At 39.9% G+C, this 140,887-nt stretch overlaps 1 protein-coding gene across 2 annotated transcripts; it reads left to right on the forward strand.

Annotated features, from left to right (window-relative positions):
* The first annotated feature begins 12,629 nt into the window (after positions 1-12,629).
* On the forward strand, positions 12,630-109,116 carry RBMS1 (RNA binding motif single stranded interacting protein 1). 2 transcript variants are annotated; one of them, XM_086616186.1, is made up of 14 exons: positions 12,630-12,705; positions 40,835-41,010; positions 67,016-67,074; positions 69,911-70,002; positions 83,123-83,280; positions 86,553-86,632; positions 94,935-95,050; positions 95,894-95,943; positions 96,039-96,132; positions 99,441-99,491; positions 101,628-101,738; positions 102,405-102,485; positions 103,729-103,813; positions 106,672-109,116. In XM_086616186.1, the coding sequence occupies exons 1-13, from the start codon at positions 12,643-12,645 to the stop codon at positions 103,804-103,806; spliced, it is 1,209 nt and encodes a 402-aa protein (XP_086472312.1). In that variant the 5' UTR covers positions 12,630-12,642; the 3' UTR covers positions 103,807-103,813; positions 106,672-109,116. The 2 variants fall into 2 exon arrangements, with proteins under 2 accessions (XP_086472312.1, XP_086472313.1); XM_086616187.1 differs by having other exon boundaries at positions 94,935-95,041.
* Positions 109,117-140,887: the final 31,771 nt, after the last annotated feature.

The raw sequence follows: 140,887 nt of genomic DNA on the forward strand, positions 1-140,887 counted from the left end.
ATGTCTCCCAAAATTAAAATACGTTCTGCTATGTAATACTCTGAGTAGCTGCTTGCTTTCAGTTTTGAGTCAGGTCAGGGCTGTGCAGTCAGACTGCATGTCGATGTTGCTGTTCCCTCAGCAGTTGGGTGGGATTTAGAAGTTCCTGCCTCTGTGCCTGGCTCCATCCAAGCCTGTTACGTGTTACAGCTGCTCTTTACATCAGAACTGGGAAATCAACTCCTTAGGAAAAATGCATATGTATACCTGTAGATTTAAACTATATCAGCTTGCTTTTCGCCTTCATGGCACACCTGCATCAGCAGTTGATTCAATCCAGCTAAAGAGTGCGGTAATGTCTGCTGCGAAGGGTGGAATAAGTGGCTGGCATGGATGTGGAGAGGGAACGCTGTGGCGGAGAGAGACATCTCTTAAATCAGATCTGATATGAGAGGAGTAGCAAAGTCTCAGAGAAAAAAAAAAAGGGAGCTCACATCTACTTACTACAAGAAGTACCCACTCTGCCAAATGGTATGTTTATTAGTTTGATCAGCTACCAAATAATTACAGTGGGACAGTAAATAGCATTAAGTGCTATGCGTCATCTGAAGCCTGGAGTTTCTCAGCACGAAAAGGCATGACTTTTTTTTTTTTTTTTCCTTTTCAGTATGTTGACTTTATAGTTTACAGTTCTTGAAAGGAGCAAGGAGCAGTCTAGTAGTCCAGCACAAACTAAGATCCGTCGGTAGGCATCATAAAATAATTTCCATTGTGGGGTGAGCTGCCTAGCAGGCCATCAACACTGACAATCAAGAGGTAGCTGGTAATTAATGAGAGGCACATTGCCTGGCTCTTTTAACATTTGAACAAGGAATTGTAGCACAGTTTTGATTCAATTCCTGAATTTTATCAGCCAAACATAATAGAAAGTCAGTAATTAGACAATTTTAAGCATTTAAACCAACTGTAGCCAAGGAATCTAAAATATAAATTATAAGAGGATGTATTATTTTAAATGGAAATGTTATGGTAATACATTCTACAATTAACCTTTTAGTTAATTTAAAACTGCCTTTTGTTTTGTTAAAAAAATGAAAGGTTATCTACATTGGTGACATTCCAAAGACTTAACCTGATTTTTTAAGGAAAATAAACATTTTTTTTCTGTATTCTACAATGACACTGGTAAAAACTACAGTAAGGAAGCTTAACATGTTACTTGTTTAGGCTGCTTCTGCTTGAATGGATTCATGGTGAGATTTTATGTGTTTTGATACAAAATGCATAATTTATTGCTTAAATTATTTTAATGATGGTTCAAATTGAACTTCATTTTGCTGCTTAAGTAATTTTTAGCTCAACGTTTTAGCTTCTCCTATTTTTCTTTTCCGTTCTGTGAGTAAGAACAGTTTGGTCAAATCTGCTGGTGTAGCCAATGCGTAGCCCACTGAATACAGTCACCAAGGGATTAATACAGCGCTCTGGCTTTTTTTTCACTCTGGCCTAATTCCTACGAAATCATGTGCCTACATGATTTATGCATAGGAACCGTCATATTGTATGTCGTCGCTAGGAAGAAGAGTTTATTCTTTCTCAAGTTACCAAATACTGAAGTAGATTAAAAAAAGCTAAAGACCTAGTAATGTCAAAAAAGTTAGTAGTTTTCACACGTTTGGCGACTGGTGTCGAGAGCCAGCAGTTGAAATTAGTATTGCAACATAAGGATTTTTCTTTACTCATACCGCTTGTCGGTACATTGGTAGTTGACTGCGAACGCTTCTTTTTCTCCAGGTAATGTCCCTAGATTGTGCGCATGCAGGCGCAGAAATTAATGCATATGCTTAAGTGTTCTGAGGCAGTGTTAGGAACAACCCGTCTGTGGAATGAAGTAGCAACTTTAGTGCAAATATAATGAAGAAGGGGATCAAAACGGAAGCATTTAGGCATATTTAGGTTTTCAACTTGCTTTTCATGTCTTTGAAATGGTGCCTGTAATTCTGATAAAAATTCTTCTTGGGTTGTGAAACAGTGGGCTCTACTCAGAAAACAATCTGAAATTTCTTGGATGCAAAATGTATTTTTTCACTTTGTACAGAATGTGGTTTATATAACATCTCAGCTGACATGATCTGACATGTTTTTATGAATTCCTTTGCAAGGCAAAAATGCCTCTAGTTGCAATTTATAGTAATGAGACTGTCTGCTGTAAAGTAACTGATTACAATGAAGGTATTAAGAAGCAAGCATGTTTGCCTCTCCGAGCCATTAACCTCTCCATGCTTCTAGAGTACCTAAGCCTGCGTTCTGCAGCAACGTTATCTGCGGGTCTCCAAAATCCATCTCTTTGTTCAAACATGATTTTGTGTGTGATTCACCAAATATAGTTGGATGGTATTCTGGACTGAAGTTCAGCCAATCAGGTTCAATAATATATCTGACAGGTAACTGGAAAAAATACAGCAAAGCTCCGTCTATCATTACGTAAAAAAATATTCATGTGAAGCCTTGTCAGTGATCTTTAGAATAGTGAAGGGTAAATTGTATCGTAGGGTCAAAAGGAAGACAATGATAGTACTCAGTTGTCTTTATTACAGACTTCTGGATTACATTAGGGGACAACTGCATCAGGTCCTGAAGTGGGCAGTTGGTTATTTGGGAGTTCTGATGGATAGGTAACAAAAACCTGATGTGTGTGCAAGGGCACGTGGTCACATAGGTTCGTGTTAAAATACTACAGAGAAAATTATATAAATATGCATCTCACTAGAAGAAGATAATCTATTTCCTCATAGTAAGTAGTCCTAGAAGGTTCCCATAGCCATTTGCTGAAATCCTTTTTGTCTTAGAGCCCTGTTCAGCAAACTCTGCTGGGAGTTTTACTCTGCTCAGAAATAAGGGCAGCAAATTGTGCTGCAAGCACTGAAACATTGTGAAGATCTGGTCCCCAGGGAGCTTAGTGCAAAACTCTTTTTGAAGATCCCAGAATGGAGAAAATCCTGGCTATGCAGAGCCTCTGACAGAAGCTGCAATAGAGGCAGAGAGGGGAAGGAGTTGCCAAGGCAGTGAAGAACTTCAAAGAATGCTGGAACTAGGGGTGAAAGTTCAACCTAATTCTTAAGTTATCTGAACTCGCTCACCCAACTCTACTGCAGTGCATGTGCACAAAACAGCCAGGGTCTGGTTGTTGCAGTAACCTCACTTTTCTGGAATCTGACTGGAAATACATGGTTAAAAAAATGGTCACCATTGAAAAACATTCTGAGTAAAATGCCATGAGGGAGCCCTAGACTGAGAGAAGCCCCCAGCTAAGGCAGCAGCACCTCCTTGGGACACGCACCCTCCTCGCCTTGCCTTCACCCAGCTGTGTGCTCTTGCCACTTCACTTGTCTTGTTAGATACCTCTGTCACCCAACTCAACTCCCTGTCATGGCAAAAAGAAAAGCCGAAAAATTTCTCATCCAGGTTGGATGAGGCTTCGGGCAGGGGATTGGAACTAGATGATCTTTAAGGTCCCTTCCAACACAAACCATTCTATGATTCTATGGTTCTATGATTCTTCTGGGGTAGTGAGTTGAATCAACAAGTGAAAGAAACAGAGGATCAAGCAAAGGGCTTGAAAGAGTGATGATCTGAGCAGGATGGGGGAAAGGAGCAGAAGATTCCTCTGTTTTGGGAGCCCTGAGCAGATAAGTGCACTCTGCGGTTCACAAAAGCACCGTGTAAGTGCTTTCATTCTGGGTGAAATCTGGGACCCGCTGGTAAAGCTTCTGTTGACCAGGGCAGGGTTTCATTCCAGGTTTTATCTTTATGTGTATTGATATTGGTGAACAGACCTGTGAAATATGGTTGTGCAGTATCTGATAGATACTTTGAATCCAACTGGAGTGTGTTGAGAACAACTCTAAGAATCTATTTACCTAAATAAATAGAAAACTTAATTATGATGCAATGAAATATTTTCCCACCATGATTTGTGCTGCTGCGAGCCTGTGACGCTTAGTATAGAACAATTAGCAAATAACTCTGAATTACTCCCTGAAAAAAATTGTCCTAGCCAGCTTGATTAATTTACTGATTACTGAACATAAATATTCAGATCGTCTTTGAATTTAAAAATTACAGGAACTGTAATGATGGAGGTGAAGACACAGACTTGGGATAGCAATGAAGTTTGTTGCTAGTTTAGCCCAGAGTGGAAGTGGCAAAAAAACTATTTGCAGCTGATGACTCTACAGCGTGCCAGAAAATGGCTTGGGTGTTCTGCTCCTGCCTTTCACCTGTCCGTGGTGCATCGGCCCCGTCCTAGACCTTCAGGTATAGGATCCTATAGCTCTTCAGGTATAAAGGGCTGCATCAGCAAGAGCTACATCCTTCTTTCACCCCTGAGAGTGGGCTCTGCAAGTTAAAATCACAAGGCACGAGGAACCTTCCACTGCAGATGCCGAGGGCCTTGCTGGTGGAGATCTTTTATTGCCATGACCAGCGGCTGGATGACATTGATGAGCACTGGATTTACACTGGAGGAAGAATTCTCTTATTCTGAAGACATATCGATCCTCTTGTTCTGTGTTATATTGGTGTTGTGTAGATACTACAAATGTAAGAAATGTGCAATTTCAAAACTCAGATGGTTAGAACATGCACTTTTAGGGGAAAAAACCCAGTTTATAGCTTCTTTGGCAGACTGAAAACCATAATGCCTGTCAGAGATGTAAGCTACACCAAGCACTTCAGGAGCATTTCTATCAAGGTTTATGTGGATACTTTTATTTTAAAGATACTGAAAATGAGATAAGATTCAGACTCATTATTCAATATTTGCTTTATTTCTGCCACATGATCTTGTTCCTTCCTTTCATACTCTAAATCAGGTCATTATAATCAGATTGTGTATTATAAACAAATGTCTTTCTGTTTATATGTGATTATAAAGCAAATTTGGAGGGTAAAGGCTATAATTTTGAAACAGATAAAATTTATATGCCCCATTGAAATCTATATGCAAATTAGTTTCTCACACTCTGGCTGAGATGATGTAAATGGACACCAGAGAGCCAGTACAGTGTTGTCAGTGTACTCGGGGGAGTTTGAGCACTGTAAAGACATTTGCAGGTCAGAAATGAGGTTAATTGACAGGGATGTGTGTGAGGACAGGAAAAATTTGCACAGTGCTTGTCAGCAGGTAAAGCTGTCTGTTCTGCACTTGACCACCAGTATTTGTCGAACAAACACACCAGGACTTAGTTCCAGGGAAAGAAAAAAAAAAGCAAGAAGAGTCATCTTAGGACAACAACAATGTTTGGAAAGAGCTGTGTTTTGTGGCTTTGTTCCAAGATATCCACACGTATACACCTGCTATGCATGATCTCCAGTCTGGCTTGTTGCTCGTGCCCGTGTGAGTGCTGTCTGCAGCAGAGGGCTGCAGAGCGGTATCTGATCTGGTTTTCCCTCAGGTGTTCCTCAAGCCCATAGCTTGAGTGTGCAAGCCTGGTTTTGCACTAGTGACAATAACTCCATCTTTTTTGGCATGTTGCATTTTAAGTGACTTTTTCTGCCTTTTTCCTCTTTTTCCGTAATGAGCCATTTTGGATATAATGTGTGTTGCAATTCCAATCTGCTCCTCATTGCTCTAGTACAAAATTTGCTTATAATGCAAATAGTGCATGTTTCATTCAAGGCTTCAAAGTATACATCCTGGCTTATAGATATAGAAAGACCAGGTATGGGTCTTAATTTTTTTTTGTAACCACAGAGCACTGACAAATCTGAAGCTCTTTCACGGACTTAGATCCCAAGAACAACAACACACAAAGGAATGAAATTTATGTCTGGCTCATTTTCAGTCAGATCTTCCACTCTGACTGCTGTGCAATGATTTATCTTTTCAGTGTCATTAACTGTTCTCAATTTTAAACATATTTTAATTGTATAGAAGTCTTTTCATTTCTTTTCTTTCTTATTTTTAAGATTCTAGTAAAACAGTAACCCTTCAAGCCTGGCCCACACAATGAAAATTTAATCCAAAAAAATCCTGCACACCAAAATTGAACAAATTGTGGATAGAAAGAGTACTTTTCTGTTGGAAAACCAGCAGATATAACCTTACTTTAGAACCACACTAATTCTGAAGTTTTAGAAAAAATACCTGTGTATTTCCAGATTTTCTTGATCTTTTATTAATATTTGTATTAAATGTAAATATGTAAAATATATACAAAATCAAACAGCTGCACAGGCTCATTGTTTCCTAGAAATACTTAGCAGATATTTTTTGCTTTCGTCTCCTACTGTTCCATAAATTTATTCCACAAAAAAGTAAAAAATATAGTCAAGAAAGCGTGTCAAACCAGCGAGCTCTTCTTAGTAGTCTCATTTAAAACATAAATATGTTTTAAAATCATGATGAACAACTTCCTACGTTGTTAATAACAAAGCAGAAAAAACCAATATACTTTGTCATTTCGGACAGACGTTATTATTTTGTTCTACAATAAATCTGGCAACTGTTTACAGACTTTGACTGCTTTATAAACAAGAGTCTGGCAACATTATCAGCCTAAGTGAAGAAATAGTGAAGAAATTCTTCTCTCTGAGGGTGTTGAGGCACTGGAACAGGTTGCCCAGAGAAGTTGTGGCTGCCCCATCCCTGGAAGTGTTCAAGGCCAGGCTGGATGAGGCTTTGAGTAAACTGATCTAGTGGAAGGTGTCCATGCCCGTGGCAGGGGGGTTGGAACTAGAAGATCTTTAAGGTCCCTTCCAACCCAAACCATTTTTGGTCAGATTCTATGATTCTATAATGGCAGAATTCATATCTTTTAGAGTAATTTTAGTTAATTCCACAAATCAAGATTGGATATTGTTCTTTGTTTTAATTATCGGTTATGAGCCACCTCCTTAAATTCCTGTGACATAGTAATCCTTTACAGTAATTCTGTTTCATACTGATGCTTCCCAGAATATACAGGGTATATTTAGGAAGGCGGTGTTTGTTTGACAGTAGAAATACTTCTGTAAGGAAGTATCTTGTCGTGGCTTTCAAAGAATAAATAATGCATTCCATAATATAAAACATTAACAAGAGATCGTGTTGCTCTCTATGTTCATATTCTTAAAACCAGTCATCAGTGAAGGAATGGTAACAATTACTTATGATTGTGCAATTTATAAAATATCCTTCCAAGAACGTTTAAGGAAGCATGGAAGGAATGGACTGCAAGCTAAAATGAATAGGAGGAGTCAACACATGTCGTGGGAGACACCAATCCAGTGACCACAGCAGAGGTTGTGCACTGAAGGGAGCAGAGGACTGCTCTTTTTTTAGAGAGCTGTTGGGTTTAAGGGAAAAAAAAAAACCACAGCAGAGGTGACAGGAAAATCAGAGGCAGGTTGGACGATTCCCAGAGAGAATCAAAAAGAAAAGAAAGAAAAAAAAAAGAGAAATCAAAAGAAATCTGTTATGGTGACTGTGCACAGGTATTTTATAATCAGTGATAAAAATTTTTTGTATTCTCATCTAGAATATAAGTAATTTGGTATCTTGGTACCAATACTGGAAATGATACAACTCGGAAAGATTATTTGTCTTCCCGTTTTGGTCGTGATTGTCATGGAGATTCTTTGCTTATTGTTGAATATATTCCTCTGATTATTTTGAAGACTGCATTCTTAACAACGGCTTCTCCTTGTGTGTGCAATACCTCACTCTTAGTAGATCATATACTTCTGCAGAACTAGTTGTTTCTTAATAATTGTCTTTTTCTACAAAATAATTACAGACATTTTTATATAGAAAGTGTTTTGTGTGTTCATGGCATTACTGTGTTCCATTTCTACGACCTTTCCTTCTCATCCTCATTTAGCAAGATACGGATTAGTTTTTTTTTAATTACCTGCATACTAGGAATAACTAAATACTAGTAAAACCAACTAATTATGAGATTATTTATCTCTAAAGGAGCTTCCCAAGTAATTAAGTTTATTTTATTCCTTTGGCTGTTATAAATGCTTTTCTTGCTTTCAGTTCTGAATAGATGAATTTAAGCCTAAAATTAAAAATCTGCTTCTGTATGATACTTAGCTTCCCATACCCCGTTGTTAACACTTTTCAGGAAATGCTTAATATCTCTCAAAGTTCAGCCCTGCATATGGTTTCCTTGCCTTGCATAGGGTATTTCAAAGTGTTTTCGCATTGTTGTGGCTCAGCCTCCTGCCTATTCTGGTTTGTATCTTTTTACACATGACTGAGTGTGGTGAGAGGATGGATCCTCAAGCAAGTGAGCATTGTCGTGGAAAGCCCATAGGCTCTCTAGGTCCTGTCAAGGTGGAGAAATGAGGTGCCCACAATCACTCCTCCACTAATGGGCCTTCAGGAGTCCCTGAAGTGGTGAGGAGAGCAGGGTTGTGAAGAAGTTGCCCAGAGAGGTGGTGGATGCTCCATTCCTGGAGACGTTCAAGGCCAGGTTGGACGAGGCCCTGAGCAACCTGATCTAGTTGGAGATATCCCTGTTCCTTGCAGGGGCGTTGGACTAGATGACCTTTGAAGGTCCCTTCCAGCCCTAACCATTCTATGATTCTATGATTCTATGATTCTATAAGTTCAGGAGATCCAATCTGGACTCACAGGGTTTTGCGACAGACTGAAGGTTTCCCTTTTAAAGCAGATCCAGGGCTGAGGGACCATCTGTCCTAGAGAGGCTCTGAATGCCCTGAGGGGAACTAGCTACTTCAGCTGAATTTTGAGATAAATAAGGGAAGCCATGGATTTGATTTAGAACAGAATGGTAAAGTAGCAGCTTAAATGTGTGGAACTGTTTTTAAAATAATGGCTTAGTTTTGCCAGTCTACTGTTTGTTAAGATTGATAAACATTACTGGAAAGATTTTTAAGGACTTCCAATTGTCTCCAGGTTCTCAGAGAAATCTTTCTTTCTGTATTTACCCAGTCTCTCTGCAAACCTAAATTTCTGAACTGTACATAAAAAACCCGAAACAAAACAGAATGTGATAACAACATTGTAGCTCTAAAATGCATCAGATCTGCTTAGCAATTTTTCATTATTTCTGAATAAGCAACTCTGGGTAATTTAAAGAAGCTATGAACATAATTTTTACAGACAATTAACATAGATTTTCTTAGACCCTGTAGTCACCTTTTTCCCCTTAGGATCAAAATGAATTGCTCATTTATAACTGTAAGCAGCAAGATGCCTGCCTACCTTGTTCACACCTGTTGTAACACAGTTAATAATAAAGTCCTTGAAAATATGATTTAAATTATCACATCTGCATACTTTTATAGATTAGGTGTCTCAGTTTTGGGATTGCAAAACGAGTAAGACTGAGACGACTCTTTGCAAACAAGGCGTGCTTTTTACATCGCAGAAAATATGTAGGGGAACTGTTATCAGTATCTTGAACTGATATATCACTGTATATGTAATGAAAAGTCCAGGGAATTATGTCGAGCCTTGTCAACTTCATCTCAAAGACAGGGTTTACACAGAAATTGTTTTGCCTGCTCTGTTCTGGAGTAAGAGCAAAGCAGCTTTTTCATATGAGCCTAGGTTCACGTTGGAAGGGACCTCAGGGGATCGCTAGTGCAACTTCCAGCCCAAAGCGACATCAGCAAAGAGATCAGGTCAGGTTGCTCAGGGCTGTATGCGGTCTGGTCTTGAAAATGTTCAAGGATGGAGAGTGCACAGCCTCTCTGGGCAATGCCTGGCCCTCCTTATGTCCAGTCAGAAATACTCTCCTTTCAATTTGGGTCTGCTGTCCCCTTCCCTTGAGCCACGCTGCTGTAAGGAGTCTGGCTCTGTGTTCTTGATAACCTTGTCATAGCAATTGGAAGGCAGCTATTGCCCTGTTCGAGACAAAAAGGGAAACATTACTCAAGCCTTTTAAAAAGAACAGAAAATATTGACAGGTAGATTAGCACTTAGGACAGGAAATCAAGGTTTTCTTCCCAGAAAATTGTGTTGTCTTTTTCTTTAACAACAATAAATAGGCAGATACCACTTGATTGTGATCTGGTACGTGATTACAGGGTTATGTTTGATGTTGTGTGTTTTCCTAATATGTTAGGAAAGAGAGTAATGGTAACTGAGGGAAATGTGGCACATACTGAACCCAAGAGAGGGAAATCCGTGTCCGAATCACGGAAAGCAGTGGCACACGTGGGGGCAGAGGGGGCAAGAGGGCAGCGTTTCAGATGCTGCTTTGGAATATTCTTGAGTGCCTTCCCTGGTACGACAGTGACAGAGACTAGGCCCAATCCAGCAGATAGTGTTTACATCCCTCCAGCCTCTTCCCTGGGGGATGGGGCAGGAAGAGGAGAGGGAAGGAAGCAAGGGATGATTGATGGATTTTTAAAAGCTTTTTCCCGCAAGGGGAAGGTGTGGTCACTGTAAGTATCACCAGCTCACAAAGCCCTCCTGTAGGTACAGCAGATGTAAGCTTTGTCACCCCTTTGGTCACCAGAACACTGCGCAGAAAAATATTGTTCCTATTTTTTGTTTGGGAATACAGATTCGAGCAGGAGAAGTAGCCTTTCACTGTTAGAGTTTATACTGCTTTAAGACAGTGCTTCAGCACTGAATCCGATCATGTTATCTGTGACCATGGGGCTATAATACGTAAGACCGGAGCACAGATCGCCTACCCTATGTAGTACATCTCGGGAAGGCATGTGCACACAGCTACATTTCTATCACATTAAGCCACAGGTACGTGAACATATTAGGGCAATATAATCTGATACTGCTGCCAAAACAAGCAGTCATAGCCACCCTCTCGCCCCTGCCTGTTTTTGCTCCCATGCTACCTCCTCCGTTACACTGGCACAAGCTGTAGCACAGCCACACGCTGAACCAGACAAAGGAAATGATCTGGAAGAAAACTAATTTGATCAGAGGAAAAAAAAAAAGGTTTCACCTAGAACCCGTTGCTGAACCATTGTTTTTCTCAGCTGTGATGCTGGCTGATGTTGTAAAGCAGGCATAAGGCTACAGCCTTAATCAAGCCAGGAAATATCAATTTATCCTACCTTTAAGCTTCTGTGCTAGCTTTATGCCAGCAGTGGGAATACAAATGATCTGTGATCTAGCATAAAGTTAGGGCAGTACAGACAGACGGTACCTGATCTGGCGATAAGTCTGCCGGTACAAACTTACGCCGTCAAACATTTTTCAGTGGCAGTGATCACCATGCAGCTGCAGTGCTGTTCATCCAGTGCTAGCAGCCCTTAAACTCGTGTTACCGAATCAAGGCCGAACTGAACGAGATCCATTTTAGGACTTGAAAGAGGGGAAAAAAAAAGGAAAGTTATGCAGAATGTAGTTCTGGCAAGTGATGGTGCTTTCTTACCGTCCGCTGTACTCGGGTGGGCTCTGATCTGTGGTGGCAGTGTGTTAGGATACCAAAATACTTGGTGATTATTTCTAGGGAACTGAGTAACTAGCTGTTACTGCCTTTGTAGATACTAGCGTTGTCAGGCGGCACTATGTTACTCAGCTTTTCAGTAATGAACTACCTGGCCGTTTTTTGTTTCTTCCCAGCTGTTTCCTATTGTCATGTCTGGGTGTGTGAAATTGACGCCACGGTTTTGTCAGAAAGAGGAAGAGAAACCAAAAGGTGCCTGATGATGCATGCCCATGCCCGAAGGTCTTTTGCAGTGTCGCCGATCAGAAACTCAGTGGCTTGACAGGACTATAACTTTGGACTTCTTAAAAACTAGATAACCAGCATCGCTGAGTAATGTGAATGTAATAATGTAAACAATGCAAAGTAATAGCGAGTGAAGTTGGAAAACCCTTTTCTCCCTGCATCCCAGTCCTGTGGCCTAACGTTTCCTAGGCCCAAATTTTGTGAAGTCAGAATTTCCCCTTGCTTCCCAAATACTGCCTCGAGGTGTTACTGAGGGCTCTGACCGGATGTTCCTTCCCCCTCTCCCCATCTCTAATGGACAAAAAACTTCAGAGTTAAAACTCCACAATATTTATTGTGCTCAGAGCAGCCAGTCCCGCGGTTCGGAGGAGACGTTCCACAAAAATCGGCTCTCTCGGGGTGTCCTAAGCCACTTCGGGGGGCTGCACCGAGCCGGGCGCACCCCGCGGAGGAATGCGCGGCACGCGGGGCCAGGCGCAAATTGCGCCTGGCCCCGCGTGCCGCGCATTCCTCCGCGGGATCCCCCCCCCCCCCCGCTTAGGCGCAACCATTTGCGCGCCGCAGGGTCGCCCCCCGCCCCGTTGCGCGCCTGGCCCGGCGCCGCGCCCCGCTCCGCGCCACCCCGCGCAGCACCGGGGGCGGGGCGCGGGCGTCGCGCCCGCTCCGCGCTTCGCCGCTGCGGCTCGGCGCTCGCTCGTTCCCTCCCTCTTTCGGGGCGGTGGTTGAGGCCGGCGGGAGCGGAGGGGGGGGGGGTCGCCTGGGCCGGGCTGGGCTGGGGAAGCCGGCGGCGGTCAATGAGAGCCCGTTGATGGCAGGCTGGGCGGCCGCGGCGGGGTAGGGTCGGCGCGGAGCGGGGGGCGGCCGGGGTCGGGGGAACGAAGAGCCGCAGCCGGCAGGGGAAGGCACGGAGGAGGGGAGCGCCCTGCAGCCCCGCCGCGCCGCAGTCCCGCGGCCGCCAAAGTTGCTCCCCATCCCGAGAGGGAGCCGGGGACCAGGCGGGGCGATGATCTTCCCTAGCGGCAACAGCAGCGCGGCGGGCAGCAGCCGGACCCCGTATCGGAAGCAGGTAAGAGCGGGGGTGGGGGGGATGGTTGTGGCTCCCCCACCCCCGCTTTCCCCCCGCACCCCGCCCGAGGTGCTGGGGGAGGAGTGGGGAGAGGGGTGGCGACTTGCGTGAGTTGCAGCTTGCAGCCTGTTAGCTTCTCGAGAGCTGGGATTTACGAAAAGAAACTCGTTTTTCTCCCCAAACCCCCCGAAAAAGCTGCACCGTGACCTTGCCGAGTGCCCGGGCGGCCTCCGCCGGGCGACCTTAGCGGCCGGGCCGGGCGGTGCGGGGCGGCTGCCGGCCCTGCCGAGCTCGGAGAGTTAAAAAGGACCCGGTGTTGCAACACGGGCCGCAAAGCGAAACTTAGGCTGGATGTTTTTCGCTCGCCGTGAAATGAGTGAAAGCGTCGCGGCGCGTTATTTTTTTCAAACGACCCTCCAGAAACCCTCGGCCGCGCTTCGGGCTTGTCCCTTCTCCCCCCCTTGAAGTGCCCAAGGGGAATCCTGTGACATTTTATGGGCAGACGGATCGCTCTGATAAGCTCGGAGCACTAGCATCTATGGAGCTGTACTGAAAGAGGTATTTCTTTGTTTGTTTGTTTAGTCGCTGGAAGTAAAATAGTTGAAATAGTTGGGTTACAACCTCGCTGGGCCGCTGTGTCTTTGGCTGCGCTTTTTACTCCCCCTCCCACCGAAAAACGTTGACATTAATGTTACGTTATTTACTGCAAACTGTGTTATTTTTTCATTGACTCTTTGATTTAAAAAAAAAAAAAATCGTACTTTTTAAGTCGGTCGGAAAGCGTGCTGTGTATTTGTGTGCCAGAGGGTGAATGGAGTAGAGGTCATTGACAAGCTCCCGGCTTGACAAAGCGTGCCAAAAATACTATGGCAGGCCGCTTTCCAGGTGAGGAAAAAATCCTTCCGTGTCTGCTGCTCTTAGCAGCTGAAGCAAGTAATTTGACGGGTTGAGTTAGCAACACTGGGGGAGTTGTCCTATTTTGCTCGGGGTCGGAATTCATTAAGGGCAGAAATAGCAGCTGAGATGTCAGTGCCGCGCATAGTGGAGGGTTTCGTAGAAATGATGGGGAAGTGGGCTTCGAAATTTTGAACTCTCGGTGCGTTGTTGGGACTGTGTGTGATCTGCGCTGCCGACCTATGCGACAGCGAAGTTAGACTCATGTTTTCTTGAGGCTTAAACAAAAATTGCTGTTTCCTTTCTCCTCCTCCTTTGTTTTATAGGAATATCTTTTTGGTAAGAATAACTGGTGTGTCGTCTCAGCAGCACTCTGCAGATGCTGCCTCACAGTTCGTGGAGTTATCTTTGTATCTTATCCTCCAAGCGTTCAAGTCCATACATAATAAAACATGCTTATTGTGTGTGCTGGTTTTGGTTTGTTTTTAATAAATGCCCTGGATACGCCCACGCTGGTGATCTTGTCTGGTGCTCCTGCGTGCTTTGTAAATGAAGGCGATTTGTTAGATACTGTTCTCTTACTCTACCTGAAAGGACCATGAGTTACTAAAGGCCCCTTGGGGCTGCCCTGTTTGTTGGGCGCTGGGCAGGGTGTTGGCGGGAGGGGAAGGGAGGGCAGGGCAGGGTGGGCAAGGGCTGCTGCTGGCCAGGCTGTGTCCTGCCTGCCGATGTGAGTTCGTCTGCTAGTCTGGAGCAGGCTGATAAGATGCTCTTCTTTTCACGGTGCACTCCTTAGATTCAAAGAGCTAAAAGGGCCGACTGAATCGGAAAAACAAACAGACCTTTTTTTTTTTTTCCCCCAACAGGCAGAGAAAGAAATGAATGCGGGGGTATTATGTGGGCTTAAGACCCTGGGTACCAAAGGTTTCTTTTGTTAGTGTGGAGCCATTCTTCGCTCAAACACTTCCTACATAAGGAGCCAGGGCCTGTGCCTTTCTCCATTTAAGTCCATGGAAGACTCCTATTAACTTCATTCATGCAGACTAAGGTCGTTTAAAGATTGACTTTCTGATCTCCCTTTCACTCAGACTTCACCTGCGGGGGTGAGCTGATGTCAAACAGTGCTGAAGAGTGTTATGAGCCTAATTTTTCAATTCTTGATAATTAAGAGTAGTCCAGCTTAAGTCTCTGCATCCTCTGTGTAACCCATATTCAGACAATTGAATTATAATTGTGCTTTAATGTGAGACACTAGGTACTGTTAGTATAGGAAAAGTAGACTAGCGTCGTCTCTAAAGGAGAAACTAGATTTCCTATGCTAACTGCACGTAGTATACAATGCTGAAAAAAAATTAACTTAAAAATGAAACTGAAGTCTTTTGAGTAGCTTGTATGTCTCTCAGTATTACAATATATGTCATACCAGAATAGTGTAAGAGCACTTCAATTTTAGTGTTTTCCTCTTTCATTTTTAAGAGTCTATAACAAATTCAGGTGAAAAGAGTGATTTATTGGTAAATGGCAAGGCAATACTCTCTTGATTTATTTTTAAGGCACTGTAATGTGATGTGAAATTCTGCCTTCATTTAAAATATTGACAAAACACCAGTTACCTACAGTAGGTCCAGAGCTTTACCCATACTCTCTTTTTGTGTTCCCAAAGAACTATGTTTTGTTTTATAAACAAATCTGTGCTTGTAGTATTTTGCTTGTTATCTGCTGTATCTATTTTAGTGTAACTTGGGCATGTAGGAGCCAGTCGACATCCTTGGTTTCAGGTCAGATTCGATTGGGTGGTGCCTAATATTTTTCTTTCTTTTAGAATACTTGTAAGAATACTAAAAGCATGGTCTCTGAAGTTGTATTTTCAGAAGGATTTCCTGTGTTATAGGCAGACAGGCATATTCAAAATACTCCTACCAGGCTTAAAAGTTAGATGTTGTTTAAATGAGTGGCAACTCATCTGAGAACTGACTTGAAATGCAGATTCAGATCTGGTTAAAGAATGAAAGCAGTATATCTGCAGTAATAACCTCTATCACAATGCTCATGGCCATGCATCCTATCTGAAAAAGTAGGCATAAACCAATATTGCTAACAAGGTTACTTGAGCTATGTAAAGAATGCACGTGTGTGTCCGTAATGCGAAGGAAACAAAATGACATACAATATCCTGCTTAATACAGGCTTTCTTAGCTCTAAGTCTGTGTGTGCTGAGAACGTGATGATTCCCTGTCCCTCTTCCCACTTTTGTTATTCTCATGTAAATTGGGAGGCGCTCCTCCAAAGTAAATATTTCTATGCTCTGTAAAATTATCGTAAATGGAAAATTACGCTTTCTCCTGCCATCTGCTCCTTGAATCTAGAGACCTAGTGCAGCTATTTGATTAGGGATTTGAGATTGCTTTGGGCAGGGAGGTTTCTCTGCTCTCAGGTTTCTTGAAGAGGAAGCCAGAAGCAGCTCAGGAGGCCTGGGATGGAGGCGAGCACGGCGTCCCACCTACCACAGCCTGGGTGCTCCGGAAGCCCCATGTGCCTGTGCCTCTTAACAGCTTTGCCCAGTAACAGTGGTTCTTGTTACATTTTGATGAGTGTAATGTTTATCTGACCAGCGTAAGGAGATTTACATAGTTTGCTGCTTTCGAGCAGATTAACTGGGCGTAGCTGCACGTGAGGAATTTAACACTGATTTGGTGTTTGGCCTGTGTAAGGTGAGACATACAAAGCCTTTGATTAATCTCTTCATGCAGCTCTGTTAACATCAAGTGCCGTGTGGCAGGTTGGGTTTTGCTAAAAGTTGAAGATTAATGTGATGCTGGTTAAATGGAGAAAGCTTTTGCCAATTTTAGGTTAAAATCATAGCTTAGCTTTTTGCTCTATGAGTTTAACATAACAAGAAGCCACACCTGTAATCCTACTTTATTATTTCCCAGTTGGCACTGTGTGTGGTGTCTGTGCGTGTGAGAAGGAACCTCATTAGACTTGCAAGACCTGGGCATGGTCATAACTCAAAACACGCAGCTCCACGGAGCAGCCTGCGACCAGACGGATGTGACATCGCACCTCTTGTGTGTACACAGGGTGCTGCCGGGGCAGGCTGAGGAGCCTGGGAATGATCATGTTATCTTTGGTTTCCTAAAGAAATGCGATGGTTTATTTTTGTTTCTTTCTTTCAGAACTATAAGAATTATGTCACTTTGTATCATTGACTTGCACTGACAATCTGTTTCCCTTTGCATTGTATCCTGGGCTAAAGGATCTGCCCGGGTTTAGCAAGACTCGGCTCCTATACTAAGGACCAGCTATTTTAAATTTTTAAGTGCAGCTATAAAATTGTTTGTGGAGTTCTGCTTTATTCTCAAGGGAGCAAAACTGCTCAGTCAGTAGGTTTCTATACTTGTAACACAGACGTGAATGAAAGAAATAAAAGGAAGCACCTTATCTTGTCAGGCATGATGTTACAGATTATGAAAAGTGATATGATTGTCTTATCTGGATTTAGCAATTTGAAGTTTTTGTTTAGTATTTCTAACAGGGTGAACAATATATTTTTATCTCCTTGGAAGTGTTACTGTTTAAAGTATGTATCTTTGCCATTAAGCTTCATATGGAAGGGAAAATAGAAGTCTGTGTCTTGAACATCTGCTGTTTTGTTTTGGGTTCTTTTTTTTTTTTTTTTTCCCCCTGAAACTTCCAACTGTTAAAGAAAATTTGCTTGAGTTAACAGATTTCAGAAGGGTTAGGTCCTTTAAACTAGGATTACTGGCACGGAGGAGAGGGGAAGGAAGGAAGGGAGGGGAAAATCCTTTCCTCAGAGCTTGAGATAGCTCCTAAAACATCCGCACAATGCTGCAACCAAGTAAATAAAAATAATGGTCGTTTGACATGATAGCGGTTTCGGTCTGCATTTCTTTTTACTTCATCTCTAAAGTCTTCATACAACAAGCAAAGATCAATTTTAATGAGATGGTGTGTAACAAAAGAAGTCATTGGAGAATAGGAATTTTTTTTTTTACTGGCTTTCCCTCATGGCTCAGTTTACGGCTTCTTGTGAATGTTTTTCTCTGTTTCTGTATCAGATTATTTTAAAACAGCTTACTTAGAGGACACTCTGAAGGCTTATAAAGCTCTAGTCCTAATGAAAAGGTGTGTGGAGGAGTTCTGATCTCGAATGAAGTGTGTTGGTCGAAGTTTTCTAGAAAGCCAACAGAACCACATTTAAATGCTCTCAGAAACCTCGTTGAAGTAATTGTTAGTTACTATTTTGCATATGTTTCAGAATTGCAGTGTGCTGTGGTAATCGTAACAGCCCTGCAGAAGCCACTGTATTTGCAGCTTCCTGATGCAACAGGAAAGGGAAGGGAAGGGATGAGTTACAAATAGAGGAGAAACGTCGGGGGGAACTGTGGGTTAGATAAGCACAAGTTAGATAACCCAGCAACTTAGGAAAACATACACACAACAAAAAATCATGTGCTGTAGGGACTGGTAACTGTGATTAGCACAGGTTTAGCTCTGGTTTCCTCAAGAGACTGCAGTTGAAGCAGTTGTACCTGCAGCTGTGTATTGGCACACAAAGTGGTTTCAAACTGCTGTTGAAGTAATTGAATGCTGGTGAGGGAGTGCTTTAAACAGATTCAAGATGAACTAGGTTCTTGTCAGTTTGGGTTAGTTTATTTATAGCAGTTTAAGTTTAGTAACACTTATTACAGTTTATGTGAATTGATTTTTAACAATAAAAATACCAATTTTAAGGCCTAATTCGTGCACTAAGATGCACTGGCTTAAAAATATCTAGCAAACGTTCTGAAGTGTGATAAGCTCTTCAAAACTGAAACGTAGTTACAACACTTCAAAAATGTCTTTTTCTGAATTTATGATGTTGTATAAGGATATATCAGCTCTATGGACTGTTGCAAAATAAAAGCTGATAATTACAGATATGTGCAAATGTATAATAGTATAATAATACCTTTTTGTTCATGTGTCCTCATAAAAGCAGTGTTGTTCGCCTAACCATAATAGTTTAGGAAATCACTGGTGTGTGTCTTATTTGTTTAAAGTATTCTGCTTTAGAAAAATGATGTGTCAAGTAGAGTGGGTGTTTTGGTTTTACTTACTCTCTTGGTAGAACTGTAGAACTTTGTGAGGTTGCAGTGGAAACAAATAACACATTGTTCTGGGGAGCCTCGTTTGGGCTTCATTTTCCTTGGTTCCTTGGTTGGAGAAGAGTAGAAACAGCGGGATGAGGTGAGCATCAAACTTAGTCTGGCCTGACATTTACCTGTTTGTGGAATGAAATGCTTCTTTACAGCAACTAAATATACGCAACTTTTTATTTCACCATTGGTTCTATTTCTTGACAGTGTCTGTTATTGGCAATGGCACTTTCACACCTTATTTTAAGCGTTTTTTCTGTTTCCCCACTTAAACGAGAAGGGGAGTTAATTCTTTTCTTACCTTCTATTGTTTTCTGTTCTTCTATATCTGAATCTCCTCTACCATATGGTGCTTTGCTTCATGAAAGTGGAAACATGACTCCTTAGGTTAACTGCAGCTCATATATTCTGTCATCTGGGTACTACAGCGTAACAATGTTAGAATTCAGACCTCTAGGATATCTGTGGTATGTGTGTGGCACTTCCATTTTTAGTGTACTTGGGGAGTGAAATAAAGGACGCAGGTGTGAGTTTGGGTGAGTGTTACAGGGAGCTTTTCTCAAGAATGTTAGTCAGTGCAGGGCACATCTTCTTTCATGCCTGAGGTGTTACCAGCTCCTGGGAAGGCTGCTGCAGCTTTGTGGAGTATCCAGTTATCTTTGACAATGTGAAGCAATGTTCGTGAGTGCTTGGCTCCTCCAAGGTGATTCAGAATCCTGTTTTAGGATATGTCTGACCCACAGGAGCATTATCAGGTTGAGCTTGTGCCACTGCCTGAAATCACTCCAAACTCCAGGCAAGCAAGGGTAAAATCAAATGAGATCCTTGTTTACAAATCCACAAACAAAACTGAAGTTCTTAAAACTGGAGGATGGAAAAAATACCAAAATAGTGGTACAGGACCTGAAAGTTTCCTTTACCTTGTATGCTGCTCTGTGGCAGATGATCTCCAGTCTTCCCAGGGAGACTCTGGTTATGGTGCAGCCCTGTTGCTTCGGGTTGTGTTCAGAGAAGAGACTCTGATTTAAGGCTTCATAATTCTTTTTATACTTAACCCATTTGAAGGGTAAGAGGTAGAGGTCTCTTTTTAAGTCAGTGACGCCTCTTTCACTAGACTGTAGGTTGTTCTTTCCTGCTTTGGAAGTAGTACTGTCCCTAAGGCATCACCAGGTGCAGTGCTGCCTGCCTGGGCTCTGGAGTGCTCTCCAGCTAAGTGCTAAAGACGTGGTTGGTGTGTTGCAAAGGAGATTTCATGCTGTGATGGATGAATTTCAAGTCTTGTGGTGTTTTTCTTTCTTTTCTGCCTATATGTATAGTTTGCTAATAATGCTTTAAACAGTTGTGTAACGGATTTTTCTCTGAGCTACTGTAGGAGCTGGGGGGACCCTGTTACTCCAGCCGCTGCAGGTGACTGGCAGCCATGTGGCCTGTGTGCCCGTCTTTGAGGATGGTCACGGTGACCCATTTTGAACCATTCGTATTGCTGGCACACGTATGTTTGTTGTTCTGACTTAGCTTAGCTATTCACTTAGCTAAGGTTTTAAATAACCTATTACAATGTGAAACTCTCTAAATTATGTAGCGTAGAAGTAGCATACAGTACAAATTTGTGTTAACTTGGCCCACTGCAGCAGTGCTATGGGAGAGGCGGGGTGGAGTGGGTGTACTGTGTGTCTGTCATGGCTAGGAATGTGCCTCCTGCCAGCCCGGGAAGGCAGCACCCACACCATATAAACCTGAGCTTCGGCGGAGCCGGGCACAAAGTTCCACAGATTTCTGTCTGGTATGAAAGCAGCTGTCAGCAGGATGAGATCCTTTGAAGTGTTCAGTGATCTGTCTTCCAGATGAGTTCAAGAAGAGTTCTGAAAATGTGGGTCTGAATTTCAACACTCTTGCTTATGCCAGTGCATATTTACGTACCCAGTGGTGCTACTACCTGTGGTGAGATTATTGACATGTATAAGTGCTTATTGAGACAGAGAACCAGAAGACTTCTGAATTTCCCCAATGAGAAACCTGAGATGAATGGTTAATGTATCCTAGGGTTGGTATTAGACTGACATTCAGCAGAATCAAACAGTATTTAAATTGCTTTAATATTATTTTATCCAATCTACTTGGCTTACATGATCCTCATTACTCATGAAATGCCTCATGAAGCTCAACAAGGCCAAGTGCAAGGTTCGGCACATGGGTCGGAGCAATCCCAAGCACAAGTACAGGCAGGGCGGAGAATGGATTGAGAGCAGCCCTGAGAAGAAGGACTTGGAAGTGCTGGTTGATGAGAAGCTCAACATGAGCCGGCAATGTGTGCTTGCAGCCCAGAAAGCCAACCGTATCCTGGGCTGCATCAAAAGAAGTGTGGCCAGCAGCTCAAGAGAGGTGATTCTGCCCCTCTACTGTGATGTCTTGAGACCCCACCTGCAGTACTGCGTTCAGCTCTGGGGTCCCCGACACAAGAAGGACATGGAGCTGTTGGAGCGGATCCAGAGGAGGGCCACAAAGATGACCCAAGGGTTGGAGCACCTCTCCTATGAAGACAGGCTGAGAGAGTTGGGATGTTTCAGCCTAGAGAAGAGAAGGCTTTGGGGAGACCTTCTACAGCCTTCCAGTACCTGAAGGGGGCCTACAAGAAAGCTAGAGAGGGACTTTTGACAAGGGTGTGTAGTGATAGGACGAGGGGTAATGGCGTTAAATGGAAAGAGGGGAGATTTTGATTAGATACAAAGAAAAAATTCTTCCCTCTGAGGGTGGTGAGGCACTGGAACAGGTTTTCCAGAGAAATTGTGGCTACCTCATCCCTGGAAGTGTTGAAGGCCAAACTGGATGAGGCTTTGAGCAATCTGATCTAGGGGAAGGTGACCCTGCCCATGGCAGGAGGGTTGGAAGTAGATGATTTTTAAAGTCCCTTCCAACCCAAACCATTCTACGATTCCATGATTGTGACTGTAGCTGTGCTTATTTAAAAATACTTCGGTGTAATTTGGGAAAAAACAGTTGAGTTAGGTATTAAGCACAACTGCTTAGCTACTAACCTTTGAAACAGGGACAGTTTTTGGCTTTTCTTCAGCATTTCAGGAAATGTAGCTCTGGATGCTACTTGTGAGAAATGCTTAACCAAAACTGGATTTTTTAAAAAGCATTTCTACAGTGCTTAGCTTAAACAAAAAGATAAATGATAACTGTTCCTTTTTTGTCTTGGGGCAATAACACTTCCAATGCACACATATACAGGTAAATATTCCAGAATTAGGGACAATTTTTGAAAGGAGAAAACCAGCAGTATCCTGCAGTACTGATGAGCTACAGAGCATCTTTGAAAGCTAGAGTAAGTTTTATGGTGAAGGATACCAAGATATAATTCACTATGTGCAATTTCGGTTGATTAAAGGTGCTAATGAAATTTAGGGCACACCATGGCACCAACAGAAGAATGCAGTGGTTTTCTGATTGTCTGAAGTGCCCAGGAGGTTCCTCCATTCCTGCTTGGAATATTCCACGATCCTGTAGAGGTTAATGCAAGATGGAAATGGTTAAGGAAGTCATTCATTGTTTCGGCATTATGTTGATATTTTAATTGCTATAGTGACAAAATCAGGTTAAGTTTTGAACTAGTCTTTGTCAGATTGCCAATGAACATACTGTTCTTAGCTCTGTCGGGTGTGAGGTGTCGTGGTCTTGGGGAAGTCACTAAGGGCTAAAGCCTGACTTAGTCATTCAAAAAGACACTTTGGCTTTTCATGTAGCCATTCTTTACATATTCTGATGCATTGTTGGGAATTTCCTGCTCTGAAGCTCCTGACCGTTTTGTGCTTTCTGTTTGAATGTTTCATTTGCAACTTTATTGTTGTTTTAGTATTATTAATGTATGGTTTTGTATTCCAATATATAAGATGATGGAATGAAAGGTCTAGCCTATCTGTCTGTTTTATCCTTCTGTCAAAAGACATTTTTTTGCTGTGACGCTTCTTTGGTGACCCTCTTTTGAAATTACTGAATCCTCAGAGCGGGTTTCCATCTCCACCTTCTTCCTCCCCTGAAGTGAGTTCTGGGTTGAGTCATTGTCTTGGGTGATAATAGAAGTCCCCGGTCAGCCACGCCTATGAAGTTTATTCAAGGACAGAACAGAGCTTAAGATGGTGGCATGAAGTTGAAATTGTGCTGTCGATGGTATTTTGGATAATCTTAGGTAAATTGTTTAGGTTTGGCTCTTCAAAAGGTATTTGTTAATAGTAGTTTCCTACCTCCCATAGATTTTGTACAGAAATGTGTTAACATCCAGAAGTGGGTCAAATATTACAGCAATTAGGACTAACTATCTTAAATATATATACAGACATGCATGCATGCGTGTCTAGATGTTTATGCTTAAATCTGTTCTCTAAAGCTCAGGATAGAGTGGATTATTCAGATGATAAAACTTTGTTCAAATTCTGCCTGTCGTTTACTTCTTTACAGTCTATGGGAATGTCCATGTGAATACTATTATTGATATTTCCAGATTGATGACAATGGCAGAGTTTGTTTTGGCAAGAAACTGGTCTGGTAAAACTATCTAGAACTCTAGTTTTAGAAAGGAGTACATGTCGTTTTTCTGTTAGCAGTAGTTGTCTTTATTTCTGAGCAGAAGTTTAGTGTGCAGAAAGGCAGAGTTCAACCATTAAAATATTGCTTAGAACAGGAATAACTCCATGAAGTTTGGTGGCCTAGATTTTACTGAATTTTTATCTAGATAGCTCTAGTGGTTTTGTGGCCTTATCTTTCCTACTAAATTAACTCCTATTTTGGTGTGGTTTTTTTTTGTTTGTGTTTTTTTTCTTTTTTTTCCTCTCCTCTGGGAAGTCCTTGTTTGAATATATATTCTGTTGTCCTATTTTAATTTTGAAATCCAATTAAATGCATAAATTCAAGTATTTGGTGTATTCTTTTACAAAATTCAGTGCATGGTCTTTCAACTTGAATTTGCTGTGACTGTTGTAGCAAACTAATGATGACTTACAAGATTATTAGTGTTAAACATCAAACAGTTGCACAGATTGATGAGCTGCAACGGAAGGATTGTTGCTAAGAAAAGTGGAGCTGAATGTTCCTATTGAAAAATATAATTCCTTGGAATTGCCTGCAATGTAGGACAAACCTGAAAGCAGTTGCTCAGGACTGTAGCTGTGCAGTAAGTAGAGGCAAATGACTAATTTATCTTTAAATGTTAGCCGTTAGCTGGGCAGATTTCCTTTCACTGCAGTGTTTTAAAGATAATTATCAATTCCAAGTGTACTTATCAAAAATATTTTCCTTTATCTATAATTTTCTGATGTGTTCAGCGGTATGATTCCTCAGCTGAATTCTTGTACCAAGGACAAGAACTTGACTAATATTTCAAGTGAAATGTCCCTTCCCCTTCCAGAGACGGAGGCTCCCACACAGGTGCTGCAGCTGTATGTGCCAGCTGTGCTCCCATGAGGCCTGCTGCCTGCACAGGCTTCTAAGTGCACTGATGACTGCTGTAAGCACTACTTGGATCACTTCTGAGATTTTAGCTATAACCGTTTATATGTCTGAGTTAGACTATTATCTCTGCTGCCAGGACCAGTTCATCTTGGCAGTCAAATTCCTCATATATTTAAAGTGTTGTATTAACAGTACATCTGGAAGCTTTCCTAGGTGTTATCTAATTCTTGTGTTTTTTCATTTCAGAATTAACAATGATCTCTAGTGTCTATGAAAATGATTCATTATGCAGTCAGACATTCACCCCAGCAGCTATTTGGAGTGTTGCTTCCTTTAAGATGCACCAGGGAACAGCATCTTGCATTTGCCCAGCATACTGTTGCTAAACGTTTGTAACTTAACTTCAGAACAAAGGTTCTGGATGTAAAAGGAATCATTAATTATCATGCACTGTGAAGTCACCAACGTTCTAGTTTTAGAGTAGGTCATATTGTGCTGCTTGAGTTTCAGACATCTGAATGATATTCTTAACCACCTAAACCCACTTTTCTCTCAGACTTAAATGTCTCTTAAAAGCTAGCTGCATGAGTTGAAACTGTAACTTACAAAAAAAAAAAGTTTATCTCTTGGTTCAAACCAAGAGTGAAGTTTCAAATTAGAAGGCAAAATGTGAGAGGAATTGATGAGCACTGTGGAAATGAGTTAGAATAGCTCTTCTGTTTGCATTATTCAAACATAAATTTGAGATTTCAAGAACAACAGGAAATGATTAATAAAATAGACATGAGTGCACGCTTTTATTTTGGAAGTGCGTGCACAAGGATTTTGGAAAAGATTGTCATTTGTAAAGAGAAAACACAATGTTTGCAGCAGTCAGAAGGTATTGGAAAGTGATAAGCACCTACCAGAGTATCATCCTTTAACGAATAAATGACTGGCGTTTGTTTCAGGTTGACTCGGGTTTGTTTTAGGTAAGGTTATAAGGAAAATCTGGCCCTAAGGCCGGAGCAGCATTGCTGCATGTGGTACGTACACAGAATTTCACCAAAGTTTTAGCAGATAGATTGGTGCATGCTGCTTGTTGCATTACTTGTAAGGCTTAGTTTGACATAGGTGCCACATGTATTTGCTGCAGTTGTCTTAGTTTGTGTATATAAAACCAAAGTTGGTTTAATTCCTGGTTGTTCAACTGCCTAATGCTGCTTTGTTACCACTTTCATGAGTCAGCACCAATGGTAAAAGAGGCAGTCTGAACTTCCTTTTTCTTCCTTTTTTCTTTTTTTTATTTTGTTCTTTTTTTTTTTCCTAGTGAGGAGGAGACAGGGAAGGACCAGCCGTGGGGGCAAGACAGTAGTAGTGGCAGTAGTGCGAGCTCAAGATGTTTCTTGAACTGCCCTCTCAGTTTGTGGGTCCATAGTCATCCTTAGCCTGCCACCAGTCACGTCTCTCCCTTGTTCCTCTCCCTGCACCTTCTGCCTTCCCTCGTGCTTGCGCCTCTGGGGCAATCCAGATTGCAGAGCTGATCCAGCTGAGATGCACAGGGCCAGCACTTGCCTCTGTCGCATTTCGGTCTTCTCAGCCAAACCGAGGGAGAGGTTGGCTCAGAAGCTGAGCTGCCAGCAGGGCCGGCAAAGTCATCATTGTTCTTTATTTGGTTCTGCACCAAAGCCAGCATATCAGACCAGCAGATCTAACCACTGGTGTTAAAGCTTTTTGCCTTCCTTATACCACCCTTTTACTTTTCCCTATCTGCACATCCTGGATCTCTCAGTGCAGTTTCTACTTGACAACCTTATCAGGAGTTGACTTTCCATGTTAAAACACCCTATCAATAACTTCAAAAGATTTCAGCTTTCTGTGCTGTTCTCAGGCGACCCAATGTTATGTTTGGACCATCAAAGGTAAGTACAGACAAATCATCCCTAACGTGATACTAGACATCTACTGGGGAGCTCCAACAGAAGTTACCTACCTTTGGAAATCTTGTCCTGGTTTTTATGGATGAATCTTCAGTTTTAATCTTGCCTTCCCTTACAACTTTGAGAATTTCATCCTGCTGAAGGAATACTGGTTTCCTTATTTATAAAGAGAAGCAAACTACTATTTATAAAATCAGGATTATGTGCTGGATTTTGCTATGCTGATTTTAGCAAACTCTTTGCCGTTTTTTATCAAGTCCTCAGATTTGTTGTGTTGACAATATTGTGATGAATTGCCTTAACGTATGAAAGGTCTCTTCCTCATCTGTGCATCCTTGATCACTTGCATTTAGGAAAATACTTAAATAACTTTGCATAAAGAGGATTAGATTTGCTAATTGGTGAGATTCCCTAACTACTACTTTTAAATGAAGTGTGTCATGCTTCTATTTGTTATGGCTTAGAATTCAAAAGAATTCACCCACAGATCATCTTAAATTGGTACTCAGCAACTTTCAGCTTTAACCAGACTTCTACAGTCAACTTCTCTGCACCATGGAGGTAGATGTGCTGCCTCAACTGCCTTTCATCAAGCAGCAACAGAATGGTTTTGCTAGAAACAGCCTGGATGTGTTGAGACTGATGCCTAGCAAATGCTAACAAGCCCTGCTTGATCCAAGTTGAATGGGATTAAATAGTATTTGTACTATACTAAGCATTGTGTTCTGGAGTGTCCTAGTCCGTGTCCTCAAACAGTGCTGGAAAAGTGATATCTCCATTAAGTAGCTGGTAATGAAACAAATTATATGTGTATTACTGTAACATCTGAAACTATCCTTAAAGAAACAAAGTAAAATACCCTTTTTCTATTCTTGTGCATAAAAGTTGTCTAGCTGGAGACAGAAGAAGGTGTCAGAGGGCATAATCACCGAGTACTGTGGGATGCAAAAGGCGTATTGACTGGAAATGTGAGAAGAAAATGCTTCCCTCTAACTTCTAGGAAGCTAAACCAAGCTACAGTTGCAGGTTAGGTATTTGGAGACGTCTTGAGACACAAGTTATGGCTTCCATGTCTTTTCCAGGAGAAAATTGTCCAAATGTCAGCATTTTCTTTGTACTTTTCATAGCATAGTTTCAAGAAACAGGCCATAAAATCTTGTGGAAGGAAAAAGTAGAAAGTGTGTGATACTTCCTTAGTTCTCAGGGTTCAAACAACCTGTAGTTTAGTTCAAGATTTAAGTAGATGTGTTACAGGAAACTAAAAGAGCATGGATGTAATTGCTTTATGTGTGTATACTCACACATGCTTTTTAAGGGCAAAAGGGCAGGATGGTGATGATAAATCAGAGAAACATTCATGTTTCTTGCTGCTGGTCAAGCTACATTTTTCTGCTGCTAGAGTTTCCTGATCAGCTGTGGCCATCTTAAGTTATCTGTACCATCTCAGCAGCATTTTCTGAAAGTTATAGCAGCTGCAGGATGAGTGTTGTTTGGTATCTGTCGGAACCGTTCATCGTCTGGGTGAGCTGTTCTCATTTCTGTCTTTTCCAGGAGTTAAATGTATCTGCTTTCATCATGCTAAACTGATCATAATTTGTTCTGTGGTGCCTGTGCGTGGGTAGATCTTCTTGTGCTATATAGGATAAAGTTGTGCAAATCGTTCTGGGCACGACAGACCACTCCTCATTTTTCCTGAAGAGCAGAGGGTATTCTATGTGTAACTGCATATTATGTTGTACGTCTGTGGAAAATGGACCTTTTCTGTCACTTATGCTGAATATGCTGTAATGAACATTTGGCCCAAAAGGTCAGATGTGGTGGTCTTTAATATGACTGTGTAACAGCCCAAGATTGTCTCAGAGGAATGTCAAAAGTGGACTGGTATCCACTGGCCCCAAAAATTTAGAAAGAGTTGTCCCCGATGCTAATGTCAGGGTCTTCATGCACACAGCCCTTTCTCGATTCTTGCTTGAAATAGCTTTTTCTGAGCATAAAGCGTACTTAGAGCATTGTGCTGTTCATTGCCTTCCAGGAGAGTACGACTAACAGCTTGTCTGTTCTGGAGTTGTTAGCGTGCATGTAACAGCGTGGCTATAGCTGCGTTATTGAAAGTTTTTGTTGAGTACTACTGCCACGTCACACCCGCGCTGCGGGCAGTGCGGACGGTGCCCGCGCTGAGGTTTCATGGGCTTTGCAACACTCCTCTCCCGAATGGGAAACGGTGCAAGAGGCAAATGTTTTAAAAGCGATGAAGTTCAACTCCAGTTCTTTTCTAATGAGATTCTGTGTTTTATTTTAAGAAGCCATGTAGAGTCTCGAGAGTGGAAGACTTTGGGGAATTTCGTTTGCAGTCTTGTACGTGCCACACACGGTCTCGTTAAAATCCAAAGAAAATTGGCGTGCGTGTTGCAGCATGCAAAGCGAGCAGAGTTTGCTCCCTCGTACTCTATGGAAAAATCCCTATCTTGAAAAGTTTTGCCAACGTTACACACTTCTGTCTTCTGGTTTGTCAGTTTTATACAATGTTGAAATGTGTAAAACTCTTGGACAGGTTTTCAGCTTGTGTAAACGAATGCAGAACCACCGGGGGAGAGTGGAACTAGGCCGATGTGTGCGAGTGCAGAAGACTGACAACTCCTTACATAATGAGTCTGATTTTAAAAGTTGCTACTGATCTTTCTCTTGTTCTGAAAATGGCTACGTTGCTGCTTTAATAATATGTGTCTGCTTCTGTTCATTTTGGTGGTTTTGCCGTGGGGGAAAATCACATTTATGGAGGTGTGGTCGCCCTGCCATAAAGAATTGCAGGTTCGGTGTCAGACCATTATATTTCTGTGTGTGTGTGTATGTGTATATATATATATATATATATGTACGTATGTAATGGTGTATATACATGTGCCACTTGCAGCAATTTGATCTCAACCATGGACTCCTAGAATGTCAAAATGACAAATTTAGCACAAACTTACTTCCATTTCTGCTGAAATTCGGTTGATGGTCACTTCAACTTGCGCTCAAGTAGTTGTAAAAGTATCTTAACGCTTCTCTTTTATGTGACTGCAGTGTATAGAAGGCAGTGGGGTATGAAATACTGAAGTTGTATTTAATCTGTGCTGTTAGTGTTTCTTGATTCAGGTGTGTGATTTACTAGTTATACCTGAGACTTGTTTTCATACTTTACCAACGACGTTGTTTATGTCCCCTTCCAATGTGTTGATTATGATGAATTGTATCTGCTGCGTTTTGCCATATCGCAGACTAAGAACCACAAGATTTCACTTGAAATCTCAGAAGTGAGTAACAAAAAGATGAAAGGAACTTTCAGACCAGCACAGATCATGATGACCTCACTTCTATGGCAAATACTATAAAGGACTATGGAAATACTTGCAGTGGAGTAAGTAGAAAGGGCAGTGGTGCTCAGAGTATGTTTTCCCATTGTCCAGCTCCTGGAAGAGTCATTCATTCCCGTGGAAAGAGATGTAAAATCATCACAGTGAAGTCAGTTTAACTGTAACTTGGCGTAGGCACGGAACAAACTGCTGAGCAACAGAATTGGACCTTCTTGGTGTCAGCGTTACAACCACCTTTGTGCTGTACTTGTGCAGTATATCTACACTGACTTGTTCTTTACTGATGCCTCTACAGTAGTTAGGCTTGGAGACAGAGGAACGCATTAGACAATTAGAGAAGGAAAAACATTTGCAAACTGAGTACGAAGGATAAAATCTCTAAACTGATCTCTACTTTAAAGCAGAAATTGTGCAGCTGAAAGAGCCTGTCATGGGGTCATCTGGATTAAGTCTTTGTGATGAAGTCTTACGAAACTGGCTGCTTTTTCCTACAGGTTTTTTTTTTGTGACGTGCCACCTTTCCTCCAACGGCAGATGCTGGCTGCAGTGAGGTGGACGTAGTCTCTCAGAGAAATATTAACATTTAGGAATGTAGAAGAAAGGGCCAGAGCCAGCTGCCTGTGCTGTCCCGTCTGCCTTGTCAAAGAACACAGCAGAAGCAGCAGGAATAGGCTTGGGTGTACCGCGCTGTGCTACCTGTTAAACACTGGCATAGCAGAAAGATGGCCTGGCCAAAAAGAACGAGTGTTGTCTTCTTTAAAATAGAATTGAGGGGTGCACGGTAACAATGCTGCTGCTGTGCTGCGTGTAGTATACTGCCCATATGGAGCCACCAATTGTAGACAAAGGGGTTTTGATAGGAATTGACTCCCTCATACATGGTTGGGCACAAGTTCTTCAATTTATTTTTTAACTTGAATAAACAGAAAATGACATAGCGGATCCCATGTCAGCCAAAAGAGCCATCTGTGGTCTAACCCTGTGACAAACAGTATAGCAATAATTCCAATGCCACCAACAGTGTGGAGTTTGCCAAAAAAGCAGATGCTTCTTTTGACACGCATCTTCAATGCGGTGCCGTTTCTGTCCTATAATTGCTGTCTATGGAGGGAGGGTAGATAGGATAGCCAGATGAGCAGAATGATTAAATTGAAGTTTTGGGGAAAAAACCAAGAGTTTGGAAAACAAAAAATAAAAAAAGAAACACTGTAAAAAGAATTAAAATAAAACGAAAATAAACTGCAGAATTCTCATATGTCCTTCGTGAAGCCTGTGACGCTTTTTAAAGTGAGAGGCAATACTTGCAAAAGCTTATCACAAATCTTAAATCTAATACAATATAGAAGAACAGTAGATAATACTTCAGAAACTTTTCTGTGGAGTTTTTAACTTTTCAAAGTAAAACATTTCTTTCTTTATTATTTTAAAGAACTAAAGATTGGCCAAACATACTTTTTTTTTTTTTTAACTGTACTGCCGATCTTTGTAATACAGATATTCAGGCAGTTCTCCGAATAAGCCAAGGTATCTACGTGTCTGTACTGCACTAGTTTTTAACGTGGTACTTAGACTCATAAGCAGCAGCTTTATGAGATGTATGGACTTAGCTGGACTAACCACCGAAATGCAATGATGGATGACATCCTTAATCGTTAAGAGGGTGGCCTCGTGAATGTTGCATATTTACTACTTTATGAAGTTAAAAACTTAATTACTTACGCCCATAAAAATGTGTTTTAACATATTCTAGCAGTACTTGAAAAGTTTTTGATCACATTGAATATTGCCTGTGTCCCTTTTTGTTGGCACTGGAGGTGAAAGTTCACAACAAGTAATGACTAAAAAGGTGAACAAAATAGCAGTGGAGCTGAAGATCTGCGTTCTTCTAACAGAAGAGTCTATCATCTGAACAAAAGTAACTGCCTTGTGTGATGCAGGAAAGTCTCAGTGCCAGAGCTGTTTTGCAGGATTCACTTAGAAAAATGGTTACCTGCTGTCTCTTATTTTCCTACAAGGGAGCCAAAAAATACCCAGGATAAATCCAGGTATCTCATTTTCCGTACGTTTAAGTCCCACCTGGTGAATGCTGCTTTTGGTATTTTACTTCTTCCCGTTACACTATAAATGCAATAAGAGGATAATACATATTATTTATTTTCAGATTTCAGTACACTTATTTCCAGATTCCATGGATAAGGAAAAAAAAGCCATTTTTCCTGTGCATTTTTTATTATGGGAGATGTCTGGTTGTTTTTAATTGTTCTTTCAGAAAAAAAAAATGATAGGAGCTTTGTATTTTACTAATCAGAGCAGTATTTTCTATTTTAAGGTCTTAGTGCACCTTCTGATCTTCAGTCTTGTTTAGGGTAACTTCGTTTATTAAGCAGTAGTTAAAAGCCAGAAAGGTTGAGAAGTACCATGAATTTGAGGTCTGGGAAGGAGGAGGAAGCGATAGGATCAACGATGCCTTTCAGTGTGCCTTTTTACTCTGCTTCCTCCTCTCCTATGACAGTGCGTGCGGAGAAGCTAATGAGTTTATTGGCTTGTGCTCTACTCCAGTCCACACCTTACTTTCTGCTTCAGAGTGCCTTAGAAAGGGAACTGCTGATCTAGGCAATATTTCCTTATTTTGCTGATGAAAATACCACGTGGGATGGTGTCAGAAGTCTCAGTCAAGATCTCTAGATATTTACTGCTTCTGCCTTATCCATTAAGCCAGTTGCACTGGCAGTGAAGAAAATGAAATTGTTTTGATGTGATCTGTTTTTGACAGATCTAGTCTGTCTACGTTTTTTTTTGTCATTTTGTTATCATCTAGATTTTTATAAGGTGATTGTTAAACAATTTTTTCCAGTTGGGCTGACTGGAAAGTTCCCTGGCTCTTCCTCTTCCCCTTTAAAAAAATAAAAAATAAAAAAAGTAAAATTGCAAGACATTTGATGGCTGACAGAGAAGTGAAACTATTTATGGGACTTCTATGTGTGCCAGCTGCAGTTTGGCTGAACCTTTTTTTCGTGTCCTGGGAATTCAACAACTTTCATGAAATACAATAATTGCCTGGATACTTGTTCTTTTTGATTTTTCATCTGTTTTGGGCTGACACCTGAAGAGTTTTTAAATGGTGGTAGTGAGTAGGAGTTTCCTGTTTAATGAATGCTTAAGCAAAGTTGTATATACAGAGAGGAGACACTGCTATGACCTTCTAAGTTTAGAGATCTTGGAACCTCTTAACACTGCGAGCACCGAAGGAGTCATCTGTCAGCATCTGCAAATGCTACAGTTCTGCACTTTTCCCCTTAAACCTCGTAGATGCTGCCTTTGGTGCTTTAAGAAACCCTCCATGTGCTTATCGCTGGCATTTCACGGATTCCACGGGAAGTATGGCCCATGTCACCATGTAGGACCTTCCTGCTGGCGTATGACCCAATGTGGCCCCTCTCCTATCAACCTGAGATCTAAAAAACTTAGGAAGTTGTATTTGGGTTAGTGTCTGGAAGTACTGTCTTCTGAGCTGTATGTGATTTGCCAGCTCTGATGTGACCATCCCTGGTCTAGTCTTACCTACTGCATGACACAGGAGTTTCTAAGTTAATTGCTGCTTCAGTTGAAGCGTTTCACCTACCAACAATATATTGGATGTTTCCTGTTGTGGAAAACATTATAAGGTTTTATACCCTGCTATTAACATGTACCAACAGATGTGTAATGCAAAGGAGGAATTATTTTTATTATTTGTATTCAGTGTCATGTGCTAGACTTGCTACCTTTCAGAGACTTGCATAAACCCATTAGTAGTGAGTTAAGCCTCTCTGAGAAGGCATGTGTTTTCTTATAATTGCAACTTAAATCCTCCGGCTGGAACAAAAACTTTAACATAGTCTAGGGATTCAGCACCATTTTCTCTCTGGATCCTGAGCAAAAGCCTTGGCTGGTTTCACTGAAGGAAATAAGTCTGCCTATTTACTAGAGTCAAGAAGGAAGTTGGCAGTGAATTCTTCTGTGTCTATTACTCAATGAAGGGCTAACCACAAAAACATGTGCATGCTTTTTTGTCTAGTAGGTCTCAGTACCAAGCTCTCTTTCTTCAGTTACTTCAGCATCTTAACTTCTTTTTATATTGTTTTAACATAGTCTAGCTGTTAGATTGCTGCAGCCTGTTCAAATTTCAGAAACTAAACCTGAAATTTTTTGCTTTAGAAGATTGTATAATTTTGCCATGGCTAGGGCATGATGCCAATGTATTCGTTTCAGAGGATTGTCCAGGGAATCCAGGTATGAAACTGAGAGGGAATCGAATGCTGTGATTCATGATGAGCAAGCAGAAGGGAGAAGAGTTGGTAGCTTCTGCAAGGGAACAGGGACATAGCCCAGTTCAGTGCTTCCATCTCTCTCCTTTGTACTGTAGTGTGGCTTGTTTCATGTGTCCAGCACCTTTTCTTTGTCACTGGACTGGAGGAGTCAGTCAGTGAAGCACCTAAAAATCCCTGAGAGGGGATGAAGTCAGTGGAGTAGGTGAGCTCATGGGAACTTCGAAGCTTTTTCATTATCACTGAGACTTCAGAGGAGCCGCCTGAGCCAGGAGAAGCTTCCTGCATCCATTGCTTGCTCTGTTGGTGCAACTTCTCCTGCTGTCTCTGAGTTAGAGTTGTGGGGTTTTTTAGTAACAATAATAATAATGAAAAAACTGTTTGGTAGCATCAGTGTGGGTTTTGTCATATACTTCACTGTGGCCAGGATTATGCTCCCACTTTTTCAAGTGTCTTCATAAAAGGAAATACATAGATTCGGAGCTTTGTTTCATTATGAACAGAAGATTGCTGTTGCATTAAGCTTTAATATGCATATTTTAAAAAATACTAGTTCCATCTCCTGTAAAAATATGGGAACGTGACATTTTGTAACAAGCTGGAATTGTTTACTTCTGTACTTAGTGTTGTTAGTAATTGTTGCTTTCTGGTGAGAACAGATTTAGTCCTGTTATGTTACTGTGAACGGTGGTTTGTCCTCTCACCATCTTGAGGAAAAAGAAGCAAAATGGCTGTCAGTGGGGAGAGAGCTTGGGTTGTAATCAGAGTAGTCTAGGGCTGAAATTGTTAGGAGCATCTGAGCTGTGACCAAGAGTTTATACTAGACTTTGTCTTGTTGTGTTGCCGATTGAGCCATTCTACATGAAGATCTTTTTAAAAGGAAGCTGAGAAAAGCATCTACTCGCTCCTGCATTTCTGTATTTCAAGGAAGGGCTTCTTAAATGGCTCAGAAAAAATGTGTATTGACTGCTTCCCTGGATTTTGCTGGAAGCTTTTCTCATTCTTATTGGCAATATGGTTCGAATTAGTTAAAACACAATGGACTTGAGAATAAAGACAATATTAATTAAAAAAAAAAAAGTCGTCAAACTGAAAATAACTTTCCTTTTTTACTTTCATAGATATGTGATGATATACGTCTGTTTTTGTTTCCTTTTATTTCCTTTTAGTATGGAGAAGACTGTAATCTGTATTTAGAAAAATAGATTTCGTAGGACTTGGCTATAACATACAGGCAATGTATCTTGGTTTTGTTTTGTTGTTTGTTTTTTTTTTCCCCTATGCAGTGTGATTTTTTTAATTATTTTTTTTTAAGTACTCGATTCTCAACCTATTTATTGCATCATTATGGTAATCCCAGCTGTAGTATTTTGGACATAGTTCTTTCATGCCAAGGTATGGAAGGTTTAGAGAGCGTTTTGGGAGAAACCCAGGGCTGGATCTCCAGGTGCTCCTAAGCTGTCTGTGATATTTCGTAACTGGGAGAGTCTCTGGTTGATGCCAGCCTCCGCCCACAGAGTCCTACCTCTTCCAGCACCTAGTTGTTTCTGCTCCATGTGGCTGGAGCACCAACACCCATCTTCACTATCTAAAGGAAGATGGAATGGGCTTGGATCCCAGGTGTGCAAATAGCTATGTGTGATCACAGGATGCGTTATCTGTGGTCTCAGCCTTGTGCAGAAAACCAGCCTTTGCTGGAATAGTCCTGTTGACTCTTGCAGCATGACTGTGAGGCCATGTTCTTTACCTGTGCAAAGAGAAGTTAAGGTTGATGGTTTAAAGGAGGAAAACAGGGCTGGTCTCAGGGTTTTTCCCTTCTGAGGAGATTTTCAACAGGAGTCTGGAGGATCCAGCTTCTGAGATGCTGTCTACGCTTTATACTGGTATCATCCTGAAAATACTTAGAAAGCAGCTGACTTGCTGAATCTTCCCATGATAAGTGCTGACAGACTGAAGAACAGCAGTCAGAGAACCTACCCTAAGGCAGGACATGCGAATACAGCAGCAGCAGATCTTTCTATTTCTACTGGTTGATTCATGTCCACTGAGAATTGGACTTGGAGAAGTCTCCAGAAATTCAGTTTTGCTTGCCATGACATTTCAGACATGATGATGGAAACCATGGAATGGCATCTCTGCTGCAGCCATCAGTTTGCAGCCTTAGACCAAGCAATCAGAGTTTAATGTTTCCTTGTCTAAAGGAAGGTGTTAAAGCAACTGTCTTCATCAGCAAACAGTCATTTCTGTTAATCATTTGGAGTTCTTTCTGTTTGGGACATGATTTTTATTCCAAACAACCTCCTGTTTCCTGAGTTGTGCAGTAAGTGTGGCAATGTCTTGCTGTAATAGATGTGGCATCTTTTATTTTCCTGAGCCTTTGCTTTCATTGTATGTGTAAAACTCTGTGTTAAGTAGATTAATCAATAAATAAAAAATCAACTCTCAATTTAATCCAGAATTTTTCGAGACTCAAGTAATTTAATACTTTTTATCACTGTTGCACGCATCCACAAAAACGTATGGTAATTTTTATATCAGTGCCAGTTACTGAAGGTGCTATTTTGAGATGCTGTTCAGTGAAATCGGGGAGGTTAGGCAAAGTCAGGCAGGGTAAACAGGTACTGGGAGCTTAATCACCTGAACAAAGCTAGGCAAACACCAGCGACAGGATTTTGAAACTATGAGATGATCCAAGTAGCAGCTCAAGCTAAATCAGATTGTTCATGTATGCTGTAATTTATGGTTTGAATTTAGAGTGGATGTGCAAGAACTAACTCTGTTGTTAAAAGTCACGGTATTTTTCCTTGTCAGGAATTTTAGCTGAGTGAAGGAACTCATAATTAAATGCCAGCCTGTTATATAACTTCATAGACGTGCTTTTGTGACGCAAAGTTAGAGACTTAAATGGATTGATACCATAATAATCACACTCTGTTTTGGGACAGTCTTTATCCGAGTTATCTTCTGCTTGTTGGAGTTTCCTTGGACTTTTGTAGTCTGAAAGCAGCAAGGATCAGTATCTCAACTCCCAGGTCAAAGGAATTTCTCAGGGTTTTTCCATTTTGTTTTGGTTGGGTGTGTTTTTTGTGTGTTTTTTTCCTGTTGACAGCAAAGAGATTCTTCTCCTTGGCAGGCAAAATCTTGCTCTGACTCATTTCCAGTCCCTAAGCGTAGAGTGGTTTATAAGAAAGACAGGAATGGTTCTTATAAAGATGAGTATATTCTCCAGTTGTTTTTCAGTACTTGTGATTATTCCCGTTTGGGTTTTATATTGAGAAGAAAACGCAGGCAGGCAGTTTTCCTTGGTTTAAGGCACTCCATGGGGCCTGTTCCATCACTGAGCTTTTCCTTTTCCTAACGAGTACCTGTGGTTTTCCCACTGCTGTGGAGGGCTGTAGGGAACGTCCCTCGGAAATCAGGTGACTGTGTCGGGAGCTCCTCACAGCTGGCTCCAGGATGGGATGGGGTGATCATACAGCGTATGGGATGATTATTCTGTCAGTGGCCTTTTTTGCTTAGATGTTTGTCGAAGATGACAGGAAGGAAACTGCTGTGGAGAAAGAACGATCACTAATTATCTTTGGGAGTGAAGACTAAGGAGGAAATGGCAAACGAGTGTAAAAATTATATTTCTTGTGAACAGGAATACTGTCACAGGAAATAATGGTCTGTTACTTAGATTTATTCCTCCTCTGCTTTTGTTCAGTGTCTTAATTTAGGATGCAGCAATTAAGAACAGAAATTAATGAATGCATTTTTATGTATGTTATGTTATTGCAAATTATTGCAAACTGTTGTGAAGTCTATGATAAAATCTTAACAGCTTCTGATAGGAACTTGCAGTAAAGACTACAGTTTGTAAAAAAAAAAAAAAAAACTTTTCAAAATGGATTTCAGGTTTTATAAAAAGCTTTCAGTTAATGTTCATGAAAGCTGTTTCTGAACAAATAACCCCAAACTTTGGCCAGGTCTCTGCTGCCGAACGTCTTGCCAGCGAGCACTATATCAGCCAGGGGTGTGGAAAAAAGGTCGTACATCCTCGCTGACATCGATATGTTGGCAAGACCCCAGGCGTGGATGCAGCTGTGCTGGCAGAAGGGAACTTTTATCGGTGTAGCTTATGTTGTTTGGGGAGGTGATGCAACTACGCCAGCGGAAAAACTCTGCTCTTGGCGTGAGCTGTCCGTGGAGGAGGCTCTGCCAGCGCAGCTCTGGCAGCGGGGCTCTGCGCCGCCGCCCAGCCTTCGCAGCGACCGCAGCCGGAAGGACCCCTTGGAACAAAGTGGGGACCTCTGTCACTTAGTTTTTACGAGAAGTGATCAGTGAGGAACAGAGTGAAAAGAATGGTTCAAATTTAAAAATTAAGTTTTAATGTAAGAAGTGTGTTGACGTCGTATGGCTTTAAGATGTCACTGGCCCTTTAGTGGTTGTTGGTGTGTCACTGGGTTGCGGGGTTTGGGAGCTGTGGCGCACCCAGTGTCTGTGTTTTGTAAAGCCTTTAAGGCTAGTAAAGGTGTGAGTTTCTGTGGAAGCAGTGAAAAACCTTCTGTCTGTACATTCCTATCACATTTGGATGTGACCACTAGTTCTAGAGCATCTTTGTGTTTAAATAAAAGTTGAAATTTCTCAGAATGAAGTGTTTTAGGTTTTATAGGAAGACACAGGATTCCTGCTCTGTCCGCACACTTGTTTTTCTCTCCTGCCTTTGTCCAGACGGTGACAAGATTTTACAAAGCTTCAGTTCTTCATAACATAACAAACAAAGATTTTAAGGGAAAAATATTGTAAGAAGTGAAACCAAAACCAAAGTGAAGATACTGAAAACCAGAATAGAGGCTCTTAGTTTCTGATAGTGGTCACCATTCACATGACGACTGGTATGTGTGTGTTGAGTTTCATGGCAGCTGTACATGTGCGCATGAGAGGGGAGCATGTTTGGAAACTTTGGACAGAGTGGTTGTGCATTGGGTCACTGTGTGCGTTTTGAGAACTCCGCTGAAGGCTTTTTGAAGAGAAGAGTAGTGCTGTGCCAGACTAAGTTTGTTCAGTTTGTTATGAAAATGTTTTGAAACTAGTTGCTCTGTCACTCTGCATTGCTTGTAACCCTAAAAATAATTGCCTGGTGTTACTGGAAGCAGAACAGTCTGACAGCCCAACTTGCACTGCTATAGTTAAAATCTGTCAATGTTTCCATTACAAACTTGGAGGGAGGGTTTAATCTTTTTCCTATTTTAAATCGTGCCTGGAAGAAATTCTAGATCAGCACTTCAAGGCCACGTATAATTCTTTTGGAAGATATTTGATGTTTCTAAATATCTTTACTTAAAAACAAATGAAGAAAAAAGCCCAGCCCTATGACAATGAAATATTGATGTTCGGTTTTGAAATTTTAAGTGATCAGGAATATTTTTTTTTGCAATTTTTAGTTCAATTCAATTAGGCAACAACAGTGTTTCTACATATGAATGCTGATTTTTGTATCAAGTGTTGCAGTTTGCTGTTCCAGGCTATTATTGCTGCATAATTAACTTCGCAATATGCGGAATTGGAAGATTTCAAAACTTTCCTAAGGAAACACAAAAAAGAAACACATAATTATCATGAAGTATCTGATATAAGGCATGCCTTTGTACTTTTCTCCCACTCACAATTTCATTCCAACTTCCCGAGGTTATCTCCAAAATAGTTTCACTTTTCTTGTGTAGTAGAGCTGTAGTTTCATGGGTGCTTTAAGCTGAGGTAAACTGTAATCCTCTCCTCCCTGCCTACACATTCCTGTTCCCTTGCCTTGTGACAGCCAAAGCTTTTACGTAGCACAAAACCACATGTGGTGAACCAGATCAGTGAAGATCATTTTTTTGGTTCAGGCTGTGGCTACGCAACTCTTTGTACCAGTCCAAACAACAGGGTGGCACCAGGGAGGGAACAAGTGAGTCTATGCTGACATCTACTTTGTATTCCACTTTATTTTTTATTTTTTTTTCCCCTGCTGCGCCTTTCCCCTGCAGTTCACAGGGTGGTTCTTCACTGTGAGCTTCTCGAGCCGTGGAGTCTCAGGCTTTTGCAGGAAAGGGGCCCCAAGCAGCCAATTCTTTGTCAGTGAAAACCTTGTAGTCACAAGACTTTTACTGGCAACTGTAGCTCTCTAGTATATTCTTTAAAGTACTCCTCTCTTACAACACCACAGACCTGGTTGTATTGCTTTCTGTGCCATGTCCTGCTATACTGTTGTCAATGCAAATGATTAAGACTGCTCTTCTGCAAATTTTCTCTGGGTTGTTTTTACATTCCATTAGGGTTTGGTTTTAAGAACAGTAGCATTAGATACCTTAAGGACTAGGCAGCAGTGCTTATGTGCATATCTCCTTCTGAAACTTGATTTTTTGCCATTATACGAAACCTTGAGACTCTTAAAATAATTCACAAATACTGAGATCAGTGGCAGTATGAAAATTCTGCCAAGGCATGCAATTAATATAAAGTCTGGTCCTTAAGCTGTCTGTGCTCTCTCTCTCTCTCTCTTGAAAAAAAAAATAATAGCAGTATTGTGTGAAGTACTAAAAGCCAGAAGAGAGGTAAAAGAGGCTTCTCATTATTTTTACATTTCTGGATATAGATTAAGGAAGTAACATAAGCTTCATGTCTGCCACAATAATTCATTTGACATGTGGAATAGTCATAGTGTTGTAAACTTAGTTTATACCTGCTGGAAGCTAGAGCAATAATATCTCTTATTCCATTTTCACATCAGATGCCACAATGAAGAATGATAAAATTCTATGAGTAATATTCAGCAGAGACTATATATAATTTGAGCCTGTGTCATGGGTTGTGCATGCTTCAGGTGGTGGCTGCGTGTATTAGAATGTGCCTGTGAGCCCTGTCCCAAATCCGGTGTGAAAGTAGGGGGTATCTTAAATATATGAGTAATTACATACAGATTTGACGCAGTGCTCCAAATGGGAAACAGGCTACTGTAGACTGAGATAACGTGCATGCTGTGATTGCTATCTATGATTTCTTCTAACGCGCTTTTTCCTTTGCAGCAGTCCATTGTACCAGCCCACCCAATGGCTCCTCCTAGTCCCAGCACCACCAGCAGTAATAACAACAGTAGTAGCAGCAGCAACTCAGGATGGGATCAATTAAGTAAAACAAACCTTTACATCAGAGCACTGCCTCCCAACACCACTGATCAGGACCTGGTAAAATTATGCCAACCGTAAGTACTGTGCTTAAATATAAATTATAATGTCTTACCTTAAAAGCTTATAGTAGGTATACAAAATGAGTGTTTAGATTATGAGGGAAGAAAAACAGATTGGTAAATAAAAATCCTGTGCTATAGTACGATGGCAAGTTTTAACTTCCCTGGCAATCAGACAGAAAAGAACATCTTTGGCACTTTGGAGAAGCAAAGACAGTTGAAATATAATGGTGATCAGAAGCAACCCATTGCTTTAGTGAAAACTATACCACCGATACTGCTGCCTGATGCTGTTGAAATCACAGATAAATGAAAATTAACACCTGAATGTGAAACCTGCTATTAAGAACCTGCAACAGAGGGTCTCCTCTGTTCACTACTAAGATAATCTGTTGATACAAACTCCTCAAATTGTTCTGCATCACTGTAAATTACAGTGTGCGTTGAATGCTTATCCTAGTTTCAGACTTAAATTATGTTGGCTGTACATTACTGCACGATTATATTCATGATTAACAGTAGTCGATCCGCGTCAGTATCCTCTCTAGTGGCTGAAGTTCCAGGTAGGCTTGGCTTAGCAGAAGGTTTTCAGGCAATGTTGTTAATAAGAGATTTTTTCTTTTTGCTTGTGTGAATTTCTAGTTTAGTGTTTTAGTTTTTACAGCAGCACATGCCTTTTAGTTACTTTCAAATGGGGGTCAGATGTCAAGAGACTGTGCAGTTATCTTGTTTATACACTGTTTAAAATCACCTTTCTTCAGTACTACCTGTAAGAAAACACCCAGATCTCTCTTGAATGAATGGAGAATCATTAAGATTTGTATATAACACTGCTGTCTGAGATTCTCAAAGTAATTTTGTGTTCAATTTAGCAGATAAGTAACTAAGGATATACAAAAAAACATGCCCAAGATCACAACACAAGTTAGCGAAATAGCTAGGAAAACCTGTAAGTCTGGTATCTCAGCTTATATGAGGCACCTTTGTTTTTGAATCTTGCAAAAAAGTCTAGTACCTAATTTATAGAAAAGAATTTTTATTTTTTTCTTTTTTAAACAAAACTTGGACTTTCAGGATAGTAGACATGAGTCATCTTAGTATTATAATAAAGCCAACGTGCTCTCAGGTCTTTAAAGAAAAAAAAAAAAATCCATTTGGTGATTTTTCCCAACAGCAGATGAAATTTGTGTGTTTTACAGAAAAGAGAACAGATTATCACTCTGAAAAGATTCATTGATAAATTAAATATTTTTTCTGCTTCCCATGTGACAGTGACCTCTTGTCACTTGAAATTTAGTTGCAAATGCATGTTTTGCGGAAGTGGATTTTTCCTATTTTTGTCTTTTGAAGTGATGAAGAAACCTTGACCTGCGCACTCGTGTTATGTTAGGACAGAGTAGTGAGGTTATTTTGCACTGGAGCCACCCAGTAACTACTATTTGTGCAGTGGTTACTATAGTTCCTAAATCTCTTTCTGAAGATACTTCGGTTTGCACAATCTTAGATGTCATCGATGTGTGAACATCTTAGAAAAAAATATACTCGATACTTTGCTGTAACTAGTCCATTTCCTCTTGGATAGCCAAAGATTCCAATTTTGTTGTTGTTGCTGTTCAATACATAATTGTAGTTGGAACAGCATGAATTTTGCAAGTAAAGAAAAGGCAAGAACTGCAGCCATGAAGTTATTAAATCAATTCTGAAGTGAATTTACAGACTTGGAAGGTTATGGCGTTTCTTCCTGTGAGATATTTCTCTCCAAAATGTCTTACTTGAAAGGAAAGGAGGCCCTGTCTCAAAATTCTCCATTTCTGCTGAGGAACCAAGTGAGATGTCCAGAAATTTTAGGCTTGGAACATCTCTCAAAAATCTGGGTAATCTATTAAGAGCCTTAGGCTCCTCTGCTGACATAGCCCCTTGGCAACTAACTTGATGATGCTGTAAGATAGAACTGACAGCACTCTCTCCTTGTTCACAGAAGCTCAGTAATCCACTTTTGTAGACTATGGAAAGTTTCAGATGCCAAATGTTTCCTTCCTACAAATCTGCCTAAACCGCTAGGACATAGAGGGCAAGATATTCTTGAAAGTGAACCTGCCATGTTCATTTTTTAAGCTGAGACAATACAAAATAAATGAATAGTAAAATCTTGGACACATAGAAGTCAATGAAGAAACCGATCTTTACTCCAGATCTCTGAAATATGTTCATTAGCTCTTTCCAAATGCCTAAGACTTTACTGGGAGGCTTTAGAGTAATTTTATCTCATTTCCACCATATAGAGTAGATGTTGCCATCCTAAGAGAGTGTCCACTGGAGTCCTTTATGCTAAGAATGGATAGAAAGGCTGCTCGGCATAGTGCAGAAATGATCTTGCTAGCTGGCAATAAGCATTTTTCAGTGGACATACAGAAAAAGGTCACTGGCTTTGTTTTTTCTTTTGGCTGTTGTCAGACAAGGCAGAAAAACACCTGTGGATTGAGGAAGTAACGGCTGAAAAATGTCGTTGTCACTACAAATGCCAGAAACATCCCATCTGCACAGATTTTTCCCTCTGATCGTCATGGGCTTGTATTATATGCATTGTACTGAAAAGTTAATTTCAGTGGTGGTTATTGTAGAGAAATACTGCTTTCACTGTAATCCTGCAGAATGCAAGGCAGGAGAATCTACACAGTTCTTGTGTGGGGATCTGCTTATACAGTGACTTTTATTTGCTTTAGTCAATATATTTGCTTTGGTTCTTGCTCACAACCGCTAGCAGTGCTAATTTTGGCCATGTTTTTGTTTTGATTAATTATTTTTGGTGAATCACTAGAAAAACTTCTTATCAAATTATAGAAGCATTGGGCTTGCTTTCCTGTTGTAGCACAGCTGTGTAGTATTTACAAATACAGTTAGCAAATGTTTGTCAGTTTTGTGGAAAAGTACTTTCCTGGCAAGAGCGCGATTTGCCAATATGTGTTTCTACAAATGTGCTCGCCACCTTCGTCTGCTTTGTTCTTTCTAGTGCTCTATTAGGTGAAGCTTTTGCCTCTTTTTTGAGATGAAAAGAGCATATTCTAATTTTGTTGTGAAGGCTTGCCTTGGAGTACAGCTACTTTCAGACAGTATTATTGGCTTTTGTGTGGGAAACGAAGCTGCCACGTTTCTGAATAGTTCATTCAAACCTGAGCCTGCTACTCCAGTTCTGCATTGGGAAAACAAATTTCTTCATATCAGTTGTGCCAGAGGCAGAAGTGTGGGGAAGAATAAGGTAGGTGTTATGTTCATTGCAAGGATGTTGTAACAGCCAGCTCAGAACCAGAGTCCGGAGTGTTGGGGGAACGCTATGTGAGTCAGTCCTGGCCATAAGAGCTCTCTATCAGGGATGTAAGGGTAGGCAAAGCAATTGGTGCAATGGCCCACAGATGATGTCTTTTACATGGGAAGCTAGGCAGGAGAAATGAGCTAAACAGAAGGACGAGAGCAGAGGAAAGGAGAAATTACAACATGGAGCTGATCAGCACGGTTTGGGGAAGCCTGCGGGAAGCTGCCCGACGTCCACACTGGCTGTGAGACTCGGACCAATTTCTGTGTCTGTCCTCACTGCCCGACTCCGCTGTGCAGCTTCTTTTCCCAAACCATGTAGTGCCCTTGGGTGAGCTCTGCTGTACTGAGCAAACCTCTGCCATGGAGTTCTGGTTTTGCAGGGTTGCTGGAGTGGTGTCAGCCTCAGCTGTGCCTAATTGTACTCCCTTCCCCCAGCGTGGCTTGATGTGCCTCCTTCAGCTGTTGTCTTGGGTTTTTGATTATGAATGCTTTATTTAGGCTTTAATTGTGTTTTCTTATTCGGTGACTGTTAGACAGCCAGTCCTTGTAGCTTGTTTAATATCTGGATCTGAAGATGCAAGATTAAATCCATTCCAGTTATTCTCTGAAATTTTTGGGACTGCTTATGTGATTAGGGACTTAACGCGATTGTGTCTTAGGAGATTCAGTCAGGAGCCTGTAACTTGCTTTGACACATTTTCTAGGTGCTTTCCAGACTTCCTCTAAGTGCTGGGCTTCGCTGTGAGTGGCCTCTATACTCAAGCCACACAGTTCCAAAGCCCTGTGCTTTCCACCGTCTTGCTTATGATTTACTTACTAGCCTGTAGCATGGCATCTCTGTAACGCTGAATTTCTTCAGAGACCTCCTTCCGTGCCATTTACGTCGTCAAATGAGGATGATGCAGCAGAGCCTTCATCCTCCTGACAATCCCCAGTGAGATTTCAAGCTTTGAGGCTTAACCCAGGTCTCCTCCATTGAGTTCAGCATAAACCATCACGCCAGCCCACCCTTTGGTGTGCTCCCTTCTAGGCTGTTTGCTCGTACTGTGTTGCTTGTGTCGAGCTGTTTCTAGTCTATATGATATTTCTTTTAAAACCTGTTTTTGCTCTGGACTGTTTCACTTAAGGCTTCCCTCTGAAATTATTGCTGTATGGTTGTAGTGTGGGTTTTTAATGGTATTACAATTAGGAAAGCAGCTGGTTTAAGGTAACAAAGTTAGTGATATAATTACCACAACAGATCATTGTTCTGCACCAGGATGGTTGGAACACTAAAACAGAATCTTGTAGCAGCTGCCTTTGCTTATGCATGTTGTGAAACTGTGTTTTTTCTTGAGAGAGTATTTTAAGGATTCCTTCCTAAATATTCAGCATCAGGAACACAAGCATAGCTAAAACTAATGGCAGGCTAATGGTGGTTTTGAAATGTTTGAGCCAGGCGTACTGTACAGCTTTGTTTCCACAGCATGGAAGTTTTTTGTAGTTGCAAGCTCTAATGTTTCTCTGTTTTGGGGCAAGAGCACCTAAAAGTAGTTTCGATTCCTTGCTTTTAATAAAGGAGACATTTTAATTAAGTCATGTGACATCCATTAGTATAGTAGCGTTTCCATGTTCTTTGCTTGCCTCCTAATTGTGACCTCTCCCCGTGCTGCCATTTCCCATCTCCTTCAAATACACTCAAGGCTGAGAAGTGGTGAACTGGAGCTCAAACATTTACTCTAGCAGGGAGCTGTCGTCACTGTGGTCAGCTAAGAGGAAGAAATCTGCTAATTTTGCTCAGCGTATCTCATTAGAAGAAGAACGTGGCTGGACTTCAGGAAATAGTCCCATTGTCTCTTACATTTACCTTTTTTTGGCAGAATGGTCTGGGAGGTAACTGCTGCTCAGTTCGGTCGAAGGAAATGTTTGTAGCACGTGAGCATGACCCCTTTAGATAGGTGACATGGGTCAGGGAAAGTGGAATGGAAGATTTCAAAGCTAACTTCTCCAATTTTTTAAAAAAATATTTTCTGTTCATTCCTTTCTCCTTTATTCTCCATTTTTTTCTGGCATTTTTCTTTCATGGTTTGTCAGCTGCAGTGAAATATTGCATTCATAATTATGTGGAATATGATTTCATGTCATATAATTAAGTGTGATATATCAGTGTCTCTCAAACTGTTCCCTTTGAGATCAGTATTAATACTGATTATACTGGAGCAAGAGCCTATCTATTGTTCTTACATTTTTTTAGGGTGGAAAGAAGTCCTCTACAAATTAGTCCTTTTAGACATTTATGTATGCATTTTTTGAAATAGTATTATTGCCTACATCTCTGAATAAATAACAACAGGTTTACAGAATATCATTTGGTTGCAGGAGAAGGTAGATTGTTTACCAATTGAGCAGTATGTGATTTATAATGTTTAGCTTTAATGCTGTATGGTACCAGCATCGTCTTTTTCTTTATTCCTTCTCCACGAACTGTGCGTGGTTTGGGTTTTGTATAATCTGCAGCAGAATTCCCTTAACTGTACTTTTTCATCCAGTTTCATTCTTCAGAGCAAACGTAAGGCCAAGAAGGGTGAAGGTGTGTTCCCTAGATGTAATAACTGACTGTGCCGGTGCTGTGTTGCCGGCGCAGGCACGCGTTGGTGTGGAGCACAGTGCAGTGCTCCAAAGAAACCCCCGCAGTAACCTTGGGACCAGGATTTAGATAATCTCACTTGTTTTCTGCCCAGCCGATGTGCCCAGTTTCTCAGCTAGACAAGCTGCCAGAGGAGCTGCGTGCCAGCATGGTGCGTAAACCGGCTCCACGAGCTTCTGTGACACTGCAACACGCTGAGTGGGTACGAATGTCTGAGCTGACCACCTTTTAAGAGGTTGCTATCAGAAATAAGTATCCCATTTCTACAGCTGGGATGAAATAGTATCCGGTTTTAGCCCTCACTTTTGCCAGATGCACTGGAGAGATGCAGGCCTGACAGGGGGGCCAAAATGCTCCATTTTGTCAGGGCTTGCCTTCCACAGTCAGCGGCAAGGGGTTCGTGTGGTGCCGTGGGAATAACCATTAGCCTGGAGATGTGGTGTTTGGTTTAAATAGTGATTTCCTTTATGTTTTAGCAACTGCTTTCAGCAGTCGTGTTATGAAGTGTCTAGCCTGGCATGATGTGAAGGAAGACTCTCTATCTTTCCTTCAATATTTGCGCTGTAATTAGACAGAAATAAAATTCAGATGGCTTTACATTCATGATCAGATGAAATCCACGCTGAAATGGTCTCTGAGGATTTCCAGGGTATTTTTTTGCACAATAATGCCTTGTAGAAAGTCATTAGGGAGCCGTATGTGTTTTTGGGGAAATTGTAATTGAGAAAAAAATAAAAAAAGTTGTCTTCTAGAGTCCTATCCTCTGGATGCAGACAGTCTCTTGAGATGCCTTGGATTTGAAACAAATACAGTTTTAATTTTTCTCTTTCCATTTTGCGATTAAGCAAAGATTGAAGTTTTTTGAACTCAGTATTTCATTTAGCCTAACAGTAATCAGCAGTTCCCCTCAACACACCCTCTTAAAAATCAAGCAATCTGAATACAAATGCACCGAGGAGCTCTGCGTCTGCGCTGCGGTCGGTTGCAGATGCAGGGACCCAGCAATTGCACAAGCTCCATCTCCCCCAGGAGATGAGAGTTTTGTTGCAGTGTGGGGCCGGAGGAGAGGTGATCCCATGGAATTTCCTTCAGGAAGTGGGGGCGAGGGAGGAGAGGAGAGTGGAAGGAATGTTTCAGTCACAGCTGCTTGTAAAAGGAGCACTAGGAAAACAGATTGGTAAAAATTACTGCCATCAAAGATCTCTTGTTGGAAACCAAAAAGCTGATTTGGTAATGTAGGGCTTGTAAAATCTGTGAGCGTTTGCAAGTCCGCAGGTATTTGTTGTACAGAGATGCAACCCTTGTTCCCTATTGCTGAAGCGCAGGAAAAAACTGTCCGGTGGCAGCTGGTGGAATGCCTTTGATCAGGGTCCTGGTCCCCAGCTTCCCTGATGGCAGGGACCATCTCAGATGGGAGGTGATAGCACCACAGTTACTTGTTGGAAAAAACAGTAATTCAAGAACATTTTGAAGGGGATTGTTTAATTTTGGTCGACTACTGAAAGTGTTATTGAATACTGACCAGGCTCTGTAGTGCGTTCCGTGATGCAGATGCCAAAAACTGTCCCTTCTGTTAGAGACCACTTAGGCAGGCATCTCAGTCGGAAACCAGTTCAGAATTGAATCAGCTTAGAGCCGAAGTTGATTTCTGCCCCAGCATGCTTACATTAAACTTGCCCTTTTTTTCAGGATACCACTTGGTGTAGAAAGCAGAATCAGTATTTGCAAACAGATTTTTTTTATCTATTGTCTGATATCTCATGTGGTTTCACATAACTCATAGAAATCTTGTGAAGTCTTGACTTTGTTTGCTAAAGGTTAGTTCTGCTTAGCTCTGATTTCTTTAATGTTAACTCCTTCAAACAAAAAAATGAGCTGTCTGAGGTTGACATATAAGACCAGTTATTTTATTTGTAACTTTTCAATCTTTTTTTTTTTCCCATGTTATTGCCAAGCTGCATTTACAGTTAAGAAAGTAGCATCGCCAAATTGTATGCAACCCAGATAATAAAAATCCATAGCAAATATAAATTCAGATCTTACTACCTCCAATGAAACTTGTAATTGAGGAAAAAAGGGAGAAAAATCAGTGCTTATCCTTTCCCACAACTTCTACTCGAAAATTCTACCCTGTTTTGACATTCAAAAAATAGCTGCCTCAGTTCAGCTTGAGCAGTGCCGTACTCAAGACTCAGACCAACCCTATAGAAAATTGAATTTCTAAAGGGCTCCTGGGAGAAGTATTAACATTTGATCATATAAATATCTAATATTTACAAATAGATCTACAGTACCTGGGGAAAAAAAAAGTCAAATTTTAATTTGAATGTTGATAATGTTATGATATATGGATGTAGAACAAAAAAATACCCAGGAAAAACACAAAAAGAGAAGACTGATTTGAGATCTGTTTTGACACTGTTACTAGTACAAATATTCCACTTGAAATAACCTGTGTGGGTTGGGTTAATCATTAACAGAATCAATTTCTGTGGAAGAAATATGTTCTGATTTGTACTCCTATCTTTCCTGTTCCATTTCTATTTCTTCTCTTACTTACTTTGATCTCTTATTTTCTCAAAAGAGGGAAAATTTGTAATCTATTGCTTTACTGCCAGAGGAGAAATCCTCCAAGATAAACATTATGTTATTTCACAGATTTTTTGAGTATTGATAATTACATTTAATTAATTGATCATTTTGGCCATCTTAATTGAAATGTAATAGCCCAAAATATGTGCTTTTTAAAAATGTTTGTTTTATCTATTCTGTGTAGTTGCACGTACTGTCATTTAAAGGACAGAGTATAGATCAGAATTTTTGCCTAGGAGATCACTGTTGACTTAAGGCCTTACAAATTATCAGTGTTTCAAATCCTAATGCTGCTTTTTGGCTTAGACATAGTCACTAACAAGCTTTCACAAGTCTATAAAAATATCAGCAATTATTCTGGTGCATTAATAAGGGCTTTAATGTCTGAGTGAATGCAGTCGTGAAATAAGTGTGACGTTAATAGAAGATCTAAAACCAGGAGGAAAAAAAAAACATGTTTCATGCAGGGTAATAGAAATACTGGAGAAATCTCAAATCTTGTATTTGCAAACCCTAAATGTCAGGAATAAAATGATCTAAACACCAGAAAAAGAGCCAAGCTCTGGTTTTGCGAACTCTGCTGATAGAGTAACTGAAGAGCTTACGGAGCATGGAGACTAGCAGAATTTTACAGCTCAGTACATAGTTTTACTTCACGTGTATGTAAAATCGCCAAGGAACTGATGTGTTAACAACCCCAGTGTAGAACAGCAGTGCTTACTTATGCCCCTAAGATGGTGGCAAGCTTCACTCCCCTTTGTTCACAGTGTGCTTGCAAAGGCCATGTCCAAGAAAGCACCGAGCTCCTGCAGGAGCCCACAGCTCACAGCTCCTATTGCCGGTATTCGGGTTTAAAACCAGTTGGCACTCCACTCGGGGTTGGTTTGGCAGAAAAGGCTGAGCTTTTCAGCTACGTAATTGTACAGTGCCAGATAAACTCCACAGTCTTTCTTTTTTCTTTCTTTTGGTGTTTTGGTTGGTTGTTTCTCCCCCCACCCCCGCCATTCTTTCCAACCTGTAGCTGTGCAGTATCCCAAGGCAGGGATCTCCCCCGTGTCAAGTCTGAATGCCTTGGCTGAGTTCTGGAGAAGGTGTTTGGCAGAGAGAAGAGACACTCTTTCCCTTCGGGGCCTGAGGGTATCAGCATGGTGGGGTATCCAGTGGAGCCGACGTAGCAGCACGCATTTCCTTCCCCGTGTTTCTGTTTGTAGTACTGTGATCTGAAAAGAAGCGTTTGTAAATCATCATCTTTTTTTTTTTTTCTTTCCCCTCCAGATATCCTGTATTCAACCCCCTACATTTCCTACACTTGAAGCTACTTGTTTTTATTGTGTGTCAGACCTTGCTTTAAATTTATTGTTTAGGCTTTTTACTTGTTGCCAAAAATCTATTTGCTGTATTTTGAAGGTCTCAAATACTGAGAGGGAAAGCGTTGCTCCATGTTCCCTTTTCTCAGTGGCAGTTTACAGGGATTCTGCGTTGTAGTACAGAGGTAGAGTCCTAGGAGTGAAAGACCGTTACCTAGGATTGCCATTGAAAACAATCTGTCGTCATACCAAGGCATCAGCATGAATATACTCTCTCTTATGTAAATTAGGATCAATTATTTTTGAACGTCTTCCAAATATTCAGAGCTATGACATTATAAAAATATACAATAATCTGTCCCAGTCTTCAGTTCTTCCCAAGTGAATTGCATGTTACTTTGTTCCCTGAGAAATTCTGAAGTTTTTTCCACCAGTTTTATTAATTGCTTATTCAGTTGAGTATTTGTTAATTCTCTTTGAAGTCTAGGACACTCACTCTGAATTACGCAGTTTCGCAAATGTCATTAAATATTTTGAAAAGAGCGGCCCTCCCAGGAAGAGGGAACGGCCCTGACTGTCACCAGTCAACTTTCCCGTCTAACACTTAAACTGAGATTGAGGTGGTAGTCTAAGGAGCACAGGCTCACTGTTTTGGACAACTGATTGGTAGAATCTACTAAGTAGATTGTAGTAGATCCCAGAAAGGCACAAGTTGTTAAGGTGTTCTCGTGTAGATAGCCAGGGTAGGAAAAGTTTTTGAGTCTGACTCCTTTTTGAAAAACAGGAAAGACTTTTTTTTCCACTTAAGTTTACATTAAACCAATACATTGCACTTTTTCAAGCAATGACCTGAAGCAGACACTGTGTTGGTCTAAATCAGTATGGAACATGGGACTTGTGCGGTGACTCTTTTGGTCTTTTCTATTGAAGATGCTGCCCTTTTAATTGTTACTTAAAATTCGTTGATCGAGTGACACAGTGTGTATTCTCAAGATAGAGCCCTCCACCTGAACTCACTTGGGTCCAAACTGCTCACTTAATCAGAGGAGATTAGGGATCTGAACTCCTCCATGGTTGTAGCTGAAAGGTGAGCAGCAGCAAGACTTTACTTTCAAAGGTAACTGGTTACTGACCAGGCACCCTAGTGATGTTTATATGGTGGATATAGGTTTTGGGAACACTGTTAGTTTCTTTATCTCATGGGATTAAAAAAAAATAGATCATTTAATTAGAAACAGAGCAGAATACATCTAAATATATAGCTGTAAAGCCAGATGCTCAGTTCTTTATAATTGGCTTGCCATGTACTTCACGATATACTAATAAAAACCCTTCTGAAAAAGGATCTGCTGCTGTGTATGTCATCACAACAAAACTAGTTAAATTTTTGCCATGAAAAAGAGGAAATCAGTTTCTATTTCTCTGTTGTAGAAGACATTTTAGTGCCATTAGGGCATTTTAGCTTTGCTCTTATTTTTGTGGTAGTTAATGTGCCTTTTTTGTCCAGTTCTTAAGTGAGGGAGGCAGCTTGAAGTGCAGAGGAAAGAGTAAGTTTTCATAATTTTATATTGTGGTCAGGAAGGGGTATTTCTGAAGGCAATGTTTTCTTCTGCTCATTAGTCTCCTTTCCAAACTTCTTCTTTGTACAGTGGGACAGAATTTGCAGAAATTTTAAGTGTTCCTCAGAGATTTATCTGGATTTATATTGGACCTGGGTAGCTGGTGTTCTGCCTTCTTCAGGATCTTGTACTTGGCTTCTGCTCGTGCTGTGCCAAAGGTGTTTAACAGTTCTTGAGTTCAGCTTCTGCAGTGGTAAAGGAAATGAGAGGCTATTTCTCTCAAGTTGCTTTCCACTGGTGGTAGAGGTCAACATTTGGCTGTGACAGCTCTCCTTTATTTTTTGGCAAGCAGTTCTCTGACATTCTTGTTGCTGAGATCATCCCCACTAGGGCTTTCAGAAGAACATCTGACAAGGGCTCAAATTCTTTACCTTCTGCTGTTCTGACCATATAGTATGTTATAGGAAAGGTCTCAGTCCTTTACCATTAATAATTAATTTGCTTCTAGATACCTTTGGACTCAAAGATCTGTGAATTTGTGGTTTCTTCGTTTTGCTGTGATTTGGTTTCATGTTGAGGGTGTGGATTCTTTTAATCCCAAGGATAATGTAAGAGAAAAAAAGTATCATTAAATTACTGCAGTCTGAGTCATACTTGATCTGTGAGTTTAGCTCCCTGGCCTTCCCACACAGCATTTCCGATATGCAGTGAGCTGAGGGTGTGCAGGAAAGACTGTAGAGTGACCTAGTTACTATTTAACTCTTTACCAATGAGTGGCTTTCTGACATGGGATATAGACCTTACCTCTTTGGATTCTCATTTCTTTTATGTGCAATAGATGTATCCATTACATTTTCCTACTTCTGAGTGGTTTTCATTTGAACATTTCTATTTGGATTGGTTTAAGCATCTTGTTTAGATAAATTGATTGGAAAAATTAGTAAATTAACTGTTTTAGAATCTGAACCATAGGCATTGAGATTCGTCCTCAAGTAGAAGTTAAGGCTTCTTTCATGTAGTACTTTATCACTTCTAAGAGAAAAGTTTGTTCTACTGCCCTCTTGCAGGCAAGGAAACAGTCATCTCAGGCTCTCAATAATAAAAAAAGGTCTGTAAAGCCCAGAAAAACTGTGACCATGTCATACAAGCTCCCTTGTTGGCATATGTTGTTGAATCTGTTCAAGAAAGGTTGTGATACAGAACTAACTTCACTGACTTTGGGCTCGCCTGTCAGCTCTGCTGTCATGTAGTGGTTGGTTGATTTTTCTTGGCTCTGTATGAGAATGTGTTTTTTGAATAGTCCCTTCTGTGGCTGTTGGTGCTCTGGGTTCACGAAACCACCACGGCGGCTCCTTTTAAGAAACTTTGAATCCATGTCTGTTTGAAGTAGATGCCATCCAGGCTAGCAGTTGCTACAGCCAACCAGAGGACCTCAATTTTCTTTGAGCCTAGTCGACCCAGTCTTGAGTCACCCCTTTGCATGGATGCTTGTGGGTTGGGTTTTCCCTTGTAGAGATTAACCTCCCTTGTCTGTGTTCTTCACTGTGAAGCCCAACGATCCAAGTGCCTCCTCAGGCACACCAGCCAAAGTGCAGTCTGGGGTGCTGGATTTACCCTTCCATAGTGGCACTTGACATAGTTATCATACAAAAGTCACTGGAAATGAGAGTCTGGGGGATGGCATTAGTTTCAGCCCGTTTGGGTATGTTCCGTGTGACAATAGTAGCGGGCAGTGTGCTGTGACGGCAGGTCTGTCTGCAGCTCAGGGCTAAGAGTAGGCTGAAGGCGTGGTGGTACCAGAAGACTGCAGTTGTACTTGGCTAGCTGCTATTGCAAAGGAATCAGAACAGGTTAATGGTGTTTTTAAAGAAAATGGTATATTTAAGCTACCAAAAGCAGATTTCCAGATAAGTATCTATTACGTTCTCTTTGCAGAACTGCAGAAATCAAACTCTGCCTCCTGCTTACTTCAATCAATATTCAAAAGACTATCTTAAGCAGTGTGAAAGTGAGGAAGTGTCACTGAATATGACCCTGACACATCAGCCACAAAAGTTGCGCTTTAGATTTTGTGTTACAGCTTGTGATTGCTCATCTATCTAAAATTTGGCAACAGATGGATAGTGGTTTTTTTTTTAATGCATAACACTCCTCTGTCCCTATCCCAGCACTTAATACTACTGCAGACATCTTTTCAACAGAGCCATGCAGTTATAATCAATAATATGTGAGCTGATGTTTCTGCTCAATAACACACAGCCACTTAAATGCCCTTCTGAAGTATTTTGACCCCTGGAGAGAACTACTTTAGTACAACGATTTTCCCTATTGAAATGGAGACATTTGCTATTCAGCGCAGCTGGGACTTGAGGCTGGAGAAGCAGATTCAAATAGGGATCAAGCCTACATGCCGTGCTATTAAGGGGGCAAGGCTTCTGAAAGGCTTAGCAGTGATTTTGAATAATTTGTCCATTTAGTGCTGTTCTAGTATGATTGACACTAAGTTACCAGAAATTAAGAGAGATCAGACTCTAATACTAATTGTACAGTTTCTTCATAATTAGGTGTTAATTCCAGTATAGAGTAGCTATTGAAAGCAGGATGTTACTATGAGTATTTTGTAAAAGAAACACTGTTAAAATGCAGTTCAGAGAGACTGGAAGTTATTTGAATGCATTGTTTTTTTTCCTGTTCTGCCCTTCAGACAGAAAGGGGCAGTCAGCACTTTCCAAGATTGGGTGTTAAATTAGTGCAAGATGCAGGTAAGAACAAATAAATATCTTTGTGTAGGAGGTATTTTAACCCAGCAGCAGTCCCGGTTGTGGATTCATCCTGTTAGCTTTGTGTTGTCTTAATGCTACAAAAACAGAAGGAAAACATACGAAATATGCCGACGTATTTTTTAAAAGTTATCAATGACAGGCATTATTCCCATGACCAGACATCTTTCATACAAGCTAAATGTGAGAACAAGCATTATATCTATGTGTGTGTGTACATATATATGTATGTACTTGTATGTAATTTACACAAGATATGAGACAATTTTTTGTAGTTCAGAGTTGACAGATGGGTCAGGGCTTAGGAAGTGGGATGTGGCTGAAAGTGCCCTTGTACTTTGGCATCTCCAATCTCATGGTTTTCAACACTTTGCCAACATACTCATCGGGGCTTTGTTTGTTTAAACTTAGGGCATAGGACTTGTTTAGCAGCCTTCACTAGAAGTGAAATTAATAGACAAGAATAAATTAACGGGTAATCTTCTGCAAGTATATAGGCTTATTAATAGGTCTATCTATCCACCTAGGAGGTAGACTCACACTAGCTAGGATTGTAGCCAGAATAACACCTTTTGATTTATACTGTCCTGACTAAAACAAGGGAAAAAAGTATTGAGCAGTGTTGATAAATAATTTTATTTCCCCCTTGCCTTGTCCTTAATTCCCTCCCACAAGAAAAAGAAATATGCTTAGGAAAAGCCAAAATAGAGGACAATGCATCATACACTGACAACGACTGAATTTGGCTTCCTTGGATGGAGGAGGAGGAATTGAAAAATAAAAGGTCTTCAGCTAGAGAGACTAATTTATGCTCCCAAGCTGATCTGTACTGTTTAGCACAGGGAAGAGAAAGAAGTTATAAATTATCAATAACAAGAACTGCTCTCTTATGTCTTCACAGTTTTATTCTTTCAAGCTGTTAGTGTAGGCTCTACAAAATTGGTGAGGCTGAAATTTGCTAAGATTTATGGTTGGGTGTAGAAATACTGCCTTACTTTCAGATTAAAACAGCTAGCAGTGGTAAATCAATACATGCACGTCTGCAGACCTGCCATGAGCTTGGCTTATAAATACATATTAGCATTCATCTGATTTAATTTCTCATCTTCCCAAATCATTGTCTTGATTAGTGATCATTTCTCAGTATGAAAAAAAAGGATAAAAGAAATTGCTAGACTGTAGAAATAATATTCCAGACTTGTAATTTGAACCTGTCTGGAACTTTATTATTTTGCTTACAAATGAATTATGATTTTTCAAAAAAACCCTGTATCTTTTATGGCTATGTGTAACTGTGCTCTCATATTTTTTATATTCTTTCTGAGAGTCAACAGGAACTATGATAATTTATTTTCAAAGAATATGACTTCAGTTTTTGCTTTCAGTTGTATGTAAAATATAGATTTTTTTTTTTCCCCCCAGCGCTGTGCTCTTAACCCAGGCATAATTTGTGTCCATTTTGTAGTGCTGGGGTAAGAGAACAACAGGGTGAGACCATTTGCTTTCTTAAAGTAACATGGCTTTGTTCTTCCATCTTGTAGCTGTTGGAAACTGTAAGCCTGTCCTGTGTACCTGAATAGCCTTGTCAGTAGATGCACAGGCAAATTCCTGCAGAAAATGTAGATTATTCTATGATTTTTTGAGTAAGAATGATTGTAGTACTAAAAAGTGGATTACCCAAGAATTCCAAATAACTTTTAAATCAATTATCTCTATTTGTAAAATAAGGATTCCCCGTAGTTTGCTCTGCTAAACTGGATGCTGAATGATACAGGTTAGAAAGTGCAGCCTGCTTTGTGAGGCAGGAATTGAGAGACAAGACATCTTGACTTTTTTTCTAATATTGTAGCATTTGCTGATAATTTCTTGTGTGAATGTCTTAATATATGTTAGTTGATTTATGGTAATTTATGATAATTCTGAGATTTAGTGTTTGTGAGTATATGAATAACTGCAGAAATCGTTTTCATATGAATGATCCTCAGTTCACTGTCTTATGGTAAAACTTTCTATAATGCTTTCAGTGTAAGAATACTTTATATAAATTACAATATGCTTTATTAGAAGTAGAATAGTAGCAAATTAGTTTCTAAACCATTCAATCTAATTTACGCACACTGCTTCATATTCCATCCAACTCTAAAATATTTTTCTCAAAGAACAATGCCACAGAATTTATAAGAAAAACACAGAGTGGTCTTTTGCTAACATTGGTCTTTAAACTCAGAACGTTGGCAGGAAACAATACTTTTAATGTTGACCAGCATTTATGTCCCTGCAAATAGGTGTCTGGAAACAGAAGGTAACCCTACATAGTTCACACCTTTTAAAATACTTCACATGTGAGTTTCCAAATGGGTAAATAGAAAAATCTCTTGAAAGTGTAGGCAAAAATAAATTATGAAGCATTTACTCAGTTCTGCTGAGCTGTTGGTTTCATAAACTGTGAAGATGATGATAAACATAAACAATTTCCTTTTCTGAAAGAACAGACACTTTGGTTAATACATTGCTATGATTTTTATTTCCTTTTTCTTCAGTTTTAGGAGAAAGCAAGCTATGCTTACTTAGACAATACTTGCATGTTAAAGTATGTCAAAGAGGCAAATCCGTTTGTGTTGCTGATAGGTTATTTATCCTGCTTAACCTATAAACTGTAACGTAACAAGGCTACTGAACTGCCAGATAGCCTAGCAGATGGTTCAGAGATTATGCTAAATCACCTCAGCTTGTCAGAAGTTAGGCTGGGTTGCTGCAGGGGCAGTGGCTGCAAGGAACACTGAAGGGATCATTTTTTCTCAGTTTGTTGCTTGAAATTCCATTTTTCTTCACAGCATGTGACATCGTGTGTCTTTACAGTTGAAACAGAGATGTAATCAACAAATTTGGGACCAGCATGATGGTATCCTGGCTTTCATAAGAATTCAGATGATGAGAATCTTTAGAAGTCTATGAAATAGGAAAGACGATCTCCTGTGCAGGGCAAGAGGTTGGCTCTGCCACCTTTGCTGCTGTTGCTCTCTTCTCTTCCAGTACCTGGAGCTGTTGCTCTGGTCTCCCCCTACCATCAAGTTGAGCATATGCTAGCCTATGAAAGATTAAATAGAAATTAAATACCATGTGCTTAGTAGCAAAAATCATGTTGCTGCTGAGCAAGGATAGACCAAGATTCGAGGCTTTGAAAGAAATCTCACCCTGAAGAGTGGGTGATTATTAATCGTAGTTCTGCCAAATATCTGTATTCACATCCTCAGTGGAGCAACAGCCTAGAATAGAAGTTACAGATTCATCCTCCAGAATTTGCCATGGGTTTTTTTTTTGTTTGTTTTGTTTTGTTTTAAATTAACAAAAAACCCACAAATAAACCCTAATGTAAAGATTTTGTACTTAGGTTTTTAAATCTCACTTTTTTTTGATTCTACTGCTGTTGTGTTTTTCGCGAAGTAGCACCTATTGAATTCTTCTCCAGGCCTGCCAGGGAAAAGAATACGAGAGCCTTCCCCTTCAACTCTAAAAGCTCTTTGGTGGGGAGGCTTCGTGGAGTTTTATTTTCTTTCTCCATGTCTGTGTCATCATAGTACTGAAGAATAACTGCTTTTTTTCACATATTGCAACATTCTTAACCTATAAAGTAAAACTAAATAAACATTCCATTACTTTATTTGTTGATTTAAGATTGACAGAGAAAACACCTCTGCAGGGACTTGTTGGAAATCTGTTGATTTAGTACATGCTAGAAAGCCACATTAAGAATGCCGTTTGTGTCAGCTGTAATACGTCTTAAACATTTAAAATATCCAGAGATACTAAAAAAAGCAATTTTCCTCAGTTATGCTAAATGAAAGTGTTATACAGTGCGTTGTATTTTTAAGATGATCAATTTGTTGTTCAAAAAGGAGCATACTAATTGAAAAAACTTTGCAAAATATTGAAAAAAATAGCTGTAGGATACAAAGAGGACTTTTTCCCCTTGACTTTCAGTCAACTTCTAAGGAATGGATAGAGATTTATTCACATCTCTACAAAGCAAGAGGAAGCAAACATTTCCTGATTCTGAAAACATTTCTTCGCTATCCCCACAGCTCATCCTCAACTAAACCAGGAAATAACTACTCTTAGAAAAACAAAATGTGTAGCTGAAAAAAAAAATAATCTCCAAAATCTTCATCCTGCATGTCACTTTTGATATTTGTTAGAGTTTTAAAATCCTGGTTCGAACCTGAACACTATAAACCAAATATGTATTCATACAATGCTGCTTTTTATCTGTTTAAAATTAATACTGTACAAGAGACTGAGAAGGATTTGTTCATACTTCACCAAATTGTGTATGTCCATTATGCTGAGCCTCTGCTCTTCTAAAGATGGATGACTGATAGTGTAGCTGATTTTGCATCTGGTTTTGCTACTTTTGATTACTTCTCAGTGAAATCTGGAATTGTAACCTTAGCCTGGAGAAAAGGTCATTTGTACCAAAGTAATTCTAGTTTGTGATAGTATTGGTAACTGCATCAGTAATGATGATGGTACATGCTTTTATCCGCTTATTCTTACTGAAAACACAAATATGCAAAACTGAAATGATCTTGTGAAGAATTTGCAGCAGCATGTAAGACTGTTGAATTGTCAGTAAAGCCAAAGATTTGTGGGATTGGGGTTTTTTAGTGGGTATGCGGGGGGGGGTTTCAGTACACAGATCCTAACTTGGATGTACAAATGGACGAAATGTAATTTTAGTAATTTCGTAAAGACAATCAGAACACAGAATCACAGAATGTTAGGGATTGGAAGGGACCTCAAAGGATCATCTAGTCCAATCCCCCTACCTGAGCAGGACCACCTAGATCAGATCACACAAGAACGCGTCCAGGCAGGTTTTGAACATCTCCAGAGAAGGAGACCCCACAACCTCTCTGGGCAGCCTGTTCCAGTGTTCTGTCACCCTTTCTGGGAAGAAGTTCTTCCTCATGTTTAAGTGGAACCTCCTATGTTCCAGCTTATATCCATTTCCCCTTGTCCTATCATTGGATGCCAGTGAGAAGAACCTGGCTCCATCCTCATTACAGTCACCCTTTACATATTTATAAACATTAATGAGGCCCCTCCTCAGTAGCTGGCTTTTAGAAAAATAAATTCTAATTTATTTAGAGGTATTATTTATCTCCTAAGTAAAATAATAAAAAATGAGGACTACTTGAATATTTGGATATTTTTAAGCTACCATCTTTCTCTCTGAGGTACCAGAGAGTCAAAGGGACAGTTAAGAAATAAGGAAGGAACTAGCTTTGTGTCAAAACCATATGACTGTTTGACAGAATGTCATCAAATCGGTGCTCTAATTTTAATTTAGGTTCATAAGGAAGTCCTGTTTTGCACATAGTGAAAAATATGATGCAATGCCTGAAACAGAACACATCTGGCTTCGTTGATTAACCCAGTGCTTGAATATCTGAAGCTAGCGTAGGAGATTTTGCTGAACTAAGCACATTAGCCAAATCTGTAACAGTTTTGAAACACAACTTGTACTAAGCTAGATTATGCATATCCATTAACTGTGCAAATAAAAATATGAAAAATTTAACTGCAACTTTTAATATAATATTTAATTATGCATTAAAAATGATTGGTCCAGCTTTTGCTGGTACGTACTCGTTATGTTCTGGTAGCAAATCTTTAGATTCATAAGGGCCGTAAACCGAGTGATTCTGAAGTTTCTCAAAGAACAGTATGTCTTCCAACAACAGAAAACAAAGTATGGACAAAATGTTCTTAGCAATGTCTCCTTCTACACTAGGGCATAGATGTGGTGAAGAAGAATTTAAAAATGGAAACCATATGGTTTGATTCTGTTCTCCAAAGTCAGTATTCTGCTGGATTGAATAAATTTCTTTATCAAGTTTTCGTAAGGGAACATTTACCCATAATAAAATAGCAGGATTAGAGTAGGCTATCACAAGGACTAGCAGTGTTGTATTGATAATTATTTTCTGAAATTTCCCTTACTGGGAAATTAAAAATTTGATACCTGGAAAAACTCCCTGTGTTTATCTAAGCTTAAAAGGGAGCAAGAGCTTAAGGTTCAGTACGCCACTTTCCCAAGATGCAGCAGAGGGAGGGAGGTATGGGAGCCAGATAAAAACCTCCTGTACTGCTCAGGTAGTTTTGGGATCCAACAGGAGAGATTTCTGGGGCTGATTATGTTCCCTTGGCTGTGCTGTTGGCTTACAAATGCCCTGAACGCTGGAAGAGTGGAGAGGTATGAGAGCCAACTGTACCAAGTCAGCTCTTGCTGACAACTCCCTTGACTCTTTTCCACAGTTACAGGGAATTTTCTTTGCTCTTTTTGCACCAGGTAGTATAGAGAAGCTGAGAACTGCAGCAGAGGTGAGGCCTTCCCATGGACTGCTCAGGTGCCTCCTCCTCAGTTGACATGAACAAGTTGGGCTTCCACACACTCTACAATTGCGATTTACGTGTCCCCACCACAGTCTATGTTTTGAGTCGTACTGTTCAAAGTAGAATACACTGTGTTTGGGGAGGTGAGGATGCTGTCTTAAAAGTTGCACATCACTGATTTTCAGAAGTCAATGTTTGTTAGGTGCATTTATTTAGGGTCATACTGAAGGATAATATTATTCCCTTTGAAGCAGGAATTCACTGCATTTAGAGCACGTGCAAGGTTCCCACTGACCATGTTGCACACTGAATAAGACCATGTTTGAAGAAGAAGGTTATTTTTGTATTCCTTTTTTAAAACTGATTTACAGACTAAGCATCCCCACCTGCTTGTTCTTTTAGGTGTTACAATTAATATACAGGAATTGCTTTGAAAGTATTTGCTTTATCCATTTTTTTTTCTAGTTATTTACCTTAGTCTAAAGTAAGGTTTATTTTGATGTGGATCCATTCAGCTACTGCAATATGTTTTAGAATTAACTGATCATGCCTTCTCACATGAGCCTCCTTGCTGGATCTGCCTGTTGCTTGTGATCCCTCTTGTCTTTGGGTCACTTGGTGAGAATATTGGCTCCCTACCAAAATTTTTATTTTCAGCCAAGTTCTCTTTCCTTTCACAACTCCACCTGATAGTGAGTTCATGTTCTCAGAGCCACTTCTATGTTATGAAATCCGTGCCTGGTTTTACCATGTGATTCTGGCTCTTAGAAACAAAGAGCATTCCATGAAGGGCGGTGATAAGATGCTAAGATGTAAAAATTAATCTAGAATAAACACAGAAGATATGCAGCACTGTTTCTGCATAGCAGAGGAGTTCTGACAGCACTGCAGTAATGCAAGGGAAAACAGCAGGATCTTTAGGAATGCTCTCGTTACAGCTGGACTGGACTTATCTGAAGAGGGAGCATACAAAGTTCTGGATAGTTCCAGATGGAGGACCTAAGCAGCTCTAAAAGGCAAGGACTTTGCATGGTAGCAGAGGTCCTTCAACGTCAGGTGGTAGAGAAACCCTTCACAGCACAAGCTGGAAGATAGCTTGAAAGCACTACAAAGGGAAGCACTATGGGCTTGGTGGTATGAGGTATATTATGTTAAGCTATTGTGGACGAAGATTTGAACAATTCATTCCAGACAACCCCTATCAAGCCTCTCACTGCCTGTTCTTATTGTACCTCCCCTAATGCACACACAGATAAGTTCTTTCAACACTCAAACCAGCACTTATGGCAGAAACTTCAAGCTACTTCATTCCCCATTCTTTGTCTTGCTCATGATGGCATCTTATCGCCCTCACATTTGCCAGTATGTTCGTTATACTAGCAGATGTACAAAGGGAGAAAAATAAACACTACTTCGGTTTGATCCATGTACTTAGTTTTCTAAGGACCCTTTTCTTTCATCATCACAGAGGTCATGAAAATTAGGCTTCAGAGATGTTTTCAATGTTGAAAGTATTCCTGGCTATTTGTAATAAATCTGTCAGTGTGATTATTTGTACTGGATTTGACTGTGTTGCTGAACAATGTGATTTTTTTAAAAGTGTATGTTGATGCTCTACTTCAAGCCTTCCACTTCAAAAGTATCTAAGACAAAGGTATAGTGCTGTGTTTTGACATTCATGTTGCCTGGCAGTAGATCTTCTTACAGCAGCTGAGTAGGTGGGATTAACCTTTAGTTTCTGCACAAAGCGTGTAGTGGGCAGTGGTAAGCATCATCCTAGCAAGTTGCAGTACTGCTTATCTTCCCAACTTGGCTTTTGAACGAGTTTCTTCTTTATCTCATATCCAAATACACGTTTTTATTGTTGTTCTGTACTATTAACGATACCTCATACACTGGTACACAGACTGTTACTGAACCTACCCCTTTTAATCCCATAACCAATGCACCCTGCAATTCCTTACCTACCTCTTACACAAACCCTCTCTTCCTTAATACATTAGAGGACATTGGTACAAGTGCTGTATAGAAAAGAGATGCAAAGCATCTTTCCATCTCCAAAGATACTTCAGACTAAAAAGAGAATGTGTTAATAGCACTCAAAAAAATCCCCTAAAACTCAAAAAAAAACCAAAACAAACCAAACCCACTCCAAACCTCACCTTCTTTATTGCTGCTGAACGTGCATTTGATGTTGGTTTGGGGAGAAAAATAATAACCTACTTAATCAGGAATACCTAGTTGCTTATCACCAGCCAGAGAAGCAGTTATTTCTCAAGATTAGCACTTAAACAATTTTTTTTTTTTTTTTTTTTTTTAAATTCAGAGTTGAGGGAATGAGCAATTCGCCAATCATTGTAGAAGTGGTTTCTGCCAAACACGAGATGTGCTCTGCCTTAGGTAGCAAGTCTCACCAAGCATGCAGTTAGGCTTTGGAGCAGAAGAGTAGCCTCAGCAGGGTGCTTAAGATGACTAGATGTGTGTCAGCTTTGAGAGGAATGATGATCTTCAGGCAAGTCCTAACACCGTAAACATCTTTGGAATATAAGCTTTCTCTTGCTTGCTATATTCCATTTTGTAAGCAGACAATACACATTAGTTTGCACCATGACTTTGATTTCTCATTGATTTCTGGTGGGTCTCGATTGCAGTTGCACCTAACAAACGGGCAGTTGAACACAGGAGCCTGTGTTATCAGCAGTATTAGGGCTGCAGAAATCAGGAGGAAGGAAGTAGATTTTCATGATGGTCATCATTTGAAGGAAGCACTTATGAGGAACTGCAAGGAGTGATTTCGCCTGGTATCAGACCACGTGATGGGAGCAAGGAGGGATGGATCCCTCTGTCCAGGCTGAGGTGGGGTGAACTGCATTTCTGTGCTTCATGGCGTGAGTGTAGGGCTGGCACTTGGGAGGAGTATTCACAAGGAAAATCGTAGGAGAAACTCTGGTGATAGCTGCTATTGTTATACTGGTTCTCAGAATCATTCCTAGACTCGTACTGCTGAAACTTCTTGAGAGTCTTCCGTGGCAGCTGGTTCTTTGCAGGAGCTGTGCTATGTAGGACAGTGAATTAAATACTAGTCGTCTTGCACATCGGAAGATGGTCCATGAAGCAGTTGTAAAGAACAGACATGCAGACACATGTTTATGGGCTAGTGTGTGTCAGTGGTGGGCCAGCGCAGTGGATAGCCACCCCTGACTCCCCCTACTATGACCAGTCTGGCTGAGGGTTGCAGCTACTTTGTTGACACAGGTACCCATGCTGGAGTTTTTCACTACCACCACTTTCTACGCTTTCAAGAACTGAAACAGTAACAGGGACAATATTGTCCTTCAGGTGGACAATATTGTCCTTCAGGTATCCTTCCCTACAAGTGGTTCTGTAGCTCTTAACTTTAAGAAGCTTAGGGAAGCTGATGGAGCATGGAGAATGCTGGCCATCAAATACGGTGCTGGGTGCAAGCGACTTGGGACACAAGAGTTTAGTGGATCTTGAAGAGCACTGTCTCTGAACAGTTTGCCTCTATCATTTATAACATATACATTTACCCTCCACTCTGAAAAATTATGAAGAAAGTATCAGAAGTTTTGACTTACGAGGTATAGGGCTTTCTAAATGGAAAGATACGTTTGGAAAATAGTGGCACTAATAAGGAAGTACCTGCTGCAACTATTAGGCATAATTTCTGTTGCTCTATTACAGCTTCTAGCATAATATATTTAGGTATGCTCTGATTTTCCTTGTACATTTTGAGGCTATAGATGGATAGTTCTATTTTATATCAGTGTAGATGCTCACAGTTCCAGATACAACAAGGAAGCCAGCACCTAGTAGCTAGTGTCCCAGGTTTATGCCCTTGCAACTGTTTGAAGCCATATACAGTAACTCATTGAATAAACAGAAGATGCTAGAAACTGGTCATAAAAGTGGTAACTATACTGAAACATGTATTTAAATGTTCTTTAGGGTGAAAGTACTTTGTAAATAGGCTTCACCCTTGAGCAGGTATCACTTTGTAAGTGAACAGTTATTTCAGTACTCTTAACTAAGTAAACTTAACTTTATTTGTTAAGCTTTGTATGTATTTTGAAGATCTTTTAAGACAAATACAGCTACTGCAGAGATTGAGTTAGTTGTCTTTTGAAATAATACCTTTTTGAAATGATATTTGCTCTGTTGAAGTTATATTTAGCATGCGAACTGGCAAAACTTCATTCTTCCCCAAATTACACTTTCTTATGCTGATAACATTTCTTATAATTTTTCAGTTCGTTTTGGGTTCTTGTACAATGATAAAAAATGGCTTTATAAGTTATATGAGTTTATAAGTTATAAGTTACATTATATTCTCATGTGAAAACAAGCTCATGTTGCATCCTTTCTCTCTTGTATGAGATGCACTGTTGACAAGTGAACAGTGGAGGTTGCTGTAAGGGACTTGGGAAACCTGTGCTCCGTTTGCAGTTGGTTTCTTTAAAAGTGAAACTGGGATTTGACTTCCAAGAAAAATTGCAGGTTTTCACTAGCAGCAACAAATTCCACTCTAAATTTAATGCAAAAAACTAATCTGATAAACTTTGCAGAGCACTTCAGAGGCAGTGATCGTTCCTATAGCTGGGATTGATGTCCGCCTGTTTCCCAGGCTTAATTGCTCCTAGATCTCTGGGTGCTTACCTTTGGTCTGTATTGAGAAGCTGAGGAGGAGGCAATGAGTGTTTTGGGTTTTTTTGTTTGTGTTTTTTTGTTTGTGTTTTTTTTTGTTTGTTCATCTTTTGTTGTTTGTTTTTTTTTTTAAAAAAAAAAAAAAAAGAAAATGGAGACTTTCCTGAAAGAATCTTTTGGTTTTAGTTGAAATTGTTTACACTTCAATTTTCCATTTTAAAACCAGAAAATTCTTTACCACCTTTGCTGATCAGCTTTCATAAATCTGACTTGTGCTTGTCACCTTTCAGAACAGAGTTTTTAGTCTTTTTCATTGTGTGGGGAAGAGATAGCTAAGTATTTCTCCTTTTTTTTTTTCTTTTTGTTTCTTTTTTTTTGGTTGTACCATGTTAGTTAGCAAGCCTAGCACTGACAAGGCAGTTTGTCTGCTTTATCTGGTGTATATACTGAGAGAGTCCAAGCTTATGTCTAATACATGGTTTCTTAGATGTACCAGGATTTTAACTGTGTTGCATTCTTTTCTGTAAAGAGCACTTTTTCTCTGGCTAGTTTTGTGATTTTGCTGTGCCACTGAGAACATAGAGAGAGTAGAACAAGATCATACTTGAAATTGTAGATCTTTTTTTGTCACTTCTATGTATGTATGAGTTTTCATTATATAATTATATAGTCTATATATTATTCTATTTTGTTAAAAACAAAGGGTATTAGAATATAAGATAATGTGAATTGGGTATTTTTTGTTTTTTCTCATTTTCCTTACATATGTATGATACATTTTAGGTATGGGAAAATTGTTTCCACGAAGGCTATTTTGGATAAGACAACAAACAAATGCAAAGGTATGTATGTTTGCCTTTATATTACATTCAGCTAAAAGTCCGAATTGATTCTATAAAATACACTCATGTTGAATTTTAAGTGCTTTCAACTCTTTTTTTTTTTTTGCCATTCTTATTCCTAAACTAGTCTTATTCTTGCCCACAGTCAGTGTTTCCAATACATTCGTTTCCAGCGGAGCTGGCAGACGGCCTGTGTCAGTGGTGCAGCCAAGCCAGAGTGAAGCTGACATGCACAGTGCTGGCTGGCAGTTCGCCTCTATTTTAAACACAAAAAAGGAGTTAAAAGCAGTTTTTCCCCTTTTGCCTGGAAAAACTAGGGGAGCTTACAGAAGACCATTCAACTGTACTAAGCATCTGAAAAAATTATATATTGTGGGAATCAGCTCCATTGATTAGAGTAGTTTAAAGCAGCACTTAATTACATGTTCCAATCCTCTAATTGTGTTTTGTTATATGCAATTGAATGTATTGCGAGCAAAGAGAGGGTTCGTTTTCAACAAAGTAATTGCAGCTGGAAAAAAATATTAGAAGTCCTTCAGATAAGCTGGATACATCATCAGTTCACTGATTTTTATCACTCATTGCAATTACACTGAGATCATATCCCAGCAACGTGCATGGTGGGAGAAGATGTGGGTAACAGACACTGAAATATCAGATTTCAGGCTTTCTTTTTTACAATTAGGAGGATAATTTCTAAGCAAAGCGAAGTGAGCTGCTTTAGCAATGTTAATAAGCATAAAGCTCATGAATGAGTGTAAAGCTGATAGAGTCAGGAGAGGAGAGTTCATCATTAATTGAGGTGCAGTTTTTGTGCAGAACTTAGGAGCAGTGCAGGGGCATAGCTTTTTAGCTCCCCACCTTAAGCAATTAAAGGGATGCTGACAGGTCAGAAACAGAAATTTTTAGAATTTTTTTTTCCCCCAGCTTGTATGCAGATGTCATCTGCCTATATTGTGACTAGGAAAGAGCAGGTGCCCTTTTCAATTATTTTACTTCATTAATACCTGTGACAGTACTTAACTGATTTATTCTGTCCATTCTTCCAGTTCCTGGAGACTTCAGTTGCTCTGTCAGTGATACAGAAATTCTCACATTACTGTTTTAAGAGATTCAAGCTGACTTTTCCAATATAGGTTTTGAATCTTGCTGGTGAAAAGTGGTAACTAACAGCCTGTTGTAACAATATACAGCAAGTTAAGGCTCCAGGAAGGCTCACTGCGTGTCATTGAAATTGCAGAAGGAACATAAGTAGGCAGAATGCAGATATCCAACTGGAGTTTAACCAAAAGATTGACAACATCTTTGGCTCTTGCCAAAAAAACACACCATGGGATTTAAACTAACTGGAGCAACAAGTAATTGAGTTTGTTTATCATCTAGAAGATGGTAAAGCCGGCTTTGATGGCATGCTTGGTATCAGTACGTAACTTGGTATTGCCCTCTGCGGTGTGGTGGTGTTGATAACCTGGGCAGTTGGCATGGAAAGCTAGTTTTGGGTATGGAAAGCTAGTTTTGCCTTGGCAGCACAAAAGTTGATATGAGCTAATTCACTCTGTTTCATGTCAAGATTTAACAGTCCACAACACCACATGTTACACAGAACAATATGCTGCTTTCTTCAGCTTCTTGGCAGGTTAAATAGACTTGCACCAATGTACAAGGCTGCTTGAGTTGTTTTTCTTAAGGACTTTGAAGCTGATTCAGTGCAGTTATACCTTTACACAACCTTTTTGTCCTCAGTATAGGCGTACCGTAAGAGAATACTATTACTTTCTGAAGAAATAATTCCGTTTTCTACTCCTCTGGACCTTTTTTTAATTTTTTTTTTTTTTTAACCCAACTTAGACATTAGAGTGGGATTTCTTTAATATTTGAGGCTGTTCACTGGTGAGAAGGAAGGATGTTGAAAAGTGCAAAATGAGGTTTGATTTAACATCTAGGGGAAGTAGCTTCCAAACTGTGACTGCCTTTTGGTTACACTTGAGCATCCAACTCCCAGGTTGCAATAAAATCCCAGCATGTAAGGTCAGTGTCTGTAAAGGCCAAAGTGTATTCCTCTTTAGAGGTCCTGGACTTCATTAGCTGTACGTTGTTGTTCAGAATAAGACGAAAAGTTACTGTAAATATATGGGAATTGTTGTAATTAACTTTGGATTTACTTTAACATTTAAAGATTGCATTATATGACATAGAAAATGGTTTCAGGACAGTTTTTTACGTTCTGGTTTCAGTAACCCCAATGGAGAAAACTCACTTGATTTCACTGAAGCTGAATTTTCACTCACTTATTAAATTTAACTCTTTTCTGTATGTACAATGAAGTAATTAACTCACAAAATATTTGGTTATGATGTAGTAGATATGTACCTTTTAAACTAAATTCCTCTCCTGGTTTTGAGTAAATGATGTGTAACTTAGAGGCTTATTGGTCACTTACTCAAACTGGACTAAGAATTTAGTGTAGAAAAGTTAACAGATTAAGCTTTACTTGGTGATCTCTATGAAATAAGCTCATGATGTCACATTTGCTCTTAGAAGATACATACCAGATAACACAAAACAAAACACCATACTATTTGTTAGCAATTTGGACAAAATCCTGATAAAGAGTGGACGTGGAAATTGGTTTGTTCCTCTAGGGTAGATCTCCACGAGTTCAAGGTTGAACAAATTTGGTAGACTTTTTTTTGGGACTACATGAAGAACTTTGGAGTTCAGATTGGCCCTCCTCACCAGCAAGAAAGTTGTATTAAATAGCTATGCTAGTAGCATATGAACTGTTTGATTATAAGCTGGTTGCTGTCTTGTTAATGAAATATGTTTTGTATTTCAGGTTATGGTTTTGTTGACTTTGACAGCCCAGCAGCTGCTCAGAAGGCGGTTTCTGCTTTAAAGGCTAGTGGAGTCCAAGCACAGATGGCAAAGGTGAGTTAAAATAACCAGCTCATTCCCGCAGCGGGTTGTGAAGATGAACAAGCTTGTACGTTAGCAGAGCATCAGCAATCTGCTGAATTTTTAAGTTGCAGGCCCTTCACAGAGAGCACAGTCCTCAGGCCAAATGATATATTAAGGTAATAAAATGAGGGCTTTTGACTTACATATCCCAAATCATCTCAACTAATGAAATAAAGAAACATAGCATGATAAAGTCTCCAAAGTCGTCTGGTTGGATTTATGAATTTATTCATTATGCTGTTTTTCCATTGACTTCACCAGAAGAAAGATTAGTAGTAAGTTGTAAGAACTACAGCAGGTGTAACAGTTTAAATGCAACATGTTAATTCCTGGAACAAGTCAATAGCTGAAATAGTTTATAGCACAAAGATATGAAAAATGTTATGCATTGCCTGCTTGTTGTTTCTGAGGTTAGCAGCCTTGCAATTTGGGGATACATTTTTTAATGGCAAAATTTAACCTTCTGACTTTGTCTTCAGCCTTTCTAGTATATTTTCTGTTACATAAGTAAAATTTAAATCTCAGCATTTATAATAGAGGTCTTGAAATTCTTAGCTAACTCTTTGACAACCTATTTCTGCATGAGGGCAAACCTAAGCATTATTAAAAAGAAAGAAATATGATCTTTCTTCTTTTTCTCTCATTTTTACTGATCCTTGCCTCTGAATCAGGCTATTAGCCAAAAGTGATCTTTAGAGCAGTGCTCTTTCAGCATAAGGTAAGTTTCTCAAATGTCTAAAATCAGGGAGATGATACATTAGTAACGATTTTGTCATGCGATTCTTTTAGATCAGATGGCCTGGTTCCAACAGAGTGCCAGGAACACTATTACAAATGTATTAAATAAAGAAAATATTACCAACATATTCTGTTGATATAATTTGTGGTACCTCTTTAAGCAAAGTTTTTAGAGCTTGAAAATTATATTCTAATTAAAGAAAAAAAAATCCAATAATTAAATGATAATCTCAGAGACTTCTTTTTAATAAAGTAGTCTGCCATAGATCTAGCAAATCTTTTATAGTTATCCATTAAATACAGATTTTTTTCAGATGAGATATTTTCCACAGCTTCTCAGCTGAGGAGAACAGTTAATCTAACAACATAAAATGGCTTTGGATGGATTCCAGGGCAACAAAATGGAAACCATATGTTTCATACTTAATGCATGTTTCATTACAGCCATGACACAAACATACATGCTTACTGGAAAACACTTGGGTTTTGTTTTTTTTTGTTTGGGTTTTCTTTTTTTTCCCCTTCCTTTTTAGAAGGCTTTATGTATGCTTAACAAAGGCCTTTTAATTAAATGTTTAGTTTTTAGGTAATCACTTTAAAATATACACCAGATTTTTCATAGCCTCTGTCTGCCATCTTATGGATATGATATCTAGGTAGAAGGGAAGAAAAGAGAATGTGAAGTCATGTAAATTCATTTTGGAAATGAATTTTGATGTCTGATTTAATTGTCTTCTTGAGTAGATGGAGAAAGTCTAATAATTCACTATAGTAATCTAATGAATAGTTTCTTAATTTTTTCCATAATGTATTTTTTTGACTCATTTCCTCTGACAGTTAGTTGCAATTGCTAGTATTTCTTTCTGTTAGCATTAATGGAAAAATGTGCGCTGTAATACCTGACGGTTTTGACTTTTTTCTGACACTATGGCAAGCCTGGTGATCTGTGGGACATCTGTAACTATAAAGTTTGCATTCCAGTGATACTTGGTTCTGGTTCTTAGCATGGAAAGAGTGTTTGAATTGTTTAAAAAAGTCAATCCCAAAACCAACCCAATAAACAATACCACAACAAACAGTTGCAAGTGACTAAGAGTTTGAGTTCTTTGATTTTTGTCTATTTTGAGGCATCAAATTATTTTTTTTTTCTGGGCAGTGCTTCTCTCCTTTTGTCTAAAAAATCCTGTTTCTACTTGGATACTCCAAACTGGGAATTACCAGTCACTTATAGCTGTTTTGGCAAGTTTAGCAAATCAGACTCTTCACATGCAAGACAAGTTTCCTTGTGTTTGTGTACTTAATGTTTTACCCTTTCGCGTTGTTACCATCTGAAGCAGTCTTGTTGCAGTGAAACTGTTCAGGCTTTAGCCTGAAAGTCACAGGGAAAGATCTGGAGGACAGTTTCTCAGCTGTCTGGCCAATGGATTTCCTCACTGACCACTGCGATTGCTTCGGTTCCAAAGAGAAATAAATGCCTCATTGGCAGGACTTGTCCCTGGGAAGGTGTTGTCACTATGCTGTGCCCAGGCTGTCAGCCAGCAGCACGGCTCCGCAGCGTTCTCGCCCACCTCCCAGATACGGTGGTGGTCCCTGACCTGCAGCAGCTGAAGGGGAAGGGAAATGTTGTTGCTGAAGCCTGTTCTGACTCTGGCTGCTCTAACCCCCTTTTTGCAGTGTCCTGCTCTAGCTGTATGCTGGAGAGTTAAAAATTGCTCGTGTCGGCAACATCATCTGCAAATCCGAGTTTGGTAGAAGTGGTTCAGATTATACGTATTGAAACTTTTGTTGTTTGCTTTGCAGAGATAACTTCAAATATTTGACTTTAAGTTTTTCCTCTCCATGGGTTAAGATCATGCTGTTCTCAGTGGTCTGCTTCCAAATTGACCTGGCTCCAGAAAATACAGTCTTGTCCACTGTGTTTCGGCTGTTGTGGAGCAGATTGGGTGGGCCTGGGGCCGAGGCTGAGTCGTGGCTTCAGGCCACATCCTGCCAGATCTCTTCTGGGGAGGTCACTGTTTGTGGAGAAGCAACCATGTGGAGAAGCGGTATTGGGGCCGGTGCTGTTTACCGTCTTTGTTGGCGACATGGACAGAGGGATGGAGTGCACCCTCAGCAAGTTTGCTGAAGACACCAAGTCATGTGATGTAGTCGACACGCTGGAGGGAAGGGATGCCATCCAGAGGGACCTAGACAGGCTGGACAGGTGGGCCTGTGCAAACCTCATGAAGTTCAACAAGGCCAAGTGCAAGGTCCTGCACGTGGGTCAGGGCAATCCCAAGCACAAGTACAGGCTGGGCAGAGAATGGATTGGGAGCAGCCCTGAGAAGAAGGACTTGGAAGTGCTGGTGGATGAGAAGCTCAACATGAGCCGGCAATGTGCACTGGCAACCCAGAAAGCCGACCGTGTCCTGGGCTGCATCCAAAGAAGCGTGGCCAGCAGGACAAGGGAGGTGATTCTGCCCCTCTACTCAGCTCTTGTGAGACCCCACCTGCAGTACTGTGTTCAGCTCTGGAGCCCCTGACATAAGAAGGACATGGAGCTGTTGAAGCGGGTCCAGAGGAGGGCCAGGAAGATGATCACAAAGCTGGAGCACCTCTGCTATGAAGATAGACTGAGAGAGTTGGGGCTGTTCAGCCTGGAGAAGAGAAGGCTCCGGGGACATCTTCTAGCAGCCTTCCAGTACATGAAGGGGGCCTACAAGAAAGCTAGAGAGGGACTTTTGACAAGGGCGTGTAGTGATAAGACACAGGGCAGTGGCTTTAAACTTTAAGAGGGTAGATTTGGATTAGATCTAAGGAAGAAATTCTTCCCCCTGAGGGTGAGGCACTGGAACAGGTTTTCCAGAGAACTTGTGGCTGCCCCATCCCTGGAAGTGTTGAAGGCCAAACTGGATGAGGCTTTGAGCAATGTGATCTAGTGGAAGGTGTCCCTGCCCATGGCAGGGGGGTTGGAAGTAGATGATCATTAAAGTCCCTTCCAACCCTAACCATTCTATGATTCTGTGTCTTGGGAGATGTCATGATGATAGCGTCAGCAAAAGAACCTCAGTGTCAGAACATCGCTCAAGAAACATTATGTCTTCAGTTACTCTGCTCTTTCCGAGATTTGAATTGGGAATGCTTGACTAGGATGAAGCAGCTTGGGAAGTGTTCTGTGCTGGTTAACAGTATCTTCCAGTCAGCGCTGAAACAGAAATGCCTGCGACGATGCCTGTTGGTCAGATACTGCCACAAAGAGGTTACACGAGATGTTATTACATTGCCGGGGGATGAGAGTAGCTTTTGGACGGAAACTTAAAATGGAAGTAATGGGCTATTGCCCCTCTCCTCTCTTCACGTTGAGTATTGCCAGTGTTCACTCTTGTCTGTTGTCTTTTTCAGAGTGTGCAAGTGGCTGTGGAAAGGGATCAGGAGATGATGTTAGCTGTAGTGGTAGCCGGCTTGTTTCAGAACCTAGTACAAAATCAATAGCTTATCTCTGACTCTAGCGATAAGGTACAGAATGAGCAGATACATGTCTTGCAAGAGTACTGTAATTTCTAAGCTAGTTAGTGTCTAATTTGTATTCTCATTAATTTTAATGTATTGGTTTTTTTTTTTAAATGTACTTAGTTTATTGTCCTTGCTCCTAGAGGAGCACTTTGATAGTAAATCAGTAATATAAGTTCAAAAGCTCTGATTTTGCAGAGCTGTGCTTTCTTAGGTGAGATTAGTAGTAGTATTGAAAAGCTCTGCCCATTGTCTTTGTTAGAAAAGTTGTTGCGGTGGCTGTCAGAATGAATTTTGAGAAATGTCTCTCTTCTCTTCCCCCCACCCCACGGGTGAAATCAGTGAGGTAACTGTAGGTTTCTATGCTGTTCAGAGCAGATAGCAAATGACTTTGTACAGGAAGATAGATGCACACAGAAAATCTACTGTATATTGGCATTTTGAACAGAGGTTTAAAAAACTGAGAATCTGTAAAGGATGTTTTAGCGATGCTGAGGTCTAAATGCTATGGAGATACGAGTCTCCTAAATCGTTATAGATTTTTGACCCTGAACTTAACATAAGGCATTTGAGTCTGTGTCAGACAAAATTGTCTCATCAAACGGTAGTCAACTAAGTTTTAACTGTAGTTACTGAAGTAACTGTATTTCAGATGATTGGAAAAGTGGCGCTTTTAAGTGGAAAGTTGAATTTAATTCTTCTGGACATAAACTAATGTGTAAATATAAGAGGTAAAAAAGAACTACTGAGTAAGAATGGTTAATAAAACCCACAGTTCTTCTCATCTTTCTATCTAGCAAACTTAAGCCAGGAGGAGAATGATTGTGTTTGCAGCCCAGATAAAGTCAGGTAGAGAATATCTATATTGTAATGATAACAATATAGAGCTGCACAAGCCAGCTAGAATACCAGCCTGGCTGTGGCAGCTCAGAGTTCCTCAAGGGCTAAAGGACTTCTTTCCTGGCGTGGCAGTGACATTTGTATAGCCATATTGTCTAGCTCATAGTAAGTTAACAGGTTCCTGAGATAATATAGTGAAAGGTTTATATCTGCTAAAACTGTTCTATGTCTGGAGTTACCACTGTTTGCAAAGAGCTTATAATGTACTTTGGGTGTCTCAAGAAGGATTAAGATATGTTCCAGTGTTCTCACAATTGTCCTTAAAGTTAGTGGTGTCCTCCCTGTAAAATGGTTTAACTGTCCAAGTCCAACACAATTGCTATAGACCAATGAGCCTGATCCTCCAGACTTCGTGTTGTTGAAGACCTTGCCTTCCTTCATGTCTCCTCTGTTCTCTCTCTCTGTTCATGAGAGTTTTTTAGTTCTTATGTACAACTTTGCTGTAAGATTTCAAGATAATTTATAACTTAAACAAGTGATATTCATTCTTTTCCATTTTATGTTTTCCTTTTCTTTTTTCTACTGAAGCACAAATTTACCTTTAGTAAACATATGCTGCTTATAATAGAACCCATGAAAGTTCTCCATGGACGTGGAAGATTTCGGTGGTCAATGAAACTCGTTAATTTGAGCCCAGGAATGCTGTTCCATGTACTAATGTGCGTTTTTGAGGGAAGACTCATTGTTTGTCCATTCAAATATTTCCCCACAGTTGCACATTTTTAGGACTTAGGGCTTCAGATTCATGATGTTATAATTTCTTCCTCCTTAAATGTGTCAGTGAAGTAAAGATTTTAAGTACGCTCCTGCCTATATTGTATTAGCTCTCCCATTAATAAATCACTAACTATTTTCAGATATTTTAGGCTTGTGCAATCTTCAGAATTGTTTCTTGTTCCAATTGTGTCAAAAGGATGCCTGCGATAACAGTGCAAAGTATATTGTACTATTGTACGTCGACTCTTCCGCCATTCTTAAGATAGAATTTCCATTTTCTGGAGTGGTCTGTTGGCCCTCAAAACAACAGACCGAGCTCTCTGAAACTCATTACATGGGGGTGGTTTTTAGTTTGTGATAAATATTAACCCATTTTCTGAGTCAAGTTGATCCTCCAGAACCCAGAGATGAAACGAATTTGTAATCTTTGTATTTTGTACTAATGGTTACAAAGGCAGAACTGTGAAGCACTGTCCATGTGCTGGTAGCTTTATCTTTCTTTTTAATTAATGTCAATGCAGGAGCATTTTTATTTTTTTTATGTTCTAAACTTACTTTAGGTGAATTTTTTTCCAAGCATACGTGAGGCACTGGAACAGGTTGCCCAGAGAAGTTGTGGATGCCCTATCCCTGGAAGTGTTCAAGGCCAGGTTGCATGAGGCTTTGGGCAACCTGGTGTAGTGGAGGATTTCTCTGCCCATGGCAGGGGAGTTGGAACTAGATGATCTTTAAGGTCCCTTCCAACCCTAACCATTCTATGATTCGGAAAAGATAAACTGTCGCACTATAGAAAGTGGGAACTGCACAGCAGATATGGGGTTTTTGGGAGGGAAAGGCTGCTTAGCCACTTGTCCTCATCTCTGTGACAGGAATTAAGACTTTTCCACAGCTATTAAACATAATGTATTAAAGACAGTCTTCTTTATGTGGCTGGTGAAGAACACGTTTTTAAGTCAGCAAAAATGAGAAACAGCTAACTTTTATGACTTATAATAATGTATTACTTTTTGTACTTGTCTTCACTGCGGCAACCTTCTGGAGAATTAAATCAATTTTCATTCCTGCAGAGAAAAGTAAGAAAATAAGTTTAGGTTACCATGGTAGCTAGTGCACTTAATCTAACTAGAGAAGGTAGGCATTTTACAGTTTTTTTTTGTTCTGCATCTGGGCTTCTGAATGCCAAAGAACAGATGACAGGCAAACAGGAGCTAACTCAAGCAGATTTTTCTACAGCAGTTTTTAGTGACAGTCTTGTAAGAAAAGTTTTCTTTTTACCTATTTTGTAGTACTTTCTGTAGGCAATAGTACTAAATTCTACTGTAATAAGCTGTTTTAAATAAATATAATCAATTTTCCTTCTCCTATTTCCTAAAAGTTCTTAAAAGTCATTATAAAATATATGGAAGGTAATCCAAATTTTGCTTTCTTTAGGGGCTAAATGACCATCACTTCAAGAACTGCATTTGCGTTAAATAAGACAGTTGACAGCCGCTTCCATTGAGTGCACAGCTGCAGCCCACAAAAGTGTTATCTCAGTTGCTAAGCAGTGCCGCGGGTTGTGCAGACAAGGGTCCAGTGCCCTGTTATGAACCGTGGTGGGCTTATTCAGCTTTCTGTTGGAAACAGTGGCATCCGTGAGCAACATGCAGAACTCTCAGAGAGCGCCTTGGTGCCCTTCTAGCAAAGACGAAGCAAGAATACCAAGGAATAAAAAGAGAACGTATGATTGCAGTGATAGTCTGATTGCAAAGTTGAACACAATGCTTCTTGTAGTTAAAATTTTTTTTTTCATGAAGTTCTTATTCCTCTTTGTAATACAGATGTGCCTGTGAAAATGAATTAAAATGTTTAGGTTATTAATCATATGTAATGTTTATGCAATTCTGGAGAACAAGCAAAGATTATGGTAGTGATTTTTCCACTGAATTGTCTTGTTAACAGTCTGTGGTCAGATGGTATTAAAACTGTGGCTAAACCAGACATATTTCAGTGAGACACAGGCCAATTGTAAATTTTAAAGTAGTTTCTATATGAAGGCAGACAAGCATTTAATCCCTTCCCTATCAGCCAGAGGATCTTCCATGCTGTGAGCAGTGCCTAGTCACATGTTCCTGAATGGCTATCTGTTCGCTCTGACCTTACGCAGAGCAAGAGAAAACAGATGTCTTACTGTTTTGCCAAGTTTCTTGCTTGCAATTTAGGAACAGTTCCACACGCACAGGGAGGTTTTTGTTAATTTCTTTCAGATGACGGTAGAGCATTTTGCATGATGTAGGACTCCTGATCACCACTTTTCTACAGAAATGAGCGTTAGTAGTTGGTTATTCCTATCCCTTTTATGAGAAACACTGTAAGTTGTAGTCAGCTTAAGTTAGTGCTGTAGGTGCTCTTTAGGAGTAAGAAGCGCGTTAATCTGCAAGAGATTCTGCGTCAAAGAGTTCTGCATCTTTGTATTACTATGTTCTGCTAGAAAAGTTCTGGCAATGTGACTAAAGGTGTTTGAGAAAAGACAGATAGGAACTTGCTGACGTGAGTTACTAAAAATAACATTTACTAGTTTCCTCGCTAATATGGATACTTAGAGTAGCCCTCAAATTCCCTGATATTGCCCAAAATCTGCAAATATTGAGCACTTTCAGTGTCTTTCAGGACCTGCTGAAGGTCTTGTTAACTGACGAGGCCCTATGTGAAATATGAAGACTCTCCAATTAAGCCATTTTCCTAAATCGTGTAGAATTGAAAAAAAACCCACCAACAAACGTCAGTGATTCAGTGGTTTATATTTTAATGTTAGCTTGCTATCCTGAGTAGGAAGCTTTCCACTGACTTTTTGGTCATTCCCATAAAACACTACCAATAACTGAAAGAGAGTTAAGATTTGTAAGGTGCAAGCAGCTTATATGATTTCATGGATTTTAAGAATAGGAAAAAAACCCTACCTTTTGAAAGCATTTAGATCGATTACAGTGTACAGGCAAGGTTTGAGCTGAGTCGCTGTGGTTTTTTTTTTTGCAGATGATTTTTTGCTGAATTCCAGAATAAAAATTAGAAACTTAGATATCAAAAGAATTGTTTTTCTCTTCTGAAACAAAACTGTAGTAACCATGTGAATTAAACTATGGTGAGACAAGTTTTGATAAGGAAGGAAGGAAGTCACAGAACTTAATGTGTTAAACTGCCGTTTGCCAGAGAAACAGAGAGACGAGTTAAAAAGTTTATCTCTCTCCTAACTTCCTGAATTTTTAACTGTTTAACCATTTTCCATGCCAAAACCTTGTATAAAAGCAAACATCTGTTTGTACAGTGCCTTTTGTGTAAGACAAGATAACGATGGATGGGGAGTCCTAGTTGTGATTGCCATTTGGAAGTCAGCTTGGAAATCCAGAGTGTTCTAAGGGAAAGGAAATGGCTTGCTGCTTATCAGCTCCCAAAACATATCCAGATAGCTGTTTTAAGATTTTAGTGGTCTCCTGGAGATGACAGAAGCTGCAGTGATGTAAGTAATTAACAGGAATAGAGGAGATGTTTTGCACATTAATAGGTATAATTTTTCTGCTGCTGAACTGCATAAAGCTCCTAATGCACTCTAGAAAGAATTCAGTCTTGCTTTACGTCTACCCCAACAATATTGTCTTAGTATTGTGACTGAGCTCTTTTGAGAACCAATGGCAGTCTTTTTTTTTTTCCTGCAAAGTGAAGTGGATTAAATTAATCTATCCTGACCTAATTGGACTCAATGATCCTTATGGGTCCCTTCGAGCTTGGGATATTCTATGATTTGTCCTTATAGCTGAACTGGTGCTGCTGCCCAGGGTGACTGTGCGTTTGCACCTGCAGTGCAGATACAACCTTGGTGCACTGTGGAATGTGTTTGTTGGCATATTAACTATTTTTTTTTTCTGGGAGAATTACAGTTGAATGAAATTTCAACTCGTATTCCAGAATTTCGGTGTGACATCTTTAACTGTTGGCTGCTTTTTTGCTCTTCTCCCATGTCTGCCACCTTTACCAGTTCTAGCTATGGACATATGAAGAAGTATCTTCAAACTTCTTTTTCCACTGTGGTCAGTGTGTCCCATCAAAGGATCAAAAGCAGAAATATCTGAATCCCTGGGAGTATTCGAGCTGTAATAGACTGGCATAGGAAAGTGGTCAGGACGGCAGAAGTCAGTCCTTTCCAGTCACCCATTCAGCACACACCTTACAAAACCCAGTTTGGTTCCTAATACAAAGTACAGGTTGTTTCATGGGCTTTAAGTTAAATTTTTCCATCACAAAATGCTTTCTGTTCAGAGAATACAGTTTCCTTGGAACAGTTTCCTCAGATGCACTTTTTTTTCTTCTCCATTCCTAAGGGATTTGCAGTGTGGGTTACTGCTAAAGTCACTAATACTCTTTCAAAGTTGAGCATTCCCTTCTCTAACAACGTTGTTCCATGATTTTATGATACGAAGTTTTCTCTGCTAGGTGGATAGGTACGCCCTTCCCAGTGTGTGTGGAGGGAGATCTTCATGTGTTACAGTGAATCGCAGTGGATCTTTGTGTCCCTTTTGGCAAGGAAAGCTCATGATCTCTCATCCTGAATACATTGCCTGTATAATGCAAAAGTGTGGTAACCCCCCAGGCTGGAATAGCAGCCTGAGAGAAGGAGGGGAATGTGATCTCCCCAGTTACCCGAAGAAACCAGATTGCCCTGACTTTCTGCAATTGACTGAATTTCCTTCTCTATTAGGTGTTTCTGAATGGAAGTGTTTCTTTTTTGCATGTAAATTACATTTTTGTTAGTGTGAACAAAATGGGGCCTTCTTTAATCTTTCCAAATGTTGTTAGGTTTTTTAATGAGAATGTTTTTATAATATAATTCAAACTTTCTGTTATTATAGAATAAAAACATCAGCAACTTAAATGAAAATATGCAAAGGACCTGATTTTCCAGATTGTCTACTGTTTTAGGTTATTTAGGGAATGTTAGGGTATTTGTGTGCAATATATTTTACAGCTTATAATAAAAAGTGAAAAATCCAAAACTTTTCCTTTCAAATAGAATTCGGAGTTTCAGGAAATTATGCTATAGCTACAAATGCAATTTTGTAATGCCCATGGCTAAAACCTCCTATAAAGCTTTTGCTAATAGTGTTCATTAAAGAACGAAGTAAGCCTACATATTTCAAGGTGCAAAACAAAAGTGACAACTACAATCTAAGTAACTAATTTCCTACCTGAGGAAATTTGAACTCTATGTCAAAGATGTAACTACTGTAACATAAGTTTTCCCTCATGAATTGAACACTGCCCAGCAATGAATATTAATGTTAGCTCTGGCCTCTCAGTGAATCCATTTTTCTTGTCTTCTCTTTCTGCTAATTTTCTAATATGAAAGAAAAGTCAGGTATTCTAAGATAATTTAAATTACAAGCTTCCATAGGTACTGTATAGATTCAGTATCATTTTGAGGGGAGGGTATTCTCACTAGATAACACAGGGAAAAACATGGATGGTAGTCCAGTGCCATTTGTAATGGACTGTAAAGGGACTGACTAGGATAAAACTTGGGCAGTGGGAAAAGTTTGTGTTTTGTAAGGTATGGGGGATTTCATTGTAGCTAGGAATTACGGTCATATCAGTGGCAGAACGTGTAATGGTAACATATTTCCCTTTTATCGGTCCTTTGATGCTGAAGTTTCTCCAAACCTTTACAGAAAACTTGAAAGCATTTTCTAAATGAATATAAGACTTGGAGTGAAAATGCAAATAGTGAAGATCCATATGCATAGAATTTACTTCTCCATTTTAAACTTTCATTAGTTCTTGGAACATGAGAATTCCCTTCTGTGCCCAAAAGGTGCGACTTCCCCCCTAGCCCCTGCTCCTTTTCTTTTTTTTTCCTAGGGAAAACCAACCCCAACTGAGAGGTGATATCCAGGATAGCAAAATTATTAAATGATGCAATGCGCTACCAAAGGTACTGAGATGTTATAAGGACATAAGCTTATGGACAAATTGATGTCTAATTTGCATAAAAAGGTATCAGCACCCATACAGGTGTAATCACTTTAATAAATGCTTTAATTCCAGTAGGAAAGTGTTGTGGTTTTGTTTTTTGTTATCTAGTTTGCTTCAAACTTCCCTGTAAGTCAGCCCTCTTGTTCAGAATGAAAATAAGCTTAGGACTATGCCAACAAAATTTTCTTTGTTTCAGATCATATCATTCCTAATGCCAAAACAGTTCTACTGAATATAATGCATGCTGCAGAGGCTTGTATCTGTACAGGGAGCCACAATGACGACATTGAGGTTTTGCACAACTGTAAGGGCCAAGTTATATAGATCTGTGTAGATTAAGAATGTATTTCATCGTGGAGCATGGCCAGCAATTAGCAGTATGAGAGGGATGCAAGAGAAGCTCCCTAACCACAGCTAGAGAATCTGTAGACAAACACTGGAAACAATCAATTTCAACAAAAATATTTCTTTGATTGAGATGGAATTTTGTGGTGCATACATAGATCACACAAAGTAGATAGCCTAAGGTCAGGGGAATGGCAAAGACGTGACTGCATTTGTCTCCTCCCTAATCACTCATCTCCTGGCTGCCCTTCTCTGTCATATTGTTTGTTTCTAGAGAAAGTTTTTGGAAGACTTTTTTTGTATTGTCTGAATGCACAATGTAAAAGTTTGATGAAAACTCAAAAACGTTCATGTATGGGAGAAGAAGGCAGTGTACCACTCACTTCTGTGTGTATCAGCCTACTCTTGTGGTAATATTTTGGCAATGTTCATGCTCTTAAATGTATTGTCTCCTTTTTTCCTGGTATTATTTCCAAATTGTCAGTCTAATCTTTTCTCTTTTTAATTTACTTCTGGCTCTTTTTAGCTCTTTCCAACAGTCTTGTATTTCCTTGTCTGCTAATTTCTTTCCTTTTTCTTGTTTATGCTTTTTTATTTTTCTTTCTGAAAAGTCTTGAAACGAAGTTGTAATACGGACTATAAACTGGTCAATTATTCACCTTTATCTCGACTTAAAAATGTCATTGTCAGCAGTAATAGGAGAAGGGGAGCTTTTCTTAGGAATGCTGTATACAGTGACAGAAGATGGAGGTCACTAATACTAGGGAAGAGCAGCCCTTAGAAAGGGGCCTGAGAAGTAAAAATCTGTACCAGGAATAATATGTAATTGTCGTTATATTTTCTATTCAAAATGTCTTTCCAGTGGCAACAATAACAATTGTTTTTATTTCTCTTTCAGCAACAAGAACAAGATCCGACTAACTTATACATTTCCAATTTGCCGCTTTCAATGGATGAGCAGGAGCTTGAGAACATGCTTAAACCGTTTGGGCAGGTTATCTCTACGAGGATACTGCGGGACTCAAGTGGGACAAGCCGTGGTGTTGGCTTTGCAAGGTACTTCAGTGGTGTTAGCCATGATGGCAGCTTTTCTCCTTATTTTAATTTAAAAGGCAGGAATAGGAGGAAAAGGCAGAAATTATTGAAAATTATCAAGCTTTCAAGGAATAGAGAGATCTAAATGGAGATACCAGAAGAGTTTTGTTAATCCTCTGTTTGGTAAAGCAAATACGGCTGTGTCTCATCTCACTTTGATGGCTAAATCTTAATCTATTGCTCTCATTGGATGACTGTCTAAAATAAGAGTTCACTCTCCACTGCTTCTTCCTCTTTTTTGTACTTCTTTCTTCTCTATCCCTGAACCAGTAAGCAAGAGTTATGCAGTGCTTTACAGAAGCTTTTGTGACATTTCTGGCTTTCGAGGCTTGAATTGGAGACAACAGACCATAAGAAAGACCTCCTCCTCCCCCCCTCCCCCCAGTTTTTTTAAAATTTTCTTTCTTTTTCTTCATTAGTTGCTCTGAGAAAATCGAATCAGGGCTTTGAATGTCAGCCCTTTGAATTTTCATTAACATATTGTCATCTGGGAAAGAAAATATTTTTATTCACTTACAGTAAATCGCACCTTAAAATATTTGACAGCTTGGTCAAGTATCTCTCCCAAATCAACAAGAACAAATATTTTCCATAAATTAGTAGATACCTCCCAAATATTCTGTCCATGTAAGTCTGCCTTTTCTCTAGTTAATTCAGTTATTTGTTCTGGAGTCTCTTCTTCAAAGCCTTTTCTGTGCCTTTGTAATATTTTTCTCTCTCTCATTAAGTCCTGCTTTAAACCTACTACAGCAATCAAAATTTGGAGGCTTTAGATTGGAGATTTCTATCATCAAACATAGGAGCATGCTTTAAGCAAAGAATTGAGATTCTCAAAATATGTTGTAAATCTCTGTTAACAGTCAAATTCCAGTAATTTAGATATTCAGCCAATATTACAGTAGCCCTATATTTGAACAAATAGTAAAATCTAAAATTAGTGCACAGAAAAGAACTGAAGAAATTGTATCTCCTGATGAAGCCAAAATTTTTAGGGATTGATTTCCCTGTGAGTTGGCTATGGGTAGTTCACAGCACTGTGATTTTTGGTTTTATTATTTTAAATATCCCCCGCCCCCCCCCCCCCCCCAACAATTTGTTTGCTTGGAAGACTGTCCAGTTTCAAGAAGGTGCAACAAAGGAATAAAATTAGAAACAATGGAATGATAGTGTTTTAAGAGTGCAAAACCAGCCAGTTTGGTTTCTACCAAAATTTCTTCCCGTCCCCTTTAAATAAACCAGTAAGCATTTGTAATATTTTTGGTGTAAATTTAATTGAACATTTTTTTCATTCATACACTTGTATTTTTTTCATATAGGCATATGCATAAGTATTTGAGTGTGAGCTCCATACAAGTATACACATAATGTGTGTATGTGTTTTTAAATGACATGCGAAGCAGTATGTATCCAAAAGTTTTATTTACTAATTTTGGAAAATACTGATGCTTGCTTAAATGCAGCTTTCACTTTTTGGTACTATGAAGGGCAAAATCCATTAGCACTAAAGCTAAAATTCAGTAAACGTTTTTAATTTATTCAGTTGTTGCTCCCTAAACTTACTTACCAACTCTACCTTGAATCAGCGGTGTTTTAGGAATGCTTTTATTCTAATATATCTGGAAGAGTTTTAGAGTTGCATGTAAAAATCCAGATGACTTGTGTGTATCCAAAACCTTGCTTATATTAAAGACGTTAGAAGAGATTAGTTTTAAAGTATTTTCTCGATAGGTTCTGTATTATATGTTACATTTTATATATATACATAAATGTGAAGTTATTTTCATATACCTCTTTTTTAATTCACATACATATATTATACATAGTTTATAGAATAAGCTGTTGCTGTCGTATCTAATCAGAATTTCTCCCCTTCTGCAAGGAAGGCTAACAGTTTTGGACAAACGTTAGTTAAACTTAAAATTGTCCAAGAAACATGTAGATGTTAAATAAAGATTTTAATTTCTTGCCTTTGGAAGCATTTTATTAGGTTAATATGGGATAATATATTTTATCAAGTCCAGACTTGAGTCTGAAACTAAATTACGTTGTTTGTTCCATGTGAGACAAAAAAACCCCCACACGTTTCTTTGATCCAGATCCAACAATCCAGAACTTCTGAAAATTCTGTAGAAGGTATTTTTGAAACCGTGAAGAAAGCTTCTTGTTCAGTCTGGCATTTTGATTATTTTGCTTGTTGTCTATGACTATATTGTGTCCGCCTGTGCAGAAAGGCTTATCAGAATTAACAAGGTGTCAAGACTTCGTGATTTTTAGTACTGCTTCTTTGCCGCTGAGGCCATTGGCCTAATTTGTGGATCTGAATCACAGACCTTAATGAACAAATAAAAATAAAATCTCTGTTCAACATTTTCCAAGTATCATCTTGCAGGCAGCTGCAAAATATATTCTTCTTTTAAAGTAAATTTTGTTATACTTGCATGTCTTGGTCATCCATTGCAACTTAGTCCAAGCTGGCAGTTAGTACTGACACATTGACGTTGCTTTGTTAAGGACATAGCTGCAACCCATGGAGCAGCTCCCAGACTAGCACTAGCTCACCAGTAGTCCACCCAGTCTATTAAGTCTAATTTTGACAACATAAGTGCACAAACCTGTTCAGGATGCTGAATAAATTCTCAGTAGCCGTCACAGCTATTCTGTTACTGGTTCCTGTTTTGAATGTAACTTGGAGACAATTAAATGAGACAGGTATATCATTTAGTCGGGATGATATGTATGAGCTAAAAGCTGCAAAGACAGTTTGGGTCATGTGGCCAGGCATGTTTACATTGGAGTTTAGTACTCTTAAACTGTACAGACTCTTCAGAATCCTCTATCAAAAGGGGAATTAACATCTGTTACATGTATCATGGACATGAAGGATTCGGTTATGAATCGTTTTGCATCAGTCTTTCTGCTTCCTTCAAGACTGCTTAGGTACTTTGTACTGTAGCTATCCAAGTTATGTTCTGCCTAATTTCTAGGTAAGGAAGGGTATTGTATTTGCAGTTTGGCAGTGACTTTGGCCTCAGAGTGCATAAAATGTTAACTGAGTTTAGTTTTATCTTTCTGAAGTTGTGCGTTCTTACAAAACATTCTCTCTATTGTTCATGCATCGGAAAGCAAGCCACAAAAGTGAAGTGAGAAAAAGCAAGAAATATGCTTAAAAAAATCACAAATATGCGAATTTGGATGAGTGTTTAATTTATGTAAATTATTCTTTATTTTCTTAGAATGGAGTCAACAGAAAAATGTGAAGCAGTGATTGCTCATTTTAATGGAAAATTCATAAAGACACCAGCAGGAGTTTCTGGTACGTTGCACATATTTCTAACAAGATGTATGAATGGGTTACTGCTTACATAGTGGAAGCCTGTTACACGGATTGTTGTATCTGGCTTCTCATTCAGAGGCAGGCTTATTAAAATTAAACTGTGTCTTGTTGGATGACTGTCATACTTGCTCACTTGGAGCACTGTATATCACTTTTCTACTGTAAACCTTTTCTAGGAATCTAGTAGTGTTCTCTCCTAGCAAACAGGCAAGCAGCTAAGATGCCTTAAGCCAGCTATGCGCAAATTTACATCCCACATAATCCCAGTTGAAGTCAGGAGACAAGTATGCGTTGTGTGTGTATCAGAACAGAATTTGGCTGATTGTCCGTGGACAATTTTTTTTAAGAGAGGCAAAAAATGGACTACTTTTGCCATCTGTTGGTGATTTTTTCAAAGCAATTTAAAAAAAAAGATTCGATTAGAAAAAGCAGATACCGGAGTAGTGCCTTAACACCAGGCACTTTTCTTCATTGGGGAGTTGTGACCCTCAAGTCTAAGTAGGCTTTGAGGTCCTTCAGGAAGATGGAAGGAGGTCAATGAAGAATGCTACTTCTAGAAATATTGTGCAAGGCAAGATGCAGAGACGCTACATAGTGCAATTTTGTTGTCACACCAAGTTCCTCATCAGTTTTTCTGCTTTGTCAGCCCTGTTTCTAAAAGTCCATAAACACTTAAAAATGAGGAAAGGAAATTCAGAGCAGCACAGTAAAATAGAAAGAAAAGAGAACAATAAAGGAGGAAAGAATACATGCCTGACATTCCAGGCAGCTTTTGGTAAACATTTTGTTGAGAATCCCAAGTGGGAATTTTACAAATTACATTCATGTGGTTGCCGAAACCGTCTTTATCCTGCTGATGAAATGTTCTCTGCAGCCAGACCCTGACACCGAGGAGGAGGAAAGCAGCCCTCGGCAGGCAGACAAGAATGTGGCTTGTTTAGTAAAACTACATACATGCCTCATCCCTGAAAGATTACTCCAGTTTGAAGCAGTCTGTGCTGTGGTAGGGATGGAAAGCTGCTTCAGAGCACAGGAAACCACTCCCTTTCCCAACACTAATCTAACGCGGGGTTTTGACTTCTCTGGCTTGGCTTTTGCAGACCCTTTGCATTGGGATTGATTGCTGAGATTATTTAGTTAAAACTTTGTTATACATAGAGGCTATAACATTTACTTTTCTATTTCATATATTTAGCAATCCATGTTTTATGAGATGGAAAATCCCTTTAGGGGCAAGGAGATCATGGAATGATTTTCTCTGAATGCTGACTATGCTCAGATCCACCCTCTGTGATTAGTTTTATAGTGCTGCTGTGGCTGGGACATAATTAAGAGTAAAAGCATGGAGAAACCAAGAGTTCAAAATAACATATAGGGGTTTCTATCAATTAGAGCCAGTAAAAAAAAAAAAAGTAACAGAACCTCCTATTAGTGCTTTTTAGTTTGCTCATTTTTATTTTCACTTGCATTATCTTCTTCTTAACGAACAAGCCATCAAGCATGTCATTGCTAATCGTGCTCTTCTTTGCTGGGCCATTGCTGAAGCTGGATTTGCACCCTTATATGATCAGGTTCAACCAGGTAGAAATAAGAAGTTGCTGCATGGAATTGTAAGAACTATTTCTGCAGTGTGGAGGAAAATGTTTACCAGAAAATTGTGATTCATTAGGGACTAGAAATTTGTATAAACTGGTGATGGTCAAAAAGTGAAAACGAAAGAGAAGTCTCAAGATACAATCTACCTCATGGACTTTAACTTCTAATACTTACTCGGCAAAGTAGTTGTCTAGGCTCTCTGTCTCAAATAGGTAAGAAAGCATTCACCTCCAGAGACTGATACATCTTTGCTGTCAGCTGTCCTTGCGGTTACAAAGTGTGTCTAGATGAGTTGCTCAGAAATAGATAACTCTAAATGTCTGAAAGTCAGTTAGGTGAGATGAGTTGCACCCTCCATGACACTGAAAAACGCATCAGATAAGTAGGTGCATAAGACAGTCATGGAAACCTTGTTTATTAAAGACTCTCAATTTTGTTATATAGGATGCAACCCCAACTCTACTTTTCCATGCTAGTGCTATGAAGTTGTATTGCTCCTTGGAAAGGTTTTTATGGAGTTCAAATTCTTCCTGAAGTTACCGCATAGCAAGCACGTGTCCAATAATGCAGTGTTATTAGATGATGCAGCTTATGCATAATAATATACTACAGACTGCCAAAAAGTGAGGCAGAGTAATGCAGCAACTGTGCTCTTGGACTCCTGCACAGAGAAAAGTGGATGTAGTGGGAAAGCTCTTGGACAAACAAAGGTTGTGAAAATGTTTTGAAATACATTAGCATCCTTCGAGGTTATAGAGGAGCAAGTTCAAATACATGCAAAATAAAATCACAGAACTGGAACCGTGTTTAAATTAAAACATTGTGTCCTAGAAACTTGGCTAAAATCAGCAAAGAGACCTAACTATAAAAACACTGTTATCAGGATGAGGAGGGTAGGAGAGACAGGCCTGTAATGAAATAGGTGTGGGAGGAAGAACATCTGTTCAACAAAAACATGCTTTCATAATGCAGCTTTGTTATTTTAGCTAAGTTTGGGTTTAGATGGAAGAACGGGTTAAACACAGTTATAGGAAGCATAGGTGAAACCTCCTCTGGAGCATGAGAAAACAGGACAGAAAAACCTCTGTGAATCTGAGAGGGCCAAGGGTAGCACAGGGGACAGTTACTAAAGCATCGACTGTAGGCTTGAGTGACTGGGCACTGATGATACTGAGCAAACCGAACCCACTTGTAACAAGCTATTCGGACTTTATTACCCTGCTCCGTATTAGCTTAATGAAATATATTCAATATTTAGTGTGTCCTTCTTTTTCTTCTGTCAGGAAGAAGGAAAGTTAGTTCAGGGAGCAATTTCAAATGCACTGCAAGTTGGTATAATCCTAAAACTCCTAGAAGTGGTGTGTTAGTTTCACCGTTTGTTCTAGTTGAGGTTTGTACATTTGTTATGTAAGTTACTGTAAAATTTGTTCTGGTTTATGGACTATGACTTTCTGTCCGTTTCTCTCAATACTTTGATTTTTGTATTTAATTTTCTTCTCAAGTGTATGTTTATTACGATTGCCGTGATCTTGAAATAACTTTTGCATTTAGTTCCACTTTTCTCTTTAAAGAATTATTGTTTTCAGTGAATAATGTCATATTTAAAGCTTTTCTATTCCCCTCTGAAACATGAACCCTCATGACATGAATTGGAGGAAACAGAGACTAGACTAAGGAGCCAGGACATAGAAGATGAGTTTTGAGGACAGAGCAGTATACTTAGCTGCCCTCCCCTAAAGATGATACTTAATGTTCACTGCCTTTTTGTCTTGTGTTGAACGCGTAATAATTGTAGAAATGATCTGCTGAGCAAAATCATGAAAGGCATCTCTTCTTCCCTGTCACAGCACCATGTAGCTGCATGATGATACATGAGAATAATTATATAAATAATTACATAAAGCAGTTGTGCTGTAGAATACGTAAGGTATGTGCAAGTCTGAGTGTATCTGTCTCTCTTACCTTTAAAATGAAAAATACACAAGTTAAAAAGTTACAAAAGTTTTATGCCTGTTGTATAGGCTTTATGGATTATTTAATACTTCTTTTACTGAAAAATAACTTATGTGATTTTGTTTCAATGTGTGTAAGGTCGAGAGCATTTCTGCTGAGCAGCCTGTACCATTTTTGCTTCAGGAAGGGTGGGTTATGGTGATGACCCAAAAATCATAGGTTATCCATGACCCACTCTCCTTTTCCCACTTACAGTAAAGATATTGGTCACTCAGATTGCGTTTCAGGGAGGAAATTGAAGACAAGTGTGAGAGCTCTACTCTGTGCTGTTGACTGTAGACTAGGAAGAAATCCACCACTGTGGTAGATGCTACTGTTTGAAATGATTCTGATCTTGGACATCTTTCTAGTGCAGGAGAGGAATGAAAATGGAGCCTTGAAGTAGTTATCTTGTGTCAGTCATTTTCGAGCTTTTCCTGTGTGCTTACCTTTGCAAAGTATCCAGCACTGCAGATCTCTAGTGAACTTAAGCCGTTTGACCATAAACTCCCATTTCTTAGTTATCTTTCACAGATCCTTTAGAAATAATCCATGAACTGCATTCTGAAAACCACTGCTAAAGGGTATCAAGAGGTCACAATGCTGGCGTTCCTCCTGATCGTCACACTGAAGGCAGAGGAACGAAGATTTTACCCATTAAATCAAAGATTAGAAGCTTTTACTGTTTTGATTCTCGTAGTTTATAATTACTGCCTAGCTTTATGAAGCAACATTGGAATAGAAAAGAAAAATACTATATAAACCATTCAAAATATGCTCCTGTGTCAAATTATTAAACCCTGTGTAAATTATTAAAGAAACGTAACCCTGGGCACTGTTGGGTGTATGGTGAATGACGAAGAGTATCTATTTTGTTTCTCTTTAAATGTGTAAAGCTACTGAGATCTTGAGTTGCACAACTTTTTTTAATTCCCACATCTTTTGGCAAAAGTTTCTAGCTGTACAGGCTTGCTCCATCATTGAAGTGATGGTTTGATGTCAGAATTCATTAGTCCCATATGCTTTGTCACTAGAAAATAAGCAATGAAAGTCACTAAAAGATGCAGTTTAATTGAAAACTGATAAAGAATAGTATTTGTCCTGGTTTTACTGGGATAGAGTTAGCTCTTCTTTTTAGCAGCTAGAAGAGCTCCATGATTTGGTTTTATTTTAAAAATATTTTGTTGTATTTTTTTAATATCGGAAAGCAGGGTTAATTGAAAAGTTGATAAAATTAGCCATGTAAAGTTAAGAGTGTAAACACAAAGTCCAATACAAGAACAAAATTGATGTTCTTTTATTTATAGTATTACCTGGTACGTGTTTAGGTAGACACTGAACAAACAAAAGACTGAATTCTAATGTATACATGTGCACAACATATGTACGACAAGGAAGTATTTACTCTCTGGACTAATATTGCACTCCCATCTTTCTTCTGTAAAAACATTAGCTCTAGTGGAGGGTGATTCAGGGCAGGAGGAGATGGTCAGCACTTTTCACAGCCAGGTTTTAAAGCACTGACCTGCTGTTAAAGCACAGGAAAGCTCACCATTATGGAATGCCTCTGTGGCAGCAGCTCAAAAGACATCTACAAACCATTGAGAGTGTCTGCTGGCAGTAGAGTGGGCATTTTAAACATGATGTCTTAGCTGCAGAAGCATAAATCCAGTGTAAGTTGTAGCCTTTTACATCATCTATCTCTTAGCTGTGAGCGCAACTCTGAATATTCATACTATGCCTCTCTATTTTGCACATACAGGCAAGTTACTGAATGATTAATGATCCCCTTTGTCACTGGGCCTGTACACTTCCCAACAATTAAACAATAAAAATGACTCTCCCTTCCTTCCTGGACCACAAAAAAAGATTGCTTGACTGGTCTGTAGGGCTTGTTGGAGTTTTTTGTTTATATATCTCTCTGTTATATACATGTTTGTATGTGCAAGAGAGAGAGCAACTTACGTATTTGTGAAAAAAATGAGGAAAGGTAAGGTGAAGAAATAGATTTCAGATTTAATTTTGAAGAGAGTAAGAGCTATGTTAATTATTCGGTGACAAGGGGATCAATAGATCACACCTGGCTTCTATGAAGGTTTTTCTCCTTCTCATGACCCTCCCTCTGATGATTGTCAGTCATTGTGTTCTTGAAGCAACAAATGCAGTAGTACTCAGGTCACATGTATGGAAGAGCAGCCAAAAATTGGAGTTAGACTTTCAATTGCAGCAGTCCCCACTATCAGCGTTCAGATCTTGAACTGAAATCAGGGAAGGCAAATGCTATAGAGCAGCAGTTGGCGGAATTAAATAGATGGTTAGATGGTTTGCTTCATTTTTTTTTTTTTTTTAATGTGAATTGGAGCTTTCACAGCATTTGGCTTCATTTATGGACACAGTGAAGAGCAAGAGAAGCTGGAAGGTCGGAAAAATAAGGTTTTCCATGACCAGATCTGTGTTCAGTAAGATGGAGCACTAACTTCTGGCAAATCACAAATTACTGTCTTTTAAATTTCTTTTTTCATTGCTGCATTACATATGCAAAATCCAATACATATGGATAATTCTTCTTCCATTTTTTGTTTGTCTTTAAGTTTGTCGGGAGAGTATTTCCAGTAGCATCACAAAAGATGTTTCATCATTTAAAATTTAGCTGCTTTCAATTACCTGCTGACAAAAAAAATCATATTTATTCTCAAAATAGATTTTAATGAACATTTTATTCAAGGAGTTGGACAGATTTACTCTGACTTTATCTTTTATAAAAATAATCTTTACCTTGAGACAATGGGAAATGTAAGCATGAATAACATGAATAACGCTTTCATAAAAGCTTTGTGCAATTTACTATGGGGATTTTTTGTGAAAGCGTAATGCAGCTTTAAATAAAGTATTTGCTACCTGTGAGAGCTACCTTTTCCCCCAAATATGCCAAGAAAGAAGATTTTCTCATGATAGAAGACCCTAAAGCAAAACTCAATTCTGGGAATGCCAAAAATCCCCTCAGGAATGCAAGATTTTGAAGACAATATTCTCCAGTTTCTGTCTTCTACTTCAGGGCTTCTGTTGATTTCCTTGTGCATTTCCTCCGCTGTCCGTAGGTCTCCAATACTTTTTTCAGTGTCGTTAGCCTAACCTTTCCCTGGTTTATTTTATGATTATAGGATTTTAATTACTATTTTCTGTAAGATAATACATTTTAAAATTAATTCAGTTTTCATGTTTAGTACTAAAGTCTGACTCTGATATTGAAGTTATTTGACTGCTGAAAACCAGCACATGGACAGGAGAGGTCCAAGTCTCTGACGGGAGTGTGGTCAGTGTAGGAGATGAGACAGGCAACCACATGCCAGTTCTGCCTCTTAGTCCACCTGTCTTTTACAGAGAAGGCTGTCAAAAAGTGTGTCATGTAGGAAGTGGATATTTTCCTGGTAGAAGCAGAGCTAGTGTTCTAGGTATGCCATCCAAAGCCAGGGATGACTTGGCCATAAGTGTTAGTTTTGTGCCAATGGTTTAAAAGTCAGGCTCTCTGCCAGGTTAGGAGTCTCTGAGGTTTTCAGTACCAATCATCTTTTGTAAATGCAGACAGAGCGAAGAGCACATGGGCACTGGCCATGGTTGTACTAATAGATTTTGTTGCATGATACAGATATGCCACATTTTTTCTTGGGGTTGTTTTTTTGCGGGTGGCCCTCCTGCCCCATGTGTTTACGTTTGGGAAGTTGCATGTTTCCAGATCCAGCCGTGTCTCATGCAGGTGTTTCCAAACAGCAAACGACTGGAGGAGTGTCATGGTAAAGCTTAGACAGCTCATGTGTTAGGAATTACTGGCAGAGAAGTGTTCACATCCAAGCCATAACAGTGCTTCCACCCTGTGATTAAGGAGGGTGTGGTGTGATGTAGCAGAGCTGTACTTCAGCGTAGGTACTCAGAAACTATTACAGTTTAAGCTAGTAATAGGGAAAGAATACTATGCAAACTTTTCTTTTTCGTTACTTGAATTTTGACATTAGAATTTAAGGCATGGTCAGGATTGCATTATGGGAAAAAAAAATTTAAAAAGTATAGCAATATCATTTCATGACAGTATGCAAAGAACGAGATAAAAGAAAAATCTTGACGAATTTCTGGTTGCATTGTGTGCTCTTTATAGAGCAGAGATAAAAAAAATGGGTAGTTGTGGCATTTTTTTCAGTGCAAGGTGGCAGGAGATAAAGGTGCCCACTCCACCCTGCCAGTTAGAGTAAGTGGAGGTACTGTGCCAGATCTTCTGGCTGTTCTGGATAAACAGAGCAGTTTAAGTTTTGGGACATTACAGAAACCTCCAAGGGGTGAGGGGAATGTATTAAAGGCCTTTGGCTGGATATATTCTCCACTTTCCTTAGATGTAACTCCTAAGAGGCAAAGCTCAGAATTCAGATGGCAGTTCTTATTCATCTCCAGACCTACAGAGTCAGCATATACAGATCATGTTTCTTTCCCACAGGTTTTAGAGAGATACATGGCATTCCAGATGCTCTGTTTGTGTGTGGCAGCTATATTTGTGCTATGCAGAACAATCATTGATGCTGTAGTATGAGTCCGTGTTACTTAACTGTCATATTGGGAATATAACTTGAAAAAACATACCTCATTTGGAGCACTGAACACCTGTGTATGAACGCTGCTTCAGCTAATATTCCTTCTTTCTTCTCAGTTCCTGCAGAACCTTTATTGTGCAAGTTTGCTGATGGAGGACAGAAAAAGAGACAGAATCAGAATAAATATATACAGAATGGAAGAGCATGGCACAGAGAAGGCGAGGTGAGACTTGTAAGTCCTCCCTTCAAGCTTTAGTGTGGGTGTACAATAATGAATACTTACAAAAATGATAGGCATTGAGACTTCTTGGCTTGACTCGACTCTTCAGCATATTAAAAATGTGCAATCAACTCTTACCTGAGAGTTTGCAACTCTATAAAATACTTAACTGTATCTTTCTTAAGAGGAAAAAAGACAAAATGCAAAACGCTAAATCCCACCTCATTAAATAAACAATAAAATCTCTTCAACTTGGTCAGGAATATGCCTGAGATATTTCTTATATTATAAAACTACCTGAAAAATAACTTTATTTCCATGTAGCAAATAATCCTTTGATTTCTGCAGCACTGAAGTGCACATCACTTTCATAAGATTAAAATAGTACTATTAAAATAGTATACCAATGCAGTGCAGCATTAGGGTTTTTTTTTGTCACAGCTTTGTTAATCTCTCATTTACATGAGACAAGGAAATTCAAATATGTCTTCTGAAAAACAGCTCTTCCTATTCATTCTTACAGTTAATATATTGTAGGCAACACCCTAACATAATCCTCTTCATGTCCTGCCTCTGAAACACACACGTGTTCTCTTAGCCAGATGTTTCATAGATTGCATTTTGTTCCTCATGCTGGGAACTCAGAAACTTGCATTCATGGCAAATATCGCTGATTCTCTTCACTGTATAATTACTTCTGTCAATTAACCTTTCCCTAACCCATTGTAATCAACTATTTCAATACAAATTTTCAGTTAAAAATAATACAACTAGAGAAAAAGTAAGAGAAATAGTTTACGATAAAAATGAATTTTGTCAACTCTTTCTTTCCACTCTTTTTTTTTTTTTTTAAAGGCTGGAATGACACTCACATATGATCCAACCACAGCTGCTTTACAAAATGGGTATGTTAAATAATGGCACACTAAGAAAAAAAAAAAGTTTGCGTTATGAAAGATGCAAAGAACTAGCATTTAATAAATATTTCTGCATTTTCTAGATTTTATCCGTCACCCTACAGTATTACAGCAAACAGAATGATCACTCAGACATCTATTACGCCATATATTGCTTCTCCAGTTTCCACATACCAGGTTTGTCTTTAGAACTTAATAGCTGAAATGGTTCATTGGAGCTTATGTTTATTTATCAATTGCTACATCTGGTTTTATGAACTCTCTGGTAATGCTTCATTTTAATGAAGTGGCCTCTTCATGCTGTGCAGCATGAAAATGATGGCCTTAAAAACTAAAAGTGTGTTTGTTTCAGGAAGCACAGCAATTTAATGAGATACAGGGTGTCTTGCAAAACAAAGCCTCTAACTTGTGCTGATGGCTAAGGTATTTGTAGCCACTTCCTCATTTCATGTATGATTTTTCTCTTGGTTGAGTTCTTTTAATGTCAATAATGTATCTTTAAAATAATTACTCTTTATTTTAAACCTTGTTGATTCAGTTAAATTCTGTTTCAAAGATATTTCTTCATGCTTTTTGAACTTTCCTCCAGGTTGTTTCAGTGAGAGGGGGGAAAAAAAAGCCTAACAATAACGTGTTACGTAGTTGTAGGAAGAAGGGTACAGAAACTTGCTTGATATTAGAGAAGGAAATTTGAAAAAGACTCAGAATTCAAATTGCATTAGCATTTAAATTCGGTGTTTTCATATTAAGAGTATTTAGTAGTCTAGAACTATGTTTCTAAACAAAAGTTACTTTATTTTGAACCTTAAATTAAAACATTAATCGTGCATATTTACTGGTTTTAGAGCCCTGTCCAAAACTTCCCGAAAAGGAATTTTGATAGGTGTCATTTTGAGTTCCTGCTAAGGGATATTGACAAACAATTGAACATGCAGAGAAATTAAATGGAACAGTTTTTGTACTTTGATATGAATCTCTTAGGAATGCTCAATTTTAGGGCATCATACATTTCAGTTTACATACAACTTGCATTTAATGCAACTAGTATGGCCATCTCAGATGTATGTTCTGGAATTACTACTTGAGACATGCCAATTATCCCAGTGTAGGCTAAATGGTTGCCTATTTTGACATTTTACTGTTTAACACGTAGACAAAGTAAACATCAGTGATTCAGGTCATATACATAACATAATAACCAAGTAACCAAAATACATCAAAATAACCAAATACCAATTAAATTTGAAAAATTCTTATGACTATGTTAGAGGAAGGAGAAGAGGCTGTTTGCTTTTTAGTGAGAGAGAGGTGCTGAGTTTTCTAGCTTACTATGGGTGAAAATGAATGTAGAAGACTATGTAGAATGCATATAGGAGGCTAACAGGGGCACTGTGGGTCATTTGGTCAGTATTCCCTTGCAGAAATTTCCATATAACCTGCCATTTTGGGTGAGAATAATGAAGAAGAATTGTCTAATATTAATTTGGAGCTCTAATGCCTTCTTGCATGAGCAAAGCGTTATGTAGGAGGTAAAACTGTACTCTGGAGTAAAGGGCAGCTGGATTAATTTTATATTAATTTCTGAGGTGACTTATGCAAGACAATGTTTGCTCTCAGCAGACAGTGCTGGTACTGTATTTTTCAATATATTGAATCATTCTGCTTTGTATAGCAATACTTCAAAAATTACAGCAAGTTTTCACCCAGAAAAATATTCCAGTAGAATTAGCTGCTATTCTTTGTTAAAATAGAAAATATTTATCAATACAGGACTTTTAGATGTTCAGAATCTAAGTAAAAGTTAGAAGTTGGCATGGAAATACACTTCTTAGGAATATAGTATCACTTTTCTGGGCTTGTCGAGATAGACAGACCACAATACTGTATGTTTCCAGAAATATTATTACCAGTATTTCATTTTACATGGCATCGAGCTTAAATTATTGTGGATGGAGTTATTAACATCATTATGCTTAAAGTGCCACAGTAATAGGAATTGAAAATTAAATTCAAGTATTCTGTATTGGGGAGGAAGGAGGTTCTCGGCCAGAAGAGTTTCACAATTTGAGCATTAGTCACATCTTCATCACTGATCCCTTCTCACTGAAACCCTGCAGCATTCTGTCATCTACGCAACAGGACATATCACAAGAGCATGACTTATTTATTTTTTCTTTGAGGCATGGTATAACCTGTTCCTAGATTTATTCTTATTAAAGGTAAACAAATTTAATAAAGTTTCGGCTAGTGTTTGTTTCTGCAACTCCTGTATATCCAAATGACAGTACTAAGCCAGTTACTTATCACAGTATGAGCAGATTAACCACAGCTTTAGTCAGGCTGTACCAGTATTTTAGCCATTAAGCTTTTGCCTGAGGAAAGGGAGGGTTCAAGTGTGTTCTGTTTTTGCACTCCTGTTTGCTCTTTTTCTGATTGAAAAATAAATAAAATAGTACTCTGATTTGAAAGTCAGTACCAAAAGAATGGAAAGAAGTATTTCCGTCTTGCAGAAAATATCTTGCCTGGATTTTTTTTCAAGAGTGTCTGCCTGTCCTGTTTACAGGACTCTGAGAATGATGGTAGAAGCATTTAAGGGGCTTTAAATGTCCAGCAGCAGTGGTGAGTCAGTTCTGCACGAGCAGTACAGGTCAGACAGAATCCTGCCTTATCCTACGCATCTAGAGGAGATGGAGAGGAAGCATTTCCATTGGTACCTTTAATATTTCTTACAGCATGATTTTTCAAAGAGCTGTTAAAACCAGCTCTTTTTAACTAAGATAATCATATAACCTATTAGTTTACCTTTTAATCTTTTAAATTTACCTTATCATGCAAAGTTAGGCATCCGACCTCAGTTTGAGTTTTTGGGTAGTCAGTGTTTTTGAAGAAAACGTGCTAGTTGCACAAGCAGGAATGCTCGTCAGGACCTTCTCATCTTCCTCTGCTTTGGGAAGAACATACCACAATGTCACGGAGAAGAACAATTCTCCTAAATCTTCTCCTTGTTCCTGCAGAATTCCTGGTTTCTTTTTCCCTTGTGAAAATCCCACAATTCATTTTATTCTGATCACACTAGAAGGTAAATGATGCTATATCTTCTGAGATCCCAACTGCTTTTCCCCAAAAGAATTTCAAAGACAGAATGCGCCTCCTTTTTCAACACAGTAGAAATCTGTCATGCATCTATTTGAGCCCTTTCAGTGTGCTTGATAGAAGTTCCTGAGACCTCCACTGAACCCATGATATACTGTTCTGAAAGGTGTATGTGGTACATTGTCTCCAAATCTTGTTTCTGATTTACAGGTACAAGAAATACACTTTATATAAATCAGTGTTGCTCCACAGAGTGACTGATTGCATTAAAATGTGAATAAATAAGGGAGGGGGCTTGTTAACGTGGTTTATTAAATTATTATTATATCTCAGTTGGAGTACTCAGGAAAACAAAGACTAAAATGAAAAATGAAATACTGATTTTGTTCTAGGTTCAGAGTCCTTCTTGGATGCAGCCTCAACCATATATAATGCAGCACCCAGTAAGTTTTTATTCTTCTTTGGTTTTGTGTTACTGATTGTATAAACACTTTGCATACTGTAACCATCAGGATATAGGTCAGTTAGTGCCCAATTACTTCCAGAGTTTTGACAATTACATCATGATTAAATCATGGATCAAAATGAAAAGAGAAACAAAGAAAGTAACCTGAATTGGAGCCTCATTTTATTGCCTTCAGGGTATTGAGGTGATGAGGACAGTTAAGAGTTACCAAGTCACCATCCTGAGGAAAATTTTTTTTTTTCATTTATTTATTTATTTATTTATTTAAATGAAAATCACTTTGCAAATACCAATGTTTTACATACTGTTTACTTACCAGGAACTGGAATTGAAGACCCAAGGTTTTAGAATGGGTCTAGAATAGTTCAGACTGGATAATTTGTGAAAAGACAGATGGATGTAGTGATACAAATGACATTACGGGCACTCACTTAGAAAACCTGCATAGCTTGTTCTGGCTTCACCGCTCATGAGTAATGCTCGTCTCCCTACCCTTTTGGCTGTGGCATCTGTACCAGACTGTCAGGCATTCTGATCTATACTCTCCCATGATATTTTTCTTCTTATCTATGTCATTTGCCAATTAGATACCATTATATCTGAGACTTATTAGGTTTCTGGAGTTGAGCATTACAAATAACAACAGGCGCTTTAATATATGCACTCCTGTAGTTAACAAACAAGTCTGTTTCCAGATATAGAAAGGATGTTGTCTTGACTTTAATTAACCTCTCCATGCAGATTATAGAATGTAAATCTCCTTGGCAGAACATTTTCTCCTTGTGCATGCAAAGAAGGTGATAGTGAACCAGAACACTCTCTCACACACTTCGTTGTTGTTGTATTTGTGTTTTTTGATGTTAAACACACATGCACACAACTGTTTTTAACTTTTCTCTCTACAAACACGGATTTTCATGAAAAACTATCTTGCAAATCATGCTGTGAAAGACAAAAGATGATATGTTATGATGCTATAAGGTGTATTAGTTTCACAGGTATACAAGATGAGATTTCTGTGTTGAAAATAAAAATCTAGATTCCTGACTTAAGTTCAGTTTTGGCCTGTGCAAAGACTGGTGCTGTCTTGCTCATTTGCTTTGCAGAGAAGCTCGCAGTCTACAGACAGGAAATTCTTTCAGTGTTTGATGTGCCTGTGACTCATTTCATCTACACTGATCACATGGTTGTTTTTCCAACTATACTCTGTATGTTTTTTTTCTTTTTTATTTTTAAGGATTAGTTATTGATTCAAAATACTGGCTTTCAGCACACTGCAATTATTTCTGTTAGTTTTGAGCCTATATCAATTTTAATCAACACTTCTGCAAGTGTAAGTCATACAAAGTATTTGGAAATGTGTTTTCGTATAACATGATTGGTAAAATGAAATTTGTTGAAAACCCTCCATTTCAGATTATTCTGAAAACCTTATGAGTGTGCTCTCCATATTTAGCAATCTCAAATGTTTCCAAGTTCGACACGTACCTTTTTTGAAGTTAACAAAATGGTACAAGAGTGATAGAAAGGTCATCACGGTAACTAGTATTTAGACAAAGAATCAGCATTGCTAACCCACTCTTCTAAAACATGTGTGCTAAATGAAACCAGCCGTTAAGTAGGGCAGCTGTCTTGTGTGTGAACGTCACATGTGATGGGTAGAGTTTTCCTAACATAAATGTTCCTCCAAAACCTCCGTTACTAAAGATGAGACAAAAGTTTCGTCCTAAAGCCTGAGATTCCCAAGCTTAAGCTATGTGTATCTATACCTGGTAAGGTGCACAGATTTTGGCTTTAAAGTTAGCGTCTTGTTAAACTCATATTTTACAAAGTGTTTTCAGCAGGTGTCTCAAGTGCATTGTACATCAGTTGCATAGTCAATAGGAAGTCAATGCAGTTCTTACCCCATTACAAAAGTGTGCACAACACATCTGCTCGAGTAGAGAATATTGAGAACGCCCCAGACCTCTTTCCTGAGTCAGTGCCTAGGCTGGAGGAGAGTTCTTGTGGTACACCCTCTGGGAAGGACAGCCCATACTTAGGCTCTCAATCAAAAATGTAATTAAAATGTGAGTGCTGCCACAACGATTTCTTTCTTTCTCTATTTTACTAGGGTGCTGTACTGACTCCCTCCATGGACCACACCATGTCACTACAGCCTGCATCGATGATAAGCCCTCTGACACAGCAGATGAGTCATCTTTCATTAGGCAGTACTGGAACAGTATGTAGCAATTTAATACAAAATAGAACTTACACAAGTAGAAAATACTGTGTATAGATCACAGTACGAGTGTGCAGCTTGCGTGTAGGAAAAAAGTAATCCTTTAAGTAGTCTTTCATCCAATAAAACATTAAGAACTGTCCCCATTTTTAAATCATATTCAGCAGTTTTTATTCAGTCTATTAGCTTATCAGAAATTGGAAATGAGTAAATAAAAATAAATGAAAGCAAATGAAAGGACCCCGGGAGGTAACTCCAGAGTTGTACCGAAAAAGAAAAAATATTTGTTTTTACTCTTAAGGAGATCAAAGTTGCAGAAAGCAATACGAAGTGTGGAACAGAAACTAAACAAGAAGAGATGCAGGCTAGCTTCTAAACTGAAAGACTCTTCTCTTCTGAGCAGATAGATTTAAAAAATAAAAGATGATGATTGGGATTAACAGAAAAAGAAAAGTCCTCTACGTAGTGTTGGAAGTTTAAATTTGAGTTTTCTCAAAACAGGTATCTCACTTTTCTGAAAACCCTATTGATTTCAGACACAAAGTCTTTCTCTCATGTATATTGCTTTAGGGAAACAATTAATATCTATTAAACAATATCATGAGTGAATACTCTTAAACTTACATTGGGTTTTAACACAACTTAATGGACTCTCTGTCTTTCTAGTACATGCCAGCCACAACAGCTATGCAAGGAGCTTACATACCCCAATATACACATGTCCAGACAGCAGCAGTTCCTGTTGAGGTCAGTATATTTTATAAAAGACCAGTGATAAGAGACATGACTATGATACTAGATTTTTTTTTTGCTAGGAAAACTACCATTTAAAGCCTAACATTGTAACTGTGAATGTACTGTGAATACCATGTATGTTAAAACTATGAAGTGTCATTGTTCTCAACTAATGTAACTAGTATTATAAAAAGAATGACCTGTACTTGTAGCAGTACAGTACTTGGAGCCGTCTTCCATACGAGCATAGCTCAGACGAACTTTGTGTTTTGTGAAACCTGACTTCCAACAGGAAGATGTCCAGGGGACATACTGTAGTTTGATCTTCCGTTTAGTTTTCCTGTCAGCAGATTTCTCTGCTAACAGACTGTGTTTGTAACTTTTTGCAAAGAATCCCGATTTTACCCTGGCCTCTCAGGATACCATGCATATTTGCCTAATAAACCGCTCTGCAAGTCCAGTTGAAGAGCATAACTAAGTGGTAGACAATAGTTTTTCTACTATTTGGACTTAACTGTACACCCTTTCATAGGTCAGTACTTTTTTAACACAGCAGCTAGACGAGGTATGCTGTAGCTCTTGTATTGAGAATGAGTGCTAGGCAGTCTCTTCCAGAGCCTGTAAGAAAAAAAAAAACCATTTCATTTCAAAGTCTGCTTCTCCAGAAACTCCAGAACTTGTTTGGTTCAGTTTATGCATCTGCTCATGGGGGTCAGGGAAAGGCTTTTGGTAATGAGCTCATTGCACTGTCCCCATTTTTAGTGCCAGAGCACTATCAGCTGAATTAATTCCTTGGTTTCTGGGGTTGTGTGTGCAAAGTCCCAACTACAATTTTTCGTGTTGCCTGGTGCCAATCGCACCACAGTACTCAAAGCGATAGTGTTTGTGCATGTGGTAAGTAGGTCCCGTCGTTCTCGCTGCCCCTTCAAAAGGAGAGGGGGAGAATGCTCTTTTGCATTTGCAGATAGAAAATGCATTTATTAACTCCCTCTGTGTATTTATTTCTATAATGTCAGAGGTCTTTTTAAATTATCATCAAAGCAGCTGGGGAAATAAAAGGTTTGCATGACCATTTTATTTCTCTATGTAAATCAATGCAAAGTTAACACCTCCAATTTGGCATACCCCGCTTGAGAAATGTTAGAAAGACTTGAGATTTGAAGACTGTTAATTGCATGAGTTGCATGGAAATACAGATTGCAGATAACATTGTGTAATTTTGTGTCTCATGTCTTGTCTTCCATTTTATTTACAGGAAGCCAGTGGTCAACAACAGGTTACAGTAGAGACGTCCAGTGACCATTCTCCATATACGTATCAGCAAAATAAGTAACTGTGAGGTAGGGGCTCCTCCTGTCATGTGAAAGATATGAATTCAAAGATTATTTTTTTTTCATAACTTGCAGTACTCTATTTTGAAAATTCTGTTTTTATATCATAAAATAACACTGATAATATCTGAGGACAGGCAGTGAAGTTAATTTGAACTTGGCCAGAGTTAGAAGCTGGGAAAGGAAGCACAGGTTCCAGAAGTAAGTTAATGAATTATGAGTAATAGTGTTTAAATAATTTTTCTATAGCATAACTGTATGATGTTGTATTTTAATTTGTTCATCTTGGCAGCATGCTGTATACAAGAATAACAATGAATTAGTGCAAAAATACTAGAATTGCAATGCTAAAGGGAACTGTATTTATACATATAATATCCTCTAGTTTTGTGGTACATGCACGATTTGGAAGCAGCTTTGTGACTAACTCACAGACTACAGGAAGAGGGGTGGTCTGGCAGAAATCCTTGCTGACCCTTTCTCCTGAAAACTTCCCTGCTCATCCTTTATTCTAGGAAAAAGAAGTCTGGTCCAGAATTTTGTCAATGAATTTTTAAGCCACATCCTAGCTTGGCTGTAATCCTAGAGTTGTTTTACTTTCTTACTGGAGGTTTCCTCTGGTTTTGCTTGCATGGCCTTTCTTTATTAAACAATCATTAGCTTTACCCAGACTCCTTCCATGCAAAATTTTTGCTTTCTGTAGTTTACCATCCTGAAAATGTTGTTTGCACTAACCATCCCCTTCTCCATCTTCCATGTTTTAAAATTCTGGAATTTTAACTCATCTTTTTCTGAGTGCTTTTTAAACCAGGCAACTTGACTACTTCATTTTTTTAGCATATTTTGTAAGGCCTCATACTGAAAAATTCTGTTCAGCTGCAATCATGTGTTAGTGGCCATCTTAAAAGGGTTTTTCTACAGCCCTCATGGTGTTTATTAGATACTCAAAAATCATGATCAGTTATGTGTCAGGAACTTCTAATTGTGTGATATTCTCCCTAAAGGTATGGATCTAACAGTACGTACATTTTGCCATTACCTTTGATTTTGCACATCAGCGGTGCTATTTGACAACACTGCTCTCATCCCCGTTACTGGCATAACAACTTCTTATATGTTCAAGAATGTAAAGATAGAAACAAACCAATGGGGAAACTTTGCACATTCAACAGATGGCACAGTCTGCATAGCGCAACATATGACCTGTGTTTATTATTGTAGTCTGGCCAAACGCCGGCGTCTAGAGAAAGCCCACATCCTTGATTCACATCCAGGGCAGGAAGAAAGCAAAGCCACAGGCTCTTCTCGTTATCCTATCTCCCAGTGTTAAAATCATGGCTCCTGTGTGTTTCCTGTGCCAAGGCTATTGGCTGGTGTTAATCGCTTTTCAAGGAATTATTTTTTTTTGCCTTAAGTCTCCCCTGTGGGCATGTGAAACCTCCTTACCAACAGAGATCTGTGGTAGCATAATCCTGCACGTCGTCTCTCTGTCCTGCCTCTCTCTCGCACCCTGTCAGTATCTCTCCCATAGGCTGAGGCCGGGCAGGAGGAGCAACATTTAGTCTCCTAAAAGGATGAGCTGTGCTGCCATCTGAGACACGTTTTATAACGATGACTGTGTAGAATACCGAGCTCTGTGAGCAACTCCGTGCCTTTGCTGTAAGCCACTCCTCCGCGTATTTTAATCTTCAGAGAAGTGCGGTTACCTGTATTTATATGCGGTAGGAGCCAGGGAACTCTGTCAGCAGTGGCTATGGCAGTGGGCACGTGGGGAAGGTTAATATTACTCATCTGATTTCAGCCTCAGAGTATGGCATTTGGTATTTCTGTCCCTGGAACATGTTGGTACTTGTCGTTTTTCAGACAGGTGAAGGGGAGGGAATTAACAGTAATTTCTTACCCTAAATACAGCGAACGCTGCGGTCTCTTAATTGTTGTGGCTTCGTTACTATTGTCAAATTGAAACTTCTTTGTAAATGCACGTGCAACACTTTTGGGAATGTCCTATTAAAAGTCAGTATACATACTGCCGTAAATAAGAGGTAAATGACAGCTGGCACATTTGCACAAGTGGATGCAGTCAATCAGAATTACACGGCGTCTTTCCTTTCATGGCTACATTTAATAACTTGTAGCATCTTTTTTAAAAAATTGCTACTATGTGAAAATAGTCAAAGCCCCTGTTATAATTATATTTGCGTTTATAAATGTACAAACCTTAAAATAACAGACTTTGTCTCGCCCAGAGAAATTAAAAAATTGTCTAAACTTTTTTTCGTTACCTGGTATTTTTTTAAACCCATATGGCAATATAAGCCGATATAGTAAATTAGGAAGTCTTCCTTCAAGTTTAATGAGCCCTGAATTGCTGTTAAGTATTAACCATCATGGAGGCACAGTAGCTGTCTCTGAGTTGCTGTTGTAACTTGTACTTAGGCTCCCTGAGGCTGCACCGAAAGAAAGTTGTGTTCTTTTTCCAGAGATCAAAAGCCTTGGAGATGCCACAAGAGCAAACTCACACACTCAGCCACTTTTGGTCAATTAAAAGGAAACAACAATAGCAAAACAACAGAGAAGGAAATCCTTTTGAATGCAGTCTCGCAGTTCCCCAGTAGGAACTCTGCATGCTGAACAGGTATCAGAGATAGGGGGGGAAATACCATACAGGCCGTATCCCGACAGAGAGCCTTGTCCTGGGAAGGGTCAAGCACCTGTAGTGCCCCCTGTGTTACTGCTCAAATTTGTACTCAGATTCATGTAGTCTTCTCACAGCAGTCTGAAATAGGAAATGATGTAGTTTTACGTTAGGAAAAAAAAAAAGGGTGCAGTTGTAACTCTGCTCTAGCTCTGACCTTTCTGTGTTACAGGTGTCCAGTGTTGACCTGGCCTGGAGAAGGGTGCAAAGGCTGAAACAATCATGGATTTTACTGATCAATTGTGCTTTAGGAATTATTGACAGTTTTGCACAGGTTCTTGAAAATGTTATTTATAATGAAATCAACTAAAACTATTTTTGCTATAAGTTCTATAAGGTGCATAAGAAAAACCTTAAATTCATCTAGTAGCTGTTCCCATGAACAGGTTTATTTTAGTAAAAAAAAAAATTTTTATCAAGTGTTATGACGCAAAAAAAAAAAATATTCAAATTTCTGGATATGCACAGATGACCACGAAGACTTATTCACGTGCATGACAGAATTTGTGTTTTGGTTTATTTTTATTTTGTTTGTTTCTTTTTTTTTTTTTTCTTAATTGTATGAAATGGGTTTTCTGAAGTTTAAAATAGTAAAACATCTAAGATGATGTTCTGTGCTTGCAGTGTGTGAGTGTTGCTTTAGTGCAGTGTTGCAGTTATAGTGTCTGGTCTTTTAGCTTTCTGTTTTTCTTTTAATGTAGTGTGAAGTGTCTTATCCTTTTCTATAAATTCCAATTTGCCTTAAATCTTTCAATGCTGTAGCTGTTTCAGTAAGTAGTCCAAACTAATGGTGTAGAATGCTTTGACCAAATGAGCTGGTCTATTATGCCTTGTAAAACAGCAGCATAGGGCTTTTAAAGGTAGTCAATAAAAATTGCTGAAAATTTGGCTTTTTTAATGTGTAGTAAGTGTTTTTAATGATTTTTCACATAATATGTAAGGTAGTGAAATGCAAGAGGGGGGAAAAATGTTTTGTGTGAAACACATTTTCTGACTGGGGAAATTTTAATAGGATAAATTGTTTGTAAGGCCATATGCCAATAGTTCCCTCTGATAGTTTGAATGATTTAGGAACTCTGCTGTATGATGCAATGTAAAATCTTTTTTTGCCTTTTTTCAGAAACTAACTTGATGTTCTAGTTTTAGCATAGGTAGAGTAGGGAGTTTGGGGTGGGGATATCACCGAATGTTTTTGTCCTTCCTTTATACTAATGATAGTGCTTTAGGATGAGGATCGTGCTGAGACTTAGCAAACAGAAAAGTTGCTATTACAGCAAAATGGCAAAAGCTAAAGGACTCGTTTTCAAACATACGCTGAGATGTAAGTAGAAGCATAATTGATTGGGTACTAGCTCTCTTTAGTAGGTAAATAAAAAGAAAAAGACTTGGCACTTTTAAAAGGTAACTTTACCAAAGAACAAAGAGCCAGTAACCAATAATTCTGATTTGTCTCAGCATTACGTCTTCTGTACTCTTTATTTTTGCCGGACCAGTTTGCGGTTAGGAGAATGTGCCTTTTTTGTACATTTGCATTTAGGTTTTATAATTTTAATCGATGTATGGACACAAAAGCATGAAGGAAGACTTGGATCCAAGCAGTGCCACACTTTACATCATCACTACAAGTGTTAAGTGTAAAGAAAACCAATTTTGAAACTATGAAATTCCTGATTCATAAATACACAGTTATTTGTACTTCACATATTAGATAATTCACTGCTACTAAAGCTCTTTATTACAATTGCATATGTTTTAAATCGAATGATAAATTAAGTTGTCTTCCAAAACTGTGTACTTCTCTGGTCAGCTGTATATGATCAGTTATCTACCTCAAAGTTTATTTCCTTTTGTATTGGGACAGGTTGCTGGCCCTCCCTGTTTCCACAGACCAAATCATCCTAGCTCGGGAGCTAGGGCTAAGCAGTTGTTACTTTCAAGTATTTTTTAGTTTTTAAATTTTGTGTGAGTATTGGAGTATAGATGTCGGTGACATTTCATAGTTTCAAAAGTAAATTGCTGCTCTGAGAAGTGTAGATTCTAGTGAAATACATAGTCATAAGAGATGTGTTTTTGTTTTTTCTTTTTTTAAAAAGTTGTGGTATTATTGGTTCTATGCTCCCTGGAATATTACTGCTTTGTCAAAGTCCAGACTTCCTGCAGCACCTTGCCTGTATCTGGTAACTTTCCAAACCTGGATCTCTCACTACTGGATGTTTTTGCGTTAATTAAAACTGCAGTATGATAGCCGTGTTAGAGGGAGGGAAGAGCTGCTGCCAGAAATGTCTGAACTAAGTGCCATACTCATTGTCTGGGTAAGATTTGGGAAATTTAACCTCTGTACATAAAGAAATAATCAGTTACTTAAACATCACATAGTAGACAGCCATTAAATTATAAAAAATTAATTTATGAAGAAAGACCTTTTGTACAGATTGAAAAAAAAAGATTTTCATAGAGATATCTATATGATCAAGAGAGTTAATTTTTTATTTTTGTTTTACTAGTGCCACAAACTTGCCAGTGGTAACTTATTTGTCCGGTTCAAGATAACTCTGTAGTTTTGTTTCCTAGGACTTGTTGTTAAACGCCAAAAGACATTTTTGAACTGTAAATTTGATTAGATTGTTAGCTTTTTTCTGTTTTATTTCTTTGAAAACTTTTGAATAAAAAAGATCCCAAAAAAAAAAAGAAAATGCATTGTCTTTTTCCTTCAGCCCTTCCTTTATTGGGGGAAAACCCAAATGAGTTATGGTAAAACCTTCACATTTATTTTGAAGTGCTCAGAGTCGCCTTCTGCTTTTTGGTCTGGGTTTTTCCCTCTTTTGTCTTTTATTAAAATAAAATTTTTACTCTTTCAAAACACATTATGAAGTCACTTATTCTTTCAGACAAAACAGGTGAGAAATGTATGATGAAATATCTGATTTGAATGCAAGAACTCTGTTGTTCTGTGTGTCAGCCCGCATGGAGAGTTGTATGTAACCATGTCTGCACACTGTAGTTGTAAACACCAGCCAGTTTTCTAGAAGTAAGGATGGAGACGGAGAGTCACTTTGGCAGTTCGTAGCATTGAATTGCTGCCCAAAAGTCCTTTTGTCTTCCCAAGTGCAGTGGCGTTGGCTGACATACTCGGCTCTGGAGACCAGAGGTGATACTTCACTGGAGTTAAAAATTATCCTGTGTTTGCCTTCCAGCTGCAATCTTTGAGCATTTTATTTCTTTAAAGATAATCTCGGATTTTATTATCCTTTTGGCAAGATCACCACTGCCGATGGTGTGTATCCGATGGAGGACTGCTCTGCCCAAAGTAAGCCTTGGAAAAGAAGCAGAACAAAATACCAACTAGTGTGTCTCCTCAGCCAAATGTTTTTCCATTCACACAGTCCTCCACATAGCTTGGTATTGATACGTATGGTGGGAGAGGGGCTCTGATCTAGTCTTGGGTGCCCAAAGGTGCGCCCAGTTGCAGAGACCAGTGACTGGGTAACCCCGTGGGCTCTTGCGCCTCGCCACCTGTGCTGGGTAGGCAAAGGGGTGGCTCGCTTGCTGTAGGCTGTGCCACCCTGGAGAACCGTCTCTTGCTTGGGAGACAGTCCTTTACATTATACACCTGTTTTTTGATGTATGCAGAGGACTCCACCAGCCCCGCGTCAGGCCAGGCAGCCTGCTGGGTGGGTCAGCTGGGGTCCCGCTGCAGGCAGCCTGCAGCCTGAGCTTTCGGTTGCACGATATTAATGCAAGATACTGAGAATAAATGTGTTTTCAGTGGAGCTAGCGAAAGGGACTTACCCAGAAGTCAGGAAACTTGATTTACCTTAGCTTATGCAATGAAGATATCCTCGACAATGATGGCTCTTATTATTAGTGAAGAGAAAAAAACCTCATGCTGTGTGCTGCTAAACACGTTTAGACTCCTGTAACTGAAGAAATGCCATTTTTACCATTTTGTGGTAATAAATACTGTCCCGGTATGTTCCCTGTCTAAAAAGCAATGGATGAGAAGATGAATAAAGAAAACTTTTAAAGGGTTTTATTGCATTATTCCTGTTCGCCACCATACTGAATTAATCTCAAATTAATAAGCAGTCTTTCTGAGTTAAGTATGAATACTACCATAGCTACATGTAATAGATTTGAATAATGCAGGTTGGAAAGGCTTTTTGCCATCTATTTGCTCTTCTAATTAGCCCCATGATAAACTTGGCTCTCTTACCATAACTCCAAGTGTATTTGATAAGTGTTTCCAGATTAGTACCTTTTGCCTGTGTGTCATTGCCTTATTGATACACAATAAGGCTGTGTGTATCATTTCTATCAGGCAATGTGCAACAATGCAGTGTCTTAATGTAATATACTTTTATTACATATAATAAAACTCATGTTTATTACCAACTGGCTTGTTCAAATGTTGACTCCATCCTGTTGCATACAACCTGTTTTGAACCCTACTTGCAAACATGCTGTTAAAATGTTTTACCTGTTAACGAATACTGATAAACATCATATTCATGTAGGATGATTTTGTACAAGTATTTTGTGCAAGATTATGTGCAGACTCTATTGTTTGGTGGTTGTTAATGATTAGAAAGTAGCCTTTCTTTAGGCACTGAACAAAATCTTTTATCTTTCTCTGTTTTCTAAATTAAATACACTGGGCAGGCGCAAGACAAGTGCAAGCAATGCACTGACAGCAGCACAACAGAGTACTGTTGATCAGCTGAGCTCTGCTAGTGCCTGTTTGCATGCATTGGGCTAGAATAATTGTGGAGTAAGTCAGAGTAGTCTCAAGCATTTTCCTGGTCAGCACTCTCTGTCAGTTTATCTGAGGGGAAAAAAATATAATTTTCAGAAGTTCTCTTTTGCTCTTCCCTTCTAGCTTTAATTTACATCACAATCCCACCACCATACCAAACACGCTTGGTGATTGACTAAAACTGTGCCACCTCACTTTCCACAGAAACAGCTAACATCATATGAGAAATCTATTTTATGTGCCAGAATATTTATGTGAGCTTTTACTCCTACTCCTCCCGTGCACACTGCACTGCAGCTGTTCCTTTTACTTTGATCAACCACTCCAAAATTATTTGCAAACTTGCACATGCATTGGAATAAGATACTCAATCCTATCCTGTCCAGCAGTGTCTTATTATGAAAGCCAGTGTTTTATTTGGTGGCATTTAAGACATGTATGCTGTTACCTTCCAAACGCTTGCAACACTGATGTACTCTTTCAACTGTGAAGGATCATCTGTATCATTCCCTAGCCAACGAATTCTGGCATTGATTAACCCAAACAAATCTGAGGCTTTTGGCTTTCACACTTGGTCCATTAATTCTATCCAGAATAGGGGTTAGGATATACAAAACCTATTCTGTTTGGCAACTTCTCCTCCAGCTACTAAGAAAAGCCAAGCCGATGTCAGAACAGCAAAGATTTACTGTGTAGTGACCAGAGGGAGTGTGTGAAAGCCTGCACGTGGAGTGAGTCAGTCTTTCCTTTTCAGGACAGCTCTAACTGCATCTACTATCTGAGAAACTTGAGCAGCCCATTTCTCTAGTAAAGAAGAAATCATATCACAGGAAAATACTACTGGATTTTTTTTCCACGTCCCAGAAGAAAGGACAGCTTGTCAACAGGCAAGCTTTAACCATCAAAGTTCTCTATCTTGCCTTTTTCAACAGTATCTCCTCACTCAGTACTTATGTCAGCCATGGTCTGAATTCTGCTGTATTTCGTCGGACTCCCTTCGGCTGAATAACATGATCTCTTTTGACAGCTTCACTGGGATAGAAAGAGATTTTTGGAAAACTTAAAAAATTAAGGTATGTGGCACCCTAAAGACTTCACACATGCACACTGCAGGTGTTCAGATCGGCTTGCTCAGGCAGCTTTCTAAGAAGCTTTATTGGTTTAGAGCCTAGCATGCTAGTGTTACCAAGGGGGAAAAAAATGGAAAATTATTTCTGCGTGTACACTCCGCTAATCCTAAAGAAGTCATCTGCAGTAGGAGTTTCCCCCAGTATTTTCACCACCTGAAATTCACACACAGGGCTGGTGTTTTTAAGCAATATTGGTAAAGCACTTCAGGGTGATGGAATAAACAAAAGTTTAAAAGAAGGCCAAGAGAAAATTTACTTGTAAATAAGATGTTTTGTTAAATAGTTTTAGCTTTTTGCAAGCACAAATAGAAAATTTCTTTTCCTTGGTGTGCTTCATCTTTCCCCAGTTGGAAATACTTTTCCACTGACAAAAAGATACTCTGCTAATTTTTTTTGCCTTCTAGTGAATGTAAAAAAAATGAAAATATAAGTATTTGTTACAGTCTCAAAGATAATCTGCAAACAGAACACACATAACTAGGAGCATAAAATAGTTAGTTATTGACCAGCCCGCAGAAGAGAAAGGCAGGATTTCAGGAGCTATTGAGGCAAAGCACGAGTATGCTCACCCAACGAGGTGCCCGTGGTGGCTTTGCTGGCCAGGCAAGTGTCAGGCAGGAGAGGAAGGGTCAGTCCCTGCGGGTCTCTGGAGCTGACCCTCAGCATTGCTGTGTTTCCATCTTCTGCCAAACTCTGTCAGTACCCCTGGCACTGATGACTTGCCCCAGCAAGCCAACCTGTTGCTTCCTGACTAGCCTTACTCTTTTCTTCCTTTAGGTTTTGTACCTTTCTATGTTGCTTTCCCTCCTGAATCTTTGAGCTACCAGCAATCCTGTCTCAACAGCCTCTTCCTCTGTAATTTTACTTTTCTTATCTCTCTGCAGACTTTCTTGCAGCTTTTTTTTCAGCAGTCTGAGGCAAGGTTACGCAGCTGGGCCAGATCAGAGCTGGGCTTTGCTGCACAGGCTGCTACAGTCGTGGGAGAGGGGAGAGACGCATGTGGCTGGGGCTGCAGTGAGAGACTGACACGCTCCGGGTCTTCCCTGTGTCAAGAAGACATCATTCAAGTGCAGCGGGAGGAGTGGGTATTCAAAGAGCTCCAAGTGTTGCTTTCTTTGCCAGAACAGAATGAAAACTAGGTTTCAGACAGATTTAAGAGGGGCCAGTGTAGCTTGGTAGAATAAAATACTCCAGAAACTACCAGCTGTGTGTACCGTAAGTTCAGGACCTCTTTCAGCCCCGCTCTGCTCACTTTCCATAGTTCAACAAGTTCCAGCTGTCAGTAGGAAGAGGGTTCGTACATGAGTGGGAAGAGGCAGCTCATCAGCAAGTCACAGGCTTCACCTAGTAAAAAGGCCATTGCCACTCGTGCACTCACTGTGCCAAGAGCTCCTGAACCACAGAAGTTACTGAACAAAGGCAGCAGGAGGGAAGTAAGCTTACATATAAGAGCGGGAAGATAAATCTTAAAAACCAAGCCCCCAAAAAACCCCAAACACCCTTGTTTTTACGTTGTTTCTTAGTAAACTCTATTTGCATTTAAGAGAGTGGTCTAGCTCCATCTTCACTGTGGTGTCTCTAGAAACAGTAAAGCTTTACCCTCCATTCTAGGGCAAATTTTTGGTACTGAAGCATTGAAAATCCAGATTTCAGTTATTTAAAAAAAAAAAAAAAATTAAACAGATCCAGGAATTCCCCTCCTGAACATATTTTGCAGACGATACTAGCCAGCCACCTCTGGGAAAGCGATTCAGGATAAACCATACCATTGTGTGTATTACAGTAAGCGTATGCACAGCTCATCTGTTCCAGATGGCCATCATCTGATCAGCCCTGCCATGCACAGTGCTGCCCCATTTCAAGGCTGCTATTAATTTCCTAAGCAATGTTGTGCTCGTCAGCAAACCCAGCCGTAGGGAGCCGTCTGCGTTTAGCTGGACTCGTGCAGGTAAGTGAGCGGTGCCCAGCCCTGGGCTCAGGCTCTCCCCGCTGCTGCTGCCTTTGGCTACCAGTGCAGTTGCAGGGACAGACTGGGGAGATCCCCATCTCACAGCTGTCCCAGTGCTGCTGATCTAACCCAAGAGCTTCAGTAACATCATACGTTGCAGGCACCAGAGGGCACCTTCCTTATCAGCTCAAATGATTGAAAAAAGGAAACTTCCTTTCCTAGTCTGTAATTATGGTGCATTTATAGTTTCCTATTATTAAAAGCAAAACCTCATCCTGCCTTTGCACAATACAATGCAAGTGCTCATGTTTCTAATACTGTGCTTTTACTCACTGTTAAGACAGCAATAGGATTGTCTTTATCAGAGGGGGAAAAAAAAGGCGTAGTTTTTGTTAATGAAATGCATGAGAGTGCCTTCACTGCACAGCAGGCAAGTTAAAAAAAAAAAAGAAAAAAGAAAAAAATTAATCTAATCAGAACCACAACATCACCAAAACCACAAGTGCTCCAGGCAGGGTCAGGGAGAATCGACAAGTAGCTTGTATGTGACAGACGAACACAAGAGGAGCCAAACAGCAAGGGAATTATGAAGAAGTCAAGCAGACTGCAAAGATTCAACCCAGACCAGACCAAGAAACCTTTTTCCCATTAACTCAAAGCCAGTCTATTTGCATGTACTCTTGGGAGCCTTCCTTTTATTATTATTATATCTTCGTAAGAGCCAAGACAACTAAAAAGACATTCATTCAAATCGCAGTGTAAAAGAAACAAACACCTTTTCAGGAAGGAGATAAAGCTCTGAAAATGGATTGGTATCTTGGGGGCTAAATGAAAATCTGTACTACAAAATAAAACTACGCAAAGTATTTGGGCTGGGACAGAAAAGTCTTCTCATTTTTGCAAAGTTCACTCAAGAAGACTTTTCAGTGATCATTAAAGATGACTTCTTATGTATATATCCAGATTACTAATTCAGATGGAGAAGATGGGAGGGGGAACAACAGAAATGGTTATTTTTGCTGCCTTCGCTCTATCTGCAGGACAGCTTGAATCTAATGAATAAATTAACCATAACCCACAGAGAACGTTAGTGCTTCAAGTCTCAGAAGCCTTTTGTAGCATCCCTTTCAGTCAAAGGGAATCGGCTCGCCTACGCGTTTCAGAGAGTTGCGTTCACCTCTGGTTCTGCTGGACACTCAGCCTTGTACTGCACTAGCAGCACCCCAGGCGAGGCCAGTGACTCCGACCTACACAATCTTGCTCGTAGATGTGGACTACAAGAAGCATTTGTTAATCTCTGCCAGGGATTTTGTCACTCTTCAAAGCAATTAGATGAATCACTTCTGGACCAGGCCAAATTGCTGTATCAGGCACAATAAAAGACCCAAAGAGAGACCAGAACAAATAGGACAGTTCATAGACTGTCATGAATAAAAATACTGTAGATCTGGAAATAGAAAGTATTTCTCTGTTTTGTGTATGCCCTAGCCTGAGGCTAAACAGTACACAGGCACAGACCTGAATTTCTGGAAAAGGATCTGATCCGGGCACGTTTGCAATTTTTGAGGATTGCTTTTTATATTGAATGAGGACTAGGGAGAAGATGACTCAAATTCAATTTTTTTTTTTTTTAATTTTTTTTTGTTTGCAAGTTTCAGACCTGAAAGCTTTCCTTCTCTACATTTCTTTTTTTTCTTTGCAGTCTCGAGTACTTGTGATTATCTTCTTTTGGCATCCACCTCAATGTCAGCACGACTATGTTTGTCACAGGTTTTATATGCTGCTGCAAGCAGGACTCAAATTAGGATTGGTGTGACCAAAGGACAATAGCTCTGCCAACAAGACAGACTTTTTTTGATCTAACTAGCAGATGCTCTGCTAGCGTCTCTCACTTTTTTGCCTCTCTCTTGCCTGAAGGACTGAAACCAGCCTGTCACTGTGATCGTACTCACAGGAGCTACAACTGTTTGCACGGGATCTGAATCTAGTCTAATACCTACTTCAATAACTGCTTCCAACAGCTACTTGGGAAGGCTCCGAGGGTAAATTCCATTCAATATTTCAGAGCTTTCAAAAGCTTTCAAAAGATTTTTCCCGAAATGGCTAGTCTTTTCATAGAGGCTACTTTGCACCCTAGTGGATTGTTTTAGATAGTAACAAATTATCCCTGCATATTCCTGGTCGGCAATCACTTGCGAGAATAATATTGCAGGGGGAGAAGGCTAGGAGGAGACCCTGCTGCATTTCACACCTTGAATTCCCTTTTTTTCCTCCTCTGTTAATCGACAGTAGTTTTGGAAGAAGGAGAAACTACCAGCCATATTAAAGACCTGGCATAAAATATTGGACCGGCTTTGTCAGGTGTCGCAGAGGGGCAGCGGATCTAGAGGTGTCTCTCCAGTCCAGATTTAAGATCTTAACTAGCTTTAGCTTTTCAAGCAAGCCGGAAGGCTACTGACTGCCAGTCATCCTGACAAGGTGATGACTAATGGGGACAATTAGCTCCCTCCCCTAACATGCTGTCTGTCATGGCGATTTGAAAGGGAATAAGAGCATTTTTCTCTAAGGAAACACTTTGGCAAATGGGTTTGGGTCTATTAAAGCTTTAGTGTATTTTCATATCAACAAAATGTCAAAAGTTGTTCCAATGAAGAGCAGGTTCAAGCCCATATTGTCTGCTCTGTAAATTCCTATTTAATTCATGTTCACATATTGAAAAATTCACTCCATAGCCAACCTGTAATGCTACAGGAGCAAGCTGCAGAATTTCCATTAACTCCAAACAGATACAGATACAATTTTGTGTTGTCCACTTTATAAAGTAAGAGCTTTTTAAATTTTAAGTAATAACAATTTAAACTGTACTGGATGAGCTAAAAAGTAGCAGCCATCAGTAATTTAACTTATGTCTGTCTCTTTCAGAATGATATTTCCAGTTTATGGACAAAATTGAGACACATCTGAGAGTTTATTATTCATTATCACCATTATCTAGCTGCTAATGATTAAAGCTAATGCTTACAGAAGTGTCCTGCAACTCTGATGTATTGATTTTAGCACCCATATCTCATAGAACTTTATTTTCAGATCTGCTGAGTGCCCAGAGCATGAAGGTCAGTTTGTGATGCTTGTTCACTAGTGAATTTTAACAACCAAAGTGCCTTCAGTTGGGCAAGTTAAAGCTTTTCCTTCGTCAACATTTCTTAGTCAACCAGTTTTAATATAGCTGACCACATGAATGTCAGCTGAAAAGGAGAAAGACAAAGGAGTTGCCACCACTGAACTAGACTACTCTTTAAAGTGACCAAGAAGCAATTGGATTTTAATGTAAGAGCCACTGTTAAAAGCTACATGACTAATCTGTATTTTCATTGTGTGACTGGTAGGAGGACAGAGGATGTAGCACAATAGTCAATTTATTGGAAGAACAATGCAGTCATTCAACAGGCATTATTCTGAACTAATTTAAATGACAGTAGAGCAGCCCACTCTTGATTTAAGAAAACACAAGTCATTCAAATTCCATATTGAATAATGAAATTGTTCCACTGACTTATTTGTTGATATAAATTACATATAGCTATTATGTTCCCGTTGCAGACCCCGAGGACTCTTTGTTTATGCTAAACGTGAATGTATTCTAGCACATGAATTACTATCCTCCTGCTTGCTTCTTGGGCGCCTCCAGAATAAGTAATACGTTGGCATAACTTTGCCATTTGTCAGCCAGCAGTCTGGTAGCACATTTGCTCGTCAATCTAATTTTAACCTTTTCTCATACGAGCACTTGGTATTTCATGTAAATCAACCAGACAGTCTGTCATTCAATAGGATACTGTCTTCATAGTCTTCTAAACTATGTGCTCTATCATATGTGTTCATTTTTAAGTAGCAGAGGAGAAGTAAAACTAATACATTACTTCTGGTTTCTTTGTACCAGAATGCCAGGAATCTCTCCATTACCATAACAGAGATAAATGATATGTCTAGGAGAGGTTTTGGACATTGGGTCTGGTAATGCATTCAGCACTTTCTGAATTGAAAGGTCTGTCCTGAATGGTAAGTAGTGCAACGCGTGGTTAAATGCTTCATAGTGCATATTCTAGGTCTGTTCCTATTATCACTGTAATTTGCAGCTAGGAATACAAATAACACATGCAAGTGATGAATCCAAAAAATATTTATAAATAATTACTCTGTGATTCCAACAAGTTTCTTGATGAAATACTGATGCTGACTGCAAAAGAGAACATAATTCATTCTGAAATACAGATAAGTTTATGAACGCTCGTTTCTTTTCACAATTTATGTAAATAACATGAAAGGTTTACTGGCGTATCCTTTATTTTGTAAGGTTTTTCAGAGATTGATTTAGCTATGAAAATAGTATGCTTGAAGTTTAGCTGTTTTGTCAGGGTTGCTGTAACTATGCATCACTTCAATATCTTTTATTTTTTAAACACGAATGCAGGTCATAGTCCATTTATGCAGCCTAAAACCCATTCTGCCTTTTTCAGATGTTTTACTGCATTAGGAAGGTTTTAAAAAGGCAGTCGTAAAGATGTACTGAAATGACCTGTGATGTCTGCTACGAATTCAGTCCCATACGACACCCGTAACAGTTCACTGCATGGTACAATAGTTAACTGGTTTAATAATTATGAAAATCATAGTTTGACTAATCTAAATTTTCCTTATTAGTACTTCGAAAGTATTAACGCTGCATCACATTTGACTCCACTCAGGCTTATGACTGGTAAAATAAAGCTACGTATATTTAATACTAGATTCTGTTCTGAATAGTAATTTATGACACTGTACTGGCTCTGGGGCAGACCCTGAATGGTGCCTGCATTTCTCCCCAGCACAGCACTTTATAGTCCCCTTACCAAAGAGCAGAAGCGAAGCTCATTCACTCTTGTAGCATCATGAAGCCCCTCCTCAGTCCATACTCTCTTGTGCTGCTCTTTACTTACAGGCTCCATCACGCTTTGAGTCCATCTCCATTGCCATGCTCCCTTTCTAGCGACTTCTGTGTGTGGTAGGCATCCCAAAATTTACTCTATTGCTGTGAAATTAATTCACCTGTGTTAAGTTTCTGGGTATGAATTGTATCTAACGATATTTGTGCAATTTCTACTACAAGGTTTTGTTTCTGATTGAGGTAGTACTGTGACAGAAGTAATAACATATAAACTGCTTCCACCACCACCTCCAGCGTCTGTTATATCTACAAATCAAGTACAGGCAATATTTGCCTATCACGGCTGAAAGCGCTATAAGAATTTAGCACTAGTTTGACCTAAAGTCTTAGCCACAGATTAAGTAAATATCTTTGAGAACACAGACCTGAAATTTCTGGCCAAAAGTTTTATCTTGAATAAGTATACATCAGAAGAATTTGTCCCATAAAATATGCAGGTACATCTATTACTTAATTTTGCATAGCAGAGTTATACATGGGAGTCTGTTGGGCTTCTATATCTAGACTTTTTATGGCAGGGACCTGCAGTTTTTGCTCCCAGTGATGTGTCTAGGCAAATTCAGTATGGTCAATGAGGTGGACTGTCATAAGCAGTGACAGCTTTTGATAGCATTGAGCTCGTCAAAAATAATTTTACATGTGATTTGTTCATTGCACATTAGATCCTCTGGTTTACCACCACTGTTCTTGCAGCTGCGAGCTTTACCTAGTTCAGGGAAGTGTATATTGCTGATAAATGTTTGCTCTGAAGAAAAGCAGTGAGTTTCTGGGGGTGAGGGGAGGCTGCATTTTATTATAAAAAAAATATTTTCTGGTCTTACTTATTGTGTGTGTATTAAGGGCACATGTTTAACAAACATCCTCTTTCCCTTCAAATTTTCCATGACTCTCGATCCTTAATGAAATAACACAATCTGTCAGCAGAATCAGAAGTTACAGAATTATATACGGGATGAATCTAGCCTCAGTTCTTTATCTAAGAAGTAAATTAATCTTTTAATTCTATGCCTACATGAAGAAAAAAGAAAAATGATGGTAATGGGTTGCTACAACTGCAGACAACTTGGGTAATCTTTTTCCTTGGAATACACAGCTAAGGACAAATTCAGTTCTAGTTATTAGCATTATATTCCTCCAGGAAACAAAGGCAAAATCCAACCATCTCTTTTGTAAGGGCTCAGTCTTTCTCTTTTCATGTGATTTTTTAAAATGCATTATCAGGTACTACTAGTGAGACAGTTTTAAAAATCATTTTCCCCAGAGCCATTAATCATACTAATACTGTTCATGTCCATTGCTTTCTTAATCTTGACTGAGTCCCACTTATTAAATGGCAAGTCTAGGTATCAAAGTCTAAATTCAGCTCACTTCATTGTTTATGTAATGTTTCCTTCAAAAAGGGAAAGCAGGTGCCACCTGAGGGACAAGTAAAGCTCACAGTTACTATTTGCAGCAACCTCTGTATTAAATGGGTGCACAGAAGGTAAATGCCACAACAAGGTACTGTCAACCTGAGTTGCATGTGTTTGAGCCCCATGTGAAAACCAATGAGAAATGAGGACATTCTGTCCTCCCCAGCATGTGTCTGGCATCCTGGCTGGTCAGAGTTTGCATATGTATCCTCCTGAGGGAAAGAAGAATCGGCTAAAAATACAGCTAGAAACACCCTACTGAAAAGAGGATTTGGCAAGCTGTGCTTAGGAAGAGACTACACTTATGTAAGTAAACAAAAATACTAAAAACCAGCAGAAAAACCTCTCAGATCTTATAAATTACCTGATATCTACAGGTTTTGGTCCAGTATCTTTTGACAAATCAACAGTACTTTTATGCTAAAATTCTCATAATGGTATATTGTACTTTTCCACTGTACGACTGTGCCCGAGAGGTTCAGTAGAGAAGTTTTAACGCCAATGATTATTAGAAAGTCAATCTGTAGCCATTTAAATGCCATTTGCAAGGGCACCTGACAGAATTCCCCACTGTGTCACAGTCCTAGCACAAAGCCCAGGAAATGGTCTTTATGGTTTGTTTTCTATAAATCCGTATAAACGCCTGCCAGCGCCTGTCCCAGGGAGCTGGTTGCTGGGCTTGTGGGAGGTCAGGGCAGGTGTCCGGTGCTGCTGACACGCCGGGTGTCACCCGCTGCCCACAGAACAGCTCAGCCCCCCTCACCTGGCGCTCCGCAGCTGTCGCGAGCAGCGCACGCTTTCGGCACACGGCAAAACACCATCTGCTCGGTGGCCCCGTGTGCTGGACATGGCTCACCCAGGCGATCCGTGACTCGCCATATCTGGCCAACTGCAGCTGACAGCAGGGAAGCGCCTCCTGCCTCGCGCAGCTCCTGGCCGGAGGAGCGTGGTGGGCTTTCTTGCTGCATCCTTTCACATCTATGCTCTCTGTGTGCTTCTGGCTTTCTAATCAACAGCCAGTTTACGACTTTAGGCCCTAATTAACTTCCAGGGCATATGAATGAAAAGCCATGATGTGGGTTTATAGGAGGCAACAAGTGTCACTGTTTCTTGAGAGCAAAATTTGTCCTCTGCTGTTTTTTCCACCCAATCTAAGGGACTCTTCTCTTACAATATAACCTACTACTCCTACTCTGACATTACTGCCTCTCCTATCAATTCCACTTTGGGTCTATGCCAGACTCCCTGAAGCTCTTCTGCTTGTCGTTTGTCCCCCTTCTCACTCCCCACTGAAACACCTCTGCAGCTTGGATGTTCCCAGAGGGAATTGCCTCCCACCACTGTCCTTTCACACCCCAGCACAGGCTGGACTGAACACAGAGCTGTCTCAGGCCCAAGGCACCTTTCTGTCAAAAAGCAGATGTGTGGGTGACACTGATATTAAAGAAGTAACCTCCAGCAGTCCTCACCGTGTACCTCCCTGGGGTCTGCTCTCCAGGCGTGGTCCTGGCCAAGTGCCCCATTGCAGCTCAGCTGGCCCCCTCTGAGGGTGGCTCAAGACATGAACCATCTAAGCGGATTAGGAGTGGGATAGAGCTTTGTGGGAGTGCCCTGCAGCACTTCACATCACCCACCCTCCAAGGGACCCTGCAGCTGCAGCAGGAGCTGTGACACCAGCTTGCTGGTGGCAGTCACCCACAGGCACAAGGTGAGAGATGTTTGCTGAGGGGTCTCATTTCTCTGAAGGCAGGGAGGAGGAGAGGACAATAGAGGGTGTTTATTCTGCAGCAGCACACCTTGCACGCTTGCAGCACTGGGAGAGTCAGTGCAGGGCCCCGTTGCCTCCCCACCTGTGTGCATCAGCCTAAAGGGCTGTGTCCCAGGCAGGGTGGTGTGGATGTGATGAGAAAGGGTCGAGAAAGAGCTGGTCCTCATCTTTCTAATTGGGTCTTGCAGAGATGGAGTGGCGGCATTATCTGTTACTGTAGGTAGAGGGAAAGTGGCAGTACTGGTGGTGAGGGGTCCCTGCCCGAGGCCCATGGGGACTCATCTGGGCATTGGACTCCTTTGCCTCCGTAGTAGGGCAGCCCGATCATGGAGAAGGGGCCAGTGGGCTGCAGACCCGCTGTGTCACTGCAAGATCCCCAAGGCACCGTAGCTCCCAGCCCTGCTCTGAGTAATGCCCTTTCCCTGCCTCTTCTCAGGTTTTCCCAATCCTCCACTAAGTGCTTCCCTAACCCTATATTAGACCCTCATCTCATCTCTATGTGCTTCCCCCGGCTCCTCATCTTCTGCCCAGGGAAACCATGTGTACACTAGAGTGCTTCTGCTCTTTCCACCCAGCTTCCCACTTAATACCTTAGAAGAGAGTGAGCGTTGTAGCTGTTTGCTGCTCTGATTTGCAACCCAGCTGATATTGATGCTTCCTTGCTCATTCCCTAAGGTAATTCTGCCACCATGTAATTTCTGGTTCTGTCTGGGGCTTGTCTGGGATTCAACAGCTGTTTGTCCCAAACCGATTGTATTCTGCTACTCGGATCAAAGGACCTAGTTTTATATCTGTTAAGATGAACCTTGCAATGCAGTTTATGGAGAAGAAGCACCTTCAGAATGTGTGCGTGACCTGGGCAGAAAGCATGTGTGCGAGAGATGGAGACACTCCACTGCAGAAAGAGTAGATTGGGATTATAACAAACATAAAACTTCTAAAAATCAGAATAGCTTCAACATTACTCTTTAAAATATTAATTATTATTAATAATTAATAATTCTAGTGACACTGTGCTATGTATCCCTGTGCTAAGAGGGCTTTTATTTCTTCCTTCTGAGGTGGGGAAAGAAAGTCGTTGCTTAAATCACTGTTGACATACAGCACATGAATTCCAGTTTTGATTGCATGAACAGCCTCTGTCATCGTATCTTGTGTGGACTGTCTCATGCTCATTGTAATCTGGGGTTAGACACACTGTCACCATTCTTATAAATAGCCTGCTAAGTTATGAAAGACTATTAGTGTTTCCTCTGGGAAGAATAGGACTTTTGACTAATGGCATTTTAGGCCAGTTTTCTTTAAACTTTCTAGAGGAGATAGGGTTTGGAGAGTGGGAAACCTGCTAAAGAAAGCCAATAATCAAGGTATTAACATTTGAAACATAGATACTCGGTGAGCCTGGAGAATTCCCAGAGAAAATCGAAGTTATAAGGAGCAGGACGGTGGCGTGCTTTTGAAGAAGGAGGCTTGGCTGCACAGCTGACAAGGAGCAAGGCAGCTGCCATGCGAAGAAAGGGAAGCTCCCTGTGATCCAGTAGAAAGCTGAGCTGCGGCTACAATGTCGGAGAGTCTGCTCTGCAGCCGAAAAATGCTTGAGTGTACTGGGGAATGGGAGGTAAGGTGATGTGTTTTTCTGTGTCTTTATTTTTGGAGCAAAGTAAGAAGTAGTTGTGTGTAGAAAACCTTGTTTCATCTATCAGCTGCTTAGCTGTTAGTATGACCATTTGAGTGTGGAGAGCACCTGCAGGCAAACACTCTCAAGGTCAGCTCGGTACAGATGGGTATTTTTAAGCTTGTGGAGGGAATGGGGAGCCCTGGTTCTAAGGATACAGGTTGTTTGGGCTGTGCGACCCTGTTTCTGTCAGTAAAGGCACTGGAGACATCAAAGGGAGCACAGGTCCTGCTGGCCACACAGCGAGGGAGGTTTTATTGCATGCAGTGCAAGAGGTGAAGCACAGCATGGCGTTGAGTGACAGATAACGACATTGGGTAGGTGTCTTCTCCTGGCTATTAAAAGCAACAATGTCAAAATATTTGGGGTTTTTCCTTACAATTAGCAACCAATCTGGAATTCAGACCCCACCTTCCACAGCCTGGGAAATTTCAAAGAGCACGTCTAATCAACAGCAGTGCCCTTTGTGCAAACAGTGAGTCTGTACACAAGAAGATTGCCCTACCGAAAGGAAAGGAATAGAACATTAAATGTAGGGATATGACTAACTTCTTCTGAACAGTGAGGAAAGCACCACACTTGCCAGCTATCTCTTCTGTGTGTTTCCTCAGTTGTGGCTGGGGCCATCTGATGAGTGTTTCCCTTTCACTCCCAGCGCAGCGCAGTCTGTCTGCTGTCAGCAGTTAATGAAGTCACTCGCAAGACTCCATCCCCTGGGGAAAAGCACGGCTATGAATAGACCTGTTACTTATGTTGTCACTGGTTGCAATGCTCTCAGTGCTTCTTTTGCTGTGCCACCATCTCTTCTGATTGTGCCACTTTTGAACAATGGCCTTTTGCTCTAAAGCTACTGTCAAAAACCAGTCCTCTTCCTTCTGGCAGAGCTGTGGGGCTCAGTGAGTTGTTCTGTGCTGTCCCTAGTGACAGACGCAGATTTTGAGGTACTAAAAATGTACAGGCTTACTAAAAATGTGCGGAAAGTGAATGAGTAATCTTATTGCAGCAAGTACTTTTAATAATAGTCCACAGTGAACGTCATCATCAGATACTTCATCAACACACGTCATACAGTAAGGAGGAAAAAAAAAAGCTTTTTTTCCTGAGAACAAAATATTTCCATGCTACTGAAATAGAAAGAGAAACTGTTAATCTGATGAGAAGTATTAGAGAACATCACCTATTTGCCCAGCTGGGCTTGTGTATCTAGGTGTGACTAAGCTTGTGTTTATAAGTAGTTGTGTGTTTTTCTAGACAGAGGTGAGCTATAAAAGAAACAAAATCAGCAAAAATAAAGACAGACAGAGAATGATGAATCATGATAACACATTGTCCAAGGTACAAAAATGTAAGATCATGTAAATACTTATTACAATTCATAGGGCATACAGTCCTCATTAGCCTCAGTAAATTCAAAGACTACTCAATGCATTAAGCCACTTAAGGGACTGAGTTTGTGATTGACATCTAACCCAAGCTAACTTTACAGTTGAACATCTTTGTAAGAAACTGTAGCTAGCAATACCAATAAATCGTCAGAAAGAGAACTGAGGAAAGTAGCATTCAATTTGAACAGTACCTGTTGTCTCTTTGGGAGATGTGAGGTACAATATATATATTTTTTTTTTAATATATTCATAGACTTATTTTTTTACCGGACTTGATGGTCTTAACAGGTTCCTTCCAAATCAAGTTGTCACAATTGTAGTTCTCAGAAAGCTACGGCAAGATCTTCAACAAAATGCAAATGTAGTTTTTTCTGCCTTGTGATCTAAATGTCTAAACCATTTCTACATGAGCAGAGTTAAAGTTGTTATCTCATGTGAACCTTTTTTCAGGTGCCTCATCCTCCTGCTTATATAAAAACAAAACAACCCCCTCTTGTTACTCATACTTTTCATATTAATTCTGGATGGCTGAATAAGTTTGAGTGATTCATGACCTATGTTAAAATTTAACATCAGTCTTTAATCTATTCAGCCTGACACATGGTTTGTCTTATAATATTGATATATCTCATCGACCTAGCAATCTGCATCAGCTTGCTGAAGCATGCTGTGAAAGGAAAATGATACAGTAGTCCTGATCTACTTCTCTGTGAAAGCTTGAATTAAAACATTCACACTATCTGTTAAGAGTGAAGGAGCTCAGGGGAACTCGTAAGATGCCTGTCCTGTCATTGGCAAGGTTTCAGTTTATACATTTAGGAAGATAGGAATATGCCTCTTAAATCAGACTTCTGTGACCTAGTCAGCATCTCAACGGTATCCAAAACTCTCATCTGACTTGCTCTCTGGTATCCCACACGTGAGCAAACACAAATTAGCGCATCAGATTTTCACCATACACTTGCTCAGCACTTTCTTCGAAGCAGCTGGGGTGAGTTCAGCAGACCGGCAGAGCTGGAGTAGTGCTGCTCTTACAGAAGCTCTCATCCTTTTCCCAAGGGTACAGAGGTGCAAACCTGAGGGCAGGTTTCTCTTTTAGGGTTTGTTTCCCATTGCTGGCAGCCAGACAGCCTGAAGGCTGTGAGAAGGCAATACTTGGCCATCCGCAGGCTTGTCAGCTGGGAGGTAGAGCCTGATCAAAACGAGGTTTCATTTAGCACTAGCTGCTCCTAAAATGAGACCCTGCCAGACCATGTATGATAAAGCCTCCTGGTTGTGTCTGCAGAGGTGTCTTATTAAGGTCATACAGAGTTTTTTTCCCCCTCCCTCAGCAGAACTGTGTAGAGGATAGGACTGCAGATGCTGTCGTCTCTCCCCAGGCCAGAAAACCCACTTGTAACAATGATCCGTATCATCGCCAGAAGATGCTGCTTGCCCCCTTCAGTCCCACAGTGCCATGCTAGCAGCAGCTCCTCCCATCCAGTAGCAATGGGTACTAAAACCACAGCTGATAGCTCAAATGGTTGTTTAAAATCAGCTTCAGCAAGCTTTGCTCTCTCTCTGACCTTTCCTGGCTTGCACGCCTCCTGTGCTTGGCTGTCCTCCACCCAGGCTTTCAGGCTCAGATTTGGAAATCCCCTATTCACGACGTTGGAGTGTTATTTTTCTGGCAATGCTCACCTCCTGTCCTTGTAGAATCGAGTCAAGGCCTCTGTGATGCCTGTGCTGTTATTCACAGTATTATTAGACATTATAAACAGAAAGAGATTGTCAGATTTCTCCCACAAGAGCTGCACTAAGGATTTTCTCCAGCCAGGAAGGCTGCCCAGGTTGGAGCTTGTGATTCTCTGTTTGACCCTGAGCCTGGACCGGTTCTGGTTGCAAGAGAGGAGCAGTTTCTTCCAAGGAACAATCTTCCTCCAGCATTGCTATAACAACAGAAGCAGCACAGTACCAGGATCATAAAGGAAACAATATATTACAAAGACTGTGAACTTAGAAGAACGTAAGGAAAAGGCCAAGTCTTGAAACATTCATTAATATCTAAGTTCAGAAGCATGAACTAAATCAAACTATCATTGCTCAACTCACAAGCATTGCAAATAAATCTAAGAGGGAGTTTTTGAAGCAGCAGGAGAAGAAAAGAAAAATACTCCTATAAAAGTGGTAAGGATGAATCAGATGGTAACACATGAAAACATAAATATCAGTTCAGGATGAAAGAAAAATAGGCTTTATGACTCCACGTGAGCAAACTCATGATGAAGGATGCCTAGTAAAAATGAGTGGTTTTATCAGTACTGTGACTGTGCAGGCATCGTGAATAGTTGTGTGTCAGCACAGTCTGAATAAATAACTGCAATGGTTTTGTTTGCTTTTGTGTATGTTTAAAACCATAAATATTGATCAGCTTTCACAAAATGAGACAGAAAAAGATGACATCATGAGAACATGATATATATGTTCTTTCCACAAGACACTATTAACGTATTCAGTCCACTGCTGGCACTACATATTAAATAACCTTGCTTGAAATTGTCACCATGATTTTGACTTGTAGATCATGTACCCACTCGCTTTTATCTTCAGATTAACATGACACAGGCAGAAGAGGGCGTTTGTGTTTTTCCCACATGCAAGAGAGTTCATGCACTGCAGAGCAAGAGAGGAACTTCCCCAGCTTTGAAGTCCAGAAAGACAGCTGAAAAATAAGATGAACAAACAATATGTTGGATTGATTTTTTTTGTTTGTTTTTTTTCCTGGCCCAGACTACTTCTGTGTAGCAGTAGGCACCTGATGTGCCCAAGTTAGGAATCAGTTTGCTCTTGACTGTGTCTAGAGAAAACGTAGAGTGAGGAACCTCCTGTGCATCAGCCCAAGATCCATGTTTGCTGTTCCCTGAGGGTTTGTTTATAACCACGTTCCTTGGCTTGGCACAGTCCCTGGGTGCCACCATAGCACCATTGTTAGACCTGTTTGAATCCTTCCTTGATCTCTCCTGTTGCTCTCAGATATTACTGAGCACAGCTATTCTTCTTTGATGCGAAAGGGCATTCAGATGCCTCTTCCAGACTAACATTAACTCTTTAACCTCTTTACCCTTATGTGTATTTTTCATACAGTTTTAAAATTTTCTAGTGACCTTATGGTAGCTGGATACTCAAATGTCTCTCCAGTTGAGGTTGGGCAGGGTCTTGCACTGATTGAGAGCCTCATCCACCAGATCAGCTGTAAATCAAAAGCACAAATAATGTTGGAAAGAATCACATCAAACTGACTGAAGTGTAACAAATAACTGACAGCTATGACTCATTGTCCGCATTTCTTCCCTAACACAACACTGTATTGTAGACTGGCTTTGAACAGGTTTTTCACATAGTTTTAGATAATGATTAACTCCCAATGACTAAAATATCTCCAGGAGAACTGATGAGACATCTCACATAGTTACTCAAGTCCAAAAGTATAGTCAAGCTTTCACTTTACCTCTTTCATTCAAAAATATGTTTATTTTAACTGAAGCTATTTTAAAACCGCCTCATAAATGTAAAGTCAGCAGTACTATCGCAGCATGGTTGTAAGCTAAAATGATTGTATTCCAGGCAGATGCACACACAATATGTGAACACAGTTTTATTATTTATTCCATTTATAAAACAGAAGCCATCTTGGTGTCTGTGGCAATGCAATCATCTCTGGGATGACATATAACTTCGTACCAGCTAACATTGTAGGATAAAAGATTGAAGGAGGGAGCTGTGCGAAGAACACAAAATAGGGGAAATCTATGTTAGGAGGTTTGTCCTGAAGGAAAAGCTCCCACCGTAGTGTTTCATTCCTGAAGAGGGTGTGTTAAAGCATGCAAGACAATAAATAGCAGCAGATGTCTTAAGAATTGATGTTATGAGGAGTGTTGTGAGGCAATTAACTTTTGAGAAGAAAGAGCATTTTTCACACAAACTAGATGAACTCCATTGGAGCGAGTGTGGCGGTAATTTTCTGGAACCAAGGTTGTTATAATTGATACCAATATAGTGTAACATGATTATAGTATGTTGCATACTGCAAAATAATACATGCTAACAATATGTATTTATCGATTAGTATAATCAGTAAAAGGATTGTAAGCTAGGAAACACAAGAGAAGACTGGGGGACACTGGTAAGTAACTCCCACACCCAGATCTGAAAAGCAGAAAGCGGCGAATATATGGGGGAGAAAGAAACATCAGATGAGAGCAAAACGGACAGGAAAAATTATGGGTAGCAATGTGATGTGAATGGCCTGGATGTCAGGAATAAAAGGGATATGAGCCATGTAATTAAAAAAATTGCACATTATCATAGAAGATGAGCTGAGGTGTTTGTGTACAAAAATTGTGTGCAGACACAGGCTAGAACGGCAGCACCCAGGATGACCCTGAATTTCCCAAGAATAGCGAAGTATGACGGATGGATAATCTATGACTGAAATGCACTTAAATCAATGTGTAGACTGCGAAGAAAACTAGAAACAAAACCAGAGGTACAGAGGCACCACTTGGTAACAATAAAGCCGCCTACAGAGGCAGAGAGAGGTGGCATGGGCAGAATGGAATCTGTCAAACTAAAGGTCTTCTGAAGGACCGCCCAGGAACCATTACACACATATCTAACATAGATGACTACAAGCATGAGATACTTCCAAGCATTGTGTCATTGGAGGAGATTTTAACTGCTCGGAAATAGAGTACAAAGCAAATGTTGCTGAGAAAGGTAGAGCCAGTTATTCCAGGATGTAATATCTGGCACATTTCATCGCTAAGCAGTCACTGGACTACCAGGATGCTATTCTAGGTGGTCTTTGTTAGGTAGTGATGACATAGAGCAGCTGGTTGTAGAAAATAACCTAGCTAAAGTTATCCCAACTTGATTAAATTGAAAATAAGTGAAAGAATAAACAAGAACAGGCCGGTTAGTTTTTCAAAATTGGTCTTTCTGAAGTATTGTACCTAAAGAAATTAGTTAGCGATGTCAAGTGAATGAAGGTTCCAAATCTGAGTATTAGAATGTGATTTAATTTAAATAATACTTTTAAAATCTGCACTTTGCACTGTAAGTAGAGAATGAACGGTGTTAGCACCTTATTGGATGAAGAAAGCCTTTTAAAAAAAAAATATATGTTTGGAGTAAGGAAAGACAGTGAAAGTCACAGGGGATGAGAATTCCGCTACACCAGATCATCAATGGAAACGTTATCTTGGGAACCAGTCAAATTTGTCAAGTTTACAGATTTACCATCTATAAACAAAATTTGGAAGACCGAAAGTTTCTTCTACCACATAAATAAAAGAGGGTCTGATGTTCACGAGGATGAAGTAGAGATTAAACATTATGTAGATACTGCCCAAACCAAATAAATTCTTTTCCTTCTTTTCTGTGAAGAGGATGGTATAGATCATGGAGAAAAATAGAATCAGGTTGGGAAGAATCTGTAGAAATAAAAGCTAACATTTACAAACTCAAAAAGTAAATCCAGAGTGTGGTAGGTCCATAGTGGAATGATGTCTGTTATCCATCCTAAAATGTTGAAAAAACAAGCAAATGAAATTTCAAGTACAGGAGCACGTTTTTCTTAAAAGATCTGCCAAAACAAAGGAGAGAGAAGAGCAGAGGAAAAATAACCTCACATCTACAGCTTCATTAATCTGACTTTAGTAATATGGAAATTTTGTACAAATTTTTGCGAGAAAGAATAAGGAAGAATGTGGAGATAAAATGGAGAAAATAGGGTGAAAGCAACAAATATTTAATACAATGTATAAGGGCTGGGCAAATGTATGTATGTACGATACCATCTGTTCTGGAAAGGGAATTACTGGGCTATCTAAAGGTTGGTTAGAGATTTTCAAGCATCACAGTTTCAGCTGGTCTCTGAAAGTATTAATACTTTCACTGCTGCTAAAAGTGGCATAGTCAGATGAGAAAAATATTCATGCCATGATATACACATTGTGGGGGAACTTAAGATCTGGAGCTGTGGGGTAGAATTTAATAGCACAAGTACCAGATCACACACAAACTGAGGTGGAAACGATTTCTGTTATAAATTGTGGCTTATTAGTTGGGCAAGAGAAAGATCATAATGTCTTGGTCAGCCATAGAAGGATGCTGAAAGAACAGGATGGAGTCATGGGAAAGGTAAAACTGGTCCTCCTCAGATATGATACAGCAGACTTAAGGAGGGATATGTAAGTAAGGACACCATTGTTCGAGGCACTGATCAAAGCTCTTCTGGAGTACTGTGGACAGTCTGTCACCCATCATCAGGAAAGAGCATTGAAACAAATGCAGAGAAGTAGTACTGGACAAAACAAAGAATGAGAGATGCACAATTGGTCTCTATAAATACATCAAGGGGAGGGAAAAGAAGGGCAGGGCGAATACTAGGAAAGGAAAGAAGTTATTTAAGTTACCAGACAATGTTGTCATTAAAACAAAAGGATATAAATTGAAAGTTAGTCCATCTAGACTGGAGCTGAGGAGGTTTCCAGCCATGAGAAGAGTGAATTCTCTGGAACAGTCTTCTAGTGAGAGTGACAGGAACAAACCACTGTAGGTGAGGGTATCACAGTAAAATGGGATTTATTTGCTTGCAAATTGGATAATATAGAATTCGCCCAGTTCTTGCATATAACATAAAGGTGAGTAGAGCCACTTTCTATTTGCCTCTCTGCCAGAGAGTTAAACAGTCTGAGTAGCCTTACGATGGATTTTCCATAAGTTTATTAATACAATTGTGTAAGGTGAAAGGACACATCAGTATCTATGAGATCCTTTGCAGTGTTGTGCCCTCTGCTTTGTACTATTGTGGCAATGCTATTTTTTGAAATCTCTGTTAATTTATTGGTTCGGATAGAAAGCATGACTCTATGGCCTTCTGTGGCATATTGACATGCTACAAAATGTTAAGAACTATTTTTTTTTTAAATTGATGTAAATTATGGTAATTCTGTGTGCTAAGTGTCCAACCTAAGCACAGCAATGTGATTGCAAAAGTATGAGATAAGAAGCATATGGTATCAGTGGATCAAATATCATTGACAGTATTTATATGATCAATCATTTTGAAATCCTGGAAAACATTGTTAGGGAAAATGTGCCCTGCCTTATCCTTTTGTATTACTCAGCCAAAATACTTGGAATTGATTTAGTTAATTTTATTTTGATTTAGAGATGGTTCTGTTTGCATGTTCTCAGTCTGACATCGTTTTAGCTAGATGGATAATATTGGCAGTTCTTACCAGTTCTTTAAGAAGAATTGCAGAAGCGCTAATTGTTCTGTATAAGGTTGTTTTTCCGTTGCTTCTGCTTACATGTGAGCAGAGTTGGTTTAAATTTCCTTCCTATTTCTGCAAGAAACACACATAAAAATAAGGAAAGATTTCCAAAATACAGTAATATTTTATACTGACAATGATATTGGAAACAATTTCTGACATTTCAGAATCATGTAACTGAGCTTGTAACAAAGACACTAGAAGTAATGTTCAGTTTACCATGACAGATGAGACAAGAACTTGAAAAAAGCATGCTAGCAAAAAATTATAACTTTAATATAGCATGAATTACCAAATTGTTTACAAAGATATGAACATCTCCAAAGGTTCTGGCATATGTAGTGAGGTAAAACATGACTAAAAGGTAGTAGGGCTGTTAGTTTTCTCCATCTAAGTTTTATAGTAATCATTTCTCCATTCTGGAGTAGCAGAGTAGCCATGAGATGGCAGCACTCCGCGCAAAAGGCTCCCGAAGCCCTAAATCCTATTCTTTTCCCAGAAAGAGCCTGCACCCGCTGGTGAGAATGACCGGCCCGAAGGCTGCGTGTCTGCGAACAGAAACCACACTGGCCAAGTCCAGGGTAGCTCCTGGACAGCTTCCGAAACATAGCTGGTTTCAGGCAGTGCCTGAGCCCGTTTTCCACAGTTCATCGCAGCTGTTCGGGTGCTGAGCTAAACGTGCTTATCTGCTTTGGTTATTCTAGATTAAACTTGTTCAAGCCCTGTGTTTCGGCAAAGCGCTGGGCTTCTGTAGGTCTAAGTGCAGTAAGGTCAACTGTAAGATAAATTTATTTTCAGTGCGTAAGACCAAAGTGGAATCACTTTTTACAAGTGATTTAATCCCAGCTCGGTAGTTTAGAATTTACACCTGGATAAATCAGGCCTGTTGCTCTGCTGCAACCCGCCTGTCTCAGGACTCGTTTTGGCCCTTCTGTACCGGGGACAGCAGGTCCAGTTTGCGGTCAGCGTTAATCCGAAGGCAGTCAGGGACAGAAAGCTCTCCAGCTCAAGCGCAGGGGCTCTGACGCGGTGTGGAGTTGGGGCCCGGCGCAGTTCCCACCACCGGCGTCTCCAGTGGAGGTGCTCGCTCCGCTGCCCCGGCACCAGGCTTTTACAGCACAGGGAGAACAAGGCATACCGTGTAACTATGAAAAACAAACAGAAACTGAGGCCAGATTTGACAGGACTGTGTGGAAATCCCTGGCGTGTTTAGAGTGCTGTGGGCTGTCTGGCTGGCAGCCCTGCTCGAATGCCACGTGGTTTTCCCACCGGTTCCACCTGAGCCCTTCTGCGGTTCAGAGGTTTGGTTATTTCGCGTTGGGTATGAGAGCATATTCAAACCTGAAAAGCAAACAAATCTTTCAAGGTGCTCGCCCATGTGAAGGAAACCAAGGACAAAGGTTTGCTCACGCCCTTGGCTGGGACCAGCCAGATCAGAGCTGTGGGCAGGGTAAACACGAATTGAAAACAGCCTGAGTTGCCTGCCTGCTGTTCACTGAGCAGTCGGTGAGCAATTCCTCCTTCTCCCTCCTCTTCCTCTCTGTTTGTTCAGAGGTGGGTTGTTGACTTCACTCTCTGCCCTTGTCTAACAGCAGCGCGCTGCTCCGGAAATGAGAGGAGACCAGAGCATGAATCATGGCCTGAGTCATGAATCCCCAACACCTAGCTTTGCCCAGAGCTGGAGTGGAAAAATTCCTTTCCTCTGTGCAGCTCTCTGGCTCCCACGACCACCTGGAAGGAGCTACAGACACCCCTCATCTTCTGCTACAACTGCTCTATGTCATGCATAGCCATGTTTGCAAACAACACCTGGAGAGGAGAGTAGGGGAAGCCTTTGCCCTTCCACACACTTGCCCACATCTCAAGTGGGCCCTGTAGCTTACCCTACACCCTTACCCCAGCAGTGTTTTGGTCCTAGGCCCCTAAAAAAGTATGATATTGGTACACTCCAAAACATGGGAGCTGGAGTGAAGCAGCTCAGTCACTGAACATTCACACCTTCACTTACCACAGGCTCTGTGTCATTTATACAGGACCTCAATGCTTACAGCGATTTCTTTGGATTGACATTTTCTGTTGGAGCAATTCCCATTTCTCACCATGCTGATTAACAAAGAAAGAGATAGCAAATAGTATTAACTGACATTTAAAATGTGTAAATCCAGATGCATTTATTTATTTCACACAGTGATTTGATAGGTGATAATATTGTTTTATATCTAGAAAATATTTCAAGTAAAAAAAAAAGTAAAAATTACTGATTACTCACATTCACTATACACTGTGAATTTCCCCACTAAATACAATCATTTGTTAGTGATTGTTGCTTCCTCTTGGAATGTTTTTCATTCTTCAAAGTATTGCCAGGACACACACCACAGCAAAGGTAGAGACAGGACAGTCCTTCCAGTATCATTGTTGGGTGTATGCTTTGCCGGGTAAAAAGCTGGCTGGATGGCCAGGCCCAAAGAATAGTGCTGAATGAGGTAAAATCCAGTTGGTGGCCAGTCACAAGTGGTGTTCTCCAGGGCTCAGTGCTGGGGCCAATTCTGTTTAATATCTTTATCAATGATCTGGACGAGGGGATCCAGTGCACCTTCAGTAAGTTTGCAGATGACACCAAGTTGGGTGGGAGTATTGATCTGTTTGAGGGTAGGAAGGCTCTACAGAGCCTCGACAGGCTGGATCGATGGGCCAAGGCCACTTGTATGAGATTCAACAAGACTAAGTGTCAGATCCTACACTTGGGTCAAAACAACCCCATGCAATGCTACAGGCTTGGGGAAGAGTGGCTGGAAAGCTGCCTGGCAGAAAAGGACCTGGGGGTGTTGATGGACAGCCTGCTGAATATGAGCCAGCAGTGTGCCCAGGTGGCCAAGAAGGCCAACAGCATCCAACAGCCATCCCAGTGGGGCCAGCAGGACTAGGAGAGTGATTGTCCTCCTGTACTCAGCACTGGTGAGGCTGCACCTCGAATACTGCATTTGGGCTTCTCCTTGCAAGAAAGACGTTGAGATACTGGAGCGTGTCCAAAGAAGGGCTACAAAGCTGGTGAAGGGTCTGGAGCACAAGTCTTAGAAAGAGCGGCTGAAGGAACTGGGGTTGTTTAGCCTGGAGAAAAGGAGGCTCACAGAGGAGACCTTATTGCCCTCTACAACTACCTGAAAGAAGGTTGTAGAGATATGGGTATTGATCTCTTCTCCCAAAAAACAAGCCATAAGACAAGAGGAAATGGCCTCAAGTTGCGCTAGGGGAGGTTTAGATTGGATATTGGGAAAAATTTCTTCACCAAAGGGGCAAGCATTGGAATAGGCTGCCCAGGGAAGTGGTGGAGTTACCATCCCTGGAGGTATTTTAAAAATGTGTAGACGTGGTGCTTAGGGATGTGGTTTAGTGATGGTCTTGGCAGTGCTAGGTTAACGGTTGGACTAGATGGTCTTAAGGGTCTCTTCCAACATAAACGATTCTATGACTCTATGATTACAGTATTTGTTTGTGATTTCTGTCTGTGCTGGATTGTCCTGTTTGAAGGACATCCCCACTGCTATGTGGCTACTGAAATCACCTCTAGTTCCTTAGAAATGAAACCAAGTTTCAAGCTTGGAAACTTTTCAGGGCTCGTTGCTCAGGTAATCGACATACGCCCTCTGAAATATCTGTCATTGTCATTCTTTGGAACTGGGTCTGTCAGGCTGCTGAGGGATATATTTCTAGGTAGACTTTTTCCAAAGAAAATCCCTTCCATTTCTGCTGGCTCAAGAGTCCAGAATCACTTGGCTGTGCATCTACAGATCATAGAATAGTCTGGTTGGAAGAGATCTTCAAGATCATCGTGTCCAACCATTCACCCTGCACTGTCAGGGTCCCTAAACCATATTGCTTAACACCAAATCCACGTTTTTTAAACACCTCCAGGGATGGAGACTCCGCCACCTCCTTGGGCAGCCTGTTCCAATACTTCACAACCCTCTCTGTAAAGAAATTCTTCCTGATATTTAACCTAAATTTCCCCTGGCATAACTTCAGGCCATTCCCTCTCGTCCTGTCATTCATAACATGGGAGAAGAGACCAACCCCCATCTCCCTACAACTTCCTTTCAGGTAATTGTAGAGAGCAATAAGATCATAATGTCTTCTTTGGGAGAAAAGTATTTTAACCACTCATTTTGTAGACTTTAGTATTCTTCAATTGTTGTCTTTCGGGTTAAAAAATTTGACTGAAACTTTTAAAGTCTACTTTGATTCCTCATTAGAGATCGTCAGGAGTTTTCTAGGAAAATTTGATCTGGAAGCCAATAAATCGCTCAGTATTTTTCCAGGCTTTCAGGGTGAGAGTGTGTATGAGAAGATCATTGAGAATTAAGAGCTGCGTTGTGCTTGAGGTCGAAAGATCACTCACAAGCATTTCTCCTTCATATGGATAGCTCTCCAGCTTCTAATTAACAGAGATTTTCCTTGCTCTGATGAGCTTGGAACATACTGATCTCTTATGTTGACTGATAAGGTTTCACCAGAGCTAACATGCCCCTTTTCAAGGTTTTTGTCTAGCACAAAAGCAACTAATTGTTGTTTTCTCTTGGGCTGGTCTCCCTATACGTGTAATTATGCTACATCAGTTCATACCCTATTGCAGGAGAAACTGGTATTTTTTAAAAAATGAAGTCATTTTTAGATTTGAATGAGCCAATGGTCAGGCATGCTTCTGTAGGCAAACACTTCCTGTTCTGGGACCTTTACAGACTCATCACCAGGCTGACTTGTGGATTCAGCTCAGTATGCTAGAAAAGACAGACTGTTGTTCTAGACAAAATAAGCCCTCTATTATTAATCAAATGAAACTTGAGTCTAAAGTTTTTTAGTTTATTTCTTATTCCTTGTCCCCAATTTATCTTCCTTCCTTCCTTCCTTCCTTCCTTCCTTCCTTCCTTCCTTCCTTCCTTCCTTCCTTCCTTCCTTCCTTCCTTCCTTCCTTCCTTCCTTCCTTCCTTCCTCCCTCCCTCCCTCCCTCCCTCCCTCCCTCCCTCCCTCCCTCCCTCCCTCCCTCCCAGTGAATTTGTTAAAAGTTGATTGGATGAAGAGAATATCTTTCTGTGCTATCTTCAGGCATTATAAGTGCTAATATGGAGGAAAATGCACTAAAGATTTTATCCTATAAAAAATTTGTTATCTTTTAAAGAACCACAGGCTTGCATTGTTCAGCATTGCCTATACTGAAAGATAAACAGCTGTTTTCCATTCTGATGTGTCATTATAAAACCATAACCCTTGATTAATTGAGACCAGAATTTGCTCCAAAATTAATATTTAGTGGCTGATGAAAACAATAATAATTGCTCTCTATCTGTACTATAAACACTTTTTTGTTATATCTCATTGAATTGATGTCTCTAATTTAGGTGAACGAAACAAGACTCTGTCTTACAAATCTTACAAAGAAGGAGAACCTTGCTGTCAAACCAAGCAACGCCAGGACCGCAAAGGCTTCTAGACATCCTCCCCACATCAGCATGGTTACTCTAGATTGCAATTCTGCTCTTCTAGCATACGTGATAATTAAAGCATTAAATTAGTAGAGGAATTTCCTGGTCAACTTACCTTTAGATACTACACAAGATATTGGGTGACGTTTCAAAACAAGAATCATCTGTCAGCTTCCTGCCTAGGTTTTCTTGCCTTGCCCAAGGTCTACTTTTGGTACATGCCATCTCCCTTCCTGGATCTCTCTTAACCTCCTGGGCCTCTATCAGTGAGGTTTTTATTTCCACTTTGTCCAGTCTTGAGAGCTTCTTACTGTATGAGTTTTTAAAAATCAAAACTGACCTTGATTTTTCTCTCTTTCTTGTGTGTTTTTGTTGTTGTGTGTTTTTGTATTCTGCTATTTTCTTTTCCTTCTCTACTCTCTCTAGACAGTCTGGGGAGGTCTGTTCTTAATAATTTGCAGAAACTTAGCTATTTTATTCAGACAAGACTTATTCAGATAGTCTTTGGCAGCCATCCTATTCAGAGGCAGGCACTTAGCCTTCAGTCATCTTGTCCTTGCCAAGACCTATATAAAATATTACCACACAAGCAAAAGGGGAACTGATAATATCAAATAGAGTTTGTAGGTTTTGTGTAGGCTGTATTATTCATTCTCTCCACACTAAAAAGTTGGATATCTTGACCATGAGAATAAGCATTTGCTAATTGCCAGGTGTTCAGCTGACTGGTCCCTTAATCTGGGACACTGCAGGCGTCTGGTACCTTTTGGTGGCTGAAGGACTGCCACCAAGCCTTTTGAGCATGTGCTTTGAAGTGTTTTTTTGTTACCGGGGGCCAGTAAGAGCTGTAAAGTGATCTTCAGTGTTGAAAGGGAAAGCACCGGATTTTGAAGATCTGCAAAGCTGTAGACATAGCAGCAATATTAAAGTATGCTTACACAAATGTAAATTAAAAACAGGGAATTAAGATGTGTTGGATGGCACTCAGTGGAGGGTTTTTTCTTAGTACGAGCAAACATTTTCAGTTGACTCCACTTCTTTCTGACCTTATGTTCTTATGTTGTTACAGTGTCCTCACAGAGTTGAGTCTTCACCAACTGAGGGAACATAATTTAATCGATGCTTTTTTCAAGCCACAGGAAATTGCTGTAGCTGAACAAGTGCCTTACAAAGGACACTCCAAGGTATAGAAAACAGTTGAAGGAGACTTAGGAACGTTGTTGTAAATAGAAATGCTAAGATACAGTCTCACAGCAGTGTCAGCTGGGCTAAATTCAGTCTAACATATTTCCACCTTTCCTGCCCCCTCTGCCTGTCTTTCCTGCTCCCTCTCTTGACCTGGCACTTGCTCAGGAGTGGGCAGCCACACTATTCAAGGTACCCACCCAGGTGAAAAGTAGCCCCCCATCTTCTTCACAGAAGGTGGTTGGATTTTAGTTGAATGAGTTTGAATCAGGTCACTGTTTGTTTGGTCATGAGTACTGGTAGGAGCGAAGGGGTGGGAACACAAGGGCAGGACAAAGGTAGGCTTGACGTAATCCAGCTTGAGCTTCTATGAAACTACTCGTAGACTGTGTAAATACTAGTAAAATCCGATGTGCCTGGGAATATTTCCAGGCACTAGAATGAGATTGTCTATGCTATTAAACTGTTAAAATGCTCCCTGGCATGAATTTGACCTCTTCCAATTAACACTCTGCAAACAATTTCTGAGCGCAATTTGGTTGCTAGAACGGTCCCAATAGGCAATTTGCAAGCATAAACTTGGGTCTTTCTGTGCCAGTTGGCCTCAATGCCCAGGAATGTTTCCAGGCATGTTGAGTTTAACTAGTATAGACCCATCCCTACTGTCACATTCTGCCCCAAGACTACAGCTACGACTAGTTCAAAAAGGGAGGTCTGATCCTGCCAGTTCTCTTGGTGAGAGCAACCTAGTCCTTATGAGCTAGCTTTGGTAGGATTTCTGACTGTAGAAAAAAAGGTTATATGTTCTCAGGCCAGCAACACAACTGATGAAAGGACAATTTTATACTGCAGTGTGTAAAGTTATTTGTAAACCCTCACGGTAAGAGAGGGCTTGTCCTGAACAAATGATTTTCAAAACAAACAGTAGCACAGCATAAAACAGCATAAAAAAACAGGAAGAGATGAAATCTACACATAAGAAATTTTATTTCCTTTAATAAGATTGTAAGAAATGCGTTTTTTGCCTTCATTCCAGGTTGGGGGGGGGGGGGGGGGGGGGGGGCAGAAATAGTAATAACTTGTTATATTTTGTTATATTGTTGGATCTGTGCTGTGAGATATTTGGAGGTATATTACACAGAGTTAAAGCTGACGTGATTTTTTTTTCCAAGTCAGTTGCAGAACTGAGAATGCATTTATTCCTCCTTCCACATATTAAAAAATCCACAACTGTAGCATTTCCTTGTCAGTTTGCAATGTTAATAAAATAAATACACTCTGTATCTTGAATTACTGAAGCCAGGTCCTCAATTCTCATAAGTCATTGTTTTTTGTTTTTTTTTTTTCCC

This window comes from Tauraco erythrolophus, chromosome 8 (assembly GCF_009769465.1).
Source record: "Tauraco erythrolophus isolate bTauEry1 chromosome 8, bTauEry1.pri, whole genome shotgun sequence".
In the NCBI taxonomy this organism is placed as follows: Eukaryota; Metazoa; Chordata; class Aves; order Musophagiformes; family Musophagidae; genus Tauraco; species Tauraco erythrolophus.

Coding starts and splice junctions, on each gene's coding strand:
- RBMS1 (XM_086616186.1), top strand. CDS start 12,643: ATGATCTTCCCTAGCGGCAACAGCAGCGCGGCGGGCAGCAGCCGGACC. Junction 67,075..69,910: donor GACAACAAACAAATGCAAAG/GTATGTATGTTT, acceptor TTTGTATTTCAG/GTTATGGTTTTGTTGACTTT. Junction 95,051..95,893: donor GAGAAGGCGAGGTGAGACTT/GTAAGTCCTCCC, acceptor TTTTTTTTAAAG/GCTGGAATGACACTCACATA.